The sequence below is a fragment of the Thalassophryne amazonica genome, chromosome 3, assembly GCF_902500255.1.
Source record: "Thalassophryne amazonica chromosome 3, fThaAma1.1, whole genome shotgun sequence".
NCBI classification, from domain to species: Eukaryota; Metazoa; Chordata; class Actinopteri; order Batrachoidiformes; family Batrachoididae; genus Thalassophryne; species Thalassophryne amazonica.
Genome location: NC_047105.1, coordinates 46,350,627 through 46,494,805, shown reverse-complemented (window position 1 = coordinate 46,494,805; position 144,179 = coordinate 46,350,627). Strand labels below are relative to the sequence as shown.

Genomic DNA, 144,179 nt, shown 5'->3' with positions numbered 1-144,179 from the left:
ATGAGCCGCATACATACATATGTACATCATGCTGTTCCCACAAAGTGTACATTTGCTCATCTTATGTGGGTCTCTGCCTCATGATCTAATGTGAGTTTCCTTCCTGTTAGACTGCTCTGAAAATATTGGGGGAAGGCAGTTGTGCGGTTGCTGCGCTGATGTGTGTCACAAATATCTTGAAAATCTTTGAAAGAGTGATCTGTAAACAAAAAAGTTGCTATTTTGAACCTTTACATTCTGCATTTAGTGCATATTATGCAAGAGAAACCGCTCGCTATGGGGTGAATGATCTGCTAATAACCATGGGCACGGATTCCTCATCAGCGGTATTGTTGTGGCAATGGTAAGGATAGACCTTACTTGTGTGAAGCACCTTGAGGCAGCTTTGCTGTGATTTGGCTCTATATAAACTAAATAAATTGAAAAAAATTGAATCTAAATCTAGCATTTGACAAAATTAAAGACTATATATTGTAGGAGACACTTGAAATCTAATTTCAGATCTCTGGGCAGCATCTCTTTTGTCTAACATTCTTACCATGTTGATCAGAGTGTTTATTTATTTATTTATTCATTCAATCATTGATTTTCCATACCTGCTTACTCCAATTAAGCCTATCCCAGCAGTCACAGGGTGAGAGGCAGGGTGCAGCCTGGACAGGACACCAGGGCCACATATAGATAAACACAACCACATTCTCACTCACACCTGTGGTCAATTTTTGTTAAAGCTTCCAGTTCATCTAACCTGCATGTCTTTGGAAGTGTGAGAAAGCTGGAGTACCAGGAGGGTACCCACGTGAACACAGGGAGAACATCCAAACTCCACACAGAAAGGCCTAGGTGGGAAGAGATCTGAGGACCTTCTTGCTGTGAGGCAACAGTGCTAACCACTAAGCCACAGTGCTGCCTATTTATTTATTTATTAATATAATAAAACTCATTTGAATAGTCTGCAGTTACGTATGGGACCTCTCTTTGCACTTTATGCACCTCTAGTTCAGATCATACTGAATTGCAGGATTAGGTTTCACTCTTATGCTGACGATACACAGGCTTACGGCTGTTTATGCAGGAAATGTCTGCTGTTGTAAAGATAGAGGATTATTTGCCTGGTGTTTAAGGCTAGAGGTCATATAATTTTGTTTTTTAGCTTTTGAAGTGAATATTGAGGATCAGATTGTGTAATTTGCGAGAATGAAAGGATTAAAAAAATTTTGGTGTGATCTTTGAGGTGATATTGTACTTTGACTTACCTATTAAGACAAATGCATTTTCATCTGCTTAATATTGCAGTAATTTCACAGAGCTTGTCTGCAGCTATATTGACTCATGTTTTTGTGTCTTCCTGAACTGATTACTGTAATGTTTCATTTGATGGCTTACCGCAGAGTAGCATAAGAAGTCTTCAATTGATCCAGAATATGGCTCCTGGAGTTTTGACCAGAACGAAGAAATCACATTACTCTGGTGTTAGTTTCAATTCATTTCCCTCTGCCCATGCAAGAGCTGATTTCAAGGTTTTATTTGTAACATATACAATCCCGAATGGTTGTGCATTACCTTGTTTAGTTTCTGGGCCTCACATTATATGATGTGATGTTTCCTGTGATCTCAGGGTGCAGGCTTGTTGTTGTGTTCGTAACGTGAGAAATAATTTGGCAGGCTCTGAAGGTTCTCCTTATCGTGCTACTACTTTGAGAATCTGCTTGTTGACATTATTTTTCCTAGCGTTTATACCTACTAATTGCTCTTATTCTATTATTATGTTAACTTTATGTTTTTATACAACCCCAAATCAGAAAATGTTGGGACAATATGGAAAAGTCTCCTATATACAGTCATCCTTTGCCTTTTATTTCATTTCAGACATTATGAACTTAAGATATTTCATGTTTTGTGTGGTCAACTTCATATCATTCCTAAAATTTAAGTTGATTGCTTAAAGTGATTTATTATCAATATTATTTGTTTCTTATTAGCATAATGCAGGTAGGACAGTTTGGAGACAATTTCAATTCAATTTATTTGATTTATATAGTGCCAAATCACAACAAAGCTGACCTAACTTGACAAACTGCTCAACTGAAAGCAAACAAAATGAACCAATAAGATGAGATTTTCAATTCAATTCAATTTATTGTATTTATTATACCTCCTCTTTGGCCTCCCACTTCTCCTGCCTGGTTTCTCTATCCTCAGCATCCTTCTCCCCATATAGCACACATCCGTCCTCTCTACAACATCTCTCCCTGTCTCAATCGAACCTTTGTGTTATTTGTATGGCTAGCATACTGGCATAGCATGGTACTATGCTCCCTACCCTTTTAAATTCATTTTATTAGTAACAGAGCGGGCCACGGCCTCAACTTATCTACAAGTCTGGGTCTTTTAATGAAACTTAGGGTTAGTGGCTGGCCATCACCTCAGTATTTCTTTTTTTTCTATTGCTTAATGCTGACAAATTATGCCTTATTGTGGTCTTTCTGCCACGTGATTCTGTTTTTTTTTCTCTCTCTGTTGAGGTGTGGCTCATCCAGTGGGAGTGGGTGTCTTCTTCCTGCAAGCTCCGTCCTGGACACCAGCATGGACTTCTAAAATTTCCTGTATATTTTGTATTGTCAAGTGTGTTGGTAGCATGGCCCAAGCAGAGGGCCACCCCTTTGAGTCTGGTCTGCTTGAGGTTTCTTCTTCAATATCATCAGAGGGAGTTTTCCTTACCACTGTCGCCTGTGTACTTGCTCTGGGGGGTTGGTAAGGTTAGACCTTATTTGTGCGAAGTACCGTGAGGCAGCTTTGTTGGGATTTGGTGCTATATAAACTAAATAAATTGAAATTGAAAATGGGCTTGTTTGGGGAAATTAGTACGTATTTGTTCAGGCTTCCACGCAGCCTGATCCCGGATAAGCGGTTGAAGATGAGTGAGTGAGTGAATTGTTCAGGTTTATTATATTTAAACAGTCTATGAACATTCTTTATTCCAGTTATGTGTGTAAAAACCTAACCTGCTTTGGCCTCATTTTGATGGAAATACACTTCTCTAAAAATCACTAAGCTGTAACAAACAAGCAAATAACGCCAGGTTACACAAAATACAACTTTAGATGCACATAAATAATAAAAATTAGAATGAAGTGCCACTGTGTTCCTGCTTGAAAGAGACCGTTGCATGCACAGACCGTCGCCCCGGCATCGGCACACCTGCCCATCAGTGTGACGTTTCGTGGTGCAAGCTCTACCGCCGTGAGTCACCCTGAGTTGTATGTATTCGCACTGTGTGAAGGGCCCTAATAAAAACACAAAAATGACGTAGGTCAGAAAAAAAAAAGAATTACATTCTTGCCTTTTTGTAGCTACATATGGTTTATATTCATATGACAACTAATGGAAAACATCGTAAATTAGACACTTCACGCTGTTAAATATTTATTTCCTGCTTTTATCACAGCAACATTTAATCATAAGAAGTAGATAAGCTTGAATCTTCGACGGACTGGGTTGCTTGACGTCTGGAAGTTTTGCTTCCTCAGCTAAAATTCTTGCTCTGGTAGTCTGAATTCTGTCTTGACTCTTGAATCATAAGAAGAGACTATTTATCTTGATGTCCTTATTCAATATTTTGTGTTAATGGCACAAGAAAACCATACAGGTAAACAGGATTTCAGTGGAATTTATAGTTGGACATGAGAAAATATCTACACATTTCAATAATTAAATACTTTTTAGAAAAGGTTTATCAGTAAAATGAACATACTTACAGGTCTGGCCAATAAAACAGAATTGTCCTTGACAAAAAAAATTATATTAAGTTTAAATTACATATAAAATTAACGACAAACTTCCTCATTTCATTAAATTGCTGTTTTGTTCAATTCATATATTTCCTTGTGTGCTAGTAAGGCAGGCACACATTTAAAAAGCATGGCAGATTAAGGCTTTTGCACAGTAATGCAGATTTGAAGTTTAAACATTCATTTCAGTCCTGTAAGACTGAGTGAAGTCTGCAGAAACATCATGTACTATCCGCACAGTTTTGGAAATATACTGTAAATGATTTACCGGTAATAAACATGCATTTTTAAAAAGTAATCTTCAGTCCTTCTCCCATGTGCTTTCCTTTCTAGCAGAAGCTTGAAAGCAAAGTAGTTATACTTGTTTCAGGAAATCATAGCTTCATTAGGTGTAGCGGAAGTCCCAGACATAGTCTGCGATGTCTGTAAATTAGTTTATGTAAGTTGTAAAGAAGTGATATATATGCCCCAAATATGCTGGAAAATGTTAACCACCACATGTCGGTATCGCAGACCGAACGGTCTGCCCTGCCTTCACTGCGCATGCGTCATTTAGCCGCGGTTCAGGGATCATCACCTGTTTTCTGCTTCAAACTGCACTCCAGTCATCATCTATCTCAGCGGCAGATATCTGAAGCTTTTGTACAACAATCATTTCCACATAAATCTGGCATTATTTCATAATAAAAGACGGAGGAAGCGATCAGAGCACTGCGGCTACACGAGCTGCTAGCTGATGGGTTCACTGCGCGTCAGTCATTTCACAGCGTCACCAAGTTTCGCCTCATTTCTGCTTAAAACAGCCTTGTTTCAGCGTAAAACTGACATTAGAATGATTTAAAAGGTTTTACCTTGTCATCTGATGGTTGATAATCCCATTAATAGAAACAAAATGATCCGTGCAACCACAGTACTCTCATACAAAAAAGCTTTACGAGGTCTGTGAGAAAAGTATCCGACCTTTTATTTTTTCAAAAACTATATGGATTTGAATCATGTGCGCTTGCATCAGACAAGCTTGAACCTTCGTGCGCATGCGTGAGTTTATTTCACGCCTGTCGGTTGCGTCATTCGCCTGTGGGCAGGCTTTGAGTGAGTAGTGGTCCACCCCCCTCGTCGGATTTTATTGCTTAGGAATGGCGAAGCAACTGCTGCTTTGTTCCATGAAAATGTTTTCAGAACCTCTGCCAGACAGCCAGATGGAAACCATTTGGAAGATTCAGATGGCTTTCGGTGAAGATTCTATCGGTATCGCACGGATTAAGGATCATTAAACTGGATTAAAAACGGCCCACGGTGGCGGGGGGGTGCACGCGCCCCTGAGCGGCCATCGACAGGCTGGAACGAGCAGATCACTTCCAAATTTAAGGCTCTGTTGATGCAGGACATCATGTGACTAGCAGAGAAGTTTCAGAAGAGGTCGGGATCAGCACTTTATCGACACATTCCACTGTTAAGGAGATTTTGTAATGAAAGACGTGCGGACGGATTCGCGCGTCGGGAGGCAGCCGCTCATGGCGTGGGACAAACAACACCTCCGTGTTGGAAGTCTCACTGGACAAGTTGAAACATGCCCAGCTGTTAAACAATTTCTCGGATACTCACTCGGCTGAAAAGCCACTGAAAGCCGTCTGAATCTTACGAATGGTTTCCAACACGGAGGTGTTTTTTTTGTTGAAATCCTCCGCACGTCTTTCATTACAAAATCTCCTGTAACAGTGGAATGTGCCGCAAAAGTGCTATGTCCAGCTCTCTTGCCATTTCTGTGGTAGTCACATGATGTCCCAGATCAACACAGCGTTCAGTTTAGAAATGATCTGGTCGTTCCAGCCTGTCGATGGCCTGCTCGGTGCGCCGCGCGCCCTCCGCCACTGTGGGCCGTCTTTAAAAAGGTTTTAACACTCCTAATCCATGTGACGCCGACAGAATCTTCACTGAAATCCAACTGAATCTTTTGAATGGTTTCCAACTGGCTGTCTCTAACAGTTTCTGAAAAAAATTTCATGGAGCAAAGCGGCAGCCTCTCAGCCATTTCCCTGACAATAAAAATCCGACGAGGGGGGGTGGACCAGTGCTCACTGAAAGCCTGCCCACAGGCGAATGACGCAACCGACAGGCGTGAAAAAACTCACGCATGCGCACGAAGGTTCAAGCTTGTCTGATGCAAGCGTACATGATTCAAATCCATATAGTTTTTTAAAAAAAATAAAAAGGTCGGATAGTTTTCTCACAGACCTCGTATTTAACAAAATGATCATTCTGTTCTGTTTTTGGTATACGTTTTCTGATCCAGCACACCTTTTGTGTGTTTTGGATGTGTGTATCTTTGCTGCATCACTAATAATACCATTAATCCATTTGATCGCTTTGGGTTGAAGAGACTCCATCTCAGAGCTTCGAAATGACGCATGTGCAGTGGAGGCAGGGAGGTCCAATTTTTAGGGGGGACCGTTGGTCTGTGACACCAGTTTCAAACTGATCTGTGAGACGTCTTCTGTTATTCCACAGTAACTTCACAATGACAACACGTATTACACCCATGTTCCACAGGACGCCCGTTCTACTAAGATCAACCAAAATCCTGAAAGTACAAAAACTGGATGTAACAGCTTAATCTAGTTTGCATCTGTTTTAGTGCAGATAAGTGCTGTCTTATAAAGTGAAAATCTGGCAATCCTGCCTCAAAAAAAAAGAAAGTCGCTGTGCCTTTCAGTCAGACATGATAGAACTGTTCACCGTTGAACAAATACCACAAAAAAACACTGCTTTGGCTTCACATTTTTACCCCGATGGAGCATGATTAAACAAGTTTCAAGCTGTAGTCACAATGAATGAATGAACGTTCAGTCATGTTTAAACTTAAAGAAGTTTGAACATGACTGAAGCCGTTACACTATGAATACCCTGAATTTACCATGTACTATCAACGATTTCAAGAATCGGGATGAATACTTCAAAAATTGGATCCCAGTTTCAAATGTGGTGTTGATGACGTATGACAAGTTTGTTCAACATTGACAAAGATGGATCAAAGAGTTATTATAATGCTTCAAAACAAATCCAGATTTACTGTTCGGGATTAAACCAGAATCTCTGTGGAATAGCTCTGTTACTGCTTCCCCCCGCCGGCAGTTAGTGTTACTGCACCACCTAACAAAAGCATGGTTTCACTATCCACACACATCAATGTATACGCCGGTTTTGGATTGATGTAATCTGGCGGGATTCTCCAAACAGTGCTGTTTTTTTTTTTTTTTTGAAAAACAGTGGATTACTGCCAAAAAAAAAAAAAAAAGCCAAAACAGATAGATAATTTGTTGTTTTCTCGTGAAAATGTAGCACTGGGGGCGGATTCAGCATAAATTGAATTTGACAACCAATACTCTCCATCTTCCACTTTCCTTGCCCCCCCAACACATAAATATGTGTCAGTGGGGCCTTCACACATTCAAAACACAATGAAGAATTGCATCATAATGGTCAAATAAAGCAGCTTTTTTAAAAGACTTGAGAATGTACCTTCCCTTTCTCCTCCCTAATTCGATCATGAGTCTTCCCTGCTCCTGCTTTCTCTTGTTTTATTTTTTTTTCAGCCTCAGTATCTCTTGGCGGTAAACTTTGGACACCATTCATGTGAAAACCTTGTTAATGCATGAATTTACTCTTCTGTGGCACTTACTCATAAAAGAATTCAGAAAGTACATAGACTATACAGTGGGGGCTTCACACACACGAGAATGCTCTCTTCACCGCCTCCCACTCTGTTTAACATTCTTCCACAGCCTGCCGTGGCCCGGACAAAAGCTCGGTGGAAGTGGCGCTGCCTGGCCGAAGGCTTTCAGGGATATTACTCTGTGAGCCGAGGGCTCTGTGAAGACACAATCTGCAGTGTCAGGAGGAAACATACAACTTAGTGCTGATGAAGGTGCAGAAAAATAAAGCTAGTTTGGCAGCCTCGGGTAGAACAGGAGCCAAATCTGCTTCAGCATCTAGATTATTACTGGAAGTCAGGGATCATCAAGAAAACATATAGAATATTGTCAGAAAATCCAGTAGGCATTCTATCTTTTATCTTTGGAATGAATGTCTCATGTTTGACTGCTTATTAGCCAAACCAATTAAGGACATTAATTGATTAAAACCTCAGCTGGTTCACCAGCGCCACGAGTTGCCGTTGCCTCTGATGAATATCATATGATCTGTATGTGGGGGTGGGGCAAAGGGTCCGAGGGAGCCGAGAGCTGCAGAGATGAATAAATCATGGAGGGCTTCGTCTTTGATTTGATGTGTGTGTGGGTGCACAGTTGGGCGGATTCTGATATAAACGCAGTTTAATCAATCGGCTGCTGGCAGCTTTAATGGGACTTGATGCAGAACTGAGATCGGAAGGATGCCACGAAAAGCAGGGAGGAACAGGAAATTGCAAGCACACGGAGGGTTTTTGTTTGTTTTATGAGTCGAGATATGCTGATTGATTTAGGAGATAAACAATCAGATATTAAAAAAGTCTATGACTGCTTTCCTTGTGCTTGGTCACTATTATGAGTCTTGTTTTCCACAGTTATGGGTGAATATGAAGTGATACATTGTGTTATGGGTAATAACAAAAGGATTGGACAGTACCCATTTTTGGAATTGGGCATCCATATGACATCACAAACAAGTTAACAACAAACAACAATAATAATAATAATTCATTTTCTATACCTGCTATCTCCAATCAAGGGTCATGGGGGACTGGAACCTAACCCAACAGATATAGGGGGAGAGGTGGGGTACACCCTGGACAGGATGTCTGTCTATCGCAGGGCCACATGTCACAGGCAAGTGCCTGGTGGGCCGAGTTTGCAGCCATGGGGCTCAGTTGGGTTCAGCCTGAAGAAGCAACATGGTTACCTCCACGTGGTCTTACCACCCACAAGGAGAGAGAAAAGGGTGTGACATGCTCTTCTATGGGCAGTGGACAGCGGCAAAAGCCCACATGATGAAGATCAATCAATCAATCAATCAATTTTTTATATAGCGCCAAATCACAACAAACAGTTGCCCCAAGGGCGCTTTATATTTAAGGCAAGGCCATACAATAATTATGTAAAAACCCCAACGGTCAAAATGACCCCCTGTGAGCAAGCACTTGGCTACAGTGGGAAGGAAAACTCCCTTTAACAGGAAGAAACCTCCAGCAGAACCAGGCTCAGGGAGGGGCAGTCTTCTGCTGGGACTGGTTGGGGGCTGAGGGAGAGAACCAGGAAAAAGACATGCTGTGGAGGGGAGCAGAGATCGATCACTAATGATTAAATGCAGAGTGGTGCATACAGAGCAAAAAAGAGGAAAGAAACAGTGCATCATGGGAACCCCCCAGCAGTCTACGTCTATAGCAGCATAACTAAGGGATGGTTCAGGGTCACCTGATCCAGCCCTAACTATAAGCTTTAGCAAAAGGAAAGTTTTAAGCCTAATCTAAAAGTAGAGAGGGTGTCTGTTCTCCCTGATCTGAATTGGGAGCTGGTTCCACAGGAGAGGAGCCTGAAAGCTGAAGGCTCTGCCTCCCATTCTACTCTTACAAACCCTAGGAACTACAAGTAAGCCCTGCAGTCTGAGAGCAAAGCGCTCTATTGGGGTGATATGGTACTACGAGGTCCCTAAGATAAGATGGGACCTGATGACAATAATAATAAAAATTTGAAATTTATTTATACGAGGTCTATTAGATAATAAACCGACCCTTTTATTTTTTTTAAACTATATGGATTTGAATGACGTGCGATTACACCAATCATGCTTGAACCCTCGTGCGCATGCGTGAGTTTTTTCACGCGTCAGTGACGTCATTTCCCTGTGGGCAGGCCTTGAGTGAGATGTGGTCCCGCCCTCTCGGCTGAATTCCTTTGTTTCACACGCTGCTCGAGACGGCGCGCGTTGCTTTATCAAACTTTTTTCTGGACCTGTGAGGAATATCCGAGTGGACACTATTCGAGAAATGAAGCTGGTTTTCGGTGAAAAGTTTAACGGCTGATGAGAGATTATGGGGTGTTTCTGTCGGTGTAAGGACTTCCCACGCAGCGGGACGCCGCGCAGCGCTTCCAGGCGCTGTCGTCGGCCTGTTTCGACCTGAAAACATCCTAATTTAAGGCTTAATTCACCCAGGACGTCGTGAGAGAACAGAGAGGATTCAGAGAGGCCGGCATGAGGACTTTATGCGGACATTCCACTGTTTAAGGACATTTTTTAATGAAAGACGTGCGCGCAAATTCGCCGAGTCGTTTCTGTGACGACTCGGCAAATCTGTGTGCGCCGCGACAGGAAAAACACCTCCGTGTTGAAAACCATTTGTAAAATTCAGGCGGCTTTTGATGGCTTTCAACAAGTGAGTAACTGAGAAATTGTTTAACAGCTTGGGCATGTTCCAACTTGCCCGTTAAGGTTTCCAACGGAGGTGTTTTTCCTGTCGCGACCCCCCGCGGTCGGGTCCGGCCCGACATGCGACTCTGCCCGCAAGTTCTTTCATTACAAAATGTCCGTTAACAATGGCATGTCCGAATAAACTCCTCATGCCGACTTCTTCTGAAAGTTCTCTGTTCTCTGACGACTTCCTGGGTCAACAGAGCCTGAAATGTGGAAGTTTTCAACTTGAAACAGCGAGACGCTGCCGCCTCGAAGCGCAGATCGCCGTCAGGCGCCGTAGGCCGTCCTTAAAGCGACACTACCAGACCAAAATCTCTCATCAGCCGTTAAAATTTTTACCGAAAACCAGCTGAATTTATCGAATGGTGTCCACTCAGTTGTGCCTTACAGTTTTGAAAAAATTTTGATCAAACAAAGCAGCAGTCTCTGAGCCATTCCTAAACAATGAAAAAATCAACGAGAGGGTGGGCGACTCCTCACTCAAAGACTGCCCACAGGCGAATGACGTAACCGACAGGCGTGAAAAAACTCTTGCATGCCCACGAGGGTTCAAGCATGTCTGATGTAATCACACGTGATTCAAATCCATATGGTTTTTGAAAAAAATAAGGTCGGATACTTTTCTAATAGACCTCGTATAGTAGTTCAACGAGCTGCACAACATGAAATACAATGATGTAAACCACACACTGTAAAACTCAGTGAGTTAGTTGAACTCAAACTATTTGAGAAAACCAATTGTCTTAAACCATTTGAGTTTGCCAACTCAAGTAAAATAATTTACAAACATTTAATTGTTAAAGTTTTAGTAACTTAAAAATTTATGGTTAATTAAACTTATGTAAATCTGGTTTATGTTTTTCAGTAAAAAGTGACAAATACATTTCTGCCTAAAAAATTTGCAATATGGATTACATTTTTTGGTGCATTCTTTGGTTTTTGTTGAAAATAATCTGCTTTCTAAAAAAAAAAAAAAAAAAAGCTAAATGGTAGCCCATGAACAGAATGTGCAGTTTTTCATAGTGGTATAAATGTAGTGGCTGCACTCTGTGTTGTGTTGTTATGACTCCTCACATTTGCTCTGCTCGGGACGCGAACTCACGATCTCTGCCATGGAAGTTGGACTCTCTAAGCAGAAGGCTTAACCCAGGGCTCTGGCCTTGTGACCAGAATCCTTTTGAGTTGCTGGGAGTGAGGTTTACTAACTACATATGCACAGCAACACCTGCTGGCTTCCGTTACATAAACTCAATTAAAATGAGTGCATGTAATGTCCTGGAAATACATCACCAACACTTAAATGCCCCAAAACTTGAAATGCACTTAAAGGAACTGAGTTGTTATGACAACAATTCATTTTTGAGTTAGTTTAATTAATGGAAATGAGTGACTATAACTTTTTCAAAGTTTGAGTTACATTAACTTTATTGTATTAAAATGGCGTGTTTAACAGTAAGGCACACAAATAGAAACAAGCTTTAAAACTAGTTTAAAACCACAAGTCACCGACCATCCATGACAATAGACAATCGACAATAAATGATTCTTCTGTCTAGTCTTAAAACCTATAATTGGAATAAACAGACTGTTCCACAACAACATTGAACAAATTGAAAAAGCTCAATTGTTCTCTTGTACTCAATTGTACTGTTCTCTTCCATACGTTCAGAACACACAGCAAACTGACCCCAGCAACCGCAAACTCCATGTCGGCACATATGGCTGATCAACACAATTTTCTTGCATGGAATTTTTCAACAAATGTTGGGTAATTTGTAGGCGCTGAATCCAAATCTGGTGTTAGTTTTTGCCAGTCACATCACATTTTTGAGATATGAAAACATATTTATCATATCAAGCATTAAAGGAAAAGGTGCAGTCTTGTACACCTCTTCAGCGCCATAAAGATGTTATGGCTCTTGTTCATAATTCACGAGCCTGGTTTAAAAGCTTTTGAAGCTGTTTTTATGCATGATTAGTGGCGTCAAACGTATGAGTGAATGCGCAACTTTTGCGTAATTCATCAACACAGAACATGCAGATTGTAAAAAACATGATGTGATAGAGGAAATCTGAGCTCAGATTTGGATTCTGTACCCCAAAAATGACCCTAAATCAGTTCTCAAAGTCCATGCAAGAGAATTGTTTTTTTTGACTAGTGTTCTATATTGAAATAAATTTGAAATCAAAACAGTCAATATGTGCTTGTAGCGTAGAGCTTCAGGGTTAATTCAACGAAATTAACAATACAGCCATTTTTATACACAATTCGTTCACTTTCTGAGGCCTTAAGTAACTGGACAAAGTATATACAACCCCTGGCAATAATTATGGAATCACCGGCCTCGGAGGATGTTCATTCAGTTGTTTAATTTTGTAGAAAAAAAGCAGATCACAGACATGACACAAAACTAAAGTCATTTCAAATGACAACTTTCTGGCTTTAAGAAACACTATAAGAAATCAAGAAAAAAAGATTGTGGCAGTCAGTAACTCACTCAATTCTGAGGAATAAATTATGGAATCACCCTGTAAATTTTCATCCCAAAAACTAACACCTGCATCAAATCAGATCTGCTTGTTAGTCTGCATCTAAAAAGGAGTGATCACACCTTGGAGAGCTGTTGCACCAAGTGGACTGACATGAATCATTGCTCCAACACGAGAGATGTCAATTGAAACAAAGGAGAGGATTATCAAACTCTTAAAAGAGGGTAAATCACACGCAATTTGCAAAAGATGTTGGTTGTTCACAGTCAGCTGTGTCTAAACTCTGGACCAAATACAAACAACATGGGAAGGTTGTTAAAGGCAAACATACTGGTAGACCAAGGAAGACATCAAAGCATCAAGACAGAAAACTTAAAGCAATATGCCTCAAAAATCGAAAAATGCACAACAAACAAATGAGGAATGAATGGGAGGAAACTGGAGCCAACGTCTGTGACTGAACTGTAAGAAACCACCTAAAGAAATGGGATTTACATACAGAAAAGCTAAACGAAAAGCCATCATTAACACCTAAACAGAAAAAAACAAGGTTACAATGGGCTAAGGAAAAGCAATCGTGGACTGTGGATGACTGGATGAAAGTCATATTCAGTGATGAATCTCTGAAGGAATTATACGTATGCTTCTGTGGCTGTAATTGGAGAAACTATGCATCATGATTCTGATTCTGATGCAGTTTTGTCTGTTGCCTTATCAGTTATATAGCTGAAGTGGAGGCAAGAAGGAATTTCATAGAAGAAAACAGATCAAATCAAAGTTTCAGTGTATTGTGTGTCTTCTGTCAAACCATTTCACATCTTTTTAAGAAAATCCTTCTCAGGCATGCCAGTAGTTTTTTTTTTTTAACCAAGACTGCACACTTGAACACATTAACACCAATTGTTAACCCATCTATGGCTGAAAATAACCCTTCGTTTATTGATCAGTAGTTGGGCAGATGGTGACCTTTGTTAAAGATGCATGTGTGGTTGGGCTGAGGTTGTAATTGTCCTCTGGTAGGGTGAATTATAGCTTTTGTGTCCATGATGGATTTATACATTTGGCATCATGTTGAAGTTCTCATGGTGTCCACTAAATAATTTGTCTAAATTCACGCCAAAGTGACCGGTGACGCCCTCGAACAAATCGTTTAAGCAGGAAGTTGAGTCACATCTGTGGGTGGTGAACGGTCATCTCCCAGTGGAGTTTCTGCACGGACTGGCAGCTGTTTCTGTCTCTCTTTGTGCTCTTCTTGTGTGCCGTCTAACCCTTTTCTTTCCTGCCCAGCGAGAAACAGAGAGCGGAAGAATCGAGTGAGCATCGCAGTTGAGACGTTAAAGAACTTGATGATTCACAGAGCCATCACTTCATTCTCAGCTGTCGTTCTCTCGTCAACAAAACTTTGAAAAATTGGAGTCAGGTGCAAAACCCCCCGAATTGTCAGATGCCAGTAAGCAGCGGCGCTTTTATTAGACCGACCGCTATGATCGGTCAGGCTGATGTCAGCATGTCGACCTGCAGTTGACACAGTTTTTTCACGGCCTTCTGTTATAAATATAAATATTCATGTCCATTTATACTCATGGCTTTGTAAAGGTCTGTGTGTTTGCATGTGTGAATGTGTGTGGTTTTGTGCATTCAGGTCAGAGGTCACAATCTTTCCTCAGGATAACAACAGAAGCCCTGAAGAGGGCCTGCATTCTGATGGCCGTGAAGCACATGTGCATAAAACAGCAGCGGCATGCTGCTTTCCGCTGGACAGATGTTAAATGGTGTGACGCCTGATAAACAAATTCAAAGTGCACTGGATTCAACATTTCTCAAACTCTAGTTGATTTCAGACCCCCTGAGGGAAACATTCTACACATGGATTCTGTTTTTAAAGTTTTATTGAAATTGTTTGTTTCGTTTGTTCTGTAAATGGATTTTCATTGTTTTTCTGAATCTTCTTTTGTATTAGTGCAAACCGTCTATTTGCATGAACAAAGTACATTTCTCTTGATGTTTGTGTACCTTAAGGCATAAGGTTGGCTTACTATTGCTGATTTTTCTTATTCCCAGTTTTGGCATAAAAACAAAAAACAAACAAACAAAAACTCCAAACCAAAACAAGAAAGAAAAACAAAACAAACAAAATCAAATAAAAAAACTCAGAATAAACAAAATTGGATACTCAATCAGTTGCTGAAATCAGGTGTAATCTATGATAAAAGTAGCAGTGTGGTACACTGAGAGTAATCGGGAAAGTTTTAGACATGTTTAAAAAAATTGTGACTATATTGTTAAATTGTGATCCACAAAATGTGAATAATCAGATTTAACCAGTGCAGATCAAGGGCGCACCTGTGTAAAAGAAGGTGAAAGTAGATGAGTGGGTACAGTCTGCACCAATTGGGACTTGGCGTTGTCTGAACAGAAGCCTGCTTCCGATCCTCCTCCACAACAGGAAACTGATGTCTCTTCAACAGAACAGTTTTTACATGTTAAAAGATGCATTTTTAGGTTTTTGGAAAATTGTGGGAAACCAATAAATCAGAAAATCAATTGTGTAATAATTTTTTCAAAAACTATATGGATTTCATTCATATGTTTTTACGTCAGACATGCATGAACCCTCGTGCGCATGCGTGAGTTTTTCCACGCCTGTCGGTGACGTCATTCGCCTGTGAGCACTCCTTGTGGGAGGAGTCGTCCAGCCCCTCGTCGGAATTCCTTTGTCTGAGAAGTTGCTGAGAGACTGGCGCTTTGTTTGATCAAACTTTTTTCTAAACCTGTGAGACACATCGAAGTGGACATGGTTCGAAAAATTAAGCTGGTTTTCAGTGAAAATTTTAACGGCTGATGAGAGATTTTGAGGTGACACTGTCGCTTTAAGGACTTCCCACGGTGCAAGACGTCGCGCAGCGCTCTCAGGCGGCGTCATCAGCCTGTTTCAAGCTGAAAACCTCCACATTTCAGGCTCTATTGATCCAGGACGTCGTGAGAGAACAGAGAAGTTTCAGAAGAAGTCGGTTTCAGCATTTTATCCGGATATTCCACTGTTAAAGGAGATTTTTTAATGAAAGACGTGCGGCGCGGAGCGGCGGCACAGGAAAAGCACCTCCGTGTTGATAACCATTTGTAAAATCCAGGCGGCTTTTGATGGCTTTCAGTGGAGTGAGTATATGAGAAATTGTTTAACAGCTGGACATGTTCCAACTTGTCCTTAAGGCTTCCAACAGAGGTGTTTTTCCTGTGGCGGAGCGTCGCGGCGGCTGCATCCCCGCGCGGACCCGTCCGCACGGACCCGTCCGCACGTCTTTCATTAAAAAAATCTCCTTTAACAGTGGAATATCCGGATAAAATGCTGAAACCGACTTCTTCTGAAACTTCTCTGTTCTCTCACGACGTCCTGGATCAATAGAGCCTGAAATGTGGAGGTTTTCAGCTTGAAACAGGCTGATGACGCCGCCTGAGAGCGCTGTGCGACGTCTCGCACTGTGGGAAGTCCTTAAAGCGACAGTGTCACCTCAAAATCTCTCATCAGCCGTTAAAATTTTCACTGAAAACCAGCTTAATTTTTCGAACCATGTCCACTTCGATGTGTCTCACAGGTTTAGAAAAAATTTTGATCAAACAAAGCGCCAGTCTCTCAGCAACTTCTCAGACAAAGGAATTCCGACGAGGGCTGGACGTCTCCTCCCACAAGGAGTGCTCACAGGCGAATGACGTCACCGACAGGCGTGGAAAAACTCACGCATGCGCACGAGGGTTCAAGCATGTCTGACGTAAAAACATATGAATGAAATCCATATAGTTTTTGAAAAAAAAAAAGGACCTATACTTTATGGACAGACCTCATATATATATATATATATATATATATATATATATATATATATATATATATATATATATATATACACCTACACATACACACATACATACACATAAACATTATAATCATAATTAGAAGTTCATAATAACAGTTAAAAAAAAAAATATATATATATATATATATACGAGGGCTGTCAACAAAGTATAGGTCCTTTTTATTTTTTCAAAAACTATATGGATTTCATTCATATGTTTTTACGTCAGACATGCTTGAACCCTCGTGCGCATGCGTGAGTTTTTCCACGCCTGTCGGTGACGTCATTCGCCTGTGAGCACTCCTTGTGGGAGGAGTCGTCCAGCCCCTCGTCGGAATTCCTTTGTCTGAGAAGTTGCTGAGAGACTGGCACTTTGTTTGATCAAAATTTTTTCTAAACCTGTGAGGCACATCAAAGTGGACACGGTTCGAAAAATTAAGCTGGTTTTCTGTTATGTGGGCCGCTGAAGAGGAGGTACTGCTGGCCCACCACCACCAGAGGGCGCCCTGCTTGGAGTGCGGGCTCCAAGCACGAGAGGGCGCCAGACCCAGAAGAAGTGACAGCTGTCACTCATCACACCAGCTGTCACTCATTCACACCATTACATAAGCCAGACTGCAACTCCACCTCCCCGCCGAGAAATCAACTACCGAAGAGGTAATATTCTCTGCTGTATCCCTACTGTGACTTACGTCTGATGTGTTTTGCAGCCATTTTTCCTGTGGTGCACTCTGCTGGGTTGGCGTGTAGTGAGAGAAGCGACGTCTTCGCATCTCACTCCATCCAGATAAGTGGTAACAGGAGCTGCTAGTGTGTTCCTACTTGGAGGTGGAGGTTCTCCCTCCTAACTGTGTACAGACTGTGGGATTACTGAGTGTGCGAATTCACACTCATCCATCCTGTCTTTGTTTTCTGCCAGCAGTACCAGGGTCGACAGCCGAAGACAGAGGCCACCTGGGGACTCGGGACTTGGCGGCTCCGGTGTTCTTCAGGCCGTTGGTGGTGGAAGCCGTGTGGGACGCGGCTCATCTCTCGTCGGGTCTTCTATCTTCGAGCCTGCCCACACGTCACCTGGTGTTAATTGTCTATTTATATCTTGTGTGAATTTAGTTGTGTGTTGTCACAACATTAAATTGTTACTCATTGGCTTATTCATTGTCCGTTCCTTTGCGCCCCCTGTTGTGGGTCCGTGCTACGACACCTTCCCAACAGTTTTCGGTGAAAATTTTAACAGCTGATGAGAGATTCTGAGGTGATACTGTCGCTTTAAGGACTTCCCACGGTGCGAGACGTCGTGCAGCGCTCTCAGGCACCGTCGTCAGCCTGCTTCAAGCTGAAAACCTCCACATTTCAGGCTCTATTGATCCAGGACGTTGTGAGAGAACAGAGAAGTTTCAGAAGAAGTCGGTTTCAGCATTTTATCCGGATATTCCACTGTTAAAGGAGATTTTTTTTAATGAAAGACGTGCGGTCCGCGCGTCGGGACGCAGCCGGCGCGGTGCGGCGGCACAGGAAAAACACCTCCGTGTTGATAACCATTTGTAAAATCCAGGCGGCTTTTGATGGCTTTCAGTGGAGTGAGTATATGAGAAATTGTTTAACAGCTGGACATGTTCCAACTTGTCCTTAAGGCTTCCAACGGAGGTGTTTTTCCTGTGGCGGAGCGTCGCAGCGGCGCGCGAGCCGACGCTGTAATCCGTCCGCACGTCTTTCATTAAAAAAATCTCCTTTAACAGTGGAATATCCGGATAAAATGCTGAAACCGACTTCTTCTGAAACTTCTCTGTTCTCTCACGACGTCCTGGATCAATAGAGCCTGAAATGTGGAGGTTTTCAGCTTGAAACAGGCTGACGACGGCGCCTGAGAGCGCTGCGCGATGTCTCGCACTGTGGGAAGTCCTTAAAGCGACAGTATCACCTCAAAATCTCTCATCAGCCGTTTCACCGAAAACCAGCTTAATTTTTGAACCGTGTCCACTTCGATGTGTCTCACAGGTTTAGAAAAAATTTTGATCAAACAAGAGCCAGTCTCTCAGCAACTTCTCAGACAAAGGAATTCTGACGAGGGGCTGGACGACTCCTCCCACAAGGAGTGCTCACAGGCGAATGACGTCACCGACAGGCGTGGAAAAACTCACACATGCGCACGAGGGTTCAAGCATGTCTGACGTAAAAACATATGAATGAAATCCATATAGTTTTTGAAAAAATAAAAAGGACCTATACTTTATTGACAGACCTCATATATACACTCAACAAAAATAAAACGCAACACTTTTGGTTTTGCTCCCATTTTGTATGAGATGAACTCAAAGATCTAAAACTTTTTCCACATACACAATATCACCATTTCCCTCAAATATTGTTCACAAACCAGTCTAAATCTGTGATAGTGAGCACTTCTCCTTTGCTGAGATAATATGGCACACCTCACAGGTGTGCCATATCAAGATGCTGATTAGACACCATGATTAGTGCACAGGTGTGCCTTAGACTGCCCACAATAAAAGGCCACTCTGAAAGGTGCAGTTTTATCACACAGCACAATGCCACAGATGTCGCAAGATTTGAGGGAGCGTGCAATTGGCATGCTGACAGCAGGGATGTCAACCAGAGCTATTGCTCGTGTATTGAATGTTCATTTCTCCACCATAAGCCGTCTGCAAAGGTGTTTCAGAGAATTTGGCAGTACATCCAACCAGCCTCACAACCGCAGACCACGTGTAACCACACCAGCCCAGGACCTCCACATCCAGCATGTTCACCTCCAAGATCGTCTGAGACCAGCCACTCGGACAGCTGCTGAAACAATCGGTTTGCATAACCAAAGAATTTCTGCACAAACTGTCAGAAACCGTCTCAGGGAAGCTCATCTGCATGCTCGTCGTCCTCATCGGGTTTCGACCTGACTCCAGTTCATCGTTGTAACCGACTTGAGTGGGCAAATGCTCACATTCGCTGGCGTTTGGCACGTTGGAGAGGTGTTCTCTTCACGGATGAATCCCGGTTCACACTGTCCAGGGTAGATGGCAGACAGCGTGTGTGGCGTCGTGTGGGTGAGCGGTTTTCTGATGTCAATGTTGTGGATCGAGTGGCCCATGGTGGCAGTGGGGTTATGGTATGGGCAGGTGTTTGTTATGGACGAAGACACAGGTGCATTTTATTGATGGCATTTTGAATGCACAGAGATACCGTGACGAGATCCTGAGGCCCATTGTTGTGCCATACATCCAAGAACATCACCTCATGTTGCAGCAGGATAATGCACGGCCCCATGTTGCAAGGATCTGTACACAATTCTTGGAAGCTGAAAATGGCCCAGTTCTTGCATGGCCGGCATACTCACCAGACATGTCACCCATTGAGCATGTTTGGGATGCTCTGGACCGGCGTATACAACAGCGTGTACCAGTTCCTGCCAATATCCAGCAACTTCGCACAGCCATTGAAGAGGAGCGGACCAACATTCCACAGACCACAATTGACAACCTGATCAACTCTATGCGAAGGAGATGTGTTGCACTGCATGAGGCAAATGGTGGTCACACCAGATACTGACTGGTATCCCCCCCCAATAAAACAAAACTGCACCTTTCAGAGTGGCCTTTTATTGTGGACAGTCTAAGGCACACCTGTGCACTGATCATGGTGTCTAAGCAGCATCTTGGTATGGCACACCTGTGAGGTGGGATGGATTATCTTAGCAAAGGAGAAGTGCTCACTATCACAGATTTAGACTGGTTTGTGAACAATATTTGAGGGAAATGGTGATATTGTGTATGTGGAAAAAGTTTTAGATCTTTGAGTTCATCTCATACAAAATGGGAGCAAAACCAAAAGTGTTGCGTTTATATTTTTGTTGAGTGTATATTGTGATCCAAGTAACATGCATTTAGTTTTCTCTGCATTAATTACTAGCTTATTATTTTGAATCCACTGCCACTACTTGTCTTGAGTTTATCCAGTGTTATATATCCCTGGCTCAATGACAGTTTTGACATACGTGTCCGCCTCGCTGTGCTCGGTAAACTTTTTTGTCTCACCTCTGAATGTTATTATCAGCGTGGCTGGATGAAGCATCCCGTGCCTCACTCCAGCATCCAGCAGTTTTGTCCTGATCTCCCAAAAACTGGCTCATTTCTTTGCCATCTCTGCAGTCAGGTCCGGGAAAATCCTCAGTTTCATTCCTCGAATGTGTAGCACCCTCTCTTTTTTCGCGATTTTCAGAATCTCCTCTCTCCTCGATCTTTTCTGAAGGTACACAATCATTGATCGCTCCTTAACTTTTCCCACTGGGCCGACCCGGTGCGCCATTTCCACCTCTGGCTCCGACTGTAACTTCTCTTCAAACAATTCTTTAAACAACTTGGACACGTAGTTGGTCAGTTACCCTTTTCAGTGTCCGTTGTTAAACCAAACGCACACATTCTGTTTTTGACTGTGTATTTCCAGCCGCTCTGCTTTATCTTTAAGTTCCACATTGACTTTATGCAGTCCCTCACACACCGTCTCCAACTTTGCCACTCGCTCCTCCATTGTCAATAAAGTTTTGTCCACTTCATCAAGCCTTTTACGCAACCAGAAATGTCATCTTTGATACTTTTATATTGAGATAGCACCACACTTATTTCTTCTCTTATTATAGTGCGGATCAGATCAGCCAGTTCAGAGTTACTTGGCGCACCTGTTGCTGCTTCGTCATGCCCCATGGCTTGTTGATTCTTACTTTCTGCCTCTCCTTCGCTTGCTTTAGGCTGCAACCTTTGCTTTTTCGGCAACATAGTAATGAGGAGTGTCTCTTGCGTTGATATGGAGATTTTAAGGCACTTTGCCTAGTTTAAGACCCTTAATTTCACCAATTTACCAGAGCTTGGCATCCTCGCCGTGTTCTCAGCTAATGAGCATGCGCAACTTCTTGTTGAGCATGGGCATCAGGGCAATCATCATGAAGTCCAGTCGCCGCAGACCTGACTGACTGCACCTCTGGGTCAGTGGTCTGATCAGCCGCTGTGAGAGAGTAGCCCAATCCAAGGTGGACACTGGCTGCAAAAGCTTGAGAGAGGCAGTCCACAAGGAAGTTCGTCTTGCCAGCAACATGCTGTAGGTCTGTGTTCCCCCAGGAGCTGTAACATTCTGTCCATAAGCTTAGAGGGTTTGCTGTCCCCAAGCTGTGCTGAGAAAAAAGCCTGCTGGCCCTCTCAGAAAGTTCGAATGTCTTTAAAAGGAGAGCCTGGAGAGCTGCATATTTATTTACTGCAGGAGCATTTTGCAGGAGACTAGCCAGCCTTATTGCTGTGGAACCAGTGAGGGCTGACACAACATTGTAGTACTTTGTGCCATCCGTGATGATCTCCCACAGTGCAAACTGCACCTCTGTTTGCACGAACCAAGCCAAAGCCAATGACTCCCAAAAGCTTCAAAGACAGTGTTCACCATCATGACTGTGTCGGAATGTCTTTCAAAAACTTTAAAAGACAGACGTCAGGGTCACCAGTGTGGAAATTGCGATGGATGAAATCAGAAGCAACAATTTCCCATTTTGACAATGCAATGGTGTGTCATTTATTTCTATTTTGGTTCACAGAACAAACAGACTTTATAGAACAGCTCGGCCCCACCCATTAATCACACAAGGATCGAGATGGGAAAACATCAACGGGGCTGTGGCACTTTGATATGCGCTTCACACATCTTGGCGTGCTAAATAGGGAACACACTCTAACCACAGGTGACGACACTTGATATGGTGAATTATGTCCACAATGTCCATTACGTGTCGAATGTCCACTACAGTAATATACTTTTGAAAATGATTGGAGCATTTTAAAATTTTGACCCCTGTGTAATTCACCAGATCCACAGAAGTAACAAGATTGTTTTGCTTATGTAAGTAAGGCTCTTCGGCTTCACCCTTGTTTCACCCGAGTCCACCACAGCAGATCCAAGATTGATCTGCATATTGATTTGGAGCAAGTTTTACACTGGATGCCCTTCCGATGCAGCTCCTCATTACATGGCGAATGGGCCTTAAAATGGGAACCTTATACACTAGAAACAAGCACACTTAACTACTTGGTTACTCTTTTGTTTTGCTTAAATGTAATATACCATATGTCACCTGCTGGACATTTCTAAAAACAGCTAATCTGTTCATAAATACATTTGGGTGGAGGTAGTTTGCGCACTTAGCCATCTAACAAATCATCAACTCAAACTGCAAAAGAAATATTCTACTCTCCAAAAGGAAAACATACACAATTTCTGATATAAATGCAATAATTTTGGCCAATATCATAGTGATACTGATCTGAAATTTTGGCCCGGTGCACCCATAGTTGTTAGATGAATTCCATTTCTGGGTATTTTGTAATGAAAGCATTGCCGCTCCTGCTACTTGAAAGTTTTCTGCCAACTCTGAGTAATTGCTCCTTACTGACACCTTCAAGTGTGGGAATCTCACCCTAATTTAAAAAGTGGGTGTTAAAATGAATAAAACTTCTAACATCTGTACATATTGTAACAAGGTGAAGTCCAGACTTGAAAAGATGTTCCTACTGGCTTGGCTAGTGGGGAATTCTCCCTTTGGCTGACCTGGTAGTGCGGCAGATGACTGAACAATCCTTCAAATGGTGATGCAAGCACCAAATTTGGCACAAATACTCCTTAGATATTACTCTTTTGAAAAAAACTTAATGGCCACTTGAATTTTCAATAGGTGACCAGGTAGGGGTCAATTGAGAAATTACACAGGAGTCAAAATTTAAAAATGCTCCAGTCATATTGAAAACTACGAATTTTACTCGTATGTCACATTATTTTTCTGATTATAAAGATTCCAAAAATGTATAGTTTGGACTATCTATGACAGAAATGCTTGGTCTGTAATGTAATGGCCCCTTAACACTTAGCACGAAAGAACATGAATGAGGCCGATTCACACTGAATGGGGGAAAATGTCAGACTTCGTGACGCACTCGGGAGGAACACCTGGTCAGACAGGTGTGTACAGACGCCATATGACCACCAAAAATGTAGGCGGATTCTGCGCCGATGAAGCAGCAGGGACCTGTCCCAGCAGCGGGGAAGCACGGAATATTTAATTCCTGATATAAAAACAGCAGACAATACAGGACATATCATCCGTCTGTTCCTTTTCTTGTTCATAGAAGTAAGGAAGGACCTTAATGAAACTACATGTATGAAATAAAATTATATCTAAAAAAATAAATAAAAACAATACAACAATAAAAACAATAGAATATTCACATTTCATTAATGACAGGCAGAGGTTGGGGCTACTTGATCTTCTGCCACTGTTACCAGGACAAAGATAACTGGCAGAAAATGAATGAATGAGCAGGCAGAGGTTGGGGCTTAGTGTATATCACAAATATCTATCTAATCTCACACCCAGGCATTGATGCCCAGGTACTACTACTTCTTTTTCTTCTTTCAGTTGCTCCCATTAGGGGTCGCCACAGCAGGTCAATTATTTCCATCTCAACCTGTCCTCTGTATCATCCTCTGTCACACAACCACCTGCATGTCCTCCCTCAGCACATCCATAAACCTCCTCTTTGGCCTCCCTCTTCTGCCTGGTGGCACGTGGGGAATTCTCCCACCTGAGCTGTCTCTCTGATATGTCATTCCTAATCCTGTCCATTTTCATCACTCCCAAAAAGAATCAGATCTTCAGCTCTGCCTCATGTCTTTTTTTAGTGCCACCGTCTCTAACCATACAACATAGCTGATCTCACTACTGTCTTGTAAACATTCTCCTTCACTCTTGCAGATATTGTTTGGTCACAAATCACTCCTGCCACTTTTCTCCACCCACTCCACCCTGCCTGCACTCTCTTCTTCACCTCTCTACCACACTCTTCATTACTTTGAACAGCTGACCCCAAATATTAAACTCATCTACTTTCACCACTTCTACTCCTGTAACTGCACTATTCCACTGGGCTCATTCACACACATGTACTCAGTTTTGTGCCAACTGACTTTCATTCCCCTGCTCTCCAGAGCATCTCTCCACCTCTCCAATCTAGACTCAGCCTGTTCTCTACTCTCACTACAGATCACATTGTCATCTGCAACCATCATAGTCCATGGGACTCCTGTCTGACCTCATCCATCAACCTGTCCATCACCATTGTGACAAGAAAGGACTCAGAGCTGATCCTTGGTGCAATCCCAGCTCCACCTTGAATAAGTCTGTCATTCCTATTGCACATCTCACCGCTATCCTACTCTCCTTGTACATGTCCTGCAGTACCCTCACATACTTCTCTGTCACTCCAGACATCCTCATACAATACCACAACTCTTCTCTTGGCACTGTGTCATAAGCTTTCTCTAAATCCACAAACACACAATGTAACTCTTCTGGCCTTCTCTATAGTTCTCCATCAGTATTCTCAGAGCAAACATTGCACCTGTAGTGCTCTACATTGCTCATAAACCCATAAAATAGTCATCTGATTTAATAGGCCTGAATTAAGGTTCTCAGGGACTATATCTACCCAAAAGCATGGAGTTATGACCAAGTGGACAGACAGTGATGGCGGACCAGGCTGTGTGAAGTCAACAGATAAAAAAGCCTGCTGTCTTTTCTCTCTATTCAGTGGCCTCCAAGTATCTTGACAACCTTGCCTGGTATTTTGGCAGCAGTCCCTTGAGTGTTGATGTCAGCTGAGAGAAGGGGAGGTGGAGGGACCCAAAGAGAGGAGAGGAGGCGGAGGAGTAAGCGGGCTATTCAAGGCACTTGTCCTCTGTCTCCCTCAGTCACACACAGGGAGAGCACAGAGGAGGAGGAGGGGAGAGGAGACGCACATGCATTCAGAGAAGAGCACGATAGCATACTGGCAGCCACAACTTCCCAGCCTGCTCCACAGACTGACAGCAGCAAACGGAGCAGAGAGGCCAGCACGGGACGGCCTGAGTGAGGCAAAAACCAGGGAGGCATCTCCAGAGGAGCCTGCCGAGGATCTGGCTTCTTGCAAAAACCAGGGGAGGGCCATCTCCAGAGGAGCCTGCAGATGATCTGGCTTCTTTCTCTCTTTTTAATCTCAGAGCCATAAAGGAATCACTCTTGTGTGCAGAAGCTGCTCTGCACTTTGCTATGGCAGCCGTGGCGGGACTTGGGAGCACAGTCTCCTTCTCCTCCAGCTCTTACTGTTGGACAACCCTGATCTGGGCCCTGTTGACCTTTTGGAGCCCGGCCTGCGGCTTTAACCTGGATACCACTCACACACTGCACAAACTGGGAGACAGGGAACCTTTTTTGGGTTCTCTCTTGCCCTTCACCAGCAGCTTACCCCCAGAACCTCAGAGCTGGTGAGTGAGTGAATGCAGCACTCAGCTTGTAACGTGTGTCACGCTGGTCTTTTTGCATTTCATATATGACTTGTGCATTCGCACCTGCACCTCACGCTTCATGCACAAGTTTCCATTTAAGGACAGTCACGCTGAGCTGAGCGCCACGCTGGTGATGAGTTTATCAAATCTTTGTATTAACACTAAGTAAGTGTGAAATTGACTGTGAGGACACAAGAATGTGATTTACAGCAAGCAAATGAGAGCAGCCTCTGATAAATGATCAACCTCAAGACGGAGAACAGATTTTGTTTTTCTGGAGCTTTTCAGCCTGATGCTCCTAATTATGTATTGGCAAGTGAGAACAGAGGCGTGTTTATTGTCATGATGAGTTACTATGAGGTAGTTCTGGCGTATCTTTGAGTGAGGCCGCATAAACTCGGCACCCTTCCTTCAGATTCCATGAATAAATTACGACAGCAGGCTTGACGGGACATTTTTAAGAATGTTTATCGCATGACTGTAAATAAAAGCTCATTTTAATTTACCTCTCTGGAGGTACTGCAGTTAATATTGGATGAAGGGAAATGTAGCTGTACAAACATAGTGCTATGCAAAAGACTTAGTGTCACTATATAAGGTTGTTTTCTTGATTTTTCTTCATTTATATGGCAGTAAAAGACTAAAATTGAAATTTCAAAATGTTAACACCTTCCCTCAGACCAAGTAAATAACAAAATGATACAGAATTTTGTCAGTTTATGAATTTAAATATGATATAGGGAGAATATCCCTCACTCACTCATCTTCAACCACTTACTCCAATTAAGGGTCAAGGGTGTTGTCAAATGTTTTCAGTTACAAGTAAGAAGGATACACAAATGTTTTCACCGCCAAAAGTGTTTTCATAACATTTTGGGGTTTCCAAGTCTTACTTAGGGGAGTTAGACTCTCCACTTCCAATCCCCAGCACCCCATAATTCGAACCATGTAGGTCAGTGTAATAAATATTTTGGGGACTTCTAAGCAGTGACCTAAGGTGACCACTAGATGTCTGGAATGACTTTGAAAGAAATGTCTGGAATGCATCAAGCAGATGAGAGTCTACGACTCCCCCTGGATGGGACGCCGGTCCAATGCAGGCCACTTCCCAAGCCAAGCCAAGGCTGGTATGCATTTACAGCTGGGTGGACTAGGACAATGTAGAACAAGTGTTTTGTGCAAGGACACAGACAGACAGGTAGCATGAGCGATATTTGAAGCCAGGTCAACACATTGGCAGGCCAGTTCCTTATCCACTCATCTACCTGCTCTACACACAAAATGACTCCCAAAGACCAAAGTTATCAAAAAACACGGGATCAAAAGCAGTTACACCTGAAGAGGAAACACATAGGCGCTGGATGATGGACCACCAGAAAATACAAAATGACTGTAAGCACTGTCTGTTCATGTTTAATATTTAATTTAGCGTTTCCCCTTCAGTATTATAGACTTTGGCTGCTGGCCAGTCTAACAAGAACCCCGCCAAGCCAGAGATATTTTTTAATCACACCTTTGGAAAATAACATGGATGAAATACAGTGAATGACAAATATCGCTTAATCAACAATCATTTCGGCTTATCCACAGTGCTCTGGTCACCTCTGCAGTGAGCGCCGAGGCCGTCCAAATCATACACAGCTCAGTTTTTTTCTTGTAGAGCTTCACCGTATTGATTGTTAAACACGTCAACATGTTTTAAACATGCAACTGTGTAGAAATCTTTAATTGATTAAGTATTTCATCAAGGTTTTAACAGATTTGAAAATAGTCTTGTTCACAACAAGATAATTATTAAAGGGGGTGTGTAGTGCAAAACAAATTTTTAATCTGTGTTTTACATTTTCATGTGTTTGAGATTTATTGTTAAACATCTCCAAAGTCACACAGTTCTAAAAGTGTGTTCACAGACATTCTCCTGCTATAAACATTATTAGGTCTGACACAGCTGGTTTGAACTTCTGTGACATATGTTACAGGAATATCCCATCTGCTCTATTTTTACCCCAGATTATGGAACACAATGTTCAATTAATGATCATCTTATTTTTAAGCATTTAAGACAGGTTTTCCATAATTCTTCTTTAACGTTATCAACACAAACCACTGATTGGGCTCCAGATTCATTCAGTCAATGCTGTTAAAATGAATAAGTTAATTTTGTGAACTACAGAACATTCTTGTTTATGAGCAAGAATTTGTTGAGAATTCTTATTATAATTGGAGGAACCATGACTGGACATTTTCATCAAGCAGTGAATATATAACATTATCATTTCAAAACATTTTCTGTACCATTAAAATAATTTGATTTCTTGATATTGTAATGATATTTGAATAATTACTGATAATGAAAAAAAATTTGGAATCATTTTTAAAAGTTAAAACTAGTTAATGAACGATATGCACTCATCGCCCACTTTATTAGGTACACCTGCTCAATTGATTGTGAACACAAATAGTTAATTAGCCAATCACATGGAAGCAACTCAATGCATTTAGGCATCTAGACATGGTGAAGATGATTTGCTGAAGTTCAGACTGAGCATCAGAATGGGCAAGAAGGGGGATTTAAGTCACTTTGAACGTGGCATGGTTGTTGGTGCCAGACGGGCTGGTCTGAGTATTTCCGAAACTGATGATCTACTGGGATTTTCATGCATAACCATCTCTAGGGTTTACAGAGAATGGTCCGGAAAAGTGAACATATCCACTGAGCGGCACTTATGTGGACAAAAATTCCTTGCTGAGTCAAGAAGAGAATGGGCAGACTGGTTGAATGGGTCATATCAGTATGGATCAAAATCTTTGAGGAATGTTTCCAACACCTTGTTGAATCTATTCCATGAAGAATTAGGGCGTCATCACACATAGTACGAATGTGGTCACATTGCACATGAAGCAGGAACTGTATGCAATAAATGTAAAATCAGAGCTGCCTCCAACACCTTGTACACCTGTTGTTACAACTATTTGCACTGTGAGAGCCCATTCAATCCCTCTCACGGCAGTTCTTGGCCAAATTTCACGTGACACACACGAATATCTAACACTGCTCGCTTGACACTTAGAAAATGTGTGGCCATTTGCGCTATTAGCACAAAAACAGCAGAGGATCACTTTCGAGCTTGCGGTGAAATTTGTCTAAGTGCCCCCAAGACTGTGGAGTTGCAAAGCAACACACATGTGGTGTGCCAGAGCGTTGGCTCCCCCCAACAACATGTGTGCATGTGTTTCGCACACTCTCGTCCAACACCTGCATGCGTGTGGTTCACATGCTCCCCCCCGAAGGCGAGGCATTACTCATCTGATCACAGAGTGACACCTTGGTCTGTTCGATGAATGGACAGGGGGTGTGGCTGGCTGTCAACAGCTGCTCTGGTCCTGGACGTCACAACTGCAGAACACATACCAAGTTTTGACGGACACGCATGTGTGTGTGCTTGTGGTCCTCACATGGAAATACATAAACATATACTGCTTTTGTGACGGGCTGGAGAGCGCGCACATTGACATGCTGTCCCAGCTGAAACAGACCTTCAGTTCATGTGGCCCTGCAGCAGACGATCTGAATGTCACATCTGTCTGACAGGACACGCGAGTCCTGTGAGTGGTGTGCCGCAGGACTATATGACAAGCCAACAGTGTGATAAATACCCCACTTTCAGTCACGTATCAGCAGAAATACGCCGTAACAAACACCATTTGGTCAGTTATCATTGCGCTTTTTCTCTTAAAAAAATGTTTATGTCCTTGTTGATTTCAGGCATTTTTCTGCACCGATGGTAGCGCAGTGCTAAAGTTTCTGGCTGGCAATCCGAGCTTTGTAAATTGCAGGTTCGAATCCTGTGGGTGGTATGTATTTTTTTTTTTTTTTTTTTTTACAGCAGCTGCATGATGTGGTTACACATGCTCCAGCTGCTCAATTTCAATTTCAACTTATTTTCATTTACGAGGTCTATTAGAAAAGTATCCGACCTTATTATTTTTTTCAAAAACCATATGGATTTGAATCACGTGTGATTACATTATACATGCTTGAACCCTCTTGGGCATGCAAGAGTTTTTTCACGCCTGTTGGTTACGTCATTCGCCTGTGGGCAGTCTTTGAGTGAGGAGTCGTCCACCCTCTCGTCGATTTTTTCATTGTTTAGGAATGGCTCAGAGACTGCTGCTTTGTTTGATCAAAATTTTTTCAAAACTGTAAGGCACAACTGAGTGGACACCATTCGATAAATTCAGCTGGTTTTCGGTAAAAATTTTAACGGCTGATGAGAGATTTTGGTCTGGTAGTGTCGCCGTAAGGACGGCCCACGGTGCCTGATGGCGATCTACGCTTCGAGGCGGCAGCGTCTCGCCGTTTCAAGTTGAAAACTTCCACATTTCAGGCTCTGTTGACCCAGGAAGTCGTCAGAGAACAGAGAACTTTCAGAAGAAGTCGGCATGAGGAGTTTATTCGGACATTCCATTGTTAACGGACATTTTGTAATGAAAGAACGTGCGGGCAGAGTCGCATGTCGGGCTGGACCCAACCGTGGGGGGTCGCGACAGGAAAAACACCTCCGTTGGAAACCTTAACGGGCAAGTTGGAACATGCCCAAGCTGTTAAACAATTTCTCAGTTACTCACTTGTTGAAAGGCATCAAAAGCCGCCTGAATTTTACAAATGGTTTTCAACATGGAGGTGTTTTTCCTGTCGCCGCGCACACAGATTTGCCGAGTCGTCACGGAAACGACTCGGCGAATTTGCGCGCACGTCTTTCATTACAAAATGTCCTTAAACAGTGGAATGTCCACATAAAGTCCCCATGCCGGCCTCTTCTGAATCTTCTCTGTTCTCTCACGATGTCCTGGGTGAATTAAGCCTTAAATTAGGATGTTTTCAGGTCGAAACAGGCCGACGACGGCGCCTGGAAACGCTGCGCGACGTCCCACTACGTGGGAAGTTCTTACACCGACAGAAACACCCCATAATCTCTCATCAGCCGTTAAACTTTTCACCGAAAACCAGCTTCATTTCTCGAATAGTGTCCACTCGGATATTCCTCACAGGTCCAGAAAAAATTTTGATAAAGCAACGCGCGCCGTCTCGAGCAGCGTGTGAAACAAAGGAATTCAGCCGAGAGGGCAGGACCACATCTCACTCAAGGCCTGCCCACAGGGAAGTGACGTCACCGACACGTGTGAAAAAACTCACGCATGCGCACGAGGGTTCAAGCATGATTGGTGTAATCACACGTCATTCAAATCCATATAGTTAAAAAAAAAAATAAAAGGGTCGGTTTATTATCTAATAGACCTCGTATATAGCACCAAATCACAAAAAGTTGTTGCAAGGCACTTCACACAAGTATGGTCTAACCTTACCAACCCCTTGCACATTGTTCCCGCTGCGAATGTTTCGTGCACGCTTGTGCACGACACCGTTGCAGCAGGTTCGTTCACGCCTGCCGGTCGGCTTGATGTTATCGTGGTTCAGTCATATGAGCATATGAGCTGTTCTGCCGTGATTCACCCTGATTTTTACTTATTCATACTATGTGTGAAGGGGCCCTTAAGACCATTCTAAAGGCAAAAGGAGGTCCAACCCGGTATTTAATATGGTGTACCTAATAAAGTGGCTAGTGAATGTATGATCACAGTTTATTATAAATATAACACAATGCTAAAATACCCTTGCCATATGAGCATAAAAATAGGAAACAATGTTACCTATTGTGACCACTTACAATAGGTCAAGGTTAGCCATCTTTGAACATGTCCAAGGTCTGTGTCCCAGGAATGCTCCCTGTGAATTTGAAGATGCTGGGAGCAATAGGACCGGAATTATGGTGAGCACAGACAGACGGATAGACGGACGCAAAGTCTTTGCAAAAAATGACACATGAAAATTCAGTAAGGTATATCTTCTATTTTACATTCCAATTCTAAGGTAGAACTCTACTAGTGTATACTAAAGTATATCTAAAAAAAAGAAAAGAAGAGTAGAGTCACTTAGGTGCCTGGTCTTGAGAACCAGGGATGGTAGGTCTATATTCCATCTGTCTGTATTCCATCATTAAGAAATGGCATTCCTGAAGGTTAGCATCTCTGCTTGTGAAACTAGCTAATATTAGCTAGTTTCTGCCTTTTGTCTTAAGTTGCAGTTTAATTACAGTGATACTAGCTAAAGCTAGTTAGCTAAAGCTAGCTAGGTAAGGACCTCCCTGACGCTCACTGTGTAACGTGCACCCCACTCACCACTGATTTACCTCTGACAACCCATTTAAAATGATCTTTATATTTCACTGTAGTGAGGTTATTAACTTTAGTTTTTTCAGTGTATTAGTACACAAACAAACAAATATGACCTATACTTTTGTGCATGTCATGCATTTTGATTTCATACAGTTTTTAACTAATTTGTGGATGGCTCCTTGTCAAAGAAGCTGACATTTATCTGTTCACTCTTTGATTTACTCTGCCTGGAGTCATTACGTCGCCCAGTAAGACCAGAGAATGAATCACTTACTGAATAACATCGCTTCCTGTCCAGCTGCCATCCTCAAATTTATTTTAAAATTGGACTGTGAGGATTTAATACTGCTGTGACATTTCAGTATTCATTAGGGTCTGCCTCGACTTTGATTAAAAAAAATCTATACAATCCGCTGATCATTATCTAGTATTTTATGTATTTGGAGCAACAAATCAATCACAGCAAAGCATGATGCAGGTGCAGTGACATCACTGTGGTTTTGAGTCAGCTGATGTGTGCTGGAAGAGCGATGCTGTTGCCAGGACGCTATGACATCACATCTACCGCATGCATAGATGATGTAATGATGATTTAATCAATTCTGTAGTAAGTAAGAACTTCCAGCATTCACATTCAGACAGCAGTTATATTTGTTGTTTGAATAATACATTTGCATTAAGCTTAAAGACAGTGGAATTAGCAGACCAGATCAGTGAGTTTGATTTTCAAGGTTATTATCTTTTTTCACAATGGCGCCTCTACTATACAACCCAGCATGGTATTTGCCTGAAACGTCTTGTAATTTGATGCTGTTGACTCATTTACTCTTTGTGTTGTGGAGGTTTGTGTTACTGCAGCCTGAGGTTGTATACGCTGGCACTTATTGTCTAGTGCCGTCTGATTCGATGGTGAAGTGATATAACTGCTTTGATGCTGTGTCATCTGCTTACTCATCATTATATCACACAACCCAAAACTTTAAGGCTTTAATACAAATCAGCCTGTCACTCTGTCACCTGTGTAGAGTTTCACCTTCTCGAGAGTTAGAGGTTCTCACGTCATTTGCCCAAAGCACAGATAGATAAGTAAGTCCACCCTGTACAGTTTGTTAATACGGCACCTCAAAACAGAAAATACTTTTGTTTTATAATTCTACAAATTAAAGGGACACCTATTGAGGATCCAGCAGTGGAAGCTGGTTGTCCTTGCTGAGGTAAGGATGCTCCATTTGCCCACCTGCATGAGCTGCCTCAGCTTTCGACCAGGGAGCTTCTCTGTGCAACCTTTGCAGTATCATAAGATAGCTTGATTGCAGCACTTGAGTTAGAATCAAATTTTTTGCCAAGTTAATTCTTACATAAAGGAATTTGATCTGGTGTCACTGGTGCCTAAACAACAATAAAAATAAAAGAAAAAAAATGCTTCTATAAGAAGTAAAGGAGTCAAATAGACAAATGTGCAAAGCTAGGTTTACTGTCAAATGGATATAGTGGAATGGTGGAATGGGGCTGTGCAGGCATACAGATGAACAGTACAGGGATGATCAGCCTGTACTTTGAGGGAGTGGGGGGGCAGAGTAAATGGGGGTCTGTGGCATTATTTCTAAGTCTAGCTGCGGACGGAAAGAAGCAGTTTTTGCATCTTGAGGTTTTAGTCCTGATGGACCTCAACACACCTGAATCCAATGAAAGACTCGTTAGCAGACTTTTAATGAGCCTTTCATTGGATTCAGGTGTGTTGGAGCAGGGAGACAACTAAGAGTGTCAGGAAGGTGGCTCTCGAGGACCGAACTTGGCCACCCCTGCCCTAGATTAAAACTAAAACCAGACATTTGCTTATCTTGATAGTGACATTCATGTCTCTGAATCCTCAGCCTCTGAGATCTGGAGATGCCTGGACAGACCATGTTTGGCAACGATGATGTCATTGCAGGAGAATGAAGGCCAGAGTCTTGGATCCTAGTGCTTCCTGTCTTGCGATGTGGTTGTTTGACTTGGCAGCTGTCACTAAACAGTGACCTAAGGCAATGACCGGATGTCTTTGTCATTGGTACTTGGTCTCTTTGGAGGATCCTTGGGAGGAGTATCACTAACATTTGTGAGGGAGTATCAGCTATGACATATTGGACATGTGGTGTGTCTGTCTGGGCGTGATCCAGCATGCAGGTGTCTCGGTGTTGAGGACCCTAGAAGCTAGAGGAAGCCAAGGGGATGCCCACGTTTCCCCTGGCTGTGGAAAATGCACTTTCTGGAGATGGGATGGATCGTTCATCTACCTGGGTGATTACCATCCAGCATGTATTACTGTGGTGTGGCGGATGCAGTGACACACATCCCTAAAACATACTCTCAGATTTGACTTGATAATGAGGATAAATTGATTCAGCTTTGCGTAACTATTAAGCACCAGATCAATCTAAAAAATACACATTTGTTTTGCTCATGTAACAAACTATACATACCTGTGTGCCACTGGACATGTGTTGGATTATTGCAGGGAAATTTTAATCATCACATGCATGATGGAAATTAGGAGCAGGTGCAGTTGAAGTTAGTTATAACTCGAAAAGGGCCTGTTTGTCAGTTTCTTTCATTTATAAAGCCAAGGTCTGATGGCCACCACGGCCACTGCTGCTTGTCAACAGGTCTACAGCTAATTTCAAGTCACACCAAAGGTCAATCCATGCGATGCGCCAAGCTCATATTGACTGGCTTCCTGTAAGGAGATACTGATTAGCAATGTGTCATAGGGAAGTAAAATTATGCCACACCAGAAGCAGAATAACAGCTTAAATCTGACAACTGGGTGCAAAATCAACTTTCTTATACTGGAGATCTCTCTTTGTGGTTATTGCCCTGAAGTAGAAGCCCCAAGCTGGACTGATGCTGTTTATGTCACATGGAACACGATGAAATAACAGTAAAGCATATCTGAGTCTGAGTTATATGTACCTCTGCTATTTATACTGCTATGAGAAGTGCTTCCGCTAATAGTTTACGGTCTGATGAAGACATGACGCACCCTATGGTTGATCCCCCCACTGTCAGCCTCCTTTTTTTTTACACTGGAGTAAATCTGCCAAACAACATGCATCAGTAAAGTAGACTAGAGCTGTGGTCTCAAACTGGTGCCACATAGGCCTGATCCATCCCTAAAGACACCAGTTTACTGTCCAACAGTTTGCAAGCAGGCATTTTACCACAAACTGCAGTTTGTAATGAGCTCAAGCAACGTTAATACTGTACATCTGAAAATCTTACATGAAGCGAAGATTTGTGATCTTTGTGACTCAATGGATATCCTGATTGGAGCTTTCAAGAACCCGAGTGAGGAGTGTAAATGTCTAGTTTTGTAAGTGTCTTGGATCAACTGGTTACTTAGGTTGGTCAGGTGAGATCTGGTTAGAATCTATGGAACGGCCATGGAGCCTGGATGGCAACCACCCAGGCAAATGGTCCATCCCCAGTGAAAGTAACTATCTATTGCCACACCCAGGTGAAACCTGGATATTCCCTGGCCTTCTCCAGCTGCTGGGTAATTCCACACCTGCTGACTGAGAGTTCATTTGGCACAATGTCATTCCAGCTGTACCCAAGGAACCTCTGAAGACACCCACCACAAAAGACATCTAGTTGTCGCCTTAGGTCACTGGTTAGCATCCAGGCCTCAGAACCATTTTGAATTGGATGAGGCCTATTAATTACAGTGTGGTAAAAAAGTATTTAGTCAGCTCCTGATTGTGCACGATGAGAGAGGTCTGTAATTTTCATCATAGGTACACTTCAACTATGAGAGACAAAATGAGAAAAAAAAATCCAGGAAATCACATTGTAGGATTTTTAAAGAATTTATTAGTAAATTATGGTGGAAAATAGGTATTTAGTCACCCACAAACAAGCAAGATTTCTGTCTCTCACAGACCTGCAACTGTAATGGCACCTGTTGGAACTCATTATCTGTATAAAAGACACCTATCCAGAGGCTCAAACAGTCAGACTCCAAACCCAACCATGGCCAAGACCAAAGAGCTGTCGAAGGATACCAGGAAGAAAATTGTAGATATGCACCAGGCTAAGAGGCCAAGAGTGAATCAGCAATAGTCAAGCAGGTTGGTGTGAATATATCAACTGTGGGAGCAATTGTAAGAAATGGAAAGACATACAAAACCATTGATAATCTCCAACAATCTGGGGCTCCATGCAAGATGCCATCCTGTGGGGTCAAAATGATCACGAGAATGGTGAACAAAAATCCCAGAACTACACGGAGGGACCTGATGAATGACCTGCAGAGAGCTGGGACCAAAGTAACAAAGGCTACACACTAAGCAGAGAGGGACTCAAATTCTGCAGTGCCAGGTGTGTCCCACTGCTTAAGCCAGTACATGTCCAGGCCCGTCTGAAGTTTGCCAGAGAGCATATGGATGATCCAGAAGACAACTGGGAGAATATCATGTGGTCAGATGAAACCAAAATGGAACTTTTTGGTAAAAACTCAACTCGTCGTATTTGGAGGAAGACAAATGCTGAGTTGCATCCCAAGAACACCATACCTACTGTGAAGCATGGGGGTGGAAACATCATGCTTTGGGGCTGTTTTTCTGCAAAGCGGACAGGACGACTGATCAGTGTTAAGGGATGAATGTGGCCATGTACCGTGAGATTTTAAGACAAAACCTCCTTCCATCAGTGAGAGCATTGAAGATGTAACATGGCTGGGTCTTCCAGCATTACAATGATCCCAAACACACCGCTCAGGCAATGAAGGAGTGGCTCCGTAAAAAGCATTTCAAGGTCCTGGAGTGGCCTAGCCAGTCTCCAGACCTCAACCCCATAGAAAATTTGTTGAGGGAGTTGAAAGTCCGTGTTTCCCAGCGACAGCCCCAAAACATCACTGCTCTAGAGGAGCTCTGCATGGAGGAACAGGCCAAAATACCAGCTACAGTGTGTGCAAACCTGGTGAAGACTTACAGGACACGTTTGACCTCTGTCATTGCCAACAAAGATTATGTTACAAAGTACTGAGTTGAACTTTTGTTATTGACCAAATACTTATTTTCCACCATAATTTACAAATAAATTCTTTAAAAATCCTACAGTGTGATTTCTGGGATTTTCTTTCTCATTTTGTCTCTCATAGTTGAAGTGGACCTATGATGAAAATTACAGACCTCTCTTATCTTTCTAAGTAGGAGAACTTGCACAATCAGGAGCTGCCTAAATACTTTTTTACCCCACTGTAAATCAGGTGGTAATGCCAACCAGGACGCTTCTGTCCCAGCATGGGGAGGTTGCATTGCTTTTGACCTCAATGACTAAATGGGACAGGCTAGGGACATAACGCCAGGCCTGTGGCAGATAGATGGATACTTTCAGGAGATGGACCACAGATGGGTCAGAGAAGTACAATGGCCAGCCAGAAAGCAGCGCCATGAGGCAGTGGTTATGGCAAAGAGTCAATGCTAGACAAGTGCGCCACAGAGTCTTAGACACACTTATACATAATATTGGAAAGTCTCATGAAAGCTCTGACCCCACCCAGTTATTTTGACACATACTTACTTACATACTTACCATGTACTGTGGAATTACAATGTACTCACTTCTATTTTAATATCAAAAAATCCTATGCAGCTGTGTGGATTGTCATGGTATGAGACTGTCAGAATTTCTTATTGTCCAACTGAAACCAGCATGAAATAACATCAGATGAGCCGCATACATACATATGTACATCATGCTGTTCCCACAAAGTGTACATTTGCTCATCTTATGTGGGTCTCTGCCTCATGATCTAATGTGAGTTTCCTTCCTGTTAGACTGCTCTGAAAATATTGGGGGAAGGCAGTTGTGCGGTTGCTGCGCTGATGTGTGTCACAAATATCTTGAAAATCTTTGAAAGAGTGATCTGTAAACAAAAAAGTTGCTATTTTGAACCTTTACATTCTGCATTTAGTGCATATTATGCAAGAGAAACCGCTCGCTATGGGGTGAATGATCTGCTAATAACCATGGGCACGGATTCCTCATCAGCGGTATTGTTGTGGCAATGGTAAGGATAGACCTTACTTGTGTGAAGCACCTTGAGGCAGCTTTGCTGTGATTTGGCTCTATATAAACTAAATAAATTGAAAAAAATTGAATCTAAATCTAGCATTTGACAAAATTAAAGACTATATATTGTAGGAGACACTTGAAATCTAATTTCAGATCTCTGGGCAGCATCTCTTTTGTCTAACATTCTTACCATGTTGATCAGAGTGTTTATTTATTTATTTATTCATTCAATCATTGATTTTCCATACCTGCTTACTCCAATTAAGCCTATCCCAGCAGTCACAGGGTGAGAGGCAGGGTGCAGCCTGGACAGGACACCAGGGCCACATATAGATAAACACAACCACATTCTCACTCACACCTGTGGTCAATTTTTGTTAAAGCTTCCAGTTCATCTAACCTGCATGTCTTTGGAAGTGTGAGAAAGCTGGAGTATCAGGAGGGTACCCACGTGAACACAGGGAGAACATCCAAACTCCACACAGAAAGGCCTAGGTGGGAAGAGATCTGAGGACCTTCTTGCTGTGAGGCAACAGTGCTAACCACTAAGCCACAGTGCTGCCTATTTATTTATTTATTAATATAATAAAACTCATTTGAATAGTCTGCAGTTACGTATGGGACCTCTCTTTGCACTTTATGCACCTCTAGTTCAGATCATACTGAATTGCAGGATTAGGTTTCACTCTTATGCTGACGATACACAGGCTTACGGCTGTTTATGCAGGAAATGTCTGCTGTTGTAAAGATAGAGGATTATTTGCCTGGTGTTTAAGGCTAGAGGTCATATAATTTTGTTTTTTAGCTTTTGAAGTGAATATTGAGGATCAGATTGTGTAATTTGCGAGAATGAAAGGATTAAAAAAATTTTGGTGTGATCTTTGAGGTGATATTGTACTTTGACTTACCTATTAAGACAAATGCATTTTCATCTGCTTAATATTGCAGTAATTTCACAGAGCTTGTCTGCAGCTATATTGACTCATGTTTTTGTGTCTTCCTGAACTGATTACTGTAATGTTTCATTTGATGGCTTACCGCAGAGTAGCATAAGAAGTCTTCAATTGATCCAGAATATGGCTCCTGGAGTTTTGACCAGAACGAAGAAATCACATTACTCTGGTGTTAGTTTCAATTCATTTCCCTCTGCCCATGCAAGAGCTGATTTCAAGGTTTTATTTGTAACATATACAATCCCGAATGGTTGTGCATTACCTTGTTTAGTTTCTGGGCCTCACATTATATGATGTGATGTTTCCTGTGATCTCAGGGTGCAGGCTTGTTGTTGTGTTCGTAACGTGAGAAATAATTTGGCAGGCTCTGAAGGTTCTCCTTATCGTGCTACTACTTTGAGAATCTACTTGTTGACATTATTTTTCCTAGCGTTTATACCTACTAATTGCTCTTATTCTATTATTATGTTAACTTTATGTTTTTATACAACCCCAAATCAGAAAATGTTGGGACAATATGGAAAAGTCTCCTATATACAGTCATCCTTTGCCTTTTATTTCATTTCAGACATTATGAACTTAAGATATTTCATGTTTTGTGTGGTCAACTTCATATCATTCCTAAAATTTAAGTTGATTGCTTAAAGTGATTTATTATCAATATTATTTGTTTCTTATTAGCATAATGCAGGTAGGACAGTTTGGAGACAATTTCAATTCAATTTATTTGATTTATATAGTGCCAAATCACAACAAAGCTGACCTAACTTGACAAACTGCTCAACTGAAAGCAAACAAGATGAACCAATAAGATGAGATTTTCAATTCAATTCAATTTATTGTATTTATTATACCTCCTCTTTGGCCTCCCACTTCTCCTGCCTGGTTTCTCTATCCTCAGCATCCTTCTCCCCATATAGCACACATCCGTCCTCTCTACAACATCTCTCCCTGTCTCAATCGAACCTTTGTGTTATTTGTATGGCTAGCATACTGGCATAGCATGGTACTATGCTCCCTACCCTTTTAAATTCATTTTATTAGTAAACAGAGCGGGCCACGGCCTCAACTTTATCTAAAGTCTGGGTCTTTTAATGAAACTTAGGGTTAGTGGCTGGCCATCACCTCAGTATTTCTTTTTTTTCTTATTGCTTAATGCTGACAAATTATGCCTTATTTGTGGTCTTTCTGCCACGTGATTCTGTTTTTTTTTCTCTCTCTGTTTGAGGTGTGGCTCCATCCAGTGGGAGTGGGTGTCTTCTTCTGCAAAGCTCCCGTCCTGGACACCAGCATGGACTTCTAAAATTTCCTGTATATTTGTATTGTCAAGTGTGTTGGTAGCATGGCCCAAGCAGAGGGCCACCCCTTTGAGTCTGGTCTGCTTGAGGTTTCTTCTTCAATATCATCAGAGGGAGTTTTTCCTTACCACTGTCGCCTGTGTACTTGCTCTGGGGGTTGGTAAGGTTAGACCTTATTTGTGCGAAGTACCGTGAGGCAGCTTTGTTGGGATTTGGTGCTATATAAACTAAATAAATTGAAATTGAAAATGGGCTTGTTTGGGGAAATTAGTACGTATTTGTTCAGGCTTCCACGCAGCCTGATCCCGGATAAGCGGTTGAAGATGAGTGAGTGAGTGAATTGTTCAGGTTTATTATATTTAAACAGTCTATGAACATTCTTTATTCCAGTTATGTGTGTAAAAACCTAACCTGCTTTGGCCTCATTTTGATGGAAATACACTTCTCTAAAAATCACTAAGCTGTAACAAACAAGCAAATAACGCCAGGTTACACAAAATACAACTTTAGATGCACATAAATAATAAAAATTAGAATGAAGTGCCACTGTGTTCCTGCTTGAAAGAGACCGTTGCATGCACAGACCGTCGCCCCGGCATCGTGCACACCTGCCCATCAGTGTGACGTTTCGTGGTGCAAGCTCTACCGCCGTGAGTCACCCTGAGTTGTATGTATTCGCACTGTGTGAAGGGGCCCTAATAAAAACACAAAAATGACGTAGGTCAGAAAAAAAAAAGAATTACATTCTTGCCTTTTTGTAGCTACATATGGTTTATATTCATATGACAACTAATGGAAAACATCGTAAATAGACACTTCACGCTGTTAAATATTTATTTCCTGCTTTTATCACAGCAACATTTAATCATAAGAAGTAGATAAGCTTGAATCTTCGACTGGACTGGGTTGCTTGACGTCTGGAAGTTTTGCTTCCTCAGCTAAAATTCTTGCTCTGGTAGTCTGACTTCTGTCTTGACTCTTGAATCATAAGAAGAGACTATTTATCTTGATGTCCTTATTCAATATTTTGTGTTAATGGCACAAGAAAACCATACAGGTAAACAGGATTTCAGTGGAATTTATAGTTGGACATGAGAAAATATCTACACATTTTCAATAATTAAATACTTTTTAGAAAAGGTTTATCAGTAAAATGAACATACTTACAGGTCTGGCCAATAAAACAGAATTGTCCTTGACAAAAAAAATTATATTAAGTTTAAATTACATATAAAATTAACGACAAACTTCCTCATTTCATTAAATTGCTGTTTGTTCAATTCATATATTTCCTTGTGTGCTAGTAAGGCAGGCACACATTTAAAAAGCATGGCAGATTAAGGCTTTTGCACAGTAATGCAGATTTGAAGTTTAAACATTCATTTCAGTCCTGTAAGACTGAGTGAAGTCTGCAGAAACATCATGTACTATCCGCACAGTTTTGGAAATATACTGTAAATGATTTACCGTAATAAAACATGCATTTTTAAAAAGTAATCTTCAGTCCTTCTCCCATGTGCTTTCCTTTCTAGCAGAAGCTTGAAAGCAAAGTAGTTATACTTGTTTCAGAAATCATAGCTTCATTAGGTGTAGCAGGAAGTCCCAGACATAGTCTGCGATGTCTGTAAATTAGTTTATGTAAGTTGTAAAGAAGTGATATATATGCCCAAATATGCTGGAAAATGTTAACCACCACATGTCGGTATCGCAGACCGAACGGTCTGCCCTGCCTTCACTGCGCATGCGTCATTAGCCGCGGTTCAGGGATCATCACCTTGTTTCTGCTTCAAACTGCACTCCAGTCATCATCTATCTCAGCGGCAGATATCTGAAGCTTTTGTACAACAATCATTTCCACATAAATCTGGCATTATTTCATAATAAAAGACGGAGGAAGCGATCAGAGCACTGCGGCTACACGAGCTGCTAGCTGATGGGTTCACTGCGCGTCAGTCATTTCACAGCGTCACCAAGTTTCGCCTCATTTCTGCTTAAAACAGCCTTGTTTCAGCGTAAAACTGACATTAGAATGATTTAAAAGGTTTTACCTTGTCATCTGATGGTTGATAATCCCATTAATAGAAACAAAATGATCCGTGCAACCACAGTACTCTCATACAAAAAAGCTTTACGAGGTCTGTGAGAAAAGTATCCGACCTTTTTATTTTTTTCAAAAACTATATGGATTTGAATCATGTGCGCTTGCATCAGACAAGCTTGAACCTTCGTGCGCATGCGTGAGTTTATTTCACGCCTGTCGGTTGCGTCATTCGCCTGTGGGCAGGCTTTGAGTGAGTAGTGGTCCACCCCCTCGTCGGATTTTTATTGCTTAGGAATGGCGAAGCAACTGCTGCTTTGTTCCATGAAAATGTTTTCAGAACCTCTGCCAGACAGCCAGATGGAAACCATTTGGAAGATTCAGATGGCTTTCGGTGAAGATTCTATCGGTATCGCACGGATTAAGGATCATTAAAACTGGATTAAAAACGGCCCACGGTGGCGGGGGGGTGCACCGCGCCCTGAGCGGCCATCGACAGGCTGGAACGAGCAGATCACTTCCAAATTTAAGGCTCTGTTGATGCAGGACATCATGTGACTAGCAGAGAAGTTTCAGAAGAGGTCGGGATCAGCACTTTATCGACACATTCCACTGTTAAAGGAGATTTTGTAATGAAAGACGTGCGGACGGATTCGCGCGTCGGGAGGCAGCCGCTCATGGCGTGGGACAAACAACACCTCCGTGTTGGAAGTCTCACTGGACAAGTTGAAACATGCCCAGCTGTTAAACAATTTCTCGGATACTCACTCGGCTGAAAAGCCACTGAAAGCCGTCTGAATCTTACGAATGGTTTCCAACACGGAGGTGTTTTTTTGTTGAAATCCTCCGCACGTCTTTCATTACAAAATCTCCTGTAACAGTGGAATGTGCCGCAAAAGTGCTATGTCCAGCTCTCTTGCCATTTCTGTGGTAGTCACATGATGTCCCAGATCAACACAGCGTTCAGTTTAGAAATGATCTGGTCGTTCCAGCCTGTCGATGGCTGCTCGGTGCGCCGCGCGCCCTCCGCCACTGTGGGCCGTCTTTAAAAAGGTTTTAACACTCCTTAATCCATGTGACGCCGACAGAATCTTCACTGAAATCCAACTGAATCTTTTGAATGGTTTCCAACTGGCTGTCTCTAACAGTTTCTGAAAAAAATTTCATGGAGCAAAGCGGCAGCCTCTCAGCCATTTCCCTGACAATAAAAATCCGACGAGGGGGGTGGACCAGTGCTCACTGAAAGCCTGCCCACAGGCGAATGACGCAACCGACAGGCGTGAAAAAACTCACGCATGCGCACGAAGGTTCAAGCTTGTCTGATGCAAGCGTACATGATTCAAATCCATATAGTTTTTAAAAAAAATAAAAAGGTCGGATAGTTTTCTCACAGACCTCGTATTTAACAAAATGATCATTCTGTTTCTGTTTTTGGTATACGTTTTCTTGATCCAGCACACCTTTTGTGTGTTTTGGATGTGTGTATCTTTGCTGCATCACTAATAATACCATTAATCCATTTGATCGCTTTGGGTGAAGAGACTCCATCTCAGAGCTTCGAAATGACGCATGTGCAGTGGAGGCAGGGAGGTCCAATTTTTAGGGGGGACCGTTTGGTCTGTGACACCAGTTTCAAACTGATCTGTGAGACGTCTTCTGTTATTCCACAGTAACTTCACAATGACAACACGTATTACACCCATGTTCCACAGGACGCCGTTCTACTAAGATCAACCAAAATCCTGAAAAGTACAAAAACTGGATGTAACAGCTTAATCTAGTTTGCATCTGTTTTAGTGCAGATAAGTGGCTGTCTTATAAAGTGAAAATCTGGCAATCCTGCCTCAAAAAAAAAGAAAGTCGCTGTGCCTTTCAGTCAGACATGATAGAACTGTTCACCGTTGAACAAATACCACAAAAAAACACTGCTTTGGCTTCACATTTTTACCCCGATGGAGCATGATTAAACAAGTTTCAAGCTGTAGTCACAATGAATGAATGAACGTTCAGTCATGTTTAAACTTAAAGAAGTTTGAACATGACTGAAGCCGTTACACTATGAATACCCTGAATTTACCATGTACTATCAACGATTTCAAGAATCGGGATGAATACTTCAAAAATTGGATCCCAGTTTCAAATGTGGTGTTGATGATGTATGACAAGTTTGTTCAACATTGACAAAGATGGATCAAAGAGTTATTATAATGCTTCAAAACAAATCCAGATTTACTGTTCGGGATTAAACCAGAATCTCTGTGGAATAGCTCTGTTACTGCTTCCCCCCGCCGGCAGTTAGTGTTACTGCACCACCTAACAAAAGCATGGTTTCACTATCCACACACATCAATGTATACGCCGGTTTTGGATTGATGTAATCTGGCGGGATTCTCCAAACAGTGCTGTTTTTTTTTTTTTTGAAAAACAGTGGATTACTGCCAAAAAAAAAAAAAAAGCCAAAACAGATAGATAATTTGTTGTTTTCTCGTGAAAATGTAGCACTGGGGGCGGATTCAGCATAAATTGAATTTGACAACCAATACTCTCCATCTTCCACTTTCCTTGCCCCCCCCAACACATAAATATGTGTCAGTGGGGCCTTCACACATTCAAAACACAATGAAGAATTTGCATCATAATGGTCAAATAAAAGCAGCTTTTTTAAAAGACTTGAGAATGTACCTTCCCTTTTCTCCTCCCTAATTCGATTCATGAGTCTTCCCCTGCTCCTGCTTTCTCTTGTTTTATTTTTTTTTCAGCCTCAGTATCTCTTGGCGGTAAACTTTGGACACCATTCATGTGAAAACCTTGTTAATGCATGAATTTACTCTTCTGTGGCACTTACTCATAAAAGAATTCAGAAAGTACATAGACTATACAGTGGGGGCTTCACACACACGAGAATGCTCTCTTCACCGCCTCCCACTCTGTTTAACATTCTTCCACAGCCTGCCGTGGCCCGGACAAAAGCTCGGTGGGAAGTGGCGCTGCCTGGCCGAAGGCTTTCAGGGATATTACTCTGTGAGCCGAGGGCTCTGTGAAGACACAATCTGCAGTGTCAGGAGGAAACATACAACTTTAGTGCTGATGAAGGTGCAGAAAAATAAAGCCTAGTTTGGCAGCCTCGGGTAGAACAGGAGCCAAATCTGCTTCAGCATCTAGATTATTTACTGGAAGTCAGGGATCATCAAGAAAACATATAGAATATTGTCAGAAAATCCAGTAGGCATTCTATCTTTTATCTTTGGAATGAATGTCTCATGTTTGACTGCTTATTAGCCAAACCAATTAAGGACATTAATTGATTAAAACCTCAGCTGGTTCACCAGCGCCACGAGTTGCAGTTGCCTCTGATGAATATCATATGATCTGTATGTGGGGGTGGGGCAAAGGGTCCGAGGGAGCCGAGAGCTGCAGAGATGAATAAATCATGGAGGGCTTCGTCTTTGATTTGATGTGTGTGTGGGTGCACAGTTGGGCGGATTCTGATATAAACGCAGTTTAATCAATCGGCTGCTGGCAGCTTTAATGGGACTTGATGCAGAACTGAGATCGGAAGGATGCCACGAAAAGCAGGGAGGAACAGGAAATTGCAAGCACACGGAGGGTTTTTGTTTGTTTTTATGAGTCGAGATATGCTGATTGATTTAGGAGATAAACAATCAGATATTAAAAAAGTCTTATGACTGCTTTCCTTGTGCTTGGTCACTATTATGAGTCTTGTTTTCCACAGTTATGGGTTGAATATGAAGTGATACATTGTGTTATGGGTAATAACAAAAGGATTGGACAGTACCCATTTTTGGAATTGGGCATCCATATGACATCACAAACAAGTTAACAACAACAACAATAATAATAATAATTCATTTTCTATACCTGCTATCTCCAATCAAGGGTCATGGGGGACTGGAACCTAACCCAACAGATATAGGGGGAGAGGTGGGGTACACCCTGGACAGGATGTCTGTCTATCGCAGGGCCACATGTCACAGGCAAGTGCCTGGTGGCCGAGTTTGCAGCCATGGGGCTCAGTTGGGTTCAGCCTGAAGAAGCAACATGGTACCTCCACGTGGTCTTACCACCCACAAGGAGAGAGAAAAGGGTGTGACATGCTCTTCTATGGGCAGTGGACAGCGGCAAAAGCCCACATGATGAAGATCAATCAATCAATCAATCAATTTTTTTATATAGCGCCAAATCACAACAAACAGTTGCCCCAAGGCGCTTTATATTGTAAGGCAAGGCCATACAATAATTATGTAAAACCCCAACGGTCAAAATGACCCCCTGTGAGCAAGCACTTGGCTACAGTGGGAAGGAAAAACTCCCTTTTAACAGGAAGAAACCTCCAGCAGAACCAGGCTCAGGGAGGGGCAGTCTTCTGCTGGGACTGGTTGGGGCTGAGGGAGAGAACCAGGAAAAAGACATGCTGTGGAGGGGAGCAGAGATCGATCACTAATGATTAAATGCAGAGTGGTGCATACAGAGCAAAAAGAGAAAGAAACAGTGCATCATGGGAACCCCCCAGCAGTCTACGTCTATAGCAGCATAACTAAGGGATGGTTCAGGGTCACCTGATCCAGCCCTAACTATAAGCTTTAGCAAAAAGGAAAGTTTTAAGCCTAATCTTAAAAGTAGAGAGGGTGTCTGTCTCCCTGATCTGAATTGGGAGCTGGTTCCACAGGAGAGGAGCCTGAAAGCTGAAGGCTCTGCCTCCCATTCTACTCTTACAAACCCTAGGAACTACAAGTAAGCCTGCAGTCTGAGAGCAAAGCGCTCTATTGGGGTGATATGGTACTACGAGGTCCCTAAGATAAGATGGGACCTGATGACAATAATAATAAAAATTTGAAATTTATTTATACGAGGTCTATTAGATAATAAACCGACCCTTTTATTTTTTTTTAAACTATATGGATTTGAATGACGTGCGATTACACCAATCATGCTTGAACCCTCGTGCGCATGCGTGAGTTTTTTCACGCGTCAGTGACGTCATTTCCCTGTGGGCAGGCCTTGAGTGAGATGTGGTCCCGCCCTCTCGGCTGAATTCCTTTGTTTCACACGCTGCTCGAGACGGCGCGCGTTGCTTTATCAAACTTTTTTCTGGACCTGTGAGGAATATCCGAGTGGACACTATTCGAGAAATGAAGCTGGTTTTCGGTGAAAAGTTTAACGGCTGATGAGAGATTATGGGGTGTTTCTGTCGGTGTAAGGACTTCCCACGCAGCGGGACGCCGCGCAGCGCTTCCAGGCGCTGTCGTCGGCCTGTTTCGACCTGAAAACATCCTAATTTAAGGCTTAATTCACCCAGGACGTCGTGAGAGAACAGAGAGGATTCAGGAGAGGCCGGCATGAGGACTTTATGCGGACATTCCACTGTTTAAGGACATTTTTTAATGAAAGACGTGCGCGCAAATTCGCCGAGTCGTTTCTGTGACGACTCGGCAAATCTGTGTGCGCCGCGACAGGAAAAACACCTCCGTGTTGAAAACCATTTGTAAAATTCAGGCGGCTTTTGATGGCTTTCAACAAGTGAGTAACTGAGAAATTGTTTAACAGCTTGGGCATGTTCCAACTTGCCTGTTAAGGTTTCCAACGGAGGTGTTTTTCCTGTCGCGACCCCCCGCGGTCGGGTCCGGCCCGACATGCGACTCTGCCCGCAAGTTCTTTCATTACAAAATGTCCGTTAACAATGGCATGTCCGAATAAACTCCTCATGCCGACTTCTTCTGAAAGTTCTCTGTTCTCTGACGACTTCCTGGGTCAACAGAGCCTGAAATGTGGAAGTTTTCAACTTGAAACAGCGAGACGCTGCCACCTCGAAGCGCAGATCGCCGTCAGGCGCCGTAGGCCGTCCTTACAGCGACACTACCAGACCAAAATCTCTCATCAGCCGTTAAAATTTTTACCGAAAACCAGCTGAATTTATCGAATGGTGTCCACTCAGTTGTGCCTTACAGTTTTGAAAAAATTTTGATCAAACAAAGCAGCAGTCTCTGAGCCATTCCTAAACAATGAAAAAATCAACGAGAGGGTGGGCGACTCCTCACTCAAAGACTGCCCACAGGCGAATGACGTAACCGACAGGCGTGAAAAAACTCTTGCATGCCCACGAGGGTTCAAGCATGTCTGATGTAATCACACGTGATTCAAATCCATATGGTTTTTGAAAAAAATAATAAGGTCGGATACTTTTCTAATAGACCTCGTATAGTAGTTCAACGAGCTGCACAACATGAAATACAATGATGTAAACCACACACTGTAAAACTCAGTGAGTTAGTTGAACTCAAACTATTTGAGAAAACCAATTGTCTTAAACCATTTGAGTTTGCCAACTCAAGTAAAATAATTTACAAACATTTAATTGTTAAAGTTTTAGTAACTTAAAAATTTATGGTTAATTAAACTTATGTAAATCTGGTTTATGTTTTTCAGTAAAAAAGTGACAAATACATTTCTGCCTAAAAAATTTGCAATATGGATTACATTTTTTGGTGCATTCTTTGGTTTATTTGTTGAAAATAATCTGCTTTCTAAAAAAAAAAAAAAAAAAAAAGCTAAATGGTAGCCCATGAACAGAATGTGCAGTTTTTCATAGTGGTATAAATGTAGTGGCTGCACTCTGTGTTGTGTTGTTATGACTCCTCCCATTTGCTCTGCTCGGGACGCGAACTCACGATCTCTGCCATGGAAGTTGGACTCTCTAAGCAGAAGGCTTAACCCAGGGCTCTGGCCTTGTGACCAGAATCCTTTTGAGTTGCTGGGAGTGAGGTTTACTAACTACATATGCACAGCAACACCTGCTGGCTTCCGTTACATAAACTCAATTAAAATGAGTGCATGCTACATAAACTCAATTAAAATGAGTGCATGTAATGTCCTGGAAATACATCACCAACACTTAAATGCCCCAAAACTTGAAATGCACTTAAAGGAACTGAGTTGTTATGACAACAATTCATTTTTGAGTTAGTTTAATTAATGGAAATGAGTGACTATAACTTTTTCAAAGTTTGAGTTACATTAACTTTATTGTATTAAAATGGCGTGTTTAACAGTAAGGCACACAAATAGAAACAAGCTTTAAAACTAGTTTAAAACCACAAGTCACCGACCATCCATGACAATAGACAATCGACAATAAATGATTCTTCTGTCTAGTCTTAAAACCTATAATTGGAATAAACAGACTGTTCCACAACAACATTGAACAAATTGAAAAAGCTCAATTGTTCTCTTGTACTCAATTGTACTGTTCTCTTCCATACGTTCAGAACACACAGCAAACTGACCCCAGCAACCGCAAACTCCATGTCGGCACATATGGCTGATCAACACAATTTTCTTGCATGGAATTTTTCAACAAATGTTGGGTAATTTGTAGGCGCTGAATCCAAATCTGGTGTTAGTTTTTGCCAGTCACATCACATTTTTGAGATATGAAAACATATTTATCATATCAAGCATTAAAGGAAAAGGTGCAGTCTTGTACACCTCTTCAGCGCCATAAAGATGTTATGGCTCTTGTTCATAATTCACGAGCCTGGTTTAAAAGCTTTTGAAGCTGTTTTTATGCATGATTAGTGGCGTCAAACGTATGAGTGAATGCGCAACTTTTGCGTAATTCATCAACACAGAACATGCAGATTGTAAAAAACATGATGTGATAGAGGAAATCTGAGCTCAGATTTGGATTCTGTACCCCAAAAATGACCCTAAATCAGTTCTCAAAGTCCATGCAAGAGAATTGTTTTTTTTGACTAGTGTTCTATATTGAAATAAATTTGAAATCAAAACAGTCAATATGTGCTTGTAGCGTCGAGCTTCAGGGTTAATTCAACGGAATTAACAATACAGCCATTTTTATACACAATTCGTTCACTTTCTGAGGCCTTAAGTAACTGGACAAAGTATATACAACCCCTGGCAATAATTATGGAATCACCGGCCTCGGAGGATGTTCATTCAGTTGTTTAATTTTGTAGAAAAAAAGCAGATCACAGACATGACACAAAACTAAAGTCATTTCAAATGACAACTTTCTGGCTTTAAGAAACACTATAAGAAATCAAGAAAAAAAGATTGTGGCAGTCAGTAACTCACTCAATTCTGAGGAATAAATTATGGAATCACCCTGTAAATTTTCATCCCAAAAACTAACACCTGCATCAAATCAGATCTGCTCGTTAGTCTGCATCTAAAAAGGAGTGATCACACCTTGGAGAGCTGTTGCACCAAGTGGACTGACATGAATCATTGCTCCAACACGAGAGATGTCAATTGAAACAAAGGAGAGGATTATCAAACTCTTAAAAGAGGGTAAATCATCACGCAATTTGCAAAAGATGTTGGTTGTTCACAGTCAGCTGTGTCTAAACTCTGGACCAAATACAAACAACATGGGAAGGTTGTTAAAGGCAAACATACTGGTAGACCAAGGAAGACATCAAAGCATCAAGACAGAAAACTTAAAGCAATATGCCTCAAAAATCGAAAAATGCACAACAAAACAAATGAGGAATGAATGGGAGGAAACTGGAGCCAACGTCTGTGACTGAACTGTAAGAAACCACCTAAACGAAATGGGATTTACATACAGAAAAGCTAAACGAAAAGCCATCATTAACACCTAATCAGAAAAAAACAAGGTTACAATGGGCTAAGGAAAAGCAATCGTGGACTGTGGATGACTGGATGAAAGTCATATTCAGTGATGAATCTCTGAAGGAATTATACGTATGCTTCTGTGGCTGTAATTGGAGAAACTATGCATCATGATTCTGATTCTGATGCAGTTTTGTCTGTTGCCTTATCAGTTATATAGCTGAAGTGGAGGCAAGAAGGAATTTCATAGAAGAAAACAGATCAAATCAAAGTTTCAGTGTATTGTGTGTCTTCTGTCAAACCATTTCACATCTTTTTAAGAAAATCCTTCTCAGGCATGCCAGTAGTTTTTTTTTTTTTAACCAAGACTGCACACTTGAACACATTAACACCAATTGTTAACCCATCTATGGCTGAAAATAACCCTTCGTTTATTGATCAGTAGTTGGGCAGATGGTGACCTTTGTTAAAGATGCATGTGTGGTTGGGCTGAGGTTGTAATTGTCCTCTGGTAGGGTGAATTATAGCTTTTGTGTCCATGATGGATTTATACATTTGGCATCATGTTGAAGTTCTCATGGTGTCCACTAAATAATTTGTCTAAATTCACGCCAAAGTGACCGGTGACGCCCTCGAACAAATCGTTTAAGCAGGAAGTTGAGTCACATCTGTGGGTGGTGAACGGTCATCTCCCAGTGGAGTTTCTGCACAGACTGGCAGCTGTTTCTGTCTCTCTTTGTGCTCTTCTTGTGTGCCGTCTAACCCTTTTCTTTCCTGCCCAGCGAGAAACAGAGAGCGGAAGAATCGAGTGAGCATCGCAGTTGAGACGTTAAAGAACTTGATGATTCACAGAGCCATCACTTCATTCTCAGCTGTCGTTCTCTCGTCAACAAAACTTTGAAAAATTGGAGTCAGGTGCAAAACCCCCTGAATTGTCAGATGCCAGTAAGCAGCGGCGCTTTTATTAGACCGACCGCTATGATCGGTCAGGCTGATGTCAGCATGTCGACCTGCAGTTGACACAGTTTTTTCACGGCCTTCTGTTATAAATATAAATATTCATGTCCATTTATACTCATGGCTTTGTAAAGGTCTGTGTGTTTGCATGTGTGAATGTGTGTGGTTTTGTGCATTCAGGTCAGAGGTCACAATCTTTCCTCAGGATAACAACAGAAGCCCTGAAGAGGGCCTGCATTCTGATGGCCGTGAAGCACATGTGCATAAAACAGCAGCGGCATGCTGCTTTCCGCTGGACAGATGTTAAATGGTGTGACGCCTGATAAACAAATTCAAAGTGCACTGGATTCAACATTTCTCAAACTCTAGTTGATTTCAGACCCCCTGAGGGAAACATTCTACACATGGATTCTGTTTTTAAAGTTTTATTGAAATTGTTTGTTTCGTTTGTTCTGTAAATGGATTTTCATTGTTTTTCTGAATCTTCTTTTGTATTAGTGCAAACCGTCTATTTGCATGAACAAAGTACATTTCTCTTGATGTTTGTGTACCTTAAGGCATAAGGTTGGCTTACTATTGCTGATTTTTCTTATTCCCAGTTTTGGCATAAAAACAAAAAACAAACAAACAAAAACTCCAAACCAAAACAAGAAAGAAAAACAAAACAAACAAAATCAAATAAAAAAACTCAGAATAAACAAAAATTGGATACTCAATCAGTTGCTGAAATCAGGTGTAATCTATGATAAAAGTAGCAGTGTGGTACACTGAGAGTAATCGGGAAAGTTTTAGACATGTTTAAAAAAATTGTGACTATATTGTTAAATTGTGATCCACAAAATGTGAATAATCAGATTTAACCAGTGCAGATCAAGGGCGCACCTGTGTAAAAGAAGGTGAAAGTAGATGAGTGGGTACAGTCTGCACCAATTGGGACTTGGCGTTGTCTGAACAGAAGCCTGCTTCCGATCCTCCTCCACAACAGGAAACTGATGTCTCTTCAACAGAACAGTTTTTACATGTTAAAAGATGCATTTTTAGGTTTTTGGAAAATTGTGGGAAACCAATAAATCAGAAAATCAATTGTGTAATAAAGGATTATTAACCGAGCAAGCAAGGTTAGTAATTCGTTTATTATATGGCTGTTCGGAGCTGTCTTTTCATCATGTTGGTCTTCATTTTGCATGTCCACTCGAGCTCATTTGCTGTTAATTCTTCCAGTTCAAACTCATCACTGTAATAAAATTTGCTCAGAGATTGGTCTTCTTCTCCACTCATAATTTCTTTGTTCACTTTTTGTTTTGTTTAATTTCCCACCGTGAAAACTGTAAACAAAGTTGCAAATCTGATACGCGATCCGGACTGATTGTCATGATAACGGTCTGATATGGGAAAATATCAGACCAGAAATCAGCCCATTACAGTGCGCATACTGTTGTAGCCACATAATAATGGTATCCTACTACAGTTGGCAATATTTACGTGTATTCAGCAATATTAAGTTACACTCATATGTAAGCAGATGTAAAATAGTATGTAACACAAATTTTGCAGACTATTTAAAAATAAATTGAGTCTGATTTCCTCCATTTTGAAACTGGGATGGAAATTGCAGCCAAACATTGGCAATGGGAGACCACTTGAAGAAAGCACATCATGGTAAAATACATATTCCAGTGCAAGATTCATGGTCCATAATTTTAACAAAGAATAAATTACACACAGTCTGTATTTTTTAATGTTTATACATATTTGTATGTTTGTACAATATAAAAGCATGGTATCAATTCATTCTCCAAAAAAAAAAAAAAAAAAAAAAAAAAAAATCAAATTCTTGTTCAGAAAGTGCACTTATTTTGTGAACAATAAACCATGCACGACAATATAAATAATAAAATCTAATTGCTAACAGTTGTTTCTGTTGAATTTTAACATCAGAAACATTATTGTTAAAAACATGAATGTTGACCTGTGCTAAATAATGTCTCGCAATAAAACACTGCAACATCAGTTTGGTTTATATAACTACAACGACACAATCTTTGAAGGAGTGAAGGAGTTCAAGTACCTCAGGGTCTTGTTCACAAGTGAGTGGACAATGGAGCGTGAGATTCACCGGAGAATCAGCGCAGCAAAGGCAAAGCTCTCGATCTGCTGGTCAACCTTCCTTCCTACTCTCACCTACAGTCATGAGGGTTGGGTCATGACCGAAAGAACTAGATCGCAGGTACAAGCGAAATGGTACACGGGTATACGAAATGGGCTTCCTTAGGAGAGTGGCTGGTGTCTTCCTTAGAGATAGGGTGAGAAGCTCAGTCATCCGCGAGGAGCTCGGAGTAGAGCCGCTGCTCCTTCGCATTGAAAGGAGCCAGCTGAGGTGGTTTGGTCAGCTCCCTAGGGAGGTGTTCCAAGCACATCCAGCTGGGAGGAGACCCCGGGGAAGACCCAGGACTAGATGGAGAGATTATATCTCCACAGATTATATTGTCTCAGTATCCACCAGTCAGAGGTGGCCAATGTGGCACAGGAATCTGTTGCATCTTAGTCTTTTTATTCTATTTTATTTGGTTTTATCTTAAGATTTTCTGTTTTTATTCTCTTATTTATCCTTGTTTTATTCCTGTAGCACTTTGAGATTTTTATTAATGAAAGGTGCACTGATTGTTTTCCACAAAATGAGTGTAACGTGATCACGTTACACTCATTTTGTGGAAAACAATCAGTTCTGTTGATGAATGTTTATTTTCTTTTATGAGTGGAATATTTATCTAATCACATAAATCTGAAAATGCAAGAAGTGTCATCGCCCTGCCTCTGTAACATGTTGTTAACAGTGTAATTTAACAGTCTAATTTAGCATATTAATACTTTTTTCTTCTTGTTGGTGGTGGAACAAAGTGCTGGCGTCCTCCAGCTCAGTCTGAGAAACTCACCCAGAGCAGAAAGATGCTGAGGGGCTTCTTAAACTCTTAACTCCCCAAGCAAGTAACTTCCATCATAACAAATTAACAGATTTCCAGACATCATCTTCCAAAAGAAGGGTGTCATGTGGTGAACAGTTTTCATCTGTGATGATGAATTCTGGCAACAGGTCAGACTAAAAGACTTTATTTAATCCGTGAGGCGGCTTCTAAAGCTGTAGCTTTCATTGCTAAATTGATTAGCTCCACGTCTTCTTCTCCATTTTTTTGTGGAAGCGTTACAGCGCTACATACAGGCCTGGCATGTGTACTACAGCATTTTCAAGCGGTTTCACTGGATCTGTGAGAACGGAGATATATTTCTTGAATGTTACACTTTTTGAAAATGACAGAAAAAGATTGTATAGCAGGAGTTCAGTTTCAGTGTAGACAAGGCCTTAAAAACATGGGATGAAATTAAATGAAAATAATAAATGAGGAATTATTTTCTTGGGAGTGCTATGACCAATCCAGGGGGAGCTCCAGCACCCCATACCGCCCCCTGGCAACGCCCATATTGTTTGCTAGTGTCTTTCCTCATCTTACAACGCACCAAAAACAAATTTATACTGTAATAATGAAGAAGCCACACAAAACATGAATCTGAAAAATCTGAAAACAAACTGCAAAGTTTCATAATACTGTTTGTGAAAACTGTAGCTTTGTGCTTTCCTCTGAGTTTGTACCTTTCAGAGAGCTATATGTGTGTTCCTGCACAAAAACACTTCTGGGTTCACACTTGCAAATATTATGAAATGCTTAAAGAAATTCTAACATCTGGATGTGGATCAACATCAGGTACACAGGGAGACTATAAAAAGGACTTAAAGAACTTAAGACAGACATAGGTAATAGATAATATCTTTGAGGGAGGCGACGTGACCGGTGATGGGGTGTGTCAATGTTTTGTGTCTGCGTCTTTGCCGCTTCTCTAGAGTGTGTATTAAATTTCATTTGGAGGGGCCCTGATGCAGGCGGGGCCCAGGTGCAGTGACTAATCTAGTCGTAAATCACGGAAATCAACACACTCGACGCCCTCATGCTTGTTCTGCGGTGTGTGCTGGTTTTACACAAAATTATGTCGCTTCCACAATCAACATCTAGAGATAGGTCAGTGTGCACACAGCCACTCACGTGACAAATACACACACAGATACACATCCTCTGTCAAATACTGGTGTGTATAATGTTGATCTTGGACAATCATGAACAATAAAGCAAGTCCAGAACTCTGTAAACAACCAAAAATGTAATCATTTGATGGGAGATCTCGGGGTGGCAAATGGTCGAGACAGACGAGATGCACAGACTATATTTGCAAGACTATGCTTTTAACTGTTATTGTTATTAGCTATTCATATCTTTAAAGGAATACTGCTTGAATTAACAAAATAAAAGCAGCAATAATAATAAATACACCACTCTTGAAATCATCTTTTCTTCTGCTGAAAGATTTTTTTCTCTGTTGATTGCACCCACAATTTTAAACACCATTATACCAGTAAGGACCGTTTTTAATAAAATGCACTAAAATGAATGCTGGTTATCACATAGCCATTAATTAACATCTATAACAAAAGCATCAAATTGATCTTTTGGCATTTTATGGGCCATTACATTGAAAAATCAGATGATGTGGCAATGTCTTGAGAATGGAAGGGGGTAGCAAGTTGAAGAGCTCAGCACTGGGACTGCTGAGACACGATAATAAAAAAAAACAATAAGTAGTGATGTAACATTGATAAAAACATATAATAGTTTGGATTATTATAGAATCAAAGGTTTCAATCAACCCCACGACTGCCTTTCTTCAATGCTTACAAATATATACATCTATATCTGAAGCTACAGCTGGCATCAGCATCCACAGTCAGAGAGGACGGTCTGAGTGCCACAAAGATGGAATGCTTCAGCAATTTTGGCTTTGGCAGCAGCCACCGTCTCATGCTAATGAACATCGAGTATATTATGGTTTGATTTGAATGTTACTTTTGAGTTAGCAGGGCTCAAACCAAAGTGTGGACATAGACACTTGATAGTGTACAAATAATAAATGTTTAAGAATATTTGCATGAAATGGAATGTTTCATTCAACAAGGCAATAAATTGTTGTCATTTAACATTTTACTGAAAATTATTAACATCTCATTAACCTCTGGATCTGTTCCTATAAGTTTCAAATCTGGTTGACATCATACCTGAGCAATCATTCTCACTGTGTTTTGTACAATAACACTACCTCTAACCTTAATGACATGAAATTTGGGGTTCCACAGGGGTCCGTCTTAGGCCCCTTGCTCTTTTCCCTTTATATAGCACCCCTAGGGCACATATTGCGGCATTTTGGGACTATCTTTCATTACTATGATGATGATATTCAATTATACATGCCGATAACTGCTGCTAATCTCATCCACGTAAAATCCTTAGAACACTGCCTTGCATCAGTGAAAAGCTGGATGTCTAGCAATTTCCTACTTTTAAACTCTGACAAGACTGAAATGATGGTTCTTGGTCCAGTGAGACATTGACATCAATTTGTTCAGATAATGCTTAGCCTAGGCTCCATTGTCATACATCACACTGACAAAGTGAGGAACCTTGGGGTAATTTTTGGCTCCTACGTTGTCCTTTGACCTATACATTAGAGAGATTACAAGGACTGCGTTCTTCCACCTGCAAAATCTAGTAAAGATTTGTTCCATCCTGTCTATGGCTGATGGTGAGACCCTGATTTACGCATTTGTTTGTTCTAGTTTGGACTACTGCAATCTTCTATTTTCTGGTTTACTGCCGTCCAGCATTATGGCTCTCCAGTTTGTTCAAAATGCTGCTGCCAGACTTTTGACAGGAAGCAGAAAGTTTGACCACATTGCACCCATTTTGGCATCTCTTCGCTGGCTTCCTGTCCCTGTGAGATCAGATTTTAAGGTTCTGTTACTAACCTATAAAGTTATTCATGGACTAGCACCTCCTTACTTAGCTGACCTACTTAAACCCTATGTACCGGCCCGGGCTCTGCGTTCTCAGGGTGCAGGGCTACTTTTTGTCCCTAGGGTGAATAAAAAGTCTGTGGGTCACAGAGCTTTCTCTTATTGTGTCCCTGTTCTGTGGAATGATCTCCCTGCATACTGGCATAGTATGTTACTATGGTTTTTACTCTTTTAAATGAATTTTATTATGAAACAGAGCAGGCCTTTTCATAATAGAGTCTAAAGTCTCAAGTCTGGGTCTTTTAATGAAGCTTAGGGTTCGTGGTGGGCGATCACTTTAGTTTTTCTTCTGTGTTTCTTGTTGTTTAATTGCTGACAAATTACACTGTATTTGTTGTCTTTCTGATGCTTGATTCAGCTTTTTTCTTTTCTCTTTGTTTGAGGTGTGGCTCCATCCAGAGATGGTTGTGGTATCTGTTCCAGAAACCATCCTGTGCACCAGTAACATTTCCTGTATGTTCGTTTTGTGAATTGTTACCTCCGCCAAGGAGGTTATGTTTCTGGTCGCGTCCGTTTGTTTGATTGTTGGTTGGTTGGTTTGTTAGCAGGATTACTCAAAAAATCCTCAACGGATTTCAATGAAATTTTTACCAGGGGTGTATCTTGGCCTAACCTAGAAGTAATTAAATTTTGGTAATGATCCGGAACATGATCTGGATCCAGTAATTTTTTAAGGATTCTTTATCATTGCAGGATAGGGCCAATTTCAAAATTTTTGCTTCTAACTTCATGAAGACAGGTCACAAAGGCTGAACAAAAATTAAGTTATGACACAACAATAATTTAGCATTTGTTTCTCCTCATTGAATAAACTTGTTATTAGAAAATAAAAAAAACTTGCGTAGTTCATGCAGTTTCTCTTTAGAAATACATTTGCTGAAGATCTAAGGGTTTAACCCTCTGAGGGTGACGCCGTCGTATATGATGGCTGAGACCAAGCTTTACTAAATTATAAATAACTTTTTAATGATATGAGATAGAAACTTACTTTTTTTTTTTTGCTGAAAAGTTAACTCCGCAGACTTTCGAGCCACCTTCCATCATCTTTGTACTCCTCATAGAAGCTGTGTGATGACGTGGGCAATGTGAGTGTCCAATCGGAATTGGTTCACCATCACATGGTTTTCCAAAATCCAATCGTAGGGCAGATTCACCTCATGTGACACACCAAAGATTGTTTTTTAGGAGTGATGTGTGCTGTGTGACTGGGCCATTAATCTATTAGTAGCAGTTGTTGTTTCAGCTTCGAAGTTTTTTTGTTTGGAATTGCCACAGATTTGGCTTTTTTTTTTTTTTTTTTTACACCAAATACTCTAACTGGCACAACTCCACAATGGACCAGGAACCTTCTGTTTTGGAAGCAGGGGTATTTACCACTTGGCGGCCACTCAGCCCGACTGTAAATCTATTAACTATTAAATTGATAGACAACTATTTTAATAATTATTTGTTTTGAGTCCTTTATAAAATATCTGAATTCTTGATTTCAGCTTCTTAAATGGGAATATTTCTTGGGTTATTTTACTAGTTTCTTAATTGATCTTGGCCAGTAAACAGAATATCTTTTGGCTGTTTGGCAAAACAAGAAATTTAAAGGTAACATATTGGGCTCTGGAAAACACTGCTCAACATTTTTCACAATTTTGTGACATTTTATGGACCTATCATCAAATCAATTGGCAGGGTTGGGAGGGTTACTTTAAAAATGTATTCCGATACAGTTACTAGTTACCTGTTGAAAAATGTAGTTAGTAACGTAATCCAAGTACCATAATATTAAAGTAATGTAATTTGATTACTTTCAATTACTTCTGGATTACTCCAATATCAAATATGCTAATACAGACAAAAGAAACTAAATAGAAATAGTCTTGACCACATAATACAGTTTATTAAGCAATTTCTTTTACATGGCATGCTCTGTTTTACTTCACATTATGAATTAAGAGCACCCACAATATTGTTTTAAACACACACAGTGTTCCCCTGCTACATTTTCAACAAAAAATGCCAAACAAATGAAGGATAATGAAAAATCAGGGGTGTGCAGATGAATTTGTAGTTAAAAGTGGCTTGCAGAACAATATACAAAACAAAAAAAGTCTACTACTTGTTCAGTAAATTTGCACCATGTTTAACATATCAGTCCACTTATTGAACTTTCAAAATAAGAACAGCAGCATAATGAAAACCATTAAGTAAATACTGTCAGTAAGGAGGCGTGGTCGCCATTTTAATTCCGGGCAAGTTAGTGATTTGCGTGCATAGAAGTTCAAGAAACAGGTGGAATATGCCGGAAAGCTGCGCATGTTAAAGCCACAAACGGAGGAAGAAGGGAGACAATATTTCCTTCCATAAGTAAGTGGTTTTGGTTCTTCTTGTCACTTTGTCTGTGATATTTGGATGATAAACAGCTGTATGTTTCCTGCCGTACCTGTGTCGCCCGATGACACGGACCATTAACTCTTCACTTATGTCTAGTTGATATTTTCCACTAGACCAATGCCTAGTTAAAATACTTGTCGTTAGTGATTAAAATTGTTTGACAAGACTGGGGATTTTTTTAATTTGCACCTTAAAATAATGAGATTATAATGACCCGCGCTGTGCCGCTCACAGTCACACCCACACATAGAGATGTGCACACACACACCACTGACTTCATGAATGAAACTCGGTCAATAAAGGATATTGTGTAAAAATATAATATGTATATAAATGTATTGTAATGGTTTTAGTAGCCGCACTGCACTGAACAGCAGCTGCAGCAGGACGCCTCAGATCAGCAGCTTGAACAGCGCAGATCTGTGTAACTTTCAACACTAATATTTGGAAATGCGTGTGTGTCAGAGTAAGTTTAATACTTTCCTGACATAATTTAATGTTATTTAATTTTACTGGCTCGATATCCAGGTCAAAATGGCATTTTAACATGTATTTTGCGAGCATTTTTCTGTGTGTTCAGTCGCGAATCTCCATTGAAAATGCATTAACATCTGGACACTTCATCAATATTTTGCCCGGTTAGGAGACGTCATGCTACATTTTCGTTCCAAAGAAAAAAAAAAATATTATATACAGATAATATCATAAAATGCATTAAAATTGTAATCCTGCGAACTAATCCCCATTTTTACTAAATATACCTCCTGTAATCTGAATACGTCCTTTTTTCTGTAACTGTAGCTGAATACAGTTACCTTTTTTTGTATCCTAATTAAGTAACGCCGTTACATGTATTCCGTTACTCCCCAAGCCTGTCATTTAGTCAATTGATTGTTTTCTTGATGAATTGATTATGAAATACTTGTTATGTATAGCCCTTGATGCAGTTACAAACAGGGTTATGGTTGGGTTTTTTGACTGAAACCTTTGACTTTCTGACTATTGGTCCTCTTACAAACTGGCTTTCTGTATATAAGGGTCTCACCATAGCAACAAAAATGGTGCAGGTACTATGTGTATCTTTGTAATATAAGGAAGCAGGTGCTAGGATTTTTTTTCTTTTAAGATCATAGATCAACAAGGGTGTACTGGCATTTATCTTATTATTTAAACAGGACAGAATGTGAGTCAGTACCTTTACCCAGCTTTTTGTTATCCACTGGAGCAGGTACCAGTATCTCAAGCTGGGTTGGATTTCTGCTCACACTACCTGTCTGTGGCCTTGGGCAGTACATATAAGTTCATTGTCCTAGTTCACCCAGCTGTAAGTGGATACCAGCCTTGGTTGAGGAAATAACTTGATTCGGACCGGTGTCGACTCCAGGGGAAGTTGTAGACTCTCATCCACTTAATGTTACAGACTCCAGAGATAAGGCCTGGCACCAACAGGCCTCAGGGCCAACAAAGGACTTAAGGTATGAGGTTTAACTGTTAGCATGTTATGGAAACCAGATCGCCGACACTGCACTGCTAATGGACCTGTCTTTGGTGGACATATTGTGAGGGAGTGGTTGTAAACAGGTGTACACTAGAGAAACCCCATCTTCTCTCATGAAATATCTCATATTACAATAAATTCTCACCAAATTTTGATGAAATAAATATTATGATAATTTAAATGATGTTTAAATTTGCCAGCATCATTCACAGACTTCTGTAACAATAATGTAGATATTTTCCCATTTGGAACACATATTGACAAATCAAGGAATGCCTTGTGAAAATTGTGCCATTTTTAAACATGTTGGATACTTTTGGTTCATAATTATACAGGACCAAAATACAAAGTCACAAAAACAACACAACAATAAAGTTTTATTTCCCAATTATTAGTTCATATATAATAACTGGTTTTAATATATGGTTGTGATGCTACAGATGCTCTGATTGGCTGATTGCCGGTCGGATATTTTCCTATATTGGAGTGTTTATGATGATAATTGGTACACAACACATATTTTCGTTGCAAACCAGGAAGCTAAAAACATGATTAGAAAAACCAAGTCAGACATGAACATACTCCATAAATATCTCAACAGCATTGGAAAAAAACACACACACTGAAAGCTTACCAGCTAACGACCAGACCATGTGTTAAGCTAGTGGAGGTGAAGAAAACAAATGCGCCCAACACCATCAACAACATATTAGGGCAATACTGTAAGTCTGTGTGTTTATATATATCCTTATAATAAACAAATTATTAATCTTGCTTGCTCAGTTAATAATCCTTTTAAATAGCTGAGTGCGTGAGTTTTTTCACGCCTGTCGGTTGCGTCATTCGCCTGTGAGCAGGCTTTGTGTGAGCAGTGGTCCACCCCTCTCGTCGGATTTTTATTGAGAATAAATGTCTGAATGATTTGGAGCTTTGCTGCATCAATTTTTTTCCAGAAACTGTGAGAGACCTCCAGGTGGACACCGTTCGGAAAATTAATATGACGCGCCACGGAGCCGTTCATTACGCGGGACAAAACCACCTCAGTGTTGGTCTCACAGGACGGCTTTCAGATGGATTTCAGATGGATTCCGGTTGCTTTTCAGTCGTGTGATTATCCGATTGTGATTGTGCATGTACGTCTGTCATAATGTGCTGAAAAAGTGCTGATGTCCACGTCTTTTCACAATTCCTGTGCTAGTCAGACGACATACCGGATCAAGACAGCGTCCAGTTTAGACATGAACGGCACATTCCACTGTTACAGGAGTTTTTGTCATGGAAAGAGGCTTTGCGCCATGCGGTGAAGCCTTCCAGGACATGTTGGGGCATGTCCAGCTCGTGCACAATCACAATCGGATAATCACACGACTGAAAAGCAACCGGAATCCATCTGAAATCCACCTGAAACCCGTCCTGTGAGACTAACACCGAGGTGGTTTTGTCCCGCGTAATGAACGGCTCCGTGGCGCGTCCCTCTGCTTTTCTTTCCATGAAAAAAACTCCTGTAACAGTGGAATGTGCCGAAAAAGTGCTAATGTCCACGTCTCCTGCCTTTTTGTGAAAGTCAGACGAGGTCCCGGATCAACAAAGCCTTCACGTTGGAAATGATCTGGTTGTTTCAGCGGGGTCTGAGCATGTCGATCGGCGCTGGGAGCGCGCCGCGCTCTCAGCAGTTGTGGGCCGTCCTTAAAGTGGCAGTAACACTCCTTAATCTGTATAATCCCCATCAAATCGTCCCTGAAAGCCATATTAATTTTCTGAATGGTGTCCACCTGGAGGTCTCTCACAGTTTCTGGAAAAAAACTGATGCAGCAAAGCTCCAAATCGTTCAGACATTTATTCTCAATAAAAATCCGATGAGATGGGTGGACCACTGCTCACACAAAGCCTGCTCACAGGCGAATGACGCAACCGACAGGCGTGAAAAAACTCACACATGCGCACGAAGGTTCAAGCTTGGCTGATGCAATCACACGTGATTCAAATCCATATGGTTTTTGAAAAAAATAAAAAGGTCCGATACTTTTCTCACAGACCTCGTATACAGTGTGCTTTTTCTACCATGTGATGATGTTATTTCAGCGTTTTTTTGGAAATATTTTACAACATCATTACACTTCCTGGCACAGGACTGACAGACTTTATTTCTGTGATGTCAGATTTTTATGACACCTTTAGAAAGAACAAGATGAAGTGTCACAATGTCGACACAGATTTGTGTATACTATCTTATCAGCCTGACTAACTTTGCAAAATCATGGTTTTCTAAAGGTTCCTCTCTAGGCAGGTCCAAATATAGCAACTTTATACAACAAGCACTTTGTCCTGAAGAACCAATAACTCCAAATTAGTACTGTAGCAGTACTCAAGCAGACCAGACTCGCTGCTAAGGAAGGCCTTGTAACGTTTACAAGGCTTTTACAAATTTTACAAGAATTTATTTACAAACAGAAACAGAAAAAAACAGAAGAGCAAGAAAAAGAGCATACTTAATTGAAATAAAAAAGCGGTCCATCTTGGGTCTTTAGTCTCTGTACCTCCAAGTGGTTGAGTAGGTAGGTCTTGAATAGGCAGGGCTTCCTGGAGTCAGTCTGATGCCCTGGAGTGCAGTGCCAGCAACCATTAAAGGTCTTGTCAGTGCCTTAGACAGAGAGAAAAAGAACAGAATCAATCAGTCAGAAATACAGTGTATCTGTAAAATATTCACAGCGTCTCACTTTTTCAACATTGTGTTATGTTACGACCTGATTTCAAAATGGAGTAAATTCATTTTTCCCCTCAAAATTCTGGACAAACTGCCGTCCTGTCCAGGGTGTACCCTGACTCATGCCCTATGACTGCTGGGATAGGCTCCAGCCTCCCGTGACCCTTAATGGGAGTAAGCGGTTGAAGATAAGTGAGTGAGTGATGAGTGAGTGAATTCTAAACACCCCATAATGACAACATGAAAAAAACATTTTTTTTTGAAAGTTTTGCAAATTTATTAAAAATAAAATTTACTGAAATAAATCACATGTAAATAAGTATTCACAAGCTTTGCTCAGTACTTCATTGATACACCTTTGGCAGCAATTACAGCCCCAATTCTTCTTGAATATGATGCCACAAGCTTGGTGCACCTATCTTTGTGCAGTTTTGCCCATTCCTCTTTGCAGCTCCTCTCCAGCTCCATCAGATTGGATGGTGAGCGTCGGTGCACATTTTCAGATATCTTCAGAGATGTTCAATCAGATTCAGGTTTGGGCTCTGAATGGACCACTCAAAGACATTCACAGAGTTATCTTGAAACCACTCCTTTGATATCTTGGCTGTGTGCTTACGGTCATTATCTTGCTGCAAGATGAACCGTTGCCCCAGTCTGAGGTCAAGAGCGCTCTAGAGCAGGTTTTCATCCAGGATGTCTCTGTACATTGCTGCATTCATCTTTCCCTCAATCCTGACTAGTTCCAGTTTCCTGCCACAGAAAAATGTAGGGATGGTGCCTGGTTTCCTCCAAATATGACGCCTGGCATTCACGCCAAAGGGTTCAATCTTTGTCTCATCAGACCAGAGAATTTTGTTTCTCATGGTCTGAGAGTCCGTCAGGTGCCTTTTGGTAAACTTCAGGTGGGCTGCCATGTGCCTTTTACTAAGGAGTGGCTTCTGTGTGGCCACTCTACCATACAGGTCTGTTTGGTGTATTGCTGCAGAGATCGTTGTCCTGCTGGAAGATTCTCCTCTTGCCACAGAGGAATGCTGGAGCTTTGACAGAGTGACCATCAGGTTCTTGGTCACCTTCCTGACTAAGGCACTTCTCCCCCGATCACTCAGTTTAAATGGGTGGCCAGCTCTAGGAAGAGTCCTGGTGGATCCGAACATTTTCCATTTCCGGATGATGGAGGCCACTGTGCTCATTGGGACCTTCAAAGTAGCAGAAATGTTTCTGTACCAGATGTGTGTGTCTCGGAGGTCTACAGACAATTCCTTTGACTTCATGCTTGGTTTGTGCTCTGACATGCACTGTCAACTGTGGGATCTTATATGTAGGCAGGTGTGTGCCTTTCCAAATCATGTCCAATCAGCTGAATTTACCCCAAGTGGACTCCAATTCAGCTGTACAAACATCTCAAGGATGATCAGTGGAAACAGGATGCACTTGAGCTCAATTTTGAACTTCATGGAAAAGGCTGTGAATATTTATGTAGAAGTGATGTTATTACCTCCGCCAAGGAGGTTATGTTTTCGGTCGCGTCAGTTTGTTTGTTGGTTGGTTGGTTTGTTAGCAGGATTGCTCAAAAAATCCTCAACAGATTTCAATGGAATTTTTACCAGGGGTGTATTTTGGCCTAACTTAGAAGTCATTAAATTTTGGTAATGATCCGGAACATGATCCGGATCTAGTAATCTTTTAAGGATTCTTTATCATTGCAGGATAGGGCCAGTTTCAACATTTTTGCATCTAACTTCATGAAGATGGGTCACAGAGGCTGAACAAAAATTAAGCTACGACACAACATTAATTTAGCATTGGTTTTTCCTCATTGAATAAACTTATTACAAAATAAAATAAAAAAACTTGTGTAGTTCATGCAGTTTCTCTTTATAAATATATTTGCTGAAGATCTAAGGGTTTAACCCTCTGGGGCCAAGCTTTACTAAATTATAAATAACTTTTTTAATGATATGAGATAAAAACTTTTTTTTTTGCTGAAAAGTTAACACTGCGAACTTTCGAGCCACCGTCCACCATCTTTGTACTCCTCATAGAAGCTGTGTGATGACGTGAGCAGTGTGAGTGTCCAATTGGAATTGGTTCACCGTCACATGGTTTTCCAAAATCCAATTGTACGGCAGATTCACCTCATGTGACACACCAAAGATTGTTTTTAGGAATGATGTGTTACTAGTTTATTATAGTTTGCTGTGTGTTTTGAATAAATCTGTGTGGAAAATTAATTTCCGCTTTTCTTTTTCCTTTCTTATTTCTGATTGTAAACCTTTATTACACTTATAAAACACAACTATAGCATATATATTTTGAAAGTACAGGTTGTCCTGAAAAAAGAGACATAAAACTTGATTGTGGGATGCAGGGAGAGCTGTTAACAGCAATAATAAAACATTTATGCCAGGAGAGTGAAATGTCCAAAAAATGTCCTCGGACCCCAGAGGGTTAACCACTGAATCTGAAACATGACGGTAGATGCGTGAAATGACGTGGAATAAGTCTCTTTGCCAAAGGGTATTCCATGTGATGTCAGTGACCCTATGGCCTTGGCGGAGGTTTGCGCTGTCTGAGTGCTTCTAGTTTTTTAAAATAAATTTGCAAAAATCTCATAAAAAAAACTTTTCTCACATTGTCATTATGGGGTATTGTGTGTAGAAATTTGAGAAAAAAAAATTAATTTATTTTGGAATAAGGCTATTTATTTATTTATTTTGGAAAAAGTGAAGTGCTGTGAATATTTTCTGGATGCACGGTAACTGCAACAAAGGCATTAATTCACCAGCAATAAATTATCAGGGAAGCAGAGAAATTACAAAGGTGGTCACTGGCAGCTATCCCTGTGATTCACTAACAGACCCAGAATTTAGATGTAATGAGGCTGAGACCTGTTCTGCTGCTAATAATATGAACTGAAAGGAAAGGAAACATAATTCCATATTACATCAGTGTGCTATTCATACATCAGTGTGCTATTCATACAAAAGGGAGAATAGATGTGCCTTTAGTCTGGACTTGGATGTCACTGATGAATCTGACCATTTTATCTCTGCAGGGAGATCATTCCACAAAACAGGTTTATGAACTGAGGGGACACAAAATAGTCCTGCATCCTGAGAACGCAGAGCCCCGGCCCATATGTAGGGTGTAATTAGGTCAGCTAGGTAGGGGGGCGCTAGTCCATGAATAATTTTGTAGGTTAGTAACAGAACGTTAAAATCTGACCTTACAGAGACAGGAAGCCAATAAAGGGAAGCCAGAGTGGTGGTCGAATTTTCTGCTTCTTGTCAAAATTCTGGCAGCAGCATTTTGGATCAATTTGAGACTCCTAATGCTGGACTGAGGTAAGGCAGAGAATAGGACATTGCAAAAATCCAGTCTAGAGTTGACAAATATATGGATCAGAGTCTCTGCATCAGCTGTAGACAGGATGGGATGAATCCTCGCTATGAGGAACATCTTGCTTGTTGACTCAGAGTTCACCCAGAAAAAAGTAGCTAAGGCCAGTGCCCTCTGAGCTCAAAAGAGACACTGAGTTCATATCCCAAATATCTTGTGTCTTTTGGAATTTGGTGGTGAAGGCATAGTTTTAAGCAGTAACTCGGATATCACGGCAAAAGCCTATTTTTATTTGTTGACACAGATTTCACCAAAAAAGTAGCTGAAGGCCAGTGCCCTCCGAGCTCCCATGAGACACTGAGTTCATATCCCAAATATCTTACATCCTTGAAGATGTAGTATGCATGTGTTGACTTCCCTCGCTTTCTCAGATAGATATACAGGGAGAAAAAGAGAGAATTTTCTCACATTTCAAATGTTGTCAAAAGAGTTTTTCATGAACTCTCATGGATTTGAATTTTCTGGCGTGTTTCTTAGTACATCTAGATGTTCAATATTTTGTGCAGTGTGTGATTTATATTGAATAACTATAGACATGTTTTATTTAATTCACCATATTGCATATCAGCAAAAATCTACCCACAGTGCATTGCGTCATCAATTTCTGGGAATTTTTTGCAGTCACCCAAAATTCTGGTTGCTTTCATGCAGTGAACATTTTCATTTTGCAGTGCCTGGCAACTGTGCTTTATTTGTCTGTCTGTCTGTTACCAAGGTTATGTCACAATTACTTCATAGATTCTGATGAAATTTTCACAACAAATTAAATTTTGGAGGTGATCTGGATCCAGATTCTGGATGAAGATTTCACTTTATATACACTTTGAAGGATTACATCAAAACTACTTCACAAATTCTGACCAGATTTGCACCACAGATGGATATTATGTCATGGAAGGCTCCATTGAATTTTGGAGCTGATCTGGATCCGGATTGGCGCACATCAGAAATCTCCGTTTGCTCTTGTTTCTACATGTTTTACCTTATGGCTTTGATACTGTCATTGTGAGTTTCAGGATTATGACAGTGTCAAAATATTTCTATCTGAAAGGGGATTTCCTTACTGTGGGAATCTTGCTGAGAAAACCATTCTTTCTGATTTTGGAAGAGTGTGACCACGAAGGCTCAGAGAGGAAGCTGTGGTGGGTGACGCCAGCAGCAATCTCAACAGGAAAGCTGTGGTGTGGAGGTGGGATTTGAAAGAGTTCCTACCGCTTTTGTTAGAAATATCTACATTTACCTGCTATTTGACTGTGGTTGGACAAATGAAAGAATCAAGAAACTCAGTGTGATGATGATGGCATGTTATTGATCGTCATGTCAAACTTGTAGATCTTGGAAGTACTGAAGCTTCCAAAGCCATGTGAAGCCTGAGCAACATCAGAGAGCAACATGACATTCTATGTGCTTGAGAAGTAAAATGAATGGGATGCAATTGTTTTCTGTTTTAGACTTATTTGATATTAATTAACACTGTGTGTGTACCCAGCTAACAAAATTAAGTTCCCAGAACATTTGTCAGATGTTATCAGAATGTTAGCTGTAAAGTTCTTGGACTGTTTCAGAGGAAAGTTATTATTATTATTATTTGGTTTCCAGAACGTTTGTTAGTAATATTATCACAACGGTTTTGAGAATATTAGGCCTAACATCCTGCAAATGTGTTTAAGGACAGTTTCTTTTTTTGGTTTCCAGAACGTTTGATAGTAATGTTAGCACAAAGGTTTTGAGAACGTTAGGCCTAACATCCTGGGAACGTGTTTGAGGACAGCTTCTTTTTTGGTTTCCAAAATGTTTGATAGTAATGTTAGCACAAAGGTTTTGAGAACGTTAGGCCTAACATCCTGGGAACGTGTTTAAGGACAGTTTCTTTTTTGGTTTCCAAAATGTTTGATAGTAATGTTAGCACAAAGGTTTTGAGAACGTTAGGCCTAACATCCTGGGAACGTGTTTGAGGACAGCTTCTTTTTTTGGTTTCCAGAATGTTTTATAGTAATGTTAGCACAAAGGTTTTGAGAACGTTAGGCCTAACATCCTGGGAACGTGTTTGAGGACAGGTTCTTTATTTGGTTTCCAGAACATTTGATAGTAATGTTAGCACAAATGTTTTGAGAATGTTAGGCCTAACATCCTGGGAACATGTTTGAGGACATTACCTAAAGCCATAGTCTAGTCTAGTCACTGAAAGAAATTTGGAGTAAGAATGATGGTGAGACTAGAAGACTTGTCAATATATAAAAGGAAGTAATAATGTTAGGTTTTACATTTCTGATAACCATAACCTAAATATAACATTACAAAACCTTATGTGTTAGCTGGGCACATTAGTGCTCGATTTCTAACCACTGCATGGTTACAATGCAGCTGGATGCAGAAATTCAGCTGACAGCAAATTTCTGAAAAATGAAGAAACAGTAATAATAGTGCACCTCCTACATGTAGGTGGGTTGTAGGTGACACTCTGTGATGTGAAGAACTGAATCATTGCGACTAATTGTTGTGGGTTTTCCATGTCACCTTAATATCACTTGTTAAATTTATGAGATAAAACTTATTTGGTTTCTCCATAAATGAAAAATATATTGAGATCTGCTTTTGAGGCAGCAGATCTGGATCTGCTTGTCCAGCCGTTGTATTTGCAGTGTGTAGTAGTACTGACAACACTTTATAGGAGGAGGAGGCAGCACACAGTACGTCACAGACGACTCAGACGCATGAAAGCTGCAAACTGCACTCAGCGACATTATAATGCATATGCATTGACGGATTAAAGACATATAAAGAACACAGGCTTTTTATGCAGAGTAGACAAAGAGTTCCTGTGTGCATCCACAGCACTTGTGGCTACTTTGATGTGTGAGTTTCTCTCCAGACCGGCGGCTCTGTGGTTGTTCTGCTCTGCATGACTACCAGCTTGCTGCACCATACGTTTAGGCAAAACGCAGCTACTGTAAGAGCTTTAAATTAAGTGTGACACGTAAAACGTGACAGTTATGAGTGGGCTGGCTGTGGGAATTTTGCACAGTGATAGAAACAGCAGCTGACGCAACTGAACCAAGCAATTTCTCTGCCAACAATCGAAGTCATTGTTATAACTGTACAAGCCGATATATTTAATTGCGTGTAAAAGTGGTGCTTTTATATAACATTCCTCTCTCACACCATGTCTGAATGCTTTCATTCTCTCTGTCATACACATGAAGGTTTATCTTTTTTTGTTTTCATCATCTGCCCTAAAGGTTCTCAACTGTCTTTGTTGGTCCGTCTAGTTTTCATGCGTACGCTGTGGACGACCACACTGGATGGAATGCGGCTCAAAGCTCAGCTTTTAAATAGCATCCGAGCCTGAATCAGCCACTCCTAATAAGGCAGAGGACAGTGACACTGACCCCCAAAATATCAGCTCCCATCTCGCCGACAATCAAACTTTTCCTTCCGCTGATAGCAAAGACTGGATGGAAAATCTACCAATGATAGAAGACTGTTGAGAGTTTCAGTATTTTGGAAGCATGTGGCAAAAACCGCTGCTGTTGACGGGGGAGGACAGAGACATATTTGTGATTTGGTCACAGGATATTTTAGGTGGCCTGAGCAGAATCTGGGTGATGTTTTTCCTCAGCTTCACGTGTGTGGTGGAGAGTGAAGCTGACCTGAGGTTGGAGAAGGCTGTTATGTACACTTTACCAATATTTACATGAAACAATAATCAACTAATGCCACCAGCAGCAACAAAAAAGTCATTCTGCAGAGTTACTCAGCTTGAGCTTTCCAGTATGTAGACTGAGCCCATGCCACTGTGTATTACCTGAAACCCCTTGTTGAGCACCTCAGTAAGTGAATCCTGACATAATAATATCGCAACAATTTACCACAATAACAAATAAAATATTTATATCATTTCAGAACCACACATGCAGATCATAAAGACGTTATATGATCTGTCTTTGTGTACCCAAATGAATGGGAACAGCTAAAAGAAAGCACGCCCCTCTAATCTGATAACATAAAAGGAAAGGCCATTTAACAAATTTTTAACAGGAAAAAAGACATGTTTTAAATTTAGAGGATACAGTTTCAGCAGAGCGTGACTGTGCATTCTACGAAGGCAAACTATTCCAATGAACAGTAACATAAAGTAAAGCAGCGTCTTGAGATTGCAACACATGAGATAATACACAAGATCTACAAGAGACCAGGGTGAAAGACCGTTCAATATTTCATGTGCCGTAACAAAACCTTCAAGTCTGATCTTGTTTGTACAGGTAGCCAATAAAGCAAGGCTGTATGGTTAAATTTCTAACCATTTGAAAAGTACTTGTGCTAAAATGAATCAGACCACAAAATGCATCTGAGGGGTTTCAGATTGAAATAGGCTTTGATCAAACTTTTATCCTTTTTTATTACCTGTATTGGGGTTCATCTACAACTACAACTCAACAGGTTGGTCACTGTCATGTCCCAAGGTTCTTGAAATGGAGCAATATCCCCACCTGGTGGGCACTTACCATTAATGTCTAAACAGTAATTTTTCCACAACTGTGTTGATTACTTTTTTGATTCAAATGCATGCTGAATGCTCTTCTTGGAATAGTTTTCGTTGGAAGATATGTGAACATTCTCAAGTGAGGAGTTAAACTGATTTAGAGATGACTAGCTGCCCGTGCTATGCACGGGTAATCGAGAAGAATTTTAGCCATATCATTGTATATTTCATCTCACTTTAGTTGCACTGGGCGTCATGTATCAATGTGGCACACTTGTGGCGTAAATTTACGGTGTAAATTTGAAGTACACCAAAGTTGCCGTGACATGTATCAAGCAGTGCGCACCTGCCCATTTCTGGCATACACCTGACGTGACCTTGATAAATGCGGCGGGTGAAAACAATCGTAATTATAATAAACACGCCCATAAATATTCAGACTCCGATTCAGACACACCCTCATTTTACAACATGGAAGCCAGGAAGACAGCAAAGAAAAAGAACTCCACCAATCACGAGGCGTGCCAATAGAGCATCAAAAGCGGCCGTCGTATCAATTGTTTTGTAGTATATAATCAATAAAGTGTTACAGTGGTCCCTCATTTATCGCAGGAGTTAAGTACTCAGCATTATTTTTACAATTATTCTAGACGTTTTAAAGCTGTAAACACTCTCAACGTTCAAACCTTAGTAGAAAAATAAGACCAACCTGTTTTCAGGCCCAAACATTTGTTTGAGAAATAAAAATAGAACGTTTTCCTATAAATAATTATGATGGCTTTTAGAGCTAACGAATTTAATTCTAACGATCAATGTACGAGGTTGGACACATAAGAAATTATTAATAGTGACTGACCAGTATTTCACAGTTCCTCTGATTGCGCTTCTTCATCTTGACGCCGCGCCTTTTTCCTCTGAGTCAAACCTCGCTGCAGGTGTCTTTTTCCCAGTGAAGGACACAGTTGTGGGTAGTTTTTTCTTCTGGGTGAGAAGATTCTTATAAACAGACACAATGCACTGTAAAAAAAAAAAAAGCATGCAAAATTGGACTAAAAAAATCTGCGAAACTGCGAGGCCACGAAAGGTGAACCGCGTTATAGCGAGGGACCACTGTATTCTCTTTTCACGTCAATAATTCTTGACATGTGGATATTTGCTAGCTCAGTTAATAAGACACGCCTAATTTTTCAGATTTCTTTATTTTTAAAATGTATTAATTTATTTTATTGTAACAAACGAAAGACAAAACCTGATTGCAGCACGGGCGAAGGGAATGACAACACTACAGTTGTAATAATCAATTTCATAGTCTAAAACGATCACACCACATAAAGTTAAGCTCAGCGCTGCTCTGGCTCCAGGCTGTGGAGAAAAAGGCGAGCAGCGCTTTCTTTGCGGTCAGCGCTGTGGCCACGGATTGTGCTCGATAGACCAACAATTTGTATTAATTATTTTGTAGTATAATCAGGAAAGTGTTATTTATGTAACATATGCATTGATTTGTATGATGGCACTGTTTATTGTTGTGTGGGCCGCTGAAGAGGCGGTACTGCTGGCCCACCACCACCAGATGGCACCCTGCTTGAAGTGCGGGCTTCAAGCACGAGAGGGCGTCAGAACCACTGGGAGTGACAGCTGTCACTCATCAACACCAGCTGTCACTCATCAACCACAACATCCATAAAAGCTGGATTGCAACTCCACCTCCCCGCCGAGAAATCAGCTACCACTCAGGTAACTTCTCTGCTGCATCCTTAACAAATAAAAGTCTGATCTCATTTACAGCCGTTTTCCTGCGATGTGCCCTTATCTGCTGCATTGGCGTTTGGTGTGGACTGCGGCGGCTTCGCCTCACACCCCAACCAGATAAGTGGTTTTCCAGGAGCTGTACGAGTGCGTTACTGAAGGTGGAGGTTTTTCCTCCTGGAGGAATTAAGCACTGAAAGATTGCTGGGTGTGTATTCACACACCCACCATTAACTGTTTCTGTTTCTGGCAGCAGTACCGGGTCTGACTGCTGAAGACAGTGGCCACCTGGGGCGCAGGACTTGGCGGCTCCGGTGTTCTTCAGATCCATTGGCGGTGGAAACTGTGTGGGATCCGGCTCTTCTCTGGCCAGACGTCTTCTATCTTCGAGCCTGCCCACACATCACCTTGTGTATGATTGACCATCCTCATCCTCTGTTATTGTCTGTATTTCGTTGTGCGATTCACAACATTAAATTGTTACTTTTTGGCTTATCCATTGTCCGTTCATTAACGCCCCCTGTTGTGGGTCCGTGTCACTACACTTTCACAACAGGATTTCTCGGCCAACGTCATGGATCCCGAGGGGCGTCAACCATCGCTTGAACAGCCAATGGAAGAGCGAGGTGCACAGGCGTCAGCAGGAGGCGTGTTAGGTGAGCTGCAGCAAATCTTAACCGCTTTCACTGCTCGGTTGGACTTAGTCACCGAGCGGAATGTGATTTTCAATCGGAGGATGGAGGCTCTCACCGCCCAGGTGGAAGCGCAGGCTCAGGGCGCTGCTGCAGCACCTCCTCCTACTGACCGGAGGCCTGAAACAGACATTCCGCTGGTCGTTCAACGAACCCCCCCACCGTCCCCTGAAGCATACATAAGCCCTCCGGAGCCGTACAGAGGCTGTGTCGAGACGTGCGCGGACTTCTTAATGCAGTGCTCGCTCGTCTTTTCACAGCGTCCCGTCATGTACGCATCAGACGCTAGCCGGGTGGCTTACATTATAAATTTGCTTCGAGGAGAGGCACGCGCCTGGGCTACGGCGCTCCGGGAGCAGAATTCACGGCTCCTAATGTCATACGCTGGGTTTGTGAGGGAATTCAGACAAGTGTTCGACCACCCTCATAGAGGCGAGACCGCTTCAAGCTTGCTGCTGTCGATAAGACAGGGGTGCCGGAGCGCAGCTAAGTATGCAGTCGACTTCCGCATCGTGGCAGCGTGAGCCGGCTGGAATGCTGTTGCGCTCCGTGCCGCCTTTGTAAATGGACTGTCTCTGGTCCTTAAGGAGCACCTGGTGGCGAAGGACGAGTTGCGGGATTTAGACGGGCTTATCGACCTGGTTATACGGTTGGACAACCGATTAACAGAACACCGACGGGAGCGAGACGAAGGGCGTGGTCAGGCACAAGCCGTCCCTCTTCCTCTCGGGTCCGAAAGGTAGCCGTCTTCCCCACGCTCCACAGCCAGGGCACTCCACGTGACGACAGCTCCCCCTGCTGCCGTTGCTATGGAAACGAGCAGGGCCAAAAGGCGATCAGATCAGAGACAAAAGAGGCTGGTCCGTGGGGAGTGTTTTCTCTGCAGCTCAACCGAGCACACGCAGAAAAACTGCCCCAAACGGTCAAAACAGCAGCACTCGTCCTTAGAGACTGGGCTAAGGGTGGGTCATAATATCCACACGGGGAAACCCCGTAAATCTGCACGAATCCCAGTCACAATCCTAAGTGAGGATTTAACCCTTCACGCCCCAGCACTAGTAGACACGGGGTCGGAAGGGAATCTGCTGGACAGCAGATGGGCAAAGGAAGTAGGGCTCCTTCTGGTGGCTCTGCCTTCACCTTTGAAGGTACGGGCACTAGATGGCACCCTTCTTCCATTAATCACACACCAGACACAGCCCGTGACATTGGTTGTGTCTGGGAATCACAGGGAGGAGATTGTGTTTTATGTAACACCTTCTACCTCCCGACTGATTTTAGGGTTTCCATGGATGGTGAAGCACAATCCCCGGATTGATTGGCCGTCTGGGGTTTTGACGCAGTGGAGCGAAACTTGCCACCGGGAATGTTTAGGATCTTCGGTTCCACCCGGTGTGACAGCTAATGACGAGGTCAAAGTCCCCCCCAATCTGACAGCGGTGCCTGAGGAGTACCACGATCTTGCTGACGTCTTCAGCAAAGATCTGGCACTCACTCTTCCCCCGCACCGACCGTACGATTGCGCCATCGATTTGATCCCGGGCGCTGAGTACCCGTCCAGCAGGCTGTACAACCTCTCATGTCCGGAACGAGAATCAATGGAGACCTACATCCGGGACTCCTTAACTGCCGGGTTGATCCGGAACTCCACCTCCCCGATGGGTGCGGGTTTCTTTTTTGTGGGTAAGAAGGACGGCGGACTCCGTCCATGCATCGATTACAGAGGGCTGAACGAAATAACGGTTCGCAACTGATACCCGTTACCTCTGTTGGATTCGGTGTTCACGCCCCTGCATGGAGCCCAAATATTCACCAAACTCGATCTTAGGAATGCGTACCACCTGGTTCGGATCCGGAAGGGAGACGAGTGGAAGACGGCATTTAACACTCCGTTAGGTCACTTTGAGTACTGGTCATGCCGTTTGGCCTCACCAATGCGCCCGCGACGTTCCAAGCTTTGGTTAACGACGTCTTGCGGGACTTCCTGCATTGGTTTGTCTTCGTGTATCTAGACGATATACTCATCTTTTCTCCGGACCCTGAGACTCATGTCCAGCATGTAGGTCAGGTCCTGCAGCGGTTGTTGGAGAACCGGGTGTTTGTGAAGGGCGAGAAGTGCGAATTACACCGTACTTCTTTGTCCTTCCTGGGGTTCATCATCTCCTCCAACTCCGTCGCCCCTGACCCGGCCAAGGTTGCGGCGGTGAGAGATTGGCCCCAACCAACAAGCTGTAGGAAACTGCAACAGTTCCTTGGTTTTGCAAATTTCTACCGGAGGTTCATTAAGGGTTACAGTCAGGTAGTTAGCCCCCTGACTGCCCTGACCTCCACAAAAGTCCCCTTCACCTGGTCGGATTGGTGCGAAGCCGCATTTAGGGAGTTGAAACGCCGGTTCTCGACTGCACCAGTCCTGGTGCAGCCTGATCCAAATCGCCAGTTCATAGTTGAAGTGGATGCCTCTGACTCAGGGATAGGAGCCGTGCTGTCCCAGAGCAGGGAGTCCGACAAAGTCCTCCACCCTTGTGCCTATTTTTCCCGCAGGTTGACCCAGGCTGAAAGGAATTATGATGTTGGCAATCGGGAACTCCTAGCGGTGAAGGAGGCTCTTGAGGAGTGGAGACACCTGTTGGAGGGAGCGACGGTGCCCTTCACGGTTTTCACGGACCATTGGAACCTGGAGTACATCCGAACTGCCAAGCGGCTGAACCCCAGCTAAGCCCACTGGTCACTGTTCTTCGGGCGCTTTGACTTCCAGATCACATACCGCCCCGGGACCAAGAACCAATGATCGGATGCCCTGTCCCGGGTGCACAAAGAGGAAGCCAAGGCCGAGTTGTCGGACCCAACAGAAACCATCATCCCCCAGTCCACTGTCGTGGCCACCCTCACCTGGGACGTGGAGAAGACCGTCCGGGAGGCCCTGGCACGGAACCCGGACCCGGGGACCGGCCCGAGGAACAAACTGTACGTCCCACCAGAGGCCAGAGCTGCGGTTTTGGACTTCTGTCACAGTTCCAAGCTCTCCTGTCATCCAGGGGTGCGCAGAACCGTGGCAGTGGTCCAGCAGCGCTTCTGGTGGGCGTCTATGGAAGCCGACAAATCCGGGATTACGTCCAGGCCTGTACCACCTGTGCCAGGGGCAAGGCTGACCACAAAAGGACTTCGGGACTCCTCCAGCCTTTGCCGGTGCCTCATCGCCCCTGGTCCCACATCGGCCTGGACTTCATCACGGGCTTCCCGCTGTCCCAGGGCAACACCACCATCCTCACGATACTGGACCGGTTCTCCAAGGCAGCCCACTTCGTGGCCCTCCCGAAGCTCCCGACGGCCCAGGAGACGGCAGACCTCCTGGTCCACCACGTCGTGCATCTGCATGGGATACCATCGGACATCGTCTCGGATCGTGGTCCTCAGTTCTCTTCCCAAGTTTGGAGGAGTTTCTGCAGGGAACTGGGGGCCACCGTGAGTCTCTCGTCCGGGTATCACCCTCAGACAAACGGACAGGCAGAGCGGGCTAACCAGGAGCTGGAGCAGGCCCTCCACTGCGTGACCTCCGCGCACCCAATGGCCTGGAGCAACCATCTGGCCTGGATCGAGTACACCCACAACAGCCAAGTTTCGTCTGCCACCGGCCTCTCCCCGTTTGAGGTGTGTTTGGGGTACCAGCCCCCATCGTTCCCGCTCGTGGAGGGAGAGGTCGGAGTACCCTCGATCCAGGCCCACCTCCGGAAGTGCCGCCGGGTGTGGCGGACCGCCCATTCTGCCCTGTTGAAGGCCCGGACGAGGGCCAAGGCCCATGCAGATCGCCGGCATTCCCCGGCCCCTGCATACCAGCCCGGGCAGGAGGTGTGGTTGTCGACCAAGGACATCCCGCTTCAAGTGGAATCACAGAAACTCAAGGACAGGTTTATTGGTCCATTTCCCATCCTCAAAGTCCTCAGTCCGGCCGCAGTGAAGCTAAAGCTGCCAGCTTCACTGCGGATCCACCCGGTTTTCCATGTGTCACGCCTCAAACCTCATCACACCTCACCACTCTGCACCCCTGGACCTGCACCGCCTCCTGCCCGGATCATCGACGGAGAGCCGGCATGGACCGTGCGTCAGCTCCTGGACGTCCATCGAAAGGAGGGGTTCCAGTATCTGGTGGACTGGGAGGGGTATGGACCCGAAGAACGCTCCTGGGTGAAGAGGAGCTTCATCCTGCACCCGGCCCTCCTGGCCGATTTCTACAACCGTCACCCGGACAAGCCTGGTTGAGGGGGGGTCCTGTTGTGTGGGCCGCTGAAGAGGAGGTAGTGCTGGCCCACCACCACCAGATGGCACCCTGCTTGAAGTGCGGGCTTCAAGCACGAGAGGGCGTCGGAACCACTGGGAGTGACAGCTGTCACTCATCAACACCAGCTGTCACTCATCAACCACAACATCCATAAAAGCCAGACTGCAACTCCACCTCCCCGCCGAGAAATCAGCTACCACTCAGGTAACTTCTCTGCTGCATCCTTAACAAACAAAAGTCTGATCTCATTTACAGCCATTTTCCTGTGACGTGTCCTTATCTGCTGCATTGGCGTTTGGTGTGGACTGCGACGGCTTCGCCTCACAGCCCAACCAGATGAGTGGTTTTCCAGGAGCTGTACGAGTGCGTTACTGGAGGTGGAGGTTTTCCCTCCTGGAGGAATTAAGCACTGAAAGATTGCTGGGTGTGTATTCACACACCCACCATTAACTGTTTCTGTTTCTGCCAGCAGTACCGGGTCTGACTGCTGAAGACAGTGGCCACCTGGGGCACAGGACTTGGCGGCTCCGGTGTTCTTCAGATCCGTTGGCGGTGGAAACTGTGTGGGATCCGGCTCTTCTCTGGCCAGACGTCTTCTATCTTCGAGTCTGCCCACACATCACCTTGTGTATGATTGACCATCCTCATCCTCTGTTATTGTCTGTATTTCGTTGTGCGATTCACAACATTAAATTGTTACTTTTTGGCTTATCCATTGTCCGTTCATTAACGCCCCCTGTTGTGGGTCCGTGTCACTACACTTTCACAACAGTTTATCATGTTGATCATTTACATTTTTATGTGGATTCCAGTGCAGGTTCATTTTGGTGTATAATTTACACCACCTCTCGACCTGGTGTATATTTTTCAGCGCAGCCAACGATCACATTGATAAATGCCAAGTAGCGCAGCCATTTTGGCGTACAGCCCATATACACTCAAATATCGCCGTACGCAACGCTGATACATGAGGCCCACTGTGTGTATGTTGTCGTCATTAACGTTCATAGAGCAATTTGTGACATTCATGAGACCCAATGAATGATGACAAAAAGGTGACAGCATGTTATATCATGGCATACCATACACAGCAAGTACATTTTAAGTGAAAGAACGCACGCCTTAACTCGCATGTGGGACGCACTGGCCTGTTCGGATTGTAATTAACGTGTACCCTAGCCAGCCACAACTATGCAGTAAGTAAAGTGTGATGCTTGTTACCTGACCTGAGTACAACGTGAATTGCGAAAATAAAAGCTCCACTGAGCTACAACCCCTGGCAATAATTATGGAATCACCGGCCTCGGAGGATGTTCATTCAGTTGTTTAATTTTGTAGAAAAAAAGCAGATCACAGACATGACACAAAACTAAAGTCATTACAAATGGCAACTTTCTGGCTTTAAGAAACACTATAAGAAATCAAGAAAAAAAAATTGTGGCAGTCAGTAATGGTTACTTTTTTAGACCAAGCAGAAGGAAAAAAATATGGACTCACTCAATTCTGAGGAATAAATTATGGAATCACCCTGTAAATTTTCATCCCCAAAACTAACACCTGCATCAAATCAGATCTGCTCGTTAGTCTGGATCTAAAAAGGAGTGATCACACCTTGGAGAGCTGTTGCACCAAGTGGACTGACATGAATCATGGCTCCAACACGAGAGATGTCAATTGAAACAAAGGAGAGGATTATCAAACTCTTAAAAGAGGGTAAATCATCACGCAATGTTGCAAAAGATGTTGGTTGTTCACAGTCAGCTGTGTCTAAACTCTGGACCAAATACAAACAACATGGGAAGGTTGTTAAAGGCAAACATACTGGTAGACCAAGGAAGACATCAAAGCGTCAAGACAGAAAACTTAAAGCAATATGTCTCAAAAATCGAAAATGCACAACAAAACAAATGAGGAACGAATGGGAGGAAACTGGAGTCAACGTCTGTGACCGAACTGTAAGAAACCGCCTAAAGGAAATGGGATTTACATACAGAAAAGCTAAACGAAAGCCATCATTAACACCTAAACAGAAAAAAAAACTGTGGATGACTGGATGAAAGTCATGTTCACTGATGAATCTCGAATCTGCATTGGGCAAGGTGATGATGCTGGAACTTTTGTTTGGTGCCGTTCCAATGAGATTTATAAAGGTGACTGCCTGAAGAGAACATGTAAATTTCCACAGTCATTGATGATATGGGGCTGCATGTCAGGTAAAGGCACTGGGGAGATGGCTGTCATTACATCATCAATAAATGCACAAGTTTACATTGATATTTTGGACACTTTTCTTATCCCATCAATTGAAAGGATGTTTGGGGATGATGAAATCATTTTTCAAGATGATAATGCATCTTGCCATAGAGCAAAAACTGTGAAAATATTCCTTGCAAAAAGACACATAGGGTCAATGTCATGGCCTGCAAATAGTCCAGATCTTAATCCAATTGAAAATCTTTGGTGGAGGTTGAAGAAAATGGTCCATGACAAGGCGCCAACCTGCAAAGCTGATCTGGCAACAGCAGTCAGAGAAAGTTGGAGCCAGATTGATGAAGAGTACTGTTTGTCACTCATTAAGTCCATGCCTCAGACTGCAAGCTGTTATAAAAGCCATAAGTGGAGCAACGAAATACTAGTGATGTGTTGGAGCGTTCTTTTGTTTTTCATGATTCCATAATTTATTCCTCAGAATTGAGTGATTCCATATTTTTTTCCCTCTGCTTGGTCTAAAAAAGTAACCGTTACTGACTGCCACAAATTTTTTTCTTTATTTCTTATAGTGTTTCTTAAAGCCAAAAAGTTGCCATTTGAAATGACTTTAGTTTTGTGTCATGTCTGTGATCTGCTTTTTTTCTACAAAATTAAACAACTGAATGAACATCCTCCGAGGCCGGTGATTCCATAATTTTTGCCAGGGGTTGTATATAAGGCTGACCATGTGTGTGTGTGTGTGTGTGTGTGTGTGTGTGTGTCAGTGCGTTCACACATCTACGATTTCAACCTGAGGGCCCCAGTGACCTCCCCCCTGGTGCCCCCTGTCACCATAGCAAGTTTGGTGTGGATTGCTTAATTACTGTGGCTGTGCATAGCGATCTCACATGCATGCTTCATATATTAAATTTGGGTGACTAGGTTTCAGTGCTGTAAACCTGTTATAGACTGAGAACATTCTAGAGATCTCCGATTTGTTTGTTTGCTCAACATCAGCATTTGGTGACAGCTTACACATCAACTTAACCTAATCAAACTGAACAAACACAATCATTCTTTTAAATTAAATAGGTATAAAAATATGAAAATAGGAATAACAGTAGTAGTAGTTTCATTCTGTTGACAAAGAAAAGCAGAATAAATGAAAACTGGTTCCATGAATGTCATATGCTAATATTTAATATTTACATTTAGTGTCATGAGTGCTATGTTTAGACCATCACTTTTTGAGAGTACGCAGCCTCGCTCATCACCTTAGATTTCTATGGCAAATAGACATTTGTTGCTCTTTCATTTATTTCTTTTGGTTGGAACCCAGAACAACTTTTCAATGCAGTTCTAATTGTGGTCCTAACAGAAGTACCTCCTGCTACATCAGCATCACAGAGTTACGTATCTTTGATTTCTTTCTTTTCTTTTTTTTAGGATCCTAGTTGGGGCGCCACAGGCAGCGGGGCAGGGTTCATTGCAGGGCAGTCGGCCAGGAGCCCTGTTTAGGTGTCCAATCACGCCAGAGGAGTATGACTGTGAAAGGGTGGACATCGATGGAGAAGGTGAGCTAGAAAATCAAGTTTGGCTACCTTTGCCGACCATGTGAGTTTCCTGTTCATCTCCATATACCAATGAATATAACATGTAAAGTAAGTGAAAAAAATACTTATTTTTACCCACCTGATTTAGATGAAATATTTGAGTCAAATTACTTCACATAGTCTGCCAGACATGATTATTTTATCAGATGATTATTTCAGTATTAAAAGCATATCACTGGATATTTACAAGAAAATGTCCATAGTAAAGAATCAGTTTTTTTAAAGACACAAAGCAGAATTTGGATTTTGCAGCACTGACCTGCACCCTACCTTGGGTAAAATTTTGCATCATATCAATACTTTTGGTAGATAAACACTGATAGAGAGGCTACGACTCCCCGCTCTCTGCACCAAGGCTGAGGGTGTAAAGTTGTGCATTTTTGATGTAACATTATGTAAACTGACATATGATTCTGTATTCCAAAGCTTCCACGTGACTGTTACACCCGTGTGTGGTGGTTGCACATGTTATTGCTTATAGTCCTTCATGTTCAAAAAGTTTTGATCCAATTTTGACCAAGCTTGGTGGGATGATTTTAGATCAGCCAAGGACATTTTGAGACTGACTTTGGGAAAAATCAGTTGAAAGCCAAAGTCACAGTCCAAGATCAAAATTTTAAGGGCCTGATTTCCTAAGATCCCAGATAATGAGTGCTGAATTGTGTGGACAATCCAAGCATTTGCATGTTGGGGGTGGGTTATTTACTAAGAGTAATTTAATTCTCCATATTGCACATCGTCACCTCCAGGCCTGTGTGTGTGTGTGTGTGTGTGTGTGTGGGGGGGGGGGGGCTGGTGCCCTATTGTAATTGCCATATTTTGCCAAGATTTTGAGGGGGGGCCACACACAGACAGCTACAGTACTTTGTGTTCCACTGGCAGAATGGTGCATAATTATTTACCAGTTTTCTTAAATACCATAGATGGAACAATAATTACATTTCAAAATAGGAGATTGTTTTGTGCAGCACGGTGGGTTAGTGGTTAGCACTGTTGCCTCACAGTGAGAAGGTAATGGGTTCAATTCCCACCTGTGGCCTTTCTGTGTGTTCTTTGCGTGTTCTCCCCGTGTTTGCGTGGGTTCTCTCCGGGTGCTCCGACTTCCTCCCACATCCAAAGACATGCAGGTTAGGTGGATTGGAAACTTTAAATTGTCCGTAGGTGTGCGTGTGGGTATGAATGTGTTTGTTTGTCTATATGTGGCCCTGTGACAGACTGGCGTCCTGTCCAGGGTGTACCCCGTGTTGCACTCTATGACTTGTGGGATAGGCTCCAGCGCCCCCGCGGCCCTCAATTGGACTAAGCGGTTGAAAATGAATGAGTGGGGGAGGAGATTGTTTTGTGTTTTTTGTTTGTTCTAATAGCCAATGTGTGCATCCTCTGCACAGAGCCATGATGTCCCATAGGTGCATCTGTGTGTGCTCACCTGTTCTGCAATTTATGTTTGAATGAAAAAGTATTAACTGAACTCCTTAAAAATGTCCGCCCTTTACAATGAATGACTTAAAAAACCTCTGTGCGGCCTCTTTGCTGGAACAGCATTCTGTCAAGTGCAATGATTTAATGCCAAAGCTTCAGGTTTGCAAAATAAAGATGTTATCAACACCTGCTGAATTGCATTTTGAACTTGATAAATCATATTGCGTGTGCAAATCTCACCTAACTGCATATGCCCTCCCAGAGTTTCGTGAACTCAGGTGGACACACCTGAAATTGCATATACATGAATGCAAATGCCCTAAATGGACAATAGGCACTATTTTTCACATTGGACAGAGGCCACTCAGCATGAACATGTACAAGTATTTACAATTGCAGTGGTGGTTTGTGCACATTTTTCCACATGCAAACCTTTAGTAAACCAGGCCCCTAAATGTCCTTTAGATTTTATTGGTCACATAAGATTTGACCTTGGATGATCTTGAAAAGTCATAACAATGTACCTCATTGCAGTCGTAAAGGATTTTCAAAAGAACTGATCAAATGTGGAGGCCACAGATGACCACATATTAGGGGATGACAGAATCACAGAGAATTAGTAAGCATTAGTCTGTGACACCCATGTGAAGTACTGGTGTTCCAGTCTCTCAGTGCCCCCTCTAGTCATTTTTACAAGTTATGTTGGGAAAAAATTAATAAAGAAATTTTTACCCACAGTGATTGAGATCTGATTAATTTTTAATATGACAACTATTAAGTGGATTTAACATCTATGTTTGTCTTCAGTGAGTCTTGACAGAGAGAGCAAAGACAACCAGTGGTTGGGCGTTACAGTCAAGAGCCAGGGGATTGGAGGGAAGGTGGTGGTAAGTGAACCACATAAAAAAAAAACTGTATCCATGAAAGAAGGTTGCTCTGGAAAGTCTACAATATCTGGTCCCTTTCAAAACCATAACCATTCTGTTTTGAAAATATATGCATTATTTTTAATCTATGACCAAAAATTTCATTATTAATGTCCAGACCTGCGCTCACCTGTATGAGCTCAGGCAACGAGTACATCAACCGTCTGAGACACGTGACCCCATCGGACGCTGCTACGTCCTGAGCGAGGACCTGACAGAGCGAGATGACCTGGACGGGGGAGAATGGAAGTTCTGCGAGGGTCGGCCGCAGGGACATGAGCAATTTGGCTTCTGTCAGCAGGGCCTGTCTGTCAGTTTTACCCCGGACAACAACTTCATTCTGTTTGGAGCTCCAGGAACATACAACTGGAAAGGTACTGTTTCCTGCGGGCAGAATCACCACACACAAACAACTTGGGTCAAATGGATGTTTCTTTAATATGCATGGGAATTTGTGATATTACTTATGTAGTTTACATTTCTTGGTCAATGCATGGATTTATAACGAAATCAGCCTAATATTAAAACAAAATATTTTTTAATTCTGGACATGGAGGATGTGTTGAAGTTATATAAATGATTTTAGGTTATTCCTGCTAAACTACTAACTAACCTTAACATGTAATGACTTTATTTCTTTTACTTGTATTTAGCATTATTATCACACATAAGTGCTATAATATTAAAATGGTCCATCACTTTGGGATTCAAACCCTATTCTCTCTTTTGTGGATATGCATCATAGAAGGTCACAGTTTGAAAAGTTGTCCGTAACTTGGAAGACCTTACTCAGTCCAGGAGGGTGTCCACGATGAACCGAGTTATTCTGTCATTGTGCCGTGGTCTTGTTTTAGCTAAAGCAGAATGTTCAAGATGTTCAAAAGTTTCTTTTTTCTATCTCTAACTGACATACTTTAGCAATGCCTTGCATCTCCATCTCCAGTGCTGTTGTGCTAAAGTTATATTACTGGATTTAATAGCACAACAGGAGACTCCAGTGCAGAGAACCACAAAAATAATAGGCAGAAGTGGTAATCCTGACTTCTGTGAGTACAGGTCCATGCATTGCTTTTGTGTGTGCATCAAAAATAGATGGTTTCACGGATTAGCTCATCTACCTGCCTGAAGAGTTGAACTAATTACAACCCCTATTCCCAAACCCCAATGGTTTTCTGAAGTGCCGCCTGAGGGATTGAAGGTCATGGGTATTCAATAATGGTTTTTGGCCTTGCCACTTATGTGTAGAAAGTTCTCCACATTCTCTGAATTGTCTGATTATATTATGGACTGTAGATAATGGAATCCCTAAATTTCTTGCAATTGAACATTGAGAAACATTGTTCTTAAACTGTTGGACTATTTTTTCATGCAGTTGTTCACAAAGTGGTGATCCTCACCCCATCTTTGCTTGTGAATGGCTGAGCCTTTTGGGGATGCTCCTTTTATACCCAATCATGAGTGTCCTCAGTCCTCCAAATGCTTATTGAGTGTTGTTAGAAGGAAAGGTGATGTAACACAGTGATATACAGACGGTTGCCCAGTTCCGGATCACCTTTTTTAAAGTCCCGCTATACGGAGCCATAATGCAACTGAATGTCCTTTATTGTGTATTGTTGTATTGGGTATTTGGATGTTATTTAGCTGAAAAAGTCTGGGTGGAGTAGTGCTTCTACTTAAAGTGTGAAGCCAAACATTTGCCAGAAATGGATGACTTTTGCCAGTTCCGGATCACGACACTCTGCATCAATTTGGGGGCATTCCTGGCATCTGGCTGGAGCCCTTCTAATGCAGAATGATACACACTGTGCCCGAGATTGTGTTTTGAACACAAAATTATAGAAATAATACTTATTAAATGAGAATTTACTTCATTTCAAAAAGCGCCGTTATATGTTTTTACAAGCAAAAAATGAAGTGTGGAGGTGAGATTTCTCCCGAATTAAAAAGTAAAAGCCCCCACATTCATGTCCATTCGTGATGTTGAAATGACCCCCAAAGTCCACAAGGCTCACAACTACAGACACGAAGCTGCTGCTTCAAGTGATCCGGAACTGGCAAATTTTCGCGTCGGAGATAAATGCGCGCAGCAATTAAACAGCAAGACATAACCAGAGGTGTCAAGTAACGAAGTACAAATACTTCGTTACTGTACTTAAGTACACTTTTTAGGTATCTATACTTTACTCCTTTACTTATTTTTCTGCCTACTTCTGACTTCTGACTGTATTTTATAACTTCAAAACGGGAGCGACGCTAACGCGTTAGCATGTCTATGGCATTTTCAATGTTAAAAGTTAGCATTAAGCAATTGCAGCTCTCATAACGTTCGGGTGCATTTGTTTTCAAATTGTAATATTTCTTAAATTTATTTTTGTTTATATATTAATAATCTAATGATTATTATATACAATTTTAGAGAAAGAGGCAAAAAGAACCTGAATAGAAACACAACAGAAAATATAAAAGCAACTAATGATCATACATAAATAAATACATACATACATACAGAAATAAATAAGTGTTTCTTGTGAACACCTAGTGACTTTTACACCTCCACTTCATCCCTGTCTTATTCTACCTTTTTTTCTTTTTTTTTTTTTAAAGGTTACTTTATACTTTTATACTTTAAGTAGGTTTCGCAGCACATACTTTTTCACTTTTACTTGAGGAAAGAGGTCAAGTTGATACTTCAACTTTTACCAGAGTGTTTTTAAACTGCAGTATCTATACTTCTACTTAAGTAACAAATGTGTGTACTTTTGACACCTCTGGACATAACACACTGACATTTTCTACCCAAGTAAGTAACTATTTTCCCACTCTAGAACCAAAAACACAGAACGGCTAACTCACCTTTGCTACGTCTTAGAGATCTTTACTTTAAAACTTGCAGGAATGAGTGAGTCAGAAAAAGCGCGCACACCACAGACACCGGGATGTTTTGATTCCTCTGGTAATCACAAGGACGGCTGGATCCGGTCGAGCTTGCGGTCGTTTGTAGACAAAACATCAATCTTTCCATTGGTACCAAGTATTAGCTTATTCGTGCTGATTATGAGAAACGGCGGCACAAAAACTACAGCAGTGATCCAGAACTGGCAATGATCTGGAACTGGGCAAGTGACTGTACCACTGTCCCAGCTTTTTTGAAACGTGTTGCAGGCATCCATTTCAAAATGAGCAAATATTTGCACAAAAACAATAACGTTTATCAGTTTGAACATTAAATATCTTGTCTTTGTGGTGTATTCAATTCAGTATAGGTTGAAGCGGATTTACAAATCATTGTATTCTGTTTTCTTTACATTTTACACAACGTCCCAACTTCATTGGAATTGGGGTTGTACAACCCCTGGCAAAAATTATGGAATCACCGGCCTCGGAGGATGTTCATTCAGTTGTTTAATTTTGTAGAAAAAAAGCAGATCACAGACATGACACAAAACTAAAGTCATTTCAAATGACAGCTTTCTGGTTTTAAGAAACACTATAAGAAATCAGGAAAAAAAATTGTGGCAGGCAGTAACGGTTACTTTTTTAGACCAAGCAGAGGGAAAAAAAATATGGAATCACTCAATTCTGAGGAATAAATTATGGAATCATGAAAAACAAAAGAACGCTCCAACACATCACTAGTATTTTGTTGCACCACCTCTGGCCTTTATAACAGCTTGCAGTCTCTGAGGCATGGACTTAATGAGTGACAAACAGTACTCTTCATCAATCTGGCTCCAACTTTCTCTGATTGCTGTTGCCAGATCAGCTTTGCAGGTTGGAGCCTTGTCATGGACCATTTTCTTCAACTTCCACCAAAGAATTTCAACTGGATTAAGATCTGGACTATTTGCAGGCCATGGCATTGACCCTATGTGTCTTTTTGCAAGGAATGTTTTCACAGTTTTTGCTCTATGGCAAGATGCATTATCATCTTGAAAAATGATTTCATCATCCCCAAACATCCTTTCAATTGATGGGATAAGAAAAGTGTCCAAAATATCAATGTAAACTTGTGCATTTATTGATGATGTAATGACAGCCATCTCCCCAGTGCCTTTACCTGACATGCAGCCCCATATCATCAATGACTGTGGAAATTTACATGTTCTCTTCAGGCAGTCATCTTTATAAATCTCATTGGAACGGCACCAAACAAAAGTTCCAGCATCATCACCTTTCCCAATGCAGATTCGAGATTCATCACTGAATATGACTTTCATCCAGTCATCCACAGTCCACGATTGCTTTTCCTTAGCCCATTGTAACCTTGTTTTTTTTCTGTTTAGGTGTTAATGATGGCTTTCGTTTAGCTTTTCTGTATGTAAATCCCATTTCCTTTAGGCGGTTTCTTACAGTTCGGTCACAGACGTTGACTCCAGTTTCCTCCCATTCGTTCCTCATTTGTTTTGTTGTACATTTTTCGATTTTTGAGACATATTGCTTTAAGTTTTCTGTCTTGACGCTTTGATGTCTTCCTTGGTCTACCAGTATGTTTGCCTTTAACAACCTTCCCTTGTTGTTTGTATTTGGTCCAGAGTTTAGACACAGCTGACTGTGAACAACCAACATCTTTTGCAAAATTGCATGATGATTTACCCTCTTTTAAGAGTTTGATAATCCTCTCCTTTGTTTCAACTGACATCTCTCGTGTTGGAGCCATGATTCATGTCAGTCCACTTGGTGCAACAGCTCTCCAAGGTGTGATCACTCCTTTTTAGATGCAGACTAATGAGCAGATCTGATTTGATGCAGGTGTTAGTTTTGGGGATGAAAATTTACAGGGTGACTCCATAATTTTTTCCTCAGAATTGAGTGAGTCCATATTTTTTTCCCTCTGCTTGGTCTAAAAAAGTAACCGTTACTGACTGCCACAATTATTTTTCCTGATTTCTTATAGTGTTTCTTAAAGCCAGAAAGTTGCCATTTGAAATGACTTTAGTTTTGTGTCATGTCTGTGATCTGCTTTTTTTTCTACAAAATTAAACAACTGAATGAACATCCTCCGAGGCCGGTGATTCCATAATTATTGCCAGGGGTTGTAGAATCAGCTGGTTTCGTGGGTGGAAGTGCAGGACTTTTACTCACAGAAACTGGGATTATCTACCTCTGAAATTACAGAGGACATGTCAGAGTAAAAGCACAGATTAACAGAGGAGAAACACTAGAGATCGCAAGGAATAAAGGACAAGGAAGATAATCATTAGAGGGCAATAAACATGGAGGAGAATATCACTACAATTCAATGAAACAACACAGAATAAGTAAAAGTGGCAAATAGCACTAGCAGGAATAGGCACCCAGTGGCCCGAATAAAACACCAGAAACGTGACCTTCACACGCCGCTCTGTTATGGTTATAGGCCATGAGCCTCCAGGATGCATATCTGTGAAAATGAGACCAGGTCTTAGTTAAACACTGCAAAAACTGTCCCTCTTAAAATAAGACAAATAATCTGAAATCTAGCCAAATTGTCTTGTATTAAGAAAAAAAAAAATGCCAATGGAGTAAGAAAAAAAATTCTCAAAACTAGCAAAATGTTTTGGCACTGAATAATCAGAATTATTCAAACTAGACAGAATTCTTATTGTAAGATTAGCCTCTGTCTTAAAATAAGGAAAACAATCTTGTTCCTTTTGTTATGTGTCGGACGCAGCTCGGAGAACCGACCAGCGTTTGAAGGACCCAGTATGAAATAAGCAGAGCACGGTACAAAGGCTAACTGAATTTAATACATAACAGTGATACAAAAAATAACAAGAGAAAGTGCGGTCTGGCGTGGTGCGCTCCCAGCAGCGCTAACGGTCCGGAGCCAGAAGCTGTTCGGACCCAAGGACCCCGCCGACACCCCCCAGGTGGCCGCAACAAACCGAGTCTGTGAAAGAAGGAACCATTATGTGAGTCCACACTCTACACACAGAGACAACACTTAAAGGTGTACAAACAGCAAACACTTCCTGGCTTGATTACTAATCAGCTTCCCAACCTGCAGGCATGGAACATCCAGTTCACAAAACTCCACTGCAGTGGAAGCCGATACATGACTAACATACAGCTCAATATAATAAAGGTGTGAGGGACACCACATTTACTGACTGTATAAATGTTAGTCACAAAATCTAACGTACCTCAGGAAGTGTGCTGACGAGCGTGAGACCTCACCCCCTCCTCTTTCACAGACCGTGCATCAAACCCTGGACGTTCTCTGCATCCACTGATGATGAGATGGCTCCCGAGACGACGATCTCACCCGTCTGGTCACAAGGTCGAGTCTCTGGCAAATAAACACTGTATACTCCAGTCTTAAATGCCACCATGTTCCAATCCATATAGATGCACCTCAGCTGTGAGTCCTGACGAGCCGCAGGTGATCAGGGTGAGGTCCTGATAACCTCAGCAACACAGCCACTCAGTCCCAAATGCAAGCCACCTGGAAGGAAAAACAAAAGACAGAAACAAAAAGGCAGCCAGGCCCCCCAGCCATACAACAGTACCCCACCCTCACGGGAAGCCTCCCGGCGACCACACAAACCTGGCCCAGGAGAAACACCCCCCTCCAGGGACCATGGCTGGAAACCGCATCTGCATTCGTCTTCCAATAGAATGGTTGATGTCCTCTCCTCTGGCTGCATCCTTGCCTTTGTTTCAGTCAGTCACTTAGCACAGGTGTGGCCAGGAGTTCTTAAACCTGTGCAGTCAGCCTTTATCCAACCATGTGCGGTCATTAGTCATAAAACAAAAAAGACAAACACAAACAACCAAACCACCCCCCCCCCCCTCCCCAGGGGACCGTCCTATCAAACCCCGGGATGAGGAGAAAAGAAAAACCCCAAACTTAAGCGTACAAATAAAAGCGCTAAAACACCCCCCCCCCCCAAACGACATGTAGGGACCAACACCCCCCAGAGGACTTCCCGCCAGCTCCAGGAGTAATAACCACAGCCGAGGTCCCTCTGGGATCCAACGTCACCCACGGGGACTCCCAGCGCCTCCCAGAGGACCACTCGTCAACCCCAGGAGATGCCTCCCCTCACGACCAACGGACCCAGCCCCGGCCGTCTATGGCTAGATGGACCCACAGCCCTTTCCCCCCCAGAGGACACCACAGTCAAACCCTGAGGGCGGAAACTGGGGGGAAAACACCCCCCCCCCCCAGGTGCAGAGGTTACCTGGGAAACGCCCAGCATAACCACACTGCACCACTCCAGCAACGCCGCCACTACGGCTCACACGGCTGGAGCCAGAGGAGAAGAGAGGGAACAAAAAGAAAATACCCCAAACCCCCCCCTCCCCTCCCGGGTGCAGAGGTTACCTGGGAAACGCCCAGCATAACCTAACTGCACCACTCCAGCAACGCCGACACTACGGCTCACACGGCTGGAGTCAGAGGAGAAGAGAGGGCATAACAAAAAAAACAAAAAAAAGAAAGAAAAAACAACAACCCAAATACCCCCCCACGACCCCCCAGGGGACCGTCCCATCAAACCCTGGGAGGTGAAACTGAAAAAAAAAATAAAAAGAAAGACTAACAGACTGACATAAGGTTGCTCGGGTCCTTCTTTTTTTTTTTTTTTTTTTTTGGCAGAACTGCAGGGTCACGACCCCAGACACTAAATAGTGAAAAACAAAAAATAAAATCCCACACAAAAAGCAACTCAAAAAACACCCACACAAAACAAATAAGGGATTTATACCGTCAAGCTCCAACAAATGGAACACACCTGTTCCAACTTAAGAGCTTGACGGTAATGTGACTCAGTCACCAAAAGAGGGAGCCAAAGTGCTAAAAATGAAAAACCCCCTTTGGTAACTGAGAAAACAAACTCATGCTGCCTTTCTGTGAGCAGCATACAACCAAAAATGTGATTCAACTAAATAACACTGGAGCTGACACAACAGACGCAGTAGCTATCATTACCCGGGGAAACGGGGCTACGACTGTAACACAGGAAGCACCGCGACCCGTGCCACAGAGCTCCGCCGTGCGCGTTCACCCATTACAGACTCACTCCTGCAGCTCCCGTTCAAACCTCTTATCCGGTCGAAGTGCGACGCGAAGCCGTCGCCAGTCACACTCCACCACGACCCACGGATAAGGCACACACAGGAACACGGCTGCAAGAGAGCACGAATCAGTATTCAGTAATGGGTCTCAAACACGCACCATCCAGGCGGAGAGCACCCGCAACTGATCCGGATAACTTCTGAACGTCTGCTGCCGCCTTCCCGGCGCGTTACCGTCTCTGCTACCGCTGGGTCCGTGATGTTTGGCCAGAGACTACTGTTATGTGTCGGACGCAGCTCGGAGAACCGACCAGCGTTTGAAGGACCCAGTATGAAATAAGCAGAGCACGGTACAAAGGCTAACTGAATTTAATACATAACAGTGATACAAAAAATAACAAGAGAAAGTGCGGTCTGGCGTGGTGCGCTCCCAGCAGCGCTAACGGTCCGGAGCCAGAAGCTGTTCGGACCCAAGGACCCCGCCAACACCCCCCAGGTGGCCGCAACAAACTGAGTCTGTGAAAGAAGGAACCATTATGTGAGTCCACACTCTACACACAGAGACAACACTTAAAGGTGTACAAACAGCAAACACTTCCTGGCTTGATTACTAATCAGCTTCCCAACCTGCAGGCATGGAACATCCAGTTCACAAAACTCCACTGCAGTGGAAGCCGATACATGACTAACATACAGCTCAATATAATAAAGGTGTGAGGGACACCACATTTACTGACTGTATAAATGTTAGTCACAAAATCTAACGTACCTCAGGAAGTGTGCTGACGAGCGTGAGACCTCACCCCCTCCTCTTTCACAGACCGTGCATCAAACCCTGGACGTTCTCTGCATCCACTGATGATGAGATGGCTCCCGAGACGACGATCTCACCCGTCTGGTCACAAGGTCGAGTCTCTGGCAAATAAACACTGTATACTCCAGTCTTAAATGCCACCATGTTCCAATCCATGTAGATGCACCTCAGCTGTGAGTCCTGACGAGCCGCAGGTGATCAGGGTGAGGTCCTGATAACCTCAGCAACACAGCCACTCAGTCCCAAATGCAAGCCACCTGGAAGGAAAAACAAAAGACAGAAACAAAAAGGCAGCCAGGCCCCCCAGCCATACAACACCTTTGCTTGGATAATTTGAAATCCATTGTCTTTCCTTGTTATTGGATAAATACAGCTGGATATTAGCGGGAAAAAAAATGATTAAGAAACAGTGAGACACATCCCAAAATAGGACATTTTTTCCTATGTAAAAATGCTTGACAAAATAATTTTTCTGTTTAGACAAAAAATAAGTCAAATTTTCTTTAAACTTTCTTAGATATCAGTTTTTGCAGTGAATATAATGAATTCATAAATCATTCTACTGATAGGACATGACGTGTACAGGATAATGCTGTGCACTTAATTAGAAATTAGTTATTGAACTTTCTTACAGCACCATCATAAATAAGATATTGCTACTAGGCTTTTCTGTATGTTCTGTAACAAATTATGCTGTTATAATGTTGCATTTAAATGATGTCTTTTGGTACATTTTTCTGATTTTGAAAGGGTCACAAAATGGAATTACTCACCAAACTAATATAAATCAACCCACAATACAACAAACAAACAAGAAAAACAGGTTTGTAAGAAAGGAAACTCACAAAAGACACTTTAGTCAGAATGTCATGTAGCCCACAGAGGCATTGTAAGTCCTACGCAGCCCAGGCTCACGTTTTTTTTTTTTTTTTGCGTGCTTAATATCGTGCAGCCGTCACAGAATGTATTACAATGAATTTGTGCTGCTGTGACGAAAATGAGGTGCTTTTCGTAACAATATCATGAAAATTTGACTCATTTTGTGATGGGGCATGAAAAAAAGAACAGACAAAAAAAAAACAAAAAATGTGAGACTGGGTTTAGTAAATCACACAAGTATAAACGCAAGCACTGGTCAAAATTTACCTTAGAGTGGGAGAGAATCTACAGCAGAGTTTGAAACCCTAAATATATTTAACTGTACCACACAATATGTCCCCTTTAAAGAATGGTACTGTCCACCACATACTGTTACACAACATGTATTATATGCAGAACATATGAGCGTGCACGTGTTGTTGTTATCTTGCTGTGCCCTCAAGTGTTTCCATTCCAGGTGAGCTGCGCGTCCAGCTGCTAAACCAGACCCTGCTGGATCTGGGTTTGTACGATGACGGCCCCTACGAGGTGGCAGATCAGAAACAACTCAATGCCCAGCTGATTCCTGTGCCCTCCCACAGTTACCTGGGTAGGACTCGCCCTCCCTGCTCACTGCTGCCTGTGCACAGGAGAGAAAGAGAGGCCAGCGGTGGACGACACCGGAGCTCAGACTGCACCGCCGACGGGTCAAACTGCAAGATGCACAACACAAACAGTGGCCCATTAGAGAGAGGACTCACGTTTATCTTCTCATCTCTCTCTCTCTCTCTGGGCTCAACGTCAGTGTTTGGGACACTTTCCCACGTGAATGTTTCCTGACCCGAGTTATTATGATGCGCAGTGTTTACTTAAATTTGGCCCTCTCCCTTATTTGTCCTGAGGGAAATCTCTACACCTTAAAATCAGCACATATCCTCCACGGCCCTTCTCTGAAAGTGAAGTACGTGCCTGCAGGGTACAGTCTGAGCCCAAAGTGTCGCCTCCATCAGGTACCCGGCGGTTTTGCAGAAACTGCTGAGGCACCCCACAAACAGAGCACCAGTCAGTCACAGCCTGTCTCACCTGCACCTCCCTCTCTCCCCCTTTATTTTTTCCCTTTTCACTCCCTTTTCCTCCTTACCATTCCACCCCCCTCCCACCCCCCTTGCACTCCTCCCACAATCCCCTTCTCTCTGTCTGTTCTGTTCTGTTTGGGCCATATAGGGCTTTTGTTCATGGCTAGTCCCATTGAAGATGCACTGCTGTACAAAACTCTGGAGCCCTCCACCCGACCTACATCGTTTGAGGATGTAGCTCATAATAGCTACTTAGGTTTGTTGGCTTGAGGTGTCTTTTTTTTGTTTGTTTTTTGGACTGGACTGGACTTGTAGTGGACAATTAGTCTAACCCTCTTTTCTGTCTTTATTCTTTGTGTATAGAGTTTTATGTGTAATCTTTGTTACATCCAAACCTAGCTCCTTTACTGTTATAAAGGGACAGCCAAAGAAGCCACTTTCCACCACAGTATGGAAAAAAGATAATTATGGAATGATTTGGAAAATATATGCAAAAAAAAAAAAAAAAAGAGGAAAAACTTTAAAATTAGATTAGATTGAACTTTATTAATCCCTTGGGAAGACTCTACTAGGGGAGCTACGACCAGTACTTTTGCATTGCCCCCCCCTCCAGGAATAAACCAAACCAACTATTTTAGGTTCCTTAGATGACCCCAAAACACAATCAGGATGTTCCCAAAAATAAAAACTGGCCTCAAGCCAGTTATCCAAGATAGCATCCAAGATGGCCGCCAAAATAGGTTTTTTTTTTTCACCTAAACACCAATGATTTCTGTCATTATTAAGTTTATTGTTTGTTCTTGCTATGTATTTTAATGATAAGGGTCTATTGGTGGCCATTTTGGATGCCATTTTAAATCTTAAACCCATTAATGAATTTAATTTAGGCACAAATAGGTTTGCTGTGACCTGCACTGGTCTTCCCATTGAATCTCTGTGATATTTAAGTTGTTTATATGTTGTGTAAAGGTGTTTTAGTGAAAAAAAAAACAAAAACAAAAAAAACCTATTTTGGTGGCCATCTTGGATAACTGGCTTGAGGCCAGTTTTTATTTTTGGGAACATCCTGATTGTGTTTTGGGGTCATCTAAGGAACCTAAAACAGTTGGTTTAGTTTAGTCCGGGGGGGCAAAGGGGTGGCCGTAGCTCCCCTAGTACTCCCTCAGGCAAATTGAGGTTCCAGCAGCATTACATCGCAGCACACAGGGTAAGAAGCACAAAGAGTATCAAAAGTGAAAGTAAAACAAAAAACAAACAAAACAAAACAGTTTGGAAATATCAGTATAACTAGACAAATATAAATACCAGGCATACTGTTCACTACTGGCTTACTGGCTACTACTGTTCCTCTCCTTCCCGTCCTCTGTCACCCTTTTGCTCCTCCTTCCCCAAGTCAGTAGTTATACAGTTTCTAAGTCACAATTTCAAGATCCATCCATCCATCCATTTTCTTCCACTTATCCTAGGTCGGGTCGAGGGGGCAGTGGCTCAAGCAAAGCCGCCCAGACCTCCCGATCCACACACACCTCCCCCAGCTCCTCCGGGGGAACCACAAAGCGTTCCCAAGCCAGCTGAGAGACGTAGTCCCTCCAGCGCGATCTGGGTCTTCCCCGGGGCCTCCTCCGATGGGACGTGCCCGGAACACCTCTCCAGCGAGGTGTCCAGGGGGCATCTGGAAAAGATGCCCGAGCCACCTCAGGTGGCTCCTTTCGACATGGAGGAGCAGCGGCTCGACTCCAGGCTCCTCCCGAGTGACAGAGCTCCTCACCCTATCTGTAACGGAGCGCCCAGCCACCCTGCGGAGGAAACTCATCTCGGCTGCTTGTACTCGCGATCTTGTTCTTTCGGTCATGAGCCAAATCTCATGACCATAGGTGAGTGTCGGAACATAGATCGATCGGTAAATCTAGAGCTTTGCCCCCCTGCTCAGCTCTCTCTTCACCACGACGGTCCGATACAGCAACCGCATCACTGCAGATACTGCACCGACCCATCTATTGATCTCACGTTCCATCCGTCCCTTGCTTGTGAACAAGACCCCGAGATACTTAAACTCCTTCACCTGAGGCAAGGACACCCTACCGACCTGAAGAGGGCAAGGCACCTTTTTCCGGTCGACAACCATGGCCTCAGATTTGGAGGTGCTGATCTTCATCCTGGACACTTCACACTCGGCTGCAAACTGCCCCAGTGCACGCTGAAGGTCCTGGTTTGATGAAGCCAACAGGACCACATCATCCGCAAACAGCAGTGATGAGATTCTGTGGTTCCCAAACCGGACCCCCTCTACACCCTGGCTGTGCCTAGAAATTCTGTCCATAAAGGTAATGAACAGAACCGGTGACAAAGGGCAGCCCTGGCGGAGGCCAACGTGCACCGGAAACAGGTTTGACTTACTACCGGCAATGTGAACCAAGCTCCTACTGGGGTTGTACAGGGACAGGATAGCCCTTAGCAAAGGACCCCAGACCCCTGTACTCCCGGAGCACCCCCCACAGGGCGCCTCGAGGGACATGGTCGAACGCCTTCTCCAGATCCACAAAGCACATGTGGACTGGTTGGGCGAACTCCCATGAACCCTCGAGCACCGATGGAGGGTGTAGAGCTGTTCCAGTGTGCCGCGACCAGGACGAAAACCACACTGCTCCTCCTGAATCCGAGGTTCGACTATCGGTTGAATTCTCCTCTCCAGCACCCTGGAATAGACCTTACTGGGGAGGCTGAGGAGTGTGATCCTCCTGTAGTTGGAACACACCCTCCGGTCCCCCTTCTTAAACAGAGGGACCACCACCCCGGTCTGCCAATCCAGGGGTACTGTCCCCAACCGCCACACGATGTTGCTGAGATGTGTCAACCGGGACAGTCCCACAACATCTAGAGACTTAAGGTACTCAGGATGGATTTCGTCCACCCCAGGAGCCTTGCCACCAAGGAGCTTTCTGACCACCTCTGTGACTTCTGCAAGGGTGATGGACGAGTCCGCCTCTGAGTCCCCAGTCTCTGCTTCCTCATCGGAAGACATGACGATGGGATTGAGGAGATCCTCGAAATATTCCATCCACCACCCAACAACATCCCCAGTCAATGTCAACAGCTCCCCACCCGCACTATAGACAGTGTTGGTGGAGAGCTGCTTCCACCTCCTGAGGCGTCGGACGGTTTGCCAGAATTTCTTCGAGGCTGACCGATAATCCTCCTCCATGGCCTCTCCGAACTCCTCCCAGACCCGGGTTTTTGCCTCTGCAACCGCACAGGCTGCAGCACGCTTGGCCTGCCGGTACCTGTCAGCTGCCTCCGGGGTCCCACCTACCAGCAAAGACAAGTAGGACTCCTTCTTCAGATTGACGACATCCCTTACTTCCGGCGTCCACCACCGGGTTCAGGGATTGCCGCCGCGACAGGCACCAGAGACCTTGCGACCACAACTGAAGGCAGCCGCATTGACAATGGAGGTAGAGAACATGGTCCACTCGGACTCCATGTCTCCAACCTCTCCTGGGATCTGGGAGAAGCTCTCCCGGTGGTGGGAGTTGAAGACCTCGCTGACAGAGGCTTCCGCCAGTCATTTCCAGCAGGGGAATGACTGGCGGTGGCCTGCCAGGTCTTACCGGCTTCCTACCCTCCCAGCGGATCCAACTCACCACCAGGTGGTGATCGGTCGACAGCTCTGCCCCTCTCTTCACTCGAGTGTCTGAGACACGTGGCCGAAGGTCAGATGATACGACTACAAAGTCGATCATCGACCTCCGGCTCAGGGTGTCCTGGTGCCACGTGCACTTATGGACACCCCTGTGCTCAAACATGGTGTTCATGATGGACAAACTGTGACTAGCACAGAAGTCCAACAACTGAACGCCACTCGAGTTCAGATCAGGGAGGCCGTGCTTCCAAATCATGCCCCTCCAGGTCTCACTGTCGCCGCCCACATGGGCGTTGAAGTCCCCCAGGAGAACAATGGATTCCCCGGTTGGAGCACTATCTAGTACCCCTCCCAGAGACTCCAAGAAGGTTGGGTACTCTGCACTGCTGCTCAGCCCATAGGCCGAGACAACAGTGAGAGACCTGTCCCCAACCCGAAGGCGTAGGGACACAGCCCTCTCGTTCACCGGGGTGAACTCCAACACATGGCGACTGAGCTGGGGAGCAATTTCAAGATGAAATGTGGAAATTATGATTTTCTGTCCTAATTAGCAATATACTAAGTCAAAATGATAGCTTTTTAAGTTCTAATTATGCAACATTAGGTCAAAATTATGATGCTCTCAGTGATTATTATGAGGTAAAAAAAAAAATCTGAATTTTCGCTGTCTCTTAATTAATAATATAGTAATACAGGCTTGTTGCCATTGTGCATATACACTCACTCACTCACTCACTCACTCATCTTCAACTGCTTACTCCAATTAAGGGTCACGGTGTTGTACACATACACATACAACAAAAATTTGTCCTTTGCATTTAACTCATCTGAATTACATTTAGACACAATCCATCTGCTAGCAGTGGGCAGCCACAGTCCAGCGCCTGGGGACCAACTTCAGATGTACAGAGACAGAAGCAGACCCTAAATAAACATGTTTTTGATTGTGGGAGGAAACCAGAGTGCCTGGAGAAAACCCACACAGACAAGAGGAGAACATGCAAACTCCACACAGAAAGGGTGGGAAGCGATCCCATGACCTTCTTGCTGTGAGGCATCAGTGCTAACCACTAAACTTTCTAATTATTCCTTAGATAGTTAAAATGTTGGCAAATGTCTCACAAGTATGTCTTTGAAACTCAAAATTCCATTAGTATCTCATAATTATGAAAAGGTTGAAATGCTAAGTTACTGAAATAATCTCATATTTTTCACAGTATCTGTAAAATAAATTTTCACATCATTCCATAATTGTCAGCTTCTCCCACCACCTCCTCCCATGGCAGAAACTTCTATCAACATCTGTATATTCAAAAACATTAGATTTGTCTAATTTAATCAAATCCATCAATTTAAATAATGCAATTAATTAATTACATTAAATATGATTATTTTTTTAAATGACTATTTTACTGGTTGGTAGCACCAAGTAGCTTTTTATCAGACAGTTGTAAGGAGTTGGTTGTCTCTATGTAGCAGCACGTTATGTGTCTCTTCTTTTTGTATAGTTTTGTTGTCCGGAGTGTGTCGAGTCAGTTTGTCAGTCTGCACGTTCTTGTCCCGATGAACTTTTCCAGGCTAACTCGGTGGTGGTTTTCTTGCTGGTCATGATAGTTTGACTAAACATTTTTGCTGTGTGAATGGGTTTAACTAACAGTAACATTAGAGATTCAGACTGTCACCTCTGCTGATTAGGTCCAAGTTTCTTCAGATAGATGATTACGTCTAGACTGGTGGTCACCAACCTTTTTTTTCGCAATCAACAAGTACCTCTTTATATTTAATATCCTTTTACATCGATCTGTCCCTTTATTAAAAAAGGTTTTTACCATTTTTGAGATCAGTGGTGGCACATGAAATGCACATCTATCAGACCACCATCACACTGTGTCCTCATATCCTACATTTCAATAAATGGTAAATGGACTGCATTTATATAGCGCTTTTTCATCTGCATCAGATGCTCAAAGTGCTTTACAATAATGCTTCACATTTCCCCCAATGTCAGGGTGCTGCCATACGAGGTGCTCACTACTCACCGGGAGCAATAGGGGATTAGGTTCCTTGCCAAACATCCTTTAGTGATTTTCCGGTCAGGCTGGGATTTGAACCAAGGATCTTCTGGTCTCAAGCCCAACATTTAACTACTAGACCATCACCTCCCCTCAAAATAGTAGAATTAAGACATTTTTCCACATCTGTGGAGGAATTTTTGATGATGGTGCTGACAAAATGTTTACAAAGGCATCCAAGCAGATTTTTCTTTGCTGTTTCATTCTCTTTCCAAGAGTAAAAATAGTTTTGCAATAAAAGAAGAAAAATCTGACAGATTTTTCTCACAGTTTAGCCTGTGGATACATTTCATGAACAACTGTGTGACCAGCCCCAGTGCATCCAGTGCTGTTCCCCAGGCGAGGCTGATGCCAAAATCCCAGTGGCCGTAGTTGTGGACCACGGGCACCCCACAGCCCTCCATCAGCACCAACTCCTTCTCCACCCTTGGGTTCTTCCTGCCCGGCCTCAGACCGACCCACTCACTGAGAACTTTGGCTTTTCTCAGTGATGGCTCCAGTTTGATGCCATTGTCCATGAAGGACTTTGTGTCCTTTTTGTCCACCTGTGGACTCCAGTCCTCTTAATTTGTTTCAGTGTTCTGTGCAGTGTTGGTTATATCTGCAGATTTTACTTTGTTTCCTTGTGGTTTACTTGTGTTCTTCAGGTACTTCAAGTACTTTATAACGGAGGTGCTACAACTGCGTGAGTTGCAATAAGAAGATATTAAAATGAAACAAGAGCAATTGGAGATTTCTGATGATCTGGATCACTTCCATGGCATAATATCGATCTGTGGTGCAAATTTGGTGAAAATCCATAATGTAGTTTTGACGTAATCCTTCAAAGCCTATATAAAGGGAAATCTTGATCCAGAATCCAGATCTGGTGTTGGTCAAACACTCGCTGGTCAAACAGTCCCCTCCTAAAAATTGGTCCACCCTGCCTTCACTGCTTATGGATCATTTGGGACCACATCAGCTCATCTGAGTCTGATTCTCTACACTCAAAGCGATCAAGGGGGATAATGTGATTATTAACCATCAGAGGACAAAGTAAAACCTCTTAAATCATCCTAAAGTCAGTTTTAAGGAGAAACAAGGGGATAATCAGTGAATTGCTGGTGACGCTCAGAAATGACGCATGTGCAGTGAAGGCAGGGGGACCGATCTGTAGGGGGGGGACCATTCAGTTGGCAACACTGGATCTTTCATGGCCTAATATGTATCTGTGGTGAAAATTTTGTCAAAATCTTACATACAGACAGGCAAATAAATAAATAAATGCCAATGATTTTATTACGTCCTTGGCAGATGTAATAATAACAAAACGAAAATGGCATCACATTTTAAGGAGTAACTTTGTGTTTGTCCACAATCATCAACAGATGTTGTGCCAGTCAGCCAACCGCATCCCCATCCAGGTGATATATGCTTTATCATCTGATGTGAAAAATGATCATTGTGTCAAAAAGGTTGGTGTTCGCTGGTGTAGACCTATTTGTCGAAATGGAGACCAGCGTCACAGTGACCAGTTTAGTATGATACCAATGTGAACACGTATTTCTGTCCACAACATCCAGATGATTCAGCATCGTCCCATTTCATTGTTTGACCTTTGTGAGGGGACGCCGACTCTAATCTTATTTTTGATTGGATTTATTAATCCTCTTTTCGGACCATGACACAAACGGCTTCTCTTAGAGGTAGAACTAGCTCTGGTAGAGCCCTGCTTTGAAGTCAGTTGGATGAAAATTGTTTCTGTAATGTGCATGGAGGATTTTCCATAAATTAGTAGCTGCTTTCATGCCTAGAGAGGCTTTGAGTCATCTTTTATTAGGTGTTATGACCTACTGTCTATCTCCTTTCTCACATTCTTCAAGGAATGGTTACCCCCTCCTCCCCATAATAAGCTGTCTCCTTGACAACGCTAACTCCCACATGACCGTTTAGTCTTCATTTATAGCTCACATGCTTCTCTTGATCTAACCTGATATATATATGTCCTTATATATATGTCCTACCTATGGTATGCATGCTTAGTGAATGCCACAGATGTTGTTGGAGCCTTTTCAGACTTATTTTACCAAACCGTCATTAAATCCAGCAGGATTCCACATGATTCCTTTGTGACAAGGATGGAAAAAAGGCAGCCTGTTCAATGCTTTGCTTCCATCAAGGCTGCATCCAGTCCTGTTCATGGGATCTCTTTGTTGAAGGGCTGAATGAGATTCTTATGTCAAAACCAGTTTTCATGATACAATACAAAAAAAAAACAAAAAAAAACTTCACTGCTCTATTTGTTGTATGCACAGTGACGAGGCAAATATTTCGTTCAGTGTTTGACAACCTGCTACATTTTCAACTGGTTATATTGTCTTGATTTTGATGTCAAATGAACTAAAACACACAAAAAAATGTTCAAATTCCTGGGATTTGATTGAGGTCAGAAGACAAAAGAGACATTTCAGGTCCTCTTCATTTTAAGTGGAGCAAATAGAAAGCTAGAGTCACAGTAATTTAAGTCCAAGATTCAATGCCTAGCCTCAGCTGTTACTGAGATCAGGTGTGTGTGTGTGTGTGTGTGTGTGTGTGTGTGTGTGTGTGTGTGTGTGTGTGTGTGTGTGTGTGTGTGTGTGTGTGTGTGTGTGTGTGTGTGTGTGTGTTGGGGGGGGGGGGGGGAAGTGGGGAAAAAAAAACCCAGGAACAAAACTTGTATTGTTCATCACATTTTTTGTAATAAGTGTAACCGTAACATTTACATAGAATTTACATCCATCTAATGCAGCACCCAGCCCCTCTTAATAGTTCTGCCACCGTAAACCCTAACCCCTTAACCCTAACTCTAAACCCTAACCCCTAACCCTAAACCTGAACTTAAACTTAACCCTAACCCTTAAACCTAAACCCTAACCCTTAACCCTAAACCCTAACCCTTAACCCTAAACCTAAACCCAAACTGTTAACCCTAAACCAAAACCCTAACCCTGAACCCTAAACTTTAACCCTAACCCGAACCCTTAAACCTAAACCCTAACCCTAAACCATAACCCTTAACCCTAAACCTAAGCCTTAACCCTAAACCCTAACCCTAACCATTAAACCTAAACCCAAACTGTTAACCCTAACCCTTAAGCCTGAACCCTAACACTTATCCTAAACCCTAACCCTTAACCCGAAACCTAAGCCCTAACCCTAAATCTAAATCCTAACCCTAACCCTTAACCTAAACCTAAGCCCTAAGCCTTAACCCTAACCCTAAACCTAAACCCTAACTGTTAACCCTAAACCTAACCCTGTCTTTAAACAGCTCTTTTCATGGGAGATTAAAACCAGTTTTAATCAGAAACTTTACATGTTTTGTTTTGTTCTTGGGGATCTTTTCCATTGGGGTTTTAATCCACTGGAGTTTTTTTTCCGTACCCGCTTAGATCACAGTAACAGGTGAATTTGACGGTTTGTCTTTCTGTGAATTTGAATCAGGAATGGCCGTGTATCAATCAATCAATCAACTTTTTTCTTATATAGCGCCAAATCACAACAAACAGTTGCCCCAAGGCGCGATATGTGGCAATATCTTCAAAACGGAAAGAACAAGTCAATCAAACCTGGCGGATAAACTCAGTGATCCATCTTTTTGCAGCATAGGTCATGTTAAGGTCATACTTCAAACGTCAAGGTTAAATCATAATCCATTGTCTAAAGCACCTTGCTTTAGAAGGACCCCCCTTCGAAGGACCCCCCCCCCCCCGCCCCCAATTGTACCTAAGAAAGGCTGAATAAAAATGAAGTGATTCATTCAGTGGGGAGGGGCTTGACAAGCTAAGAGTAGAAAAAACCACAGGCATGCCCTGTGATCTTTGGCACCTTCTTAGTGATCCTTGGACCCCAGGTTGGGAACCAAGGTCTAAAGCACTTTAGTAGGCTTTCTGCACAGAGATGTACTCTCCTGTAACTAACAAATATATCAGACCTCTAACGTCCATGATGTCATGTGATGGCGCCAAGAAAAGTCAAATAATTAGCTGGCAGCAGTGAAGCACTGCAACTGGAAGGACGGCTTGTTTTTACTGTTTCTTTATTTAAATGTTCTCAAGTCTAACAATGTTCCATTTGAGTCGGTGCAAACATGTTCTGCGAATAATTTCACACCCAAAGTAAAACCATATAACCGATATTTCTGACATAACATCCATGGAATCATGAGTGGGAAGACAGATGGAATAGTGTCCATTCTCATGACTTATTTTCTTAGTCAAAACAATGTTTCGGCTGATTATTTTATTGTTGTGGAAATAGGGTTGTTAATAAATATTTCCTAAGAATATCGCCACTGACTGTCAAGCTAAATGCAGGGACTCTTCCAGCCTCAAGCTTCCACTCTCCTTTTAGTTTACAGAAGTTGTAGCAAGCATGCGTGTCAAAAATGACACCGTGTGGAAAAAGTAGCGTCTCCGTCTTTTGGTTTTCACAGGAGCTCAGACTGTTGCATTCCACACCTGTCACCCCGGAGCTGTTCACTGTTTGTCTCTGTTTGTTAAGCAAAATCCTCCCTCTGCATGTTTATTCAGGCGCATCTTCCCTCTTTGCACGATCTGCACGTGAATGTTTTGTAGCGACGACATCATGATGCTTCTGCTTTTCTTCTCCTGCATGAAATGAGATTTTTTTTCACAGCTTGCAAAGAAAATTTCAGCATTTTGTTGTCACTTGACAACAAAATACTGGATTTCAAAGAACACACACACACACACACACACACACACACACACACACACACACACACACACACACACACACACACACACACACACACACACACACACACACACACACACACACACACACACACACACACACACACACATTCTTCAGGTAATAAATGTGATTAACGTCCACTGTGTGTACATGTTGCCTTCACAATAGACAACTGCTTCCAAGCAGTGGTATCATGAATCTTTCCAGTGTCTTGGAAAGACCCAGTGATTCTCCATCACAAGCTGCACACAAGGCGTTCACACACATCATGACTGTGGCACAAAATCAATATTCACTTAAGACGCACATTTCATTAGTAACAAGATGAATAGAACATGCAACATGGAGATAGGAGGATCCTCCGAGTACATCAGTCAATACTAACCCCTGATCCAACCTCTTCCTGCTCCTGTCCTTTTTGTCTGTGGGCCCTTCTTCATCCTCCAGGGTTCTCCGTGGATTCCGCCATGGGGATCATGAGCCTTGGGATGCTGACGTTTGTGGCAGGTGCTCCAAGGGCCAACCATACAGGTGCGGTGGTGCTCCTGCGGAAGGACAATGTATACCGACTGGTGCCAGAGCATATTTTTTGGGGCGAGGAGTTAGCATCTTCATTTGGATACTCTGTAGCCACTACGGATCTCAACAGGGATGGGTATGGAAATGCTAAATGATTTTTTTTTTTAAAAGACAGGGATCATATAATAAAGGGCGTGGCAACAGATATGTTCTAGGAGGTCACAATCTGTTGCCACAACATTTTAAAACTCTAATTAAAAAAATTATCTTTTTTTTTCCCCAGCTGGACAGACCTGATTGTGGGCGCTCCCAATTTTTTTGACCGTAAAGCAGAGATCGGTGGAGCCGTGTATGTGTACCTGAACCCTTTTGGTCACTGGGACGATCAGGCCAGGCCCATCCGTCTCAACGGGACCTACGATTCTATGTTTGGAATGACTGTCAGCAGTGTAGGAGATCTGGACCAGGATGGATATGGAGGTGAGAGTGATGATTAAAAACCAGTTCCGGACTGTTAAACAAATCAAAGACTAGTGATCTGGGACTAGTGAATGTTAAAGTCTTGATGTTAAGGTTTGACACACCACAAAATGTATTCCAGTTGACAGAAATATATTTTATCCATTCATGAGTATGAGTTTAAGTCTGCAGTAAAATCTGGACCAAGGTGATTTAAAGTTAAGGAGCCAACATAATGCAAAAACATACGTAGTTCAGAAGAACTGCAGACCAAAGCACACATTTCAGTTATGCCTTTAACCGTGAAGACAAGTGCATGTTTTCTGACAGTCTTTGTGAAATAAACCTGCTCCACTGTGAAAGCAAGAGGAAAACCTGTGTTCGCAAAAGATACAATTATTTGTCACATTTGATTTGTTCATGTGCACAAGATGTGTCTGTGCTATGCTAACTGGGCAAGTGTGCACAGAGAACTGAAATAGAAAGTAACACCCAGTGTAAGAGACTATTAATGGGTATTTATGCATATAATAACAAAAACACAATTTTATTGAGCACATAATAGATTTTGTTTGCTCAGAGGAAAGGTGCACCACACACTACATCAGCTTTTCCAATGACTTGGTTGCATGTGCTTCAAAAATTATTTTGCATGTTTAATTCATGCACAGACATGAATCAAACAGTGGAAATTAATTATTTAATTATACGTGATGCCATGTGTAATTAAATAATTAATTTCCACTGTTTGATGCATGCAATAAGCTTTCTGGTGCAATACATTTTGGTTTCCCTATTTTGTCATCTCTAATACGTACATTTTCCCCCAAAATTCTACACACAATACCACGTAATACTCACTCATCACTCATCTTCAACCACTTATCCAGGATCGTGTCGTGGGGGCAACAGCTCCAGCAGTGGACCCCACACTTCCCTTTCCTGGGCCAAATTGACCACCTCTGACTGGGGGATCCCGAGGTGTTCCCAGACCAGTGTGGAGATATAATCTCTCCAGCTAGTCCTGGGTCTTCCCCGGGGTCTCCTCCCAGATGGATGTGCCTGGGACACCTCCCTTGGGAGGCACCCAGGAGGCATCCTTACTAGTTGCCCGAACCACCTCAGCTGGCTCCTTTCAACGCGAAGGAGCAGCATCTCCACTCCGAGCTCCCCACGGATGACCGAACCTCTCACCCTATCTGTAAGGGAGACACCAGCCACCCTCTTAAGGAAGCCCATTTCAGCCGCTTATCCCATAATAACAATTTGAAAAAAGTTTATATGAGATTTTAGCAAATTTCTAAAAAACAAACAAACAAAACAATTAAGAAATCATCATCAAGAATACATAAGTATTCACAGCCTTTGCCATGAAGCTCAAAATTGAGCTCAGGCATATATATATACTCAACAAAAATATAAACGCAACACTTTTGGTTTTGCTCCAATTTTGTATGAGATGAACTCAAAGATCTAAAACTTTTTCCACATCCACAATATCACCATTTCCCTCAAATATTGTTCACAAACCAGTCTAAATCTGTGATAGTGAGCACTTCTCCTTTGCTGAGATAATCCATCCCACCTCACAGGTGTGCCATATCAAGATGCTGATTAGACACCATGATTAGTGCACAGGTGTGCCTTAGACTGCCCACAATAAAAGGCCACTCTGAAAGGTGCAGTTTTGTTTTATTGGGGGGGGGATACCAGTCAGTATCTGGTGTGACCACCATTTGCCTCATGCAGTGCAACACATCTCCTTCGCATCATCCGTGAAGAGAACACCTCTCCAACGTGCCAAACGCCAGCGAATGTGAGCATTTGCCCACTCAAGTTGGTTGCGACGACGAACTGGAGTCAGGTCGAGACCCCGATGAGGACGGTGAGCATCCAGATGAGCTTCCCTGAGACGGTTTCTGACAGTTTGTGCAGAAATTCTTTGGTTATGCAAACCGATTGTTTCAGCAGCTGTCCGAGTGGCTGGTCTCAGACGATCTTGGAGGTGAACATGCTGGATGTGGAGGTCCTGGGCTGGTGTGGTTACACGTGGTCTGCAGTTGTGAGGCTGGTTGGATGTACTGCCAAATTCTCTGAAACGACTTTGGAGACGGCTTATGGTAGAGAAATGAACATTCAATACACGAGCAACAGCTCTGGTTGACATTCCTGCTGTCAGCATGCCAACTGCACGCTCCCTCAAATCTTGCGACATCTGTGGCATTGTGCTGTGTGATAAAACTGCACCTTTCAGAGTGGCCTTTTATTGTGGGCAGTCTAAGGCACACCTGTGCAGTAATCATGGTGTCTAATCAGCATCTTGGTATGGCACACCTGTGAGGTGGGATGGATTATCTCAGCAAAGGAGAAGTGCTCACTATCACAGATTTAGACTGGTTTGTGAACAATATTTGAGAGAAATGGTGATATTGTATATGTGGAAAAAGTTTTAGATCTTTGAGTCCATCTCATACAAAATGGGAGCAAAACCAAAAGTGTTGCATTTATATTTTTGTTGAGTGTATATATATATATATATATATATATATATATATATATATATATATATATATATATAATTATTTTTTTTTACAGATGAGTCTCTGTTTTAAAATACTAGAAACACTAAATGAAACAACTGTTTCATAAAAGGATAAAACAGTACCTTTCAAAACCACTGTTTTGTCCTTTAATGAAACTGGTTTCAAAACTAATAGAAGAAAGAACACTAAGAAAATTATTCCCAGTTTTAAAATGGTTTATATGATAAATAGCTTCAGGAAACAATTCTCTGCTTAAAAATGATCAAATCATTAAATTCTTTAAACAGCTACATGACATTCATATATACATCTTCAAATACTTATCCGGGATCAGGTCTTTCGGGACATCAGATTCACTGATTTTCAAATACTGGTAACACTAACAATGGCGACATCTACTGGACAAAGTGAATTCCTTGTTTGAGAAAAGGATTCACTTTTTTTTAAAACACTAAAACAAACAACCACCAAACAAAAACAAAGCCCTCAATTAAACATTTGCTTCAGAAAATGGTATCGGGTATGAAAATGTCATAATTTGAAGCTGTCGATTCTGTATCTGCTCAGACGTTGCGGTGGGAGCGCCTTTTGATGGAGATGGAAAAGTTTTCATCTACAGAGGTTCAGACGCTGGAATTGAAACCAAACCTGCTCAGGTGAGTTCAACAACAAACAAACGTGATCAAACAAATAAAAAAGTAATATAATGAATGAGTTATGCGCAATGAAATAATGATAATTGATATACTGAAACCCATCAGGTGCTGGATGGTCGGGACCTTGATGTCAAACGTTTTGGATACTCCATCTCAGGAGGTTTGGATGTTGATAATAACCATTACCCGGACATGGCAGTTGGCTCCCTTAATGACTCAGTGGTTCTTTTCCGGTGAGAGAAAATGTTACTTTAAATGAATTCCTAAAATGATTGGAATGATGACAGAAGCTGTGAGTTACATCTGTGTGTTATTCTGTGTTTTCCCAAGATCTCGTCCTGTCATCCATGTGATCAGAGACGTGACTATTGACCCTCCCAACATTGATCTGGAGCAGTCCAGCTGTAAGGGCAGAGATGGAGTTTGGTAAGAACTGTTGACATAATTCCCGATTCAAATTCAGCACCGTACAAATGTACCTTATCCGCACATTGGAAGCCCCCCCTTCCCCCCCGCAACCATCCACCCCGACTGTTAATGTGAATTAATTTTTTTAATTAAAGCTGGTTAAATGTGCACCCTAAAATAGATTAATTTCGTGACCTCAACAGATCATAAAAAGCATAAAATCATGAGTTTTCACAACATTTTTCTCGTCGCTTCCGCGTCTTATTTGAGAGTTTGCAGTAGGAGTGTTGTGCACAAGGCGGAACAGGTCTGGCACAGTGTGGCAACTAAACGGGGGAGTTATTTTGTGATATTTTTGTATTTGTGATGAAATCAGACATTTTATTGAAATATATGCAGAATTTCCTGCAGAAGGCCCAGGGCATTCTGATGCACGAGTACGGGACTTACATAAATGTTGGGATTTCAAACAAACAGGTGCAGATCAGGTTAAAATTGTATTTGAGTAGACATGAAACTACTGATGTGTGACAATTGATGTTAGCGTCTTTTCATAATTTAGGACATTGTTGTGGTTTCTCAACGCCTCTGTTTTTTGTTTGTTTGTTTTTTTAGTGTGGAGGTCAATGCGTGTTTCATGTTTGCGGCCTACCCTGACCACTACTCACCACATATCAGTAAGTCTATTTAAAAAAACACACAACTATTTTCCTGCTTTAAAGCAGACCTGCATTGAAAATAAATGTGGTCAGATCTCAGAAAGAAATAGCTGATATGTATTTATAAGACCCTTATGAATGCAGTAAAGTAAATCTGTAAGACCAAATTTGTAATTCAGCGGAGAAATCTTCGTTTAAAAATGACAAATTTGCAGCTAAAATTTGGCCCTCAGCGAAAACTGTTTGTACATCCGGGACATCGCCGTGATGCAAGGGAGAAGACAGAGCGCTAGCACCTTCAGTCCGATCCCGCGCATTGAGTGAATTCAATACTAGCTATTTCTCAATTGAAATTGATTTTATCTGTTAGTAATGTTACTGTTATACACATCCTGGTTTCAACATCCAAAAGTAAACTGCAATGAATGCAAGATACAGCTCTGCATGCTCAGATCAGCGGTGACATCGACAGCGGGCGACATTCTTCCCCGACCCTTACTGCTCCAGCCCCCTCGCTAGAGCAACATGCGAGCGGGTCGTCGCAGTAACCCCGACCCCAGCCCTGCACCCTGAGAAAATATTGGCTTGCATGGAGTGCCTCCGTCCGTTTACTCATACTGCACCTGCATTGATCATGCAGATCCTACTTACATTGCAAAAAGTCCTGAAAATATCATTTTTATGCAATCCACAAACATTCAGTCTTAGAGCAAGATAATATAAAACTCACCAATAATTGTTTTTTACAGGGAAATATGATCAAATATAGATCTAGTCTAAAGGCAAAACAATCATAAACAACCTCGAAACGGCGGTAGGCTAAAGACAATAGATTTTCAATGCGACACCACTCAATCAAATGGGCGTATGAAAAAGTCCCCCAAAAAAATTTTCAGGCAAAAATAAAAGAAATGTATACTCACCAAACGTACCACAAGACAATATGAAGTTTTAAAAAAAGTCGATCCTTCCGTATAAGACAATAAAAAGGTGCTTTTGTAAGAGATGTAAACTGATGTAAATCCACAAATTACAGTTGGCGCGTGCAATGCATGCTGGGACAGGGTCTTCTCTCTTACGTCTCGGCAACGTCCCGGATGTGATGACAGTTTTGCGGAGGGCCAAATTTTAGCTGGAAATTTGTCAGTTTTTAAATGAAGATTTCTCCGTTGAATGACAGATCTGGGCTTGCAGATTTACTTTACTACATTCAGAAGGATCTTATGTGTAAATATAAGTCATTTTTTGGTCCAAAGATCTGACTGCATTTATTTCAGTGCAGGTCTACTTTAAACTATATGCAGTCTACTGCCCCTAGTGAAGTGTTTAGGTACTGTCCATCTCCATCTGTGTTAATCATCCATTTGACCCCCTTTCAGCTTTAGTGGTGCACATTGAAGCTGACACTGAGCGCAGAAAATTGGGCCTCGGGCATCGGGTTGAGTTCTTGGCCCGAAGTTCCCTTGAGCCAGAGTATACTCAGACAGAGGAAGTGAGGCTGCATCGCCAGCGCCACCCAGCGTGCACCACTGCTGTCTTCCAGCTCCATGTCAGTAATTTAATTTTGCTCTGTTCTTCACATATGACGATTACAGATCTGAACAATTACAAAGAGGTGTTATCATGATCTGTGTTTCCATCCCTTTTTTGTCCCAACACACAGTCAGTGGAGTAGATGTGACTATGTGTGGGAGTCAGTCAGTCAGTCAGTCAGTCAGTCATGCAACATTTCACTCATAAGCAAGATCATTCCACTCATACTATGCCAGTTATCACCAAACTTGGTATGTGTGTTTGATGTATTGACCCCAAGAAGCCTATTGGCCTTGGGGTCAAAAGGTCAAAGGTCACTGGAGCATACTTTACCACAAAAACCTCTTTCCTAGTTGTCTGATTTGTCACCAAACTTGGTATGCACGTCAGGCGTTGTGTCAAAGGTACATATGAACTGTACTTTTTAGGGTCTTTGGCAGAAATCACCATTTGTTAAAGGTAAGCTTATTGATGTTCGCACAGGGCGCTGTGGGTTAGTGCAAACTCTGTGCTGCTTGTTTACTGTGGAAGGCAAAAATGGATTGAATATTTGCGTTTGAGTAACAGCAAATTGTGATGTACACACAGCTGTCTGAGGCCTCCAAGTAGAAACTGAAAACTGGCGTTTGTGCCTCTTTAACACTGAGGAATTTTCTTTTTTAAAGGCCTTCTTACTTTTTTGCACAGGACACTTTTTCAGGAATAAAATGAAGTCAAGTATGACATCTTGTGATCTGATTAATGCCCACTGAAATCAGAACATAACCCAGAATATGCTTGCTTACTTCTTGATGATGTCACTTCTGGGAGGGGCTTAAATTGTAAAGCAGTTCATAGTAATTTGACAGTAGGATTTGATTGACAGGGTTTCCCAAAATATGTATGAAGTGATGGTGCCCACACAGGGACATGCAGCTTTTTTTTAATGATGATGACAAAGAACTGATCTTGGAATATGCAGTAAACTTTTTGATTTTGTGCAAAAATTAGTTTGTTGTCCATTTTGTCCATGAAAACAGAGACAGCAAAGGCCCCCCACGCCCCACCAGTTACATTTACATGTTTAGCAATATCACAAAAATGAATCCATGCGGCTGGCTTTGTATGATGCTATTAATAATGATTTTGAAAAATGTATTTACTTGAAATCACTTACCCAGCAAAGTATTTTTGGGTTTTCAGTTACTATTGCTGAAGTGAGCATGTTTGAATTTGAAGCCTCCACATTTTTAAAGGTTTTCTCTCAGTTGGTGCAAAATACATGATTCCTTTAATAGAAATAAGCCTTTAATTGTGTCACTGATAAAGTTTAACCTGTTTTGTCATTTTCCACTACAGGAAAACATTCGTGACAAACTGCGGCCCATTTCATTGGTGATAACTCACACGATCAAACCTGTTCCGCCGCGCAGAGCATCAGGTGCAAACAGGCTGGAGAAACTGCCGCCTATACTGAATGTTTCTCCCTCAAATACGCTCCACTCAGAGGTCAGTAACAAAAAGTATTCAGGAGTGTTTATAGTCAATTACTGTAGAGTGTAACGACCAGCTTTTTGCCCTTCACTCACATGTGTGACCGTATGTAATTTATTAAGCGTTAGCTTGATAACAGACTGGTGTATTGGAACATATCTTCCATTTGTTTGTTCTTCTTACAAGTAAATCTGAACCAGATGCTGCCTCTGGAACAGAGTTTATTTGCTAGAAGAGTCAAGTTTATTTTGTCTGAAATGGTGCATGCGTCCTGCATGGTTCTGTGCATCTTGTACTAAAACCATCTGCAAGAAGCAGATGTGGTTAGATGTCAAAGTTCCAAACACAAATTCTCTCTTTCCATCTGTGTGTGTTTGTCTATGGCCAAGTGATTAGTTGGTTTCAATCACACCTTAATCTTGGTTTCAAACCCCGACCCTGTCACATTTCTCCATGTAATGTGGAGTTGCGTCTGGAAGAGAATCCGGCGTAAAACTTGTCCAATTGTGGCGACCCTGAGTGAAAACAAGGGAGCAGCAGCATCAGAGTATTGTGCCCAGGGTGCAAGTCCATTTGAGGTGTGTTTGAGTGTACTATGCTATTTAAAGGTATAGTGCTACTGGTTTTTTTTAAGATTTAAACCATAAAAATATTTTTCTTTGGCACCACTATAATTTTATCCCTTAGCATTTAGATAAGGGATTCATAATATGATATTGCCAATATGATCAAAATTCATGCTGTCAATTTAGAATTACAACCCCTGAGGGGGAGAAATTTAGATGTTATGACCAACATTTGGTAGATTTGAAAGGGATTCACAAGAAATCTTATGGATGTTAACGTAAAATGGGTCACAGGTAATCTCAAAACATCACATATGCGCTTCCTCCTGTAGTTAGTCTGCATGATGCCGATGAGGGAAAAGACCATATTCACTGTGGAATTTTCCCTCAGATAAATTCAGGTTCAGGTTCAGGTTACTTTATTCGTACCCGTAGGTAGATTTGACTTGCAGCAAACAGAAAAGGGTGTCCATGTTAGTCAAACACAACAATAACAATGAAAACACTAAAAACACTAACAAAGAACATGTGCAAAACAAATGTAACGCAGACACCACCAGGGACTCACAAACTTACTAAACCACTAAAAAAGAAGCCTCAGGAAAAACCACTAAAAGATGGTCAGCATAAAACTGATGTGCAAAGGGCAAATAAATAAATAAATATATAAATATGTGCAAAACCTAATAAGATTTGTTCAATTGCACAATTGCTGCTGGGACAAAACTACTCCTGTAGCGTTTTGTCCTACACCTTGGGACTTTAAACCTATGGCCAGAAGGTAGGAGCTGAAATTCATTAGCCAGAGGGTGGGAGTCAAATATGTCCTCTTCATCAAAATGAGGTGTAATTTTACAACATGTTACAAAAATAAACCTCCATTATAATGCTTGGATATTAGTAGAAACTAAATTTTCTCAGTTTTATGAAATTTAATAGGCCCTATAGCTTTAAGCAGTGCAAACAACTGGTGGATAGCCGGGTGCAGCATATTGTAGTCCCTCACATATGACACCAACCAATCAAATGGCACCTGTTCTTTCCTTTAAACTGGATGCACATTGCTGTGGTATAGAGGAAGCACACACAGATGAAAGAATTTCTGTAGCATGAATGGATTAACAACCAACGTGTTACGTAGAAAACATAGCAGACAGTGGCCACCAGAGCTCCCTGAGGTGACACACGGAAGCAGAAAGGTGAGGGAATTTTTTGCCCTGAGTGTTTAATTATGTTTCATTTAATGGCAGCAGATAACCTTTGTTGAAGTAACTAATTAGAAGTGGTCAGTCTTGTGTCATTAAATATTTTTTCAGGACATAGTACTTTTATGATTGTATATAGTTTAAAAAAAATCTGAACTCTTGTACTTAAGTACAAATTAAAGTAAGTAATATAAAATAGACCAGTTCCTCATCTCATTTACTCACCTACATCTGGTGTTTTAATAATGGTGGAGGTGTACAAATGTTTGAGATCTAGTGATGGTGAAAGCTGCAGAATGTGATTTGTGTAATTTTCTTGCTAATTAAATCAGTGGCTCCTTGTGCACGATGGATGGGAGTATTCATTGTTATTTCTCCATTCATTTTCATTGTGCTTCATTTAAATGGTCACTCGTATGTCTTCTTGTTTGCTTTTATGTCTGTCAGACATTTTACATGTGAAAAATGAAGGTGTGTAAATGAAAACATCAAGTCAAAATGTCCCCAACCACTTTGTGATTTCCTATAAAATCATATAGATTTTAGTTTTTATAATCACTCTCGTGCAGGTCCAAAGATAATTTTTAATTCCCCGGGAGTGCACAGCTGTTAGAGGCGCACATCTGGCGTATGACAACATGTGCTTTAAGACTGATGCACAATTTGAATTCTGCTTATATTGCCCTGAAGGTTAATTTCCTCCGAGAAGGATGTGGCAATGACAAAATCTGCCAGAGCAACCTGAAGCTGAGCTACCAGTTTGGAACACGACCCTTGACCTCTGACCTCTTCACACCTCTGCCAAAGTTAGTATCTGGTCTCTTGAATAGCAGTAATAAATCTCAGGTACCAATGCACACACAACCAGCAACCAACACTTGAACTGAGAATGATGTTTGCAGAAAAACACCCATTTTTACTGCTTTAGTTTAAACATTCTCTTGACTATGGATTTTAATTTCTTCTTGAGCTTCATGAAAGCTCTCACACTGTTTTTCTGTGTGTATACAAACCAAATACTGCAACACAAAAGGGCAGAAGTTTGTTTCCAGTGATTGCCAGTTGAATTTTGGATTTGTATGTTCTTTATCTCCATCCTTGCTGCTTTCTTTGGTTTTCCATAGAGATGAGGATGATGTGCAGGTGTTCTCGCTGTCCGACCAGCGGCTGGTGGTGTTGGAGATCACTGTCACCAACATGCCCTCTGACCCTCTGCGCCCTGACGAGGATGGCGATGATGCCCATGCTGCTCAGTTGCTCATTTCGCTTCCAAACACTTTGTCGTACGCCGGCTCCAGGATCTCACCACAGGATAGAGTCAGTGTTTTCTAATTACACATTATTTAGAAGTATTTACAAGTTACACTTTGCGTTACTTTCTGAGAAAGTTTTCTCAGGGTGACGCTGATATCAAACTGTTTTCTGATCATATTTCTGATCATATTTTCTTGATTTACTGACTACTACTACTACTACAGATGAGATGCCAAGCAAACCAGAATGGTTCCCAGGTGGAATGTGATCTTGGAAACCCTGTCAAAAGAAATATTACGGTAAGGAAAAGGAATCACCAAAAACAGGCTTTGATGATTTAACAATCGGACAGAAGAAGAGGTCATGGGACTGTCCCTGCCTGTCTGCGGGCATGGTAACTCAAAAAAGCCAAAAAAAATTGTGGAGATAGTCCTTAAGTCACGTAAGAATTGTGCAAGGTTTGGTGGTGATTTGTGTATCACTTCCTTAAAGGAATCATTTTGTGCACATATTTTAATCTCCCTTTAACAATAAATATGGTAGAGTTTCATGTTGAAAACTCTCAAAGTCTCACAATTCTGCCACTGAAGTCCATATCTGGGCTTCTGTGTAAAACTGCGGCACTTCATTATCTTCATTTCACATGTGGCCAGGTATTTCTTATGCTAAAGGAGATTTGTAACAAAGTACTGCAGCACCTTTCTTAAGCATTTAAAGAATTCACACAGCTCTTGCTGTTGGTTACCACTCAGGCTATGGTTAAACTGACATTTCAAATTGGATTTATTGCATGTCTGTGCCAAATCGATCTTAGTGACTGACTGTCCACATGTGTAGCATGTGACCAGATCCGATCCGCGTATCCAAGTGGCCTTCCTCATTTTCTGTCGTAACCACATTGGTTGTTCTTGTAATAATAATGACAATCACATCGTAATCTCTCGCATCCCCTTTGCCCCACTTTTGTATACTGAAGCGGTACCAGACCCACTCACACCATGCATCTGAAGCATGACTGACCCACAAGCCATCTGTATATTATAAAGCCTGAAATACACTGCAAGAGTCAAGTTGGACATACACAACACATGCACACATCAGCTGAAAGCAGCTGTTGCAGTGTTGCTCAATGTTTCTTCATCATTTGTCTTTGATAATGACTTTTATTCCACACTCTGTGTCTTCTGTGACTGTTTTTTTTTGGATGTGATTTTACAGGTTAGTGTGGACTTTTGTGTGTGTTTTGTCCCCACTAACCTATTTAGCTAACCAACAGCTGTCACCCAACAGCACATCCCTGTGAGCACACCTCATGTCAAACGTTGTGTTATCTTTTTTTTTTTTGGAGGGAGCGGTCAGTGGTTTTATTGGATTGGGGGAAAGTTACTCAGAGTGAGGGGCGATAATGAGTACAGTAGTCTGCAGTAGTTGTGTCTGCCCAAATTTACGTGACATCAAATGTCACAGAGTTAAGAAAAGACACCCAAAATCCACTCTGAGTATTCAGACCAAAACAGATTTGCAAAAATGTGACTTCAATCACTACCACCTATACATAATGCTTCAAACATGGCTTCTGGGCGATAGTTTTTAAACAAGACCAGCTTAATTAAAATAAGTGTCGTTAGAGATCTGAAAATGAAAAAATACCTCTGTGGGGTATTTTAGGCTACAAATTTTAAGAGCTGCTTTTGAGAGACCTGTTGCTCAAGTTAGTTTGCCGAAAAGGTCTTCAATATGCATTTGGCTACAAATCCTTTTTTTTTTTTTTAAATAGATTTTCCTTTTATTGTATTCTTCACCATTATAATGCCATGTTAAAGCATCTGAAATCTCACGGACACTGATCAATTTATGCTCCTATCTTAACCTATGGTCATGCACTTTGGGTAAATACTGAAAGAATAAGGTCACGGTTACAAGCAGCAGAAATGCAATTTCTGGTATATGGGCTTACACTCTTGGACAGAGTGAGAAGCTTCATTATCTGGGAGGGACTCTGAGTAGAGCCGCTGCTTCTTCACATCGAAAGGAGCCAGTTGAGGTGGTTCGGGCACCTGGTGAGGATTCCCCCTGGTAGTCTCTCTCGGGAGGTCTTCCAGGCACGTCCAACCAGGGGAGGCCCCGGGGAAGACCTAGGACACACTGGAGAGATTATATTTCCCAGCTGGCTTGGGAATGCCGTTGGATCCTCTGGGAAGAGTTACAGGACTTGGCAGAGGATAGGAAAGTGTGGGATGAGCTGCTTGCTCTGCTACTACTGTGACCCAGACCTGGATAAGCAGTTGAAAATGAATGAATGAATGACATACACTACTATATATAGTAACATATTATATTATAGTATAGTATATAATGTTTTATATTCTATTTTTGGACCTTAAGATGTCATTTCTTAAATTTGCTAATGGCTATAGTAAATTAATATTTTTATGTTTCCTTTTCCTTAAATTGTGAAATAAGCATAAATATCTGAGAGAAAATGTGTCATTATTGAATTCAGTGTGTGTGAAATGTGCATTTGTGGTTTTGATCTCTCAGTTGAAGTTCTCCATCAACCTGAGCACATCCAACATCACCATAGAAACCACTGAGCTGACAGCAGATCTCTTACTGTCAACGTAAGCACTGTTTTATCTGACGCTGATACGTTATCATTAGTCATTACATTTCACCCACTTGAATTTTTATTATGTGTGTTTGAGAAGACATTTGTTTAGCTGATATTGACTCTTTGCTCACTACGTGGACTGTTTGTCCTCAGTATCAGCGAGCAGCCAGATCTGAACCCAGTCACAGCTTTTGCAAAAGTAGTGATAGAGCTCCCTCTGTCTGTCAGTGGGTGAGTAACAAGATTTTCTATGAGCAATCAAGAAAATGGATTTATTAATATTAGTTATTCTGGTCATGTACTAAGTGAAAACAAAGAATTCTGCTCAGTAATGTGGTTGTGTCTTATTGCAGACGTGCACATCCTCACCAGCTGTTCTTCAGCGGCTCTGTCAGAGGAGAGAGTGCTATGACCAGTCTGGAGGACATCGGCAGCCCTGTGGATTTTGAATTTGTGGTGAGACATGACATTTCTGCATAGGCTGATTCCCCCCCCCACATATAACTCAAAATATATAAAATTATATATAAAATTCAAAATATATGTATGAAACTTTTTCACATTGTCATTATGGGGTATTGTGTGTACAATTGTGAGGAAAAAAAATAATTTAATCTAATTTGGAATAAGGCTGTAATATAAAACAAAATACAGAAAAAGTGCAGCGCTGTGAATACTTTCTGGATGCACTGTATATAAAAAGGTCATCTGTCAGTCATCACTATTTTCTGTATGTGGTTTGTGTCAGGTGGCTAATCCAGGTAAAGCTCTTCAGACACTTGGATCTGCTTTCCTCAACATCATGTGGCCGCATGAGCTGGCCAATGGGAAGTGGCTCCTGTATCCTGTGGACCTGAAGTTTGAGGGTCACTCGAACACACACTGCACCCACACAGGGGCTCTGAATCCTCTGGAGCTGCACCGTGCCTCTCCACAAGAAAACCTACTACAACCAGACGGTGACAGGGTAGGTAGTGCCATATAATCCAGGGCTGAGTTCGCCAAGCTCAACTGTCTAAATTCTCACTTGTATGTCCAGTAAGAGCTGGAGAAATTCTTACAGCTGAATCATGGTCACATAAGTTCCATTGGGGCTTTCCATTTCTGTTCTGTATCATCATGAATACCTCCATTCACTACTTCAAATTTTAATTGGCAATTTTTTTTCAGTTGAACAATTTAAGGGTTTTTAAAAAGAATAGTGCAAAGCAAATACAAATTTTGAGTAGCCAAAAAAGAATGAACAACATAAGGCATTAACTTGTGCCACCATGCTGTTTCTTTAATTAAAGGTGCTACAAATGGTGTTGTGTGTGCGCACGAATGGGTGAATGTGAGTTATCATTGTAAAGTGCTTTGATTTTCTGCTTCTAATGGAAAAGCACTACAGAAATGCAGCCAATTTAGTATTAATTAAAAAAAAACTGTCTTAATGATGTTCTGTGCAGAGAAGGAAGCAACGTGCCAAGGAAAATAGGCAGGTATCAGATTGAGACTTGGTATCGGCTTGATGTTAAATTACTGTGATCAGGCTCAGGGGCAAAAAACCCCCCCAAAAAACTATTAGAGTATTAATGATAAAATGGACTGCATTTATATAGCGCTTTTCCATCTGCATCTGATGCTCAAAGCGCTTTACAACACCACTAATACAATAACATGCTTTTGGAGGGTGGTATGCATTTTCAGAGGCCCTCCGTCCATGCCCAGTCACCCAAAATGACCGATATTCGCCTGAGTTAGATGAGGAAGACGTCATCACTTTATGCACAGTGGGTATTGGGATACCCGCCCGTTACTGCGAGCCGGTATGGACAAGTAGCATAAATGTAAATCTATGCTACCGGCCCAGCAACGCCTCAGTAAGTGATAATAATGCCTCACATTCAGGCTGGGATTTGAACCGAGGATCCTCTGGTCTCAAGCCCAACACTTTAACCACTAGACCATCACCTCCCCTAAATTAATGCACAAATTATGAAGCTGCAAAGTATTGATTAGCAGGTACTAATCAATACTATGATGTCTGAAGCACAGCAACTCACTGACAGGTCTGATGTAACCAGAAAGGTGGACAGAAATGCAGGATTCGGGAGTCAGTTTAACAGGGTTAGGCGTGTGTTGGTACACAAAAAGGTAGTCCAAAATAAGCAACAGTAGCTGAAGCATGAGGCAGAGACAAAATCCAGAAAAACAGACAGACAGGTCGATACATGGTTACGCAAAAAACAGGCCTAACTAACTCTGGGGACAAACACTTGAAAGTGGCACAAGGCTCAACAATCTCACAAGTGAGAGAGGGAGAAGGTGTGACTAAGAAAGGGGACGTAATCAGGAAAAAAATACACCGCAGGCCTGTGAGGAAAGATCCAGAACAAGGCGTGGCCAGCAGGAAGGGAGAGCAGGAGGGACACGCCCAAAACCAAACACACAACACAAGACAAGAGAGGTGCCCCCGCCCAAACCCCAGTGAAATAAACCAACAGCATATCCAAGACAAAACACCACACAATAAATCCCACAGACCCAATCATGACACACACAAGGATAGAAACAACTGAATTTCTCTTTTTTATTTATTCGTTTTTGTATTTTTGATTTTGTTAAAAGGAGCAGAGAATACAAGTTTCATCTTCTTTCTATTCCTTTTTGTTCAGGGAAAATGTTCATCGGAAATGACATGAATGAATGAATGATTGAACAAATAAACAAGATTTTTTATAATTATTATAGTCAGTGACTCTGGAATGTTTTTGTATCCACCCTGATTTGCCAAAATATGACTGCTATAAAAGTGATGATTTAAAAACATTGTGTTAAAGAAATGTTCATGTGAACATCTGACTTCTTGAAGGAAAACTGGCAGTAAAAGTGATGATGTGAATTAACAATAGTTAATAATTATTTATGGAGGTACAGTGTATAAAATTCCTGAACAGCTAATTTGATTTTTATTTAATGTTTTCATTTTTTAGTTAAACCTCATGAATCAAACTCTACTGTGATGGTTTACACAGATAATACTTATGGGCCTGTCTGTACAGTCATTTGATGTGTGTGTGTGTGTATATATATATATATATATATATATATATATATATATATATATATATATATATATATAGAGAGAGAGAGAGAGAGAGAGAGAGAGAGAGAGAGAGAGAGAGAGAGAGAGAGAGAGAGAGAGAGAGTTCCATTTTATTTTAAAAATGTAAAATACATCGTGCCAAAGCATTTGAACCATCTCTTAAAATATAATTGCTGTTGCATTAAATGTATCATTTTCCAGCAGGTTAGGAGAACACGCCGCTCCCATCCAGAGGAAGAAGGTCAAGAAATGACAAAAGACAGCGTGGGAAGAACAACTCCAGCAGTGTCAGCTTCTGAGAGGCGCAAGTCACTCAAATTGGTAAGGACGCAGAGGACAAGAGGACCTAGAGATGCAGAAGGAACATAAAAAATAAATCACACCCCTTATGGAGTCTCTCCACATGAGTGATCACTCACATAAAGAAAAGAACATTGTATTATATTTGTTTTATGTTTTTTTCAGCTGCTTTTGTCACCGTGTTAAGTGTGAACACAGTGTCTGAGGCGCAGCTCTCATTCTGTCTTGCAGGACTGTCTCTTGGGGTCTGCACGCTGTGTTCTGTTCCAGTGTCCCCTCCACAGCTTCTCTGGTCAGGCTGTCCTCAAGATCCACGGCAGGCTGTGGAACAGCAGCTTTTTAGAGGTCAAACATCCTTCCAGCTCTGCACGTTGCACTGATCTTAGGGCGGTTGATACTCATGTTTAGAAAAATCAAAAAATATTTAATGTTCTTCATGACCGATTATGAAGGCAGCTCTTTTTATTCTATATATTAAAAGCCAAGTGGCCTCTCTCCATGTGCATGCGTGTGTGCATACGTGCATATGGCTTCGGGTAGAGCTGACATTTTCCATTTGGTAAAAGTAAGTCCCTTCGGCTGCTTCCTTGTTTTCACTCGGGGGCACCACAGCAGATCCAAGGTGGGTTTGCATGTTGATTTGGCACAAATTTAAGTTGGTTCCACTCCTCCAGCCAATGCAAAGGAGTCGGTAACGGGTTATTTGGTCACGTGACTTTTAGTCAGGATTCTGACATTTTGCTGATTGGCTGAGACATGCCGCTCTCTGATTGGCTGCAGCCTTTGTTTTCAACGTTTCAAACCGCCAAATGTTTTCGGTTGCTGTGCTAATTCCAGACACACAAAGCAAATACCTGGTTTCCATTTTGGTTTGACAGGGGTGGGATAAACCCCCGACATTTGCAACATTTTGCAACTAGTTTATCTCACTTTTCAAGTCTTTTGGTTTGTTTTTCACATTTTCGGCAGTTACACCACAGCCAATCACAGAGCGTGGCGTGATAGCCAATAGCGGCCGACGTATCAGATGGACCAATCGCAGCCATGTTTTCACAAACACACAACCAGTGTCTTTGTATAAGACACTGCGGTACCAGTGCTAGCACAATTTTTACACCGGATGCCCTTCCTGACGCAACTCCGGCTTATATTTATATAAGCTTATATTTATATATTATATATATTTTCATTAGTTACTTCATCCAAACCATCAACATGTTTATTAGACCCCATTCCTACCAGGCTGCTCAAGGAAGCCCTACCATTATTTAATGCTTCGATCTTAAATATGATCAATCTATCTTTGTTAGTTGGCTATGTACCACAGGCTTTTAAGGTGGCAGTAATTAAACCATTACTTAAAAAGCCATCACTTGACCCAGCTATCTTAGCTAATTATAGGCCAATCTCCAACCTTCCTTTTCTCTCAAAAATTCTTGAAAGGGTAGTTGTAAAACAGCTAACTGATCATCTGCAGAGGAATGGTCTATTTGAAGAGTTTCAGTCAGGTTTTAGAATTCATCATAGTACAGAAACAGCATTAGTGAAGGTTACAAATGATCTTCTTATGGCCTCGGACAGTGGACTCATCTCTGTGCTTGTTCTGTTAGACCTCAGTGCTGCTTTTGATACTGTTGACCATAAAATTTTATTACAGAGATTAGAGCATGCCATAGGTATTAAAGGCACTGCGCTGCGGTGGTTTGAATCATATTTGTCTAATAGATTACAATTTGTTCATGTAAATGGGGAATCTTCACAGACTAAAGTTAATTATGGAGTTCCACAAGGTTCTGTGCTAGGACCAATTTTATTCACTTTATACATGCTTCCCTTAGGCAGTATTATTAGACGGTATTGCTTAAATTTTCATTGTTATGCAGATGATACCCAGCTTTATCTATCCATGAAGCCAGAGGACACACACCAATTAGCTAAACTGCAGGATTGTCTTACAGACATAAAGACATGGATGACCTCTAATTTCCTGCTTTTAAACTCAGATAAATCTGAAGTTATTGTACTTGGCCCCACAAATCTTAGAAACATGGTGTCTAACCAGATCCTTACTCTGGATGGCATTACCCTGACCTCTAGTAATACTGTGAGAAATCTTGGAGTCATTTTTGATCAGGATATGTCATTCAAAGCGCATATTAAACAAATATGTAGGACTGCTTTTTTGCATTTACGCAATATCTCTAAAATCAGAAAGGTCTTGTCTCAGAGTGATGCTGAAAAACTAATTCATGCATTTATTTCCTCTAGGCTGGACTATTGTAATTCATTATTATCAGGTTGTCCTAAAAGTTCCCTAAAAAGCCTTCAGTTAATTCAAAATGCTGCAGCTAGAGTACTGACGGGGACTAGAAGGAGAGAGCATATCTCACCCATATTGGCCTCTCTTCATTGGCTTCCTGTTAATTCTAGAATAAAATTTAAAATTCTTCTTCTTACTTATAAGGTTTTGAATAATCAGGTCCCATCTTATCTTAGGGACCTCGTAGTACCATATCACCCCAATAGAGCGCTTCGCTCTCAGACTGCAGGCTTACTTGTAGTTCCTAGGGTTTGTAAGAGTAGAATGGGAGGCAGAGCCTTCAGCTTTCAGGCTCCTCTCCTGTGGAACCAGCTCCCAATTCAGATCAGGGAGACAGACACCCTCTCTACTTTTAAGATTAGGCTTAAAACTTTCCTTTTTGCTGGAGCTTGTGGTTAGGGCTGGATCAGGTGATCCTGAGCCATCCCTTGGTTATGCTGCTGTAGACGTGGACTGCTGGGGGGTTTCCATGATGCACTGTTTCTTTCTCTTTTTGCTCTGTATGCACCACTCTGCATTTGGTCATTGGTGGTCGATCTCTGCTCCCCTCCACAGCATGTCTTTTTCCTGGTTCTCTCCCTCGGCCCCGACCAGTCCCAGCGGAGGACTGCCCCTCCCTGAGCCTGGTTCTGCTGGAGGTTTCTTCCTGTTGGAGGGGAGTTTTTCCTTCCCACTGTGGCCAGGTGCTTGCTCACAGGGGGTCGTTTTGACCGTTGGGGTTTTACATGGTTATTGTATGGCCTTGCCTTACAATGTGGAGCGCCTTGGGGCAACTGTTTGTTGTGATTTGGCGCTATATAAAAAAAATTGATTGAATGATTGATATGGAGAAACGCGGCAGGGGTGGGGTTTGAACCGGGAGCCTTTCAGACTGAAACCAAGTGCAGTAACAGCATGCCCAACACCCCTGAAATTTGCTGTTTGGTGTGCTCATGTATTTTGGATGAACGCCACAAAAACAGAAAGTTGATAAGACTAATATTGTTGGAGAAATTATGGCTATAGCAGTGAAAAATGGACTTTGATAGTTAAATTGTCACTCACATGCCATTTCAGCAGGGGGCAGTAAATCATCTAGATATTAAAAGCTAAGTGGCCTCTGTGTATGTATGTGCATGCGTGTGTATGACTTTAATCTCGGACAAACTGGGGAGAGCTGACATTTGCCGTTTGGTATGCTCATGTATTTTGGGTCAAGGATGAACGCCGCCAAAACGGAAGATTGATAGGACTAATGTTTTTGGAGAAACTATGGATATTAGCTAACAACAGTGAACAATGGATGTTGATAATTACATTCTGGACTCACACGCCATTACAAATCATTATAGTAATTTTGCATAATTTATTACCACCCTTGAAAAATGTCAGCTACCTGTTATATAAACACTATCTAATCTAGGGTACAGGTGGGCGGATCGATCCTAATATCAGTAATATTGATACCAATGCTGGTATTGATATTGAATGATCCTCATGTAAAAAGATTGATACTCAAGCCTGTCATCAGTTAATGTAACTGGTTAACTGTAGTGTCCTTCAATTTTCCCCCAAAACCTTGAAGTTTGTATCCTCAAAGCATGTCATGGTTACCTAAAGTACACATCCCACCCTACAGCATAATAACGTGATTTATATCTCTTGTGCAGGTTTATACGTCTTTATGTCGAAGAGCGTGTATGCTGCTTGTTTGCACGTACTGTACAGGATATCATGAAAACTACATGATTCAAAGAAGCTGTTTCTCTCTTCCAGCTGCACTTTTAAAAGCACTAATAAACTAATAATCGTGACTAACTAATATCTGCGAGACCTTTATGTGTATGAAGAGCATTTTCAATATTAAAAAAAAAAATAGTAAGTTGGCCATTTAAATCATGTTGGGACAAAAGTGTTCACAGTTTAGAAACAGTTGGACATTGGTTGACATTGTTTTTAAGATAAACTGATCATAAAACTGGAATTGCAACATGTAATTTATTCTGACTTAAGTATAATAAGTTGCATGTCTTCAAAATTTAAGGCAAGAATTTGCATTGACATTTCTGAGTAGAATGGACGTAAGAAATATAAGTTAGAATAACAAATTAATTGAACAAATCAAGGATATTAAACCATTTAACTAAATGCTTTGCTAAACTTGAGTTAGTCTGACTGTAGCGTTGGAATTGCTTAAAAAACATCCATGCAACTTTGTTACGATAATTTCATTATGTTCAGCAGTACACTCTTTTTAAAAAATCTTTATTTTTATAGAGTGTACCTACCAAGTGATTAATAGTGAATTTTATTGTTTTTTTTTTTTTTGTAATTGCACAATTTTTAAAAATTTTCATGTAAACTCTGGGACCCCAATTTGGGTAATATTAATGTCATGTGCTTTTTCAGGACTTCCCAGCAGTCGGTGCTCTGGAGTTGCTGGTCAGAGCCAATGTGACGGTGAAGTCAAGCATCAAGCATCTCGTCCTCAGAGATGCTGCTGCTCAGGTGCTCCATAGTTCCATCTTCTAAAATGAATCAGTTATTCAGTCACACATCTCTTATAAAGTCATATTACTCTACTCCTGAGCAGTGCTGCTGTACCATGCACGCTTATCATGCACTGTGCGTAGGGCACCAAGTCCCTGGGGGACACCAAAAAGTCAAGGGATAAAAGTGCCAAAAACGCGAGCGTGTCTCCGTCCTCTCCTGTGAATGAAACAGAGAAGCAGCGGAGGTTTTTTTGGAATCTGGACTCGACCTGTCAGTGTGATTTGGGGTAAACATGTTTTCCAGTGTGCCTGTTTAACTTTTATTCTTCACAAAGTGATCTTTGCGCCTCCTCTACATCAGACTCCCCCCCCACCCTGCACAAACCAAAGAGACGTTCGTGTTTTTACCCACATTAAGAGAAACTGCTTAAACTTTTGACGTTTGAAAAAATAAATAAAAAGACCGGATTGCATTTTTCCCCCTTCAAACATTTTGAAGGTGATGTCATTGCGCTGTGTTTTGGCCAATATTATGTCGGGAGGGCGCACAGAGAACTGCAGCAGCCAGGCGGTAACCAGCGGCTGAGGATTGCGGGAAGTCCGGAAATTCAGGTGCAAGGTGCAGCTGTCAGACACTGTTACTCCGTGTCACCCACAGGAGCCAGCGTGGGTGCGCAGTCATGACACATGGTGGTACGCTGCCTTGCATTGCGCTGCACCCCCAGAGCCCCCATCTCCAGCTCGCAGTTTCCTCCATTACCCAGTGCAATGAGCTCACCTTTAGCTGTGCTACCCTGACCCTGACCCTGCCCTGCGGGGACTAAATCTGACTCCTGCTCCTGTCTGTGCGAGGACAGACCCGCAACCCTGATCTTTTCCTCATAAGAATTCATTTTAGAGTCTTTACGCACAAGATTACACATCTGTCCACGCGGCCAGGTATCCCGCTGGGGGGTCAACAAGGTCGCCTGGAGTTGCTCATCTCTTAAGCGTGGGTGCGTTTTCACCTGTTCCTCTCGCTGTCGTGGATGCGCAGCACTTAAAAGACTTCTCCCCTTTGCTCCTCCACCAACACCGCGCCTGCTGGACTCTCCACCACGTTCTGAACAGATGTTGAGATTAATAAGTGCAAATATCTTCATAAGAAATTTGTACATTATTGCTTACATGTATGTTTACAAGGCTAAATACTTGAATACTTTGTTCTGTGTTTACAAAGTTCAGTGCAATGTTCAGTCTACTGTAATTGCACAAATCAGTTTTTTTAAATAATGGTCTTGGTAGTTTTTTTTTGGTGCCATTGTTAATGCAAAATTATTTATTTGCAGCTGTTTTCAAAACATTAATAAATTAGTATTAAAATAATACATCAATACTAATTTAATATTAAGTGTTGAGAAGTTATTTTGGAAATAAAGAGAACCGCACTGACAAATTCTGAATTATTGTTCATTTCGGGTGGCACCACAAAGCATTTGTGCTTAGGGCACCCAAATGGCCCTGCTCGTGAGGGTCTGACTGACTAGTTAGCTGTAACTATTTTAAATCACCCATTATGACTATAGTTGAATTTTAAGACATGTAATTGAATAATTAACTGCATAAGGACTTTATTTCTTATTTTCATTTAATTTGTGCCCACACTGCCTCTCTAGGTTCCACTGATGATCTATCCTGAACCTGGTCTTGTTAGTGAGTACTGGATCCCGTGGTGGATCATCCTCATAGCCATCCTGGCAGGAATCCTTCTGCTGACGTTGTTAGTTTTCATCCTGTGGAAGGTAAAACACACAGAACACAACATTAATGCATTATATGAGATGTTTAATGTTTCTTTTGGTTTCAGCTTTTTAATAATACGTGAAGATAGTATATGAGCCACAGCAATCTGACATTTGACCACAAAGACTTTGACCTTCACCCAAATGACTGACTTCTACTTGTCCTAATCACGGCAATGATCAATCATCAATGCCAAGTTTGGGAGAAATGACCAAAAGGACCTGGGAGGAGTAGACCAACAAACAGACATGCAGAAATGATTGACCTTTGGCAAATTTGACCTTGCTGGGTAATTCCTGAACCCATTTCCATGTGTGTGACAAGTGTGTTACAAATTGGAGCGAAAAAAGATGAATAATAAATATAATTTTGACCTTTGACAAAGACCCAATTGATTGAAGTTTGTTAATTTTGGTCTTACCCACAATTCCATAATCCTCTTCCATAATCTACTTCCATGATTGTTGGACATCTGAGTGAAAAAAAAATCCAGATTTTGACCTTCAACCTCAATAACCTTGACCTTTGCTGAAATTAACCCTTTCAAGGCGATTCTGGGATTAACCTTAATCCACATACCAAGTTTTGGAGAAACTGGACTGAGGATGTGGGAGGAGTAGGGGAACAAACAGACAGGCAGACAAACATTGCTCAGATTCTAATATGATGTCTCACAGGTCTGGATGAAGTATTAATGTCATCACAGTAAACAGTGCTTGTACTCGCCTTGGCCAAAGGTTCTTCGTAATGAAGAGCAGTTCATCAGCCTATTTTTTCATGAGGCTTCTAAAGCTGTAATTTACTTTATTTCTGTCACTCCACTGGCCATTTCGCTGGCATGATGTTATCATTGTGAACACAGCAGTCCGATTATTTCTGTTTATCCTGCTCTGTCCTATAATAATTTTATTCCTTCCAGCTCATTCACATCTGTTCCTTTCCTCCTTTTCCTTCTTGTTTTTGTCCTCTGTTTGTTACATCTTCCATCTTGGGACTCTCTACCTCTAAATCGCCTTCCTGTTCCATTTCTCCTCATTTTATCATCGTTATTGTTTGGCCACTCTCACCCTCCCACCATCTCTTGCTCCCCCAGTGTGGGTTCTTCAAACGCAGCGAGCGGCGTCGACACTATGAGGCAGAGTACTACCGTGCCCATTTAGGGGTCCAACCCTCGGAGGCGGAGAAGCAGGCATCAGAACTATAGGTCGCCTCCTTTAAGGCATGTTACACTCTGGCCTGCTCTCTCCTCCTCCTCTCTCTCCAAGCGGTAAAAGTCGTCACTCCCTCCCTCGCCCCACTGCGGTGGTGTTCAGTACTGTGTGAGCTATACCATATTCTGTTATATTCGTATTGATGACAATGACAAAGACAAGTGTGCTACAATCTCCTTGTAAGATTGCATTTGCATAAAAAACAATACAAATTAGTCGCGCTTGTTAATTTTCTTTGAATAATCTGTGCCTATTGAACACCATCCACTCCCCTGTTGTTCAGGGCATTGAGGTTTGCTGTGCTGTGTGTTGTGCTTCTGATCCTAACATTCTGATTTATTCACACTTGTTCATTCTGGCATCCATTTAGAAATTAGTTTGAAGTCATGATTTTGCTCCAGTGCTCTTTTCTTTCTTTACCCCTTTCCTATTTGACTGCCATCTCATCACCAACTTGGGTTTTTCTATGACAGAATGAACTCGTGTCGACTGATGTGTGCAATTTACTCTTCATATAACTGCAGTCAGCGTAGGATATTATTAGTGTGCACTTACCGATGTTGAATTACACATGTAGATGTGCTTATGTGGTTTTCCTGTTTGGTGTCTGTTCCTTTTTATTGAAAGTCACCCTGACTTTGGCTTCTGTAGTTTCCACAAGATGATAAAAAAAAAAATCCCATTTTCTTGTCATCTTTGTATGAGAGAACAGAAGAAATTAAGAGTTATAATTTGAGAATTTATAGACGATTCATCACAAGCAACTGTTCTTCTAATTTACTGTTTTTGTGATTTATATCAGTTATACCCTTCAGGCTGAGTGCTTCTGTTGTAAGACAAATAAAGTTCAGTTCAACAATAGCAGATGACTTTTAATGTTAACTTTCAGAGATAAGATCAACTTAACCCAAAATGGGTCATTGGCTAAGTTCCCCTTAATAATACAATATGTCGGAAGTGTATTAAGACTTTTGGGCAAAGAATGAAAGTGTAAAGTAGAGTGTTAAACCTCTTTTTAGAGCACAGAGTTGTAACTGTGTTAAGTCCGGATGTGGAGCAAGTAGTTCAGTGTGATAAGGAGTTGGGCTACCAATGTGTAGACTTGGGTTCCCTTCCTGGTCACACTATCTGTCTGTGTCTTTAGAAAAGACACTTCATCTGCAATGTCCCAGTTCACCCAGCTGTAAATGGGCACCGGCCTTGGCTGGGGATGTAACCTGTTATTGGGGAATCGTACACAATCATCTGCTTTACACTACAGAATACAGCAGTCTGTATTCTGTCGTCTGCGTTGAGGATGGCTCAGTGCAAAAATAACCAGTGTCAGCAGGTTGGCCTAATACCAAATTGAAACCAGGCAAGTCCTCTGATTCAAAGTGAGCTGACAAAGAGACTTTTGATGGTGACACAGGTCTAAAAAAACAAACAAAACCTGTGCAGGAACTGCCATGGCAACAGCCATCATCAGCTCTAATCATGACACAGGTTTAAAAAAAATAAAACCTGTGCAGGAAGTGCCATGGCAACAACTATCTTCAGCTCAGTTTTTAAGCCATGTGATTTAATTTCACTCCATAAGTTCCTTCATCTTCTCCTTTTCTTTACTCTGGGTGGCTACAGTAGATCAGAGATGGATCTACATGTTGATTTGGCACAAGTTGCACAACCCCATTTACATCAAGACAGTGTAAACGGTGCTCCGTCCTCTACTGCAGTAAAGGGAACATTTATCCCATATTTACACATGGAAACCAATGATGTCTATAGTGTTCAATGCTGGGTCACATCAGCATGTGACCCAGGACAGAAGGTACAAAACTTCAAGACTTCAAGAAGTTTATATTCAACTAGCGGACAAAGAACTTGGAGGTCAATAATGTGCTCATTTTTGACAGGGAGCTTAGATTATTTAATAGAACTATGTAATGCTTCTCTCACGATAAAAATGATGCAGTCATTCGTTATATGTAATGCACCTGGTTGCAGCGTTATTACAATATTGAGACAGGCAGTAATCACTGACGGAGTAACAGTTTATGCACTTGTGATACAAATGCAATATAATACCTTTACTGATGGTTTGTTTCTTATCTGCCTTTGTGACCAACGTGTGCTGACAGTGCTCTGCAGCTGGAGACAGCCTTGCAGTTGGCATGCAAAAATGGTTTATCAACATTTCCTGATCATTTCTAAAATTTTGCAATAATCCCGCAGGTTATTTACAATATTCTTATGTCATAAAACTGGAAGAACATTCGTTCAACCAGGATGAAGATGTACAGTAAGACATCTTTCCTCAGCAAGCAATGCTGTTCTTTTGTCCTGCCCATGCCAGACTAATGATACTTCCAGTATAATTAACTATCTAATTAACTATCACAGATGACAATAACCTTGTTTGGTGATTTTCCACTTTGAAGGGTGTAAGTGGGGCTACCGCATCAGAATGCTTTACCAGTGTTTCCCAATCCTGGTACTGGAGACCAAAGGTATTGCATGCTATTTATCCCTAATCTACTCCAACCAGATTTGCTCAGTCAGGTGTGTTTGGCCAGTCAACGACAATCAACAATGAAAGCCTTGTGATTTGACACATTACATGCAGGTATAGATGTTACAAACAGAAACTGTGCAGTACTTTAGGTCCAGCTGACCACAATTGGGAAACTGCTTTAGAATTAAGACGCTGGATGAGTGCTGAAACATCCTGAAGACTGTAGCAGATGTACAGTTGCATTTGACCATGTTTTCAGATGTTTCCAACTTGGATGACTGAGAATTTTCATTGAGAATATAGTATTAATTATGTGATCTTTCTTTCTTGGCAGTGTGGCTTCTTCCAGCGTTCTCAGTACAAAGACAAATTGCCGCAGTATCATGCGGTGAAGATTCCTCGCGAGGATCGGTCACAGTTTCAGACTGAGAAGTCAGCAGTTGTCCAGAAAAAGGAATGGGCCACACACTGGAGCGATGGGACCTCCTAACGTGAAGCACTGACTGTCTGAATTCAAATCACCACGTGTGGCACTCATTCTATCATTGCATTGGAACTAACTGGCTGAAAAGTGCACAAAGACTGATTTTTGCGCACCTTGTCAGAACCTGCATACTGTTGGACATGGACTGGCTCTATATTTTCCAAAACTGTTGCCTACTGATGGCTGGCCCTGGATAGTCTATTCATGCACAGCACCTGCATTGGTTTTTCATAGTACACGCTGTTGGGTGACAGACGCACCGGTGCCGGTCGAGCTGCTCAATATGATTTTCAGCCTGCAGAAGAGCACTGATGCTCTCATGGACCTTCACTGTGGTACAGAGAGATTGAACAAAGACATGCATGAATGCACAAACATATGGCAGACACAAACACTGAACTCTGTTCAGTTCAATTCAATTTATTTAAACAGCATTAAATCAGAACAGAAGTTGCCCCAAGGCATGTGGGGTCTGTTCTTACTCTACTGATGAAAAACCCACTGCCCATGACAAAGACTACTTTATGCCTTAACTACTGTAAGACTGGTGACTTGTATGGGCAACGGGGAGAAAAAAAAACAACGAAAAACAAAATTTTTTTTTTTTATATCAGCAGTGTTTTGGGATTTTCTCTTAGTTAGCACTGGCATTGAGGAATTATATGTACAATGTTACGTGTGTTATTTTGTTGGCTTGCTGACAGGCTAAAGCCACCTTGATATGCCAGAGAGTAAATTCGTTGTAAACTCTTATCATCTGCGTGTGAGCTGTGTGTGGCTGCATGCCAGTGTGCAAAGAAAATTTTGAAATGTCTGGCATACATTAATTTTGTGAACTAGGTGTGAACATTGCATAATCTATTCAAAAACACTGTTATATCCGCAATAAACATAATTTTACAGATACATTATCTAACTCATAAGAAGGAATGAAAATGCAACTGTTTTTACCAAGCTATTACAATATAAATATTATAATTACCTTTCAGATGATTCCAAATGCGTTCTCCACCTCATGAAGCACACAAGCAAAGCTGCCGCTGTAGGTAATTTCTCTGTTATTCAGGGAGCAATGACAGAATGGTTTCATCAGTCAAGTTCCGAAAGCAAATGCATCATCCGCTATGAAATATTAATTTTATATAAGGCGGCGTAAAATGGGACAACGCATGGCATCCAGGGGGACAAAGTGGGTCGCATTGGCATGACGAATTGTGGAGCAGTGTGGGGATTAAATTTGTGCAAGTGTCAAGGTGTCTTCGGAAAGCCGAGTAGACCTGATGCTTTTTGTGTAACCTGAATCAATGAAAAGAAAGGTCTGTAAAACAGAAGACCATTCAGGTTAAGTTGATAACCATTTCATGGCGAGATGTACTGTACATCAGTACATCTCGCTTCTCGGCTTCTCCTGTCTCTCCCGCACTTTTCTGCTCTGGGTGTGAAATGTTTAGTTATTCCTCGGCCTCCTTTAGTAGTAATGGTACTTGTAATAAGTGTAGCTTATTCGTAGCTTTGGAGGCCAGGCTGGGCGAACTGGAGACTCGGCTCCGCACCGTGGAAAATTCTACAGCTAGCCAGGCCCCTGTAGTCGGTGCAGACCAAGGTAGCTTAGCCGCCGTTAGTTCCCCTCCGGCAGATCCCGAGCAGCCGGGAAAGCAGGCCGACTGGGTGACTGTGAGGAGGAAGCGTAGCCCTAAACAGAAGCCCCATGTACACCGCCAACCCGTTCACATTTCTAACTGTTTTTCCCCACTCGGCGACACACCCGCCGAGGAACAAACTCTGGTTATTGGCGACTCTGTTTTGAGAAATGTGAAGTTAGCGACACCAGCAACCATAGTCAATTGTCTTCCGGGGGCCAGAGCAGGCGACATTGAAGGAAATTTGAAACTGCTGGCTAAGGCTAAGCGTAAATTTGGTAAGATTGTAATTCACGTCGGCAGTAATGACACCCGGTTACGCCAATCGGAGGTCACTAAAATTAACATTGAATCGGTGTGTAACTTTGCAAAAACAATGTCGGACTCTGTAGTTTTCTCTGGGCCCCTCCCAATCGGACCGGGAGTGATATGTTTAGCCGCATGTTCTCCTTGAATTGCTGGCTGTCTGAGTGGTTTCCAAAAAATGAGGTGGGCTTCATAGATAATTGGCAAAGCTTCTGGGGAAAACCTGGTCTTGTTAGGAGAGACGGCATCCATCCCACTTTGGATGGAGCAGCTCTCATTTCTAGAAATCTGGCCAATTTTCTTAAATCCTCCAAACTGTGACTATCCAGGGTTGGGACCAGGAAGCAGAGTTGTAGTCTTACACACCTCTCTGCAGCTTCTCTCCCCCTGCCATCCCCTCATTACCTCATCCCCGTAGAGACGGTGCCTGCTCCCAGACCACCAATAACCAGCAAAAATCTATTTAAGCATAAAGTTCAAAAAGAAAAAAATAATATATCACCTTCAACTGCACCACAGACTAAAACAGTTAAATGTGGTCTATTAAACATTAGGTCTCTCTCTTCTAAGTCCCTGTTAGTAAATGATATAATAATTGATCAACATATTGATTTATTCTGCCTTACAGAAACCTGGTTACAGCAGGATGAATATGTTAGTTTAAATGAGTCAACACCCCCGAGTCACACTAACTGCCAGAACGGTCGTAGCACTGGCCGAGGCGGAGGATTAGCAGCAATCTTCCATTCCAGCTTATTAATTAATCAAAAACCCAGACAGAGCTTTAATTCATTTGAAAGCTTGACTCTTAGTCTTGTCCATCCAAATTGGAAGTCCCAAAAACCAGTTTTATTTGTTGTTATCTATCATCCTCCTGGTCGTTACTGTGAGTTTCTCTATGAATTTTCAGAACTTTTGTCTGACTTAGTGCTTAGCTCAGAAAAGATAATTATAGTGGGCGATTTTAACATCCACACAGCCTCAACACTGCATTTAATCTATTAGACTCAATTGGCTTTGCTCAAAATGTAAATGAGTCCACCCACCACTTTAATCATATCTTAGATCTTGTTCTGACTTATGGTATGGAAATTGAAGACTTAACAGTATTCCCTGAAAACTCCCTTCTGTCTGATCATTTCTTAATAACATTTACATTTACTCTGATGGACTATCCAGCAGTGGGGAATAAGTTTCATTACACTAGAAGTCTTTCAGAAAGCACTGTAACTAGGTTTAAGGATATGTTTCCTTCTTTATGTTCCCTAATGCCATATACCAACACAGTGCAGAGTAGCTACCTAAACTCTGTAAGTGAGATAGAGTATCTCATCAATAGTTTTACATCCTCATTGAAGACAACTTTGGATGCTGTAGCTCCTCTGAAAAAGAGAGCTTTAAATCAGAAGTGCCTGACTCCGTGGTATAACTCACAAACTCACAGCTTAAAGCAGATAACCCATAAGTTGGAGAGGAAATGGCGTCTCACTAATTTAGAAGATCTTCACTTAGCCTGGAAAAAGAGTCTGTTGCTCTATAAAAAAGCCCTCCGTAAAGCTAGGACATCTTACTACTCATCACTAATTGAAGAAAATAAGAACAACCCCAGGTTTCTTTTCAGCATGTAGCCAGGCTGACAAAGAGTCAGAGCTCTATTGAGCCGAGTATTCCTTTAACTTTAACTAGTAATGACTTCATGACTTTCTTTGCTAATAGAAGTTTAACTATTAGAGAAAAAATTACTCATAACCATCCCAAAGACATATCGTTATCTTTGGCTGCTTTCAGTGATGCCGGTATTTGGTTAGACTCTTTCTCTCAGATTGTTCTGTCTGAGTTATTTTCATTAGTTACTTCATCCAAACCATCAACATGTCTATTGGACCCCATTCCTACCAGGCTGCTCAAGGAAGCCCTACCATTATTTAATGCTTCGATCTTAAATATGATCAATCTATCTTTATTAGTTGGCTATGTACCACAGGCTTTTAAGGTGGCAGTAATTAAACCATTACTTAAAAAGCCATCACTTGACCCAGCTATCTTAGCTAATTATAGGCCAATCTCCAACCTTCCTTCCTTTTCTCTCAAAAATTCTTGAAAGGGTAGTTGTAAAACAGCTAACTGATCATCTGCAGAGGAATGGTCTATTTGAAGAGTTTCAGTCAGGTTTTAGAATTCATCATAGTACAGAAACAGCATTAGTGAAGGTTACAAATGATCTTCTTATGGTCTCAGACAGTGGACTCATCTCTGTGCTTGTTCTGTTAGACCTCAGTGCTGCTTTTGATACTGTTGACCATAAAATTTTATTACAGAGATTAGAGCATGCCATAGGTATTAAAGGCACTGCGCTGCGGTGGTTTGAATCATATTTATATAATAGATTACAATTTGTTCATGTAAATGGGGAATCTTCTTCACAGACTAAGGTTAATTATGGAGTTCCACAAGGTTCTGTGCTAGGACCAATTTTATTCACTTTATACCTGCTTCCCTTAGGCAGTATTATTAGACGACATTGCTTAAATTTTCATTGTTACGCAGATGATACCCAGCTTTATCTATCCATGAAGCCAGAGGACACACACCAATTAGCTAAACTGCAGGATTGTCTTACAGACATAAGGACATGGATGACCTCTAATTTCCTGCTTTTAAACTCAGATAAAACTGAAGTTATTGTACTTGGCCCCACAAATCTTAGAAACATGGTGTCTAACCAGATCCTTACTCTGGATGGCATTACCCTGACCTCTAGTAATACTGTGAGAAATCTTGGAGTCATTTTTTATCAGGATATGTCATTCAAAGCGCATATTAAACAAATATGTAAGACTGCTTTTTTGCATTTACGCAATATCTCCAAAATTAGAAAGGTCTTGTCTCAGAGTGATGCTGAAAAACTAATTCATGCATTTATTTCCTCTAGGCTGGACTATTGTAATTCATTATTATCAGGTTGTCCTAAAAGTTCCCTGAAAAGCCTTCAGTTAATTCAAAATGCTGCAGCTAGAGTACTGACGGGGACTAGAAGGAGAGAGCATATCTCACCCATATTGGCCTCTCTTCATTGGCTTCCTGTTAATTCTAGAATAGAATTTAAAATTCTTCTTCTTACTTATAAGGTTTTGAATAATCAGGTCCCTTCTTATCTTAGGGACCTCATAGTACCATATCACCCCAATAGAGCGCTTCGCTCTCAGACTGCAGGCTTACTTGTAGTTCCTAGGGTTTGTAAGAGTAGAATGGGAGGCAGAGCCTTCAGCTTTCAGGCTCCTCTCCTGTGGAACCAGCTCCCAATTCAGATCAGGGAGACAGACACCCTCTCTACTTTTAAGATTAGGCTTAAAACTTTCCTTTTTGCTAAAGCTTATAGTTAGGGCTGGATCAGGTGACCCTGAACCATCCCTTAGTTATGCTGCTATAGACTTAGACTGCTGGGGGGTTCCCATAATGCACTGAGTGTTTCTTTCTCTTTTTGCTCTGTATGCACCACTCTGCATTTAATCATTAGTGATTGATCTCTGCTCCCCTCCACAGCATGTCTTTTTCCTGGTTCTCTCCCTCAGCCCCAACCAGTCCCAGCAGAAGACTGCCTCTCCCTGAGCCTGGTTCTGCTGGAGGTTTCTTCCTGTTAAAAGGGAGTTTTTCCTTCCCACTGTCGCCAAGTGCTTGCTCACAGGGGGTCGTTTTGACTTTTGGGGTTTTTACGTAATTATTGTATGGCCTTGCCTTACAATATAAAGCGCCTTGGGGCAACTGTTTGTTGTGATTTGGCGCTATATAAATAAAATTGAATTGAATTGAATTGAATCAACAGTCCAATGCCTGAGTGAACTTGAATAACAACCATGAACTCATACTATACATTTATATACAGGCAGGTCCATACGTGTTTGGACACTGACAGTTTTTTGTTGTTTTGCCTCTGTAGACCACCAAGATGGCCTTGAACTGAAACAATCAAGATGTAGTGTCGACTTTCACTTTTAATTCAAGAAGTTTAGCAAAAATATTCCCTCAACCATTCTGGAACTACGGCCATTTTTATGTGCAGTTCCTCTATTTTCAGCTCCTATAAGTAATTAGACAAACTAAATATAAGTATTATGCTTAATACAAATAATCACTTTTACATTTTTTTTTTTTTGTTGTTGTTTTGATGAGTCAGGATGGATACATGAACATTTCCAATTCATTAATTATGCTTTGAGCTTCATTTATATCCATCATTAAGTAATGCAGACAGTATTGTGCTGTACTGTAAATTTGTCTGGAGTGAGCAGCTCTCACTGAACACGGAGTAACCGAGTAAGACGGGGACTAGTGAGAAAAGGTACCAACACACCCAGGCAACTCTGAAGGAGTGATATGTAGGCTTCTGTGACTGACAAAATTTAAGCTACAGTTTGCCAGAAAGAACATGGGAGAGTCTAGATTTTAAGTGTTTTCTTGTGTTAAAGTGTTTTTTTTTTTTGTAGTTATATATGTAGTATGTTCAATTACTTAGGGGGCTCTGAAAATGCAGTGACTATGTTTACAAATGGCTCTAATTCCAAATTGGTAATGCAATATTTTTGTTGAATCCCATTAATTAAAGCTGAAACTCTACACTATAAGCACATCTTGATAGTTTCATTTAAAATCTACCATGATAATGAACAGAGGCAAAATTACACACACACAAAAAAAAGAAAACTGTTAATGTCCAAATATCGACCTGACTATTCATATTACAGGTGATGAATTACATCCCACAATATGGGCAAACTAAAAGACAAGAATGCGGTATCCACTGTGAGAATTTAAAATTCTGATTCAAGAAACATTGTCATTTAAAAAAGATTGATCATAAAGACCTTGTACTTGGAGCCATAATAACCTTTGTATAAATCATTTTCAGTTTAAGTGTGTTCTGTTGGTTAGATATAATGATTAGATATCAGTTGGAGTATGATTCTGCTATTCTCACTGCTGATGCTTCTAATTGCCTAAAAGTGCCTTACGGTAAAAGCGACCGTGTGAGCCACTGTTGAAGAACACAAGGCAACTCACAGTCCATCACTCTGCTTTGAAGCATCTGTTGGAGTCCAGTGGAAATGATCTGAAGAATGTCAGAGAAAACCCCAGACAAACTCTTTTGGGAGACAGTTTGGGTCATCGAAGCATGAAGACTCTTGTTGCTGCTCTGATGGTCCCATATTTTCTGTTTGTCACAAGTCAGTTTTATTTATTTTTGTTTGCCTGCACTGAGTTAACACTGTAAATAAAAGGAAATAAACATTGGGTAACTCTCTAACTGGGTCATTAATTCATTTGCTTTTTTCACCAGCTTATTCCAATTAAGGATGAGTGGGGCACAGACCCTATTTCAGCGGTCATTCGGCAAAAGGTGGGGTACACTCTGGACAGGCCAGTGTGTCTTTGAGGCGGGAGGGAGCCCAAACCCCTCAAGAGACCCCACACACATGACGGGAACATGTAAACTCCACACAGAATGGATCAGGGTGGATTCAAACCCGAGACCTTCTTGCTGTGAGACAGCAGTGCTAACCACTAATCCACCATGCTGGTCCAAATGGCAGTCATTCCTCATTTACTTTTTGAATTCACATAGTGAACACCAGAGGGCAATCTAATTTGGTTTGGTTAAAAAGTAATTTTCACAGTAATGTAATCTAATCACTGTGGCATGAATATAATGTAATTACAATGTTTATACAGTGTGCAAATAGTGCCATATTTATGGTGTAACAAAATAAATGCACACGCTTTAAAAAGATACTTAAATTGGTTCTATGGATGTTAAAACACATTTTGGCAGGGTTTGGATTTTAAGGATTGTGTTTGTTGTTTTTGTTATCTAGTTTGTTATCTGTCTGTCTGAACACTGGACACATTCAAGTCTCGGCTGTCTGTTGTCTGCTGTGATTGTTTACTGTTCTTCTGTGACTGTTTTCTGTGCTTATGGGTTTTTTTTTTTTTTTTGCTTCAGTGGTGCTGTGTGTGTTCAACACAGCAGCAATGGAGGTTTTTCTTCCCAATACTCTCCTTGTGTGTGCTTTTATGTGTGTTTATGTACCGGACCGGCTTATGTGCGTTGCTGTTTGTTAAGTGTGTCATGAAGCCGGTCAAGGTTTGCTCAGCCCTGCTCGTGACTCAGGGCAGGGACATACATCTAGAGCTGGGTCCCCGGGCGCCGTAAAGGTGACCTCTGCTCCTAACTGGCAATTAGGATGGGTTAAATGCAGTAAACACATTTCATTGTGCAGGGAACATGTTCCTATGTGCATATGATAATAAACTCCTTTGAATCCTTGAATCCTTAGTTTGGACTGCTTTTCTATGTGGTGATTTTTCTTGCTTGTCTTTTTTCCTGCTTGGGGTTGTCTGTCTGTTTCTCTTGTCTGTCTCTTGGTGTTTGGTGGTGGGCGTTTCTCTGTCTGGCCACGCCCTCATTCTGGTTCTTTCTCACATACCTGTTTCTCATCTGTGGCTCATCACCTGGGTGTATTTAAGCCTCACCTGGTTCACCTTTTCCCTGCCAGATCGATGTGCCTTGTGCCCTCGCTTCCAGCCTTGTTCCTAGTGCTTTCTCATCCTGCTTGCCTCCTTGTGTTTTTTGACCATCTGCCTGTTTATTCAACCACGTCTTTTGCCTCATGAACTTGGTATTGTTGCCCATTTTGAACTGCCTTTTTGTGTACCGGACCCAGTAAACTGTCTTAACCCTAAGTGCTTTTTGTCTGTCTTGCAATTGTGTCCTGCCATTTCTTACTGCAAAGCCTGATACAGTTCACTTCAGATAAAGTCAAACAGTAAATGTAATGAATATCACCCTAGTCATGGTGTGTCACAGTGGTCTGCTCTGCTTTTTAAGAAGCTGACAGGCCACTTGACTCGGGTCAGACTAAGCTGATTTTTAAGTGTCAAATCTTCATTAATTTTCCATATGTGAGCTATCAGCTGAGACATGGCTTTGCAGGGCTTTTGCTTTACTGACAGCTACATGTTCAACCAACTGTGAGAGATCATGAGTACAGAAAGGTTATTCGCCCTAAGTTATCTGCAGAGCCTTCTCCTGAAGGCTACATTAGTTTTTAATATATTGCTAAAATGTAAGTTAAACAGTTCATGTTCCTTATACGGCTCAGTGTCAAAGACTGCTGCCTTGTTTCCATGTAGATCATTGCTGAAAATATTCAATTTTGTTGTAAACCTTCTCAATCAAAGCTGCTAACAAATTATCAAATCAAATCTAACACACATTTTGAGTTTGATACTGAACATCATTTTAGGTCTATACATTTAATTTGAATAAAGTGTAGGTGATGTCATAACATAAACTGAAGATGAGACCATCAATAGAATTGATTTGTTCCTTTTACTAAGAAAAAAAAAGTCAAATATGAAAATTAAATAAATAAATATAAGGTATATATATTTTCTTGAGGCACAAATCTGGGGAAGGGTACAAAAACATATCTGCTGCTTTGAAGTTCCCAATGAACACAGTATTGGAAGAAGATTGGATCCACCAGGACTCTTACGAGAGCTGGCAGCAAAAAATAAAATAAAAAGTTTTTTTCATGTTGTCATTATGGGGTGTTGTGAGTACAATTTTGAGGGAAAAAAAATTACTCCATTTTGGAATAAGGCTGTAAC

At 41.9% G+C, this 144,179-nt stretch overlaps 1 protein-coding gene across 1 annotated transcript; it reads left to right on the top strand.

Annotated features, from left to right (window-relative positions):
- The first annotated feature begins 25,611 nt into the window (after positions 1 to 25,611).
- On the top strand, positions 25,612 to 135,148 carry itga7 (integrin, alpha 7). The gene is given in 27 exon segments (XM_034166166.1): positions 25,612 to 25,809; positions 25,812 to 25,858; positions 25,860 to 25,876; positions 82,823 to 82,950; positions 85,216 to 85,295; positions 85,453 to 85,708; positions 95,483 to 95,614; positions 106,977 to 107,184; positions 107,332 to 107,528; positions 110,618 to 110,706; positions 110,812 to 110,939; positions 111,037 to 111,132; positions 111,730 to 111,791; positions 113,153 to 113,322; positions 114,645 to 114,794; positions 117,241 to 117,356; positions 117,675 to 117,867; positions 118,029 to 118,103; positions 120,346 to 120,425; positions 120,569 to 120,646; positions 120,769 to 120,871; positions 121,164 to 121,382; positions 123,708 to 123,824; positions 124,035 to 124,148; positions 128,512 to 128,610; positions 130,250 to 130,375; positions 134,416 to 135,148. Coding segments are annotated over 27 exon segments (3,384 nt in total). The 5' UTR covers positions 25,612 to 25,661; the 3' UTR covers positions 134,572 to 135,148.
- Positions 135,149 to 144,179: the final 9,031 nt, after the last annotated feature.